This window comes from Oncorhynchus kisutch, linkage group LG10, assembly GCF_002021735.2.
Source record: "Oncorhynchus kisutch isolate 150728-3 linkage group LG10, Okis_V2, whole genome shotgun sequence".
NCBI classification, from domain to species: Eukaryota; Metazoa; Chordata; class Actinopteri; order Salmoniformes; family Salmonidae; genus Oncorhynchus; species Oncorhynchus kisutch.
Window position 1 is genome coordinate 49353894 of NC_034183.2, and position 107944 is coordinate 49461837.

The 107944-nt window shown below is 42.2% G+C and overlaps 4 protein-coding genes and 1 non-coding gene across 6 annotated transcripts; 4 read left to right on the forward strand and 1 right to left on the reverse strand.

The window, feature by feature from the left end:
* The first annotated feature begins 3270 nt into the window (after window positions 1-3270).
* LOC109898299 (sodium channel protein type 4 subunit alpha B-like) lies at window positions 3271-62307 on the forward strand. 2 transcript variants are annotated; one of them, XM_020493228.2, is made up of 27 exons: window positions 3271-3663; window positions 21288-21428; window positions 21647-21784; window positions 22081-22199; window positions 27824-27913; window positions 28129-28257; window positions 29858-29949; window positions 30342-30638; window positions 32270-32333; window positions 32519-32660; window positions 32877-33089; window positions 33359-33583; window positions 34283-34403; window positions 34865-35103; window positions 35294-35467; window positions 37473-37829; window positions 38634-39110; window positions 49343-49469; window positions 50623-50777; window positions 50868-51041; window positions 51217-51339; window positions 51626-51907; window positions 57254-57307; window positions 57411-57548; window positions 57704-57808; window positions 58184-58454; window positions 58591-62307. In XM_020493228.2, exons 2-27 carry the CDS (start codon window positions 21297-21299, stop codon window positions 59862-59864), a joined length of 5712 nt encoding a protein of 1903 aa, XP_020348817.1. In that variant the 5' UTR covers window positions 3271-3663; window positions 21288-21296; the 3' UTR covers window positions 59865-62307. The 2 variants fall into 2 exon arrangements, with proteins under 2 accessions (XP_020348817.1, XP_020348819.1); XM_020493230.2 differs by lacking the exons at window positions 3271-3663; window positions 21288-21428; window positions 21647-21784; ... (1 more) ...; window positions 27824-27913; window positions 29858-29949 and having other exon boundaries at window positions 28171-28257.
* LOC116376000 (U7 small nuclear RNA) lies at window positions 41654-41708 on the forward strand. The gene has a single exon (XR_004211401.1). It is a non-coding gene; the product is annotated as a U7 small nuclear RNA (small nuclear RNA).
* Window positions 62308-73484: 11177 nt separating the features above from the next.
* LOC109898300 (somatotropin-2) lies at window positions 73485-77039 on the forward strand. Its single transcript, XM_020493231.1, has 6 exons — window positions 73485-73569; window positions 74023-74162; window positions 74301-74417; window positions 74853-75008; window positions 76097-76243; window positions 76461-77039. The coding sequence occupies exons 1-6, from the start codon at window positions 73560-73562 to the stop codon at window positions 76521-76523; spliced, it is 633 nt and encodes a 210-aa protein (XP_020348820.1). The 5' UTR covers window positions 73485-73559; the 3' UTR covers window positions 76524-77039.
* A 1151-nt stretch (window positions 77040-78190) lies between these two features.
* On the forward strand, window positions 78191-85113 carry LOC109897263 (RAD52 motif-containing protein 1-like). The gene is made up of 4 exons (XM_031834969.1): window positions 78191-78280; window positions 81286-81480; window positions 82848-82981; window positions 85041-85113. The coding sequence occupies exons 1-4, from the start codon at window positions 78191-78193 to the stop codon at window positions 85111-85113; spliced, it is 492 nt and encodes a 163-aa protein (XP_031690829.1).
* A 13058-nt stretch (window positions 85114-98171) lies between these two features.
* On the reverse strand, window positions 98172-99152 carry LOC109897568 (interferon alpha-3-like). Its single transcript, XM_020492073.1, has 5 exons — window positions 99027-99152; window positions 98843-98929; window positions 98561-98710; window positions 98383-98475; window positions 98172-98279 (listed from the first exon to the last, which is right to left on the reverse strand). Exons 1-5 carry the CDS (start codon window positions 99150-99152, stop codon window positions 98172-98174), a joined length of 564 nt encoding a protein of 187 aa, XP_020347662.1.
* Between the last annotated feature and the right edge of the window lie 8792 nt (window positions 99153-107944).

A 107944-nucleotide genomic window follows, 5' to 3' on the forward strand; every position in this document is an offset into this window, starting at 1 on the left:
AGCTCTCTGCTCTCTTTAAAGGTTGTGTGCGTGTCTGCTTGACCCGCTGGGATGGAAGGTGTGAGAGATCCAGCCATCTGTTTATCCGGCTTGCAGGGTCGGGGTGCACCAGTTGCCGCTCTCTGTGAGTCCCAAAATGGCACCCTATTCCCTATATAGTGCACTACTTTTAGTTCACTATGTAGGGAATAGTGTGCTATTTGAGACTCAGCCTCTGTTTGGCTCCTGGGGTCCTGGCATGTGGGCTCTGTGTCAGATCTGGCCCTCCAGCTGGTTCTGGGATCAGCTCCAGGTAACAGGCCAGTAACGGGGCGGACGTGTCGGGCCATCCCAGGAGACACCAAGCAATGTGATTCACCGTAAATTTCCATAAATCTCCCACCGGGCCCAGCCCCATGCTTCAACCCACCATGGGCCAGCGTTTATCCGGGCGACATGTTTGTTCCATCAGAGTTAATGGATTAAAGTTGGTTAAACCTTTTACTGCAGTGGGCTAAATCAGGGTCATACAGAGTGTTCCTTGGTAGTCTTAAGCAAATCTACTTTGAAACAACAGTATACATCTCACACACATGGTTATGGGTTTAAAACAAGAAGACACCTGTACCATGTCAGATATAGATTTGAAATGTATTAAATGTTGAGTTTGCATCCCAATAGTATACTTTATATACATCCCAGAAGACTGAAATATAACACAACAGTTCGACATAGTTTATTAATTATGAAAAATATGAATAACATTCCACCTATGAGGCCACTAGAGGGCGATCGACTGCAGGAAAGGGATGTATACAATGACTTTTATATGACTTAAATTACTTTCTAAACAAGAAAGAAATATATGCTATGAACAGGAGGTAGGAAATCAGGTTTAAATGTAAAGGCTTAAATCTATTACCTGTAATAGCGAGTCAGAAAATATCTGTATGATTAAGCAATTGGATCTGATGCAACTGAAATTTATAGGGAGAAAAATCTTCTCTCTGCTTTGATAGGAATATTTTCTGAGGGCACTTTACAATGTCACCAGTGAGTTGTGCTATTTTGAGTATGCTCTGTCTGTGCTGTAAGCTGCTCTAACAAGTTTCCCTATTGCAATGATGCAACTTTGAATGAGATTAACACACATGTAGCATAACCAGATTGACTTGTTAGTCATGTTCCTAACTTAAAGCAATAGGCATAATATTTAAAATTGTTTTCTATAAATCTCTGCAATCAGCACCCCTCAGCTAGTAGTGTGACAGCTTCACAATTCCTGTGGACATGTCTGGCTGTATCTAATACATGGGTCTGTATCCAACACGACGCCAGACGGTTACTCTTCGGAACATGATGCCTGCAGCAGCTTTGTGCAACCAGAGAGAGGCAGAGAGTCAGCAGACAGGCACACACACACACACCCACACCCACACGCACACACACACACACACACACACACACACACACACACACACACACACACACACACACACACACACACACACACACACACACACACACACACACAGAGAGAGTCTGTCTTTTCAGGAGCAAGTGTCAATGCAGGAACGCTCCAGGCCTTCTGAGAATATGTGTGCTCATTATGTTACGATATGGCAACATTATCAGATGTGGAGAGATGGTGAGCAGGATTACGTTTCTGCTCAGCTGCTTTATCTGTGGCAGGAGCCGGGGGAAGATTCTGGCACTCTCAAAGATTCTGAGAGAGAGAGAGAGAGAGAGAGAGAGAGAGAGAGAGAGAGAGAATTACATTAAAAGATAGTGAGATGCAGAAAACATTTGACCTTCAAAGACTTTTCAGTTTCAAGATGAGGCACCCTGTTCTGATTCGATGCATGATACATGGGTTATACATGTTATCCATGTGAAGGAATTCATCCAGTCCATTTACAATGCACCCTATTCTCTCATACTAATTGTCTCATTCCTGTTTTTATCCACAAGGAGAATGATAATGGGATGAATACTGGCACAGTACTGACACAGTACACGTTAAGGGCAAATATGGACAGTCATGACCCATTACTAAATGGAATAAAAATGTGTCATTGATGTTTATGTATCTGGACTGCTTTCTTTTATAAGGTCCATTGATGGTTTTGTTCTGTCTTGCTCTTGGGTGACAAACTGGGTATGTTCTCACCCAAATGTTGGTAGATCATATTACTGGAGTTGTACTGACCAAGGGAATAGTTGTTGGTTATTGACAAACCAGAAGGATTTATGTAAGCCAAAGAACATATCCACAAATAGATTCCTTATAAATCAACTCGATCCAAATAAATATTGTGTTTAGATTTCTGGTTTAAGATTATTATGTCATAATTTTTGGATCGCTTGGTGATAATTGCTATGTTACAATGTGACTTTAAATACTATCTGTTTGCACAGAAAAAGACTGAATCTTCAAACTACTCATTTACCATGCTAGCAATATGGAAAAACATGCTTGTGCAATAGACAGAAAAACAAAATATTTAATTAATCAAGACTTTGATGACAATCTGAGTACATTTATAGAGCAACTGTATGTAAATTCATACAGTCAAACATGTGTTTATGCACAATGTGACATGCCGTAATTGATATAATTAGCTACAATTTAAGATGATTATTCAAAATGTGTGCTATACAAAACCTGGGAACTAAAGCTATCCTTCAGATTTAATGACAGCCATCTGAAGCAAGTTCAGAGTGTAAATGTTTATTCATTTAGGCCTGGCTATGGCTCCCACTGTGCACCCAGCCAGGCAGACACACTTCACAACAAGACAGTCGTTCTTTCAGATAGCAACTACGGGGAGATGCCTTTACAAGTGCTCCCTCGTTTGAAGAGTTTTAGTTCTTACACCGTTCTCAAAGTTATATAATGCCTTCTTAAAATGAATAACATTTTATGAAATCTCTATAATATTTGTGTAATGTGGGATGCAGTGATTGACTGCATGTGCTATTTTATATAGGTTAGAGTGCAGGTAGCCTATATGCATGCATGTGTAGGTTATAACATTGCATTAACTCAAGTGCCAGGCACTCAAATTTCCCTTAAATTGTATAACACCATAAAAAAAAAGAGCTTTAGAAAGACTACCACTTGAAAACTGGCATTGACAATCTATCTAGGCCACTCTAGAGGAAAAGCAGAACAGGCCAGTCAGAGTGGTAGGCAGCAGCATATTCCTCGCCTGTAGAGTTTTTTTTTTAAAGTATATTTAAATGACGACCTCAGAAATGGATAGTCTTGAATGTTCTCTTGCATCCCACAACGTTTTGGAAGAGCGGGCTAAAATACTCCTCAAGTCATGACTGCATTACTATTTCACTATTCCTGTAGTAAATGTTGCTGTCATGTCCTCAATTGTATATAAAATTACAAAAATTAACGTTTCGTAGTGCATTAGCCTATCTTTACTAAAGCACGAGAAATGAGCCGCGGTTAAAAAGTGTGAGAAGTTTGGACTAAGTGATGATCCTACCTGAACGAACTCTCGGGTTTCATTCAAGACACACCATGCGTCAGCAACAGCTGTCCTGCAGCGTGGACGGTCTCTGAGAAGGAGGAAAGGTTATCAGCGAAGGCTTGAAAGAAGACTTACCACCGGGTTACTTGGCTTTTGTGGGAATACATTTTTTTGTTGTTGTTGTTGACAGGACAAGGTAAACCAGGTTGGGTAAACAAAAACACCGAGTTGTCCGTAATCTTTTAGCGCCGCGGTGGGGCACTTGAGCGGTTCGTTTGCGTTGGACTTTTTGAAGTCAGTCTGTCAGTTGGGGCTTTGAACTTCACATAATCTTCTTGCTATGTTTACAGTGTGGTGCGATCATGACAACATGGCCGGTGGCTTTACAAGATTGAATTTATTCCTGCCAAGTAAATAATTGAATCACTGACATCTTGAAGTTATTTTTATAGCCTATCTATAGAAACAAGTGTAGTGCCTTGGCTATTGCCGGTTTCCTACATAACCAAGCCTACACCTGTCTCACCCAAGAAAGGCTACAGTCGATTAGTTTACTCGTCTTGTGATCCAGTTCTATGATATCATGATTTAAAGTACTGACACATTGGTAATTTATATTGAAAATGTATATTATTAAGCTTCCTAAAGACGTTAGGAGTCATCCACGGGTCATTACTTTCCCACTGCTTCATAGCCTAACCATGTTGCTGCAGTTGCTGGTTAATTATGGGATATCGTGAACACAAGTTTATAAGCATGGGGTGAAACCATATTGGACTTTACGGAGTATAAGTTTGCTCTGTGATGTAATTTCATAGTCTTCTGATGTATTTCATAGTATTTCAGCTGTCATCAGGAGGTCCTCCCAACACGGTTTTGTACACTGGATATATGGACATTTTTGGTCTGACCCCACTTGCGTGGATATCAACAAAGATTAAGAGTATGATATATCCTTGATCGTGTTTTTTTTCTCTCAACATGCGTCATAGTTGACTGTGTTATCAAAAATACAACACAAGGTTCTCTCTATAAGCCAAATGGCACAACGTTCAGAGGTTTTTGGATTTAGCCAAGAATTTCCAGCAATAGCCTACAATTGCTGGTAATTGCATGAACAAACCATCTTTCTCTGTCAGTTCCGTAAGTCATCCGTTATTTGAGAATCTGTTGCAGTTTCTCTCATTTACCAGGAAGACAAATCTCCCTTTGGATGTAAACATACAGCAACACACACACTCACACTCATGGGGGGGGGACGTCTTAACTTGGATCAAAGTATCGATACCATAACACAAGTACTGTACTGGCTGCTGTGAGATGTGATTTGTAGAAATGGCATGCTCAGCAGGTTAACATGCCATGGACATAGCACAGCGTTTACGCAATAGCCACTGCTGTGACACAGGGGACAACTGTGCATGTCCCTTACAGAAAATGAATTAGGCGTTTACTACTGGTATGTGTGTGAAAAGCATCAAGATTGGCGTCAGTGAATAACCAGAACGTTCCCTTTAGCGTGATGTAGAGCAGGTAATGGTGGAAACGTTGTCTGGCCAGCCGTGCTCAATTTAGAGTGCATCTTAACTTGCATATGGTGAGCGCGTACCGTTTGTTAGGTTTTCACCTTTGTTTTACAGAGTACGTCATAGATGATGGATGAGTGCATGCCACATTGTGATTCGGAACTTCCAGTATAGTATAGATCCCTCAAACTCAACTCTGGACCTCGAAGCCAGTTCCAACTCATTTTTGTCATTGTTCCCCTTCTAATCAGGGACAGATTTAGACTTGGGACGCCAGGTGGGTGCAATTAATTATCAGCAGAAAACTAGCAGGCTCCGGGCCTCATAGGGTATACCCTTGGTATAGATCATCAAAATGGATGTAAAATGTCTACTTCCTTTTCAATCTCCTCTACTTGAATTCAATGACACATCCCAGGCCGGGAGCCTCTATCAAAACAATCAAGGTCTTATCAAATTCACAGGTCAGGAGTCAAAGGACACAGCATAATCCCAATCTGTCTGTCTGTCTGTCTGTCTGTCTGTCTGTCTGTCTGTCTGTCTGTCTGTCTGTCTGTCTGTCTGTCTGTCTGTCTGTCTGTCTGTCTGTCTGTCTGTCTGTCTGTGTGTGTGTGTGTGTGTGTGTGTTCTCAGATTAGAAGGGAGAGGAGTGCACTAAAAGCACAGGACACGGTATCTCATCTCGCTGGAGGATCTCACTGTGTGTGTGTGTGTGGTTGGAGGGGAATTCCCTTTGATAATGATACCATTATATCCTGACAACCCTGTATCCAATCTCTGTCCATCTCAGTGGTGCTATTTGCATCAGGGGAAATGCCTCTCAGCTGGCTTTGTTTGCCGGGCATTCTGTGGTTTGGTTTTGTGTTGCGGCCCACCGTGCTGCCGTGCTGGTGCATCGCATCGGTGTCAGAGGGAGGCACATATTAGACTGTGTTTGTGTGTTAGTGCTGTGCAGTACTTCTGTTACAGGCAGAAGATATGTGTGGGGGTTTGAGTGATTTTGACAGCAATGGCTTAGAGTGATAACAGCAAGTGAAATTGAGAGTGATTCTTTGCCAGTGCAACAGGTTAGAAGAGTTAGATGTGAAAGTTAAGCGTATGGGGCTAGAGTCTGTCTGTCTGTCTGTCTGTCTGTCTGTCTGTCTGTCTGTCTGTCTGTCTGTCTGTCTGTCTGTCTGTCTGTCTGTCTGTCTGTCTGTCTGTCTGTCTGTCTGTCTGTCTCTGTGTGTGTGTGTGTGTGTGTGTGTGTGTGTGTGTGTGTGTGTGTGTGTGTGTGTGTGTGTGTGTGTGTGTGTGTGTGTGTGTGTGCACGAGCGTGTGTGTGTGTGTGCATGCATGAGCGTGTGTGTGTCTGTTCAAAGATGAAAACGCACAAAATGTCTGCGTGTGGTATGAGTGAGTATGACAGTGTCAGAAGTTGGTATGGGTGAGTAAGATCTTCTCAGAAGTCTCTGGTGCTTGGCGGGATGCCCCCACAAACAGGTACATGTGATGGAGAGGAGGAGGTGTTGAGGGGGTTGGGGGGGCCTAGAGGACACCTGCACCTGTCTCCCCCAGCTTGGCTCCTGTCTCACCTGCCCCTCTAGGCCCAGTTATCTTATTTATAGAGATGATGGCTTCATTTCCAGCCACAAGGGGAGGGGGGTGAAGAGATGCTGCATACGTGTGTCTAAGCTTTGACCGCTGCTCCTCCAGCCCTCTATGCCAAACCATGCAAATCGGAGCCTCTGGCGTCCAAGACAGACGGAGGAGGCACGTCTCCGGGGGCCTTGCGCCGCTCCTCGATTGCCCTCATTAGACATGTACAGTAGATCAGGTTGTAACTCTTTTTCTGTATTATTAACTGTCAGCACTGTCCCCTCCGTTGAAGTCACATTGCTGGTGGAGAGGCCTTGGGCCTTGTCCTACGGCCTTGCCTCTTGTGTTGCGCCATCCTCCTGTTCGCCTTCCCTCCAGGGGACGATGTTGGCAAAAACATGTTGTTTTGTCATTTGGCGGCTTTCCTGTTGGAGGTCACTGGCGGAGACAAGAGGATACGTTTTTGGTCAGTTTGTAAGGGAAAACTATTTGGCACTTGTGGAGTCGAGGAGGGCCAAGGGGGACTTTTTTGTTCTCTGTTGAGTGTGGGCTGTGTGTGACATTTAAAGAAGGCCATCTGACTTGTGCTGGTATGGGGTCCTTGGGTTTTGGGGATAACCTGATGTGTTTCTAAGGTTCCTATAGCTGTTGGTCTCTGTTGTGGGATAGAGTAGAAAAGATACTTACGCAATTCGTGCTTTCATGGCAATCCAAACCAATACTGTGCTGGCTTGATTATGTTTTCTTTCACAGTGTCCTTTCCAGCATGGTTCCAGCAACTATGGTAGATGCATAACCAGGCTGGTGCAGTACAGCTTGGTTTGGCTCAGCTCAGTAGTGGGAACAGGGTGTGTCCCCTGGGTGGAGGATGAGGGTCAGAGGGGGTAACGGGAGAGGCAGGCAGGCGCCATGGAGAGTGGCAGATGCCTCATGTACACTTGGACCCAGAGTGTGTGAGAGTTTGTTAGGGAATCAGTTTTCTCTTCTGGTCAGCTCCCCATAGAAAAAGGGGAATCTGAGAATTGGTTTACCAACTGAAGACGAGGTCTAAACCTCACACCTACTGTACCTATTTATGAATGGCTCCTCCTTCAGTATAATGTGCACTACACACACATCATGGCTCTACTTTGCAAACTCAACCATGTGCTATTCTCGTTATTCTTTTTGATGTGTGTATGTTCTGTTTATGACCGTGATACCTGTTTGAGGGTTATGTTATTACACATTTTTACAGGCGTCAGATTTGCTGGAAACGGGCTGGAAAGGCAAATGTGAAAAGATAATGTCTGAACCAGCACAGAACAGTTCAGGTATTATTAAAGAGGCCAGAAGGGACTTAAAATCCCTGGTGGGCAAGGGCTTCGAGAACAGCACGCAGCTGCCTCAGTGTCCTCTGGCCTGGTCGTTCAGCTACATCTAGTCTAGATGAACACATTCTGCTGGGTGAGGAGGCTGAGTGGGGTTGACTAGTGGGTGACAGGGCGTTGAAGAGAGGGACGAGAGGTATGAGATATGGCTCCCCATGAGAGCAGGAGAAAAGAAAGAGAAACTCACAGGCGGGGGAGGGGGGGGGAATCAGGAAACGCCACCCCTGTGCTGTGTACCCTCTGGGGGGAGTACTGCCAGCCAGCCTTGGGGACAGAGAGAAGGAACATAGTTCCCAGTGTTTGTGTCCTTTACAGCCTGGGCCGACACGACACGCTCCCCGGCATGGTGTGTGGCGTCCCTTATCGCAGCGATAAGTGGATTTCTGACATGTCGGTGACGAGTGGCTCCCTGGGAGATGACGGTCCTGCTGTATTTCATATCACGCGGTGGAACAACGGGGACGACATGATCTCATGGAGTTCACATGCGTTATCTGGCGTGGCGAGGGCTTGTGGGTCTGGAGTGGGTGCCATGAGATGACTTGGCGCTTGACAGTTAGGAAGGACAGACAAAAGCTAGGAGAGTGTCTTCTGCATTTGGTCCAATCAAATGTTAACAAAATAACGTTTTCTTGGTATTAAAGGGGTCACGGGGTCAGTCGCTGGCGCTGCTCCTGAGGAAAACATCAAACTTTTTTGGCTGGTGGATGATATTTCTGGACGTGGTTGAAGTTGACCCTCATTTCCGTGCCTCAGAAACATGGATATGTACCCAGTCCTTCCAGAGCGCTTCACCCACTCTCCCCCACCCCTGTCGCTCTTGCGTGTCAGCGCCGGCAGCCTTTAATGTCTACCAAATTATCTTTGCGCAGGAGCCAGAAGCCTAAAGCTGTGTAACTTAGTTTCCGGATAGGAATACCATCACTCTGCATTCCCTGGCTGGCTAGTGTAACACACATCGGGTCTCTGTATCCTCTCTTCCACCCGCTTCTATCCCTCTGGTATGTCTCTTGTCAGAATAGTCCTGTAGACCGCGGCATGTTGACATGCACAACGTATAGAGCACTTCCGTGCTTACTGCTTAGCCCCATGCTTGAGATGAAGTTTATATAATAGCTTAGGCAAACTTCCGTGCTTAGCCCATGCTTGAGATGACGTTTAGACATTTATCTTAAAGGGGTGATATTCAAATTACACATTTACGTACATTTTCTTAGCTTGAAAGTAGTTTATAGGCCACATTGTATGCAGCTAGGGTTGCAAAGGGAGGGTATATTACTGGAAACCGTTGACGTTTACCAGTAAACTACCAACACTATTGCGTTATATAGCAAACGTGCCCACTCTGGACTTGCCACATGTGCTCTAGCCAACAGCTCGCAGATACAGTGCGAGTAGGCTATGTACATTATGAGATTATTATGGATAAAAGCAATATTATTTTTATTTGTCAAATGGCAGCCAAGCGTCCATCGTCATGTCAGCAGAATATGACCCTCGATATTTATTGGAAAGGAGCATTAAGCTCATCACTTTGCACATTCACCACCCTATGAAGCGCATCATAACTTATTTCATCTGTATCCTAATAAACTGCATGGTTTCCCGAGCCGTAGTGGGAGGACCACACAACATATCATCGCGTGACTCTGATGGTTATTATATCAATATTTGCGTATAAAGGTGTTTCCACGCCATTTCTCGCATAATACATTTTACCGACAGAAAAAGATCCCACCTTGTCGAAGGAACAAATGGTCTGTCAGCATTTATAAAATAGTTTCTTAGGCCCCGTCATGACTCTTTTCATGCGTCAGGTAATTCGATCGCATGAAATAGTTGGATGGAAAATTGGTTTCTGTAATCTTGAGTCTATTTGAAGGACTATATGGAGAGTATGCAAGCGTTTGGCTAACGGTGTAAACATCTCCCTTAATTAATTTTATTTATTTAACCTTTATTTAACTAGGCAAGTCAGTTAAGAACAAATTCACCGCAGGAGATTAAAAAAAAATATATATATATATATATTTATATAAATATAGGACAAAACACTCCTCACAACAAGAGAGACACAACACTTCATACAAGTGCATCTCTGGAGTACTGGGCTGACTCAAGCATAAATACCACCCTGTAGAACACAAAGTCTAAGCTCTCTGCAAGGTGCCTGTTCTTCCTGTTATAGCATATGCTGACGGCCCCAGATAACTGATGCTGCCCGGCAGAGACGTTTTTGCACTGTTTGTCTTATTGCCTGTTGCTCGGCTGTTACATACAGTATCAAATGTTATGGTATCAAATAGTGCCCAGTTTGGATGACTTCAGTTTCGTCTACGGCCCCCCACCCCTCCCCCTGGCACTCTGGGCTGCAGGTCACACATTGGGGCCCAGGGCTTTACAACTAAAGGGTAGTTACACATGTTAACAACTCCGCGAAGGAGGCCTCCTGACACAGAAAGGGCTCATAGGGCTCTGGTCAAAAGTAATACTATGTAGTAGGGGTTGGAACCAAAATGATATATATTTTTTGTTTCGATGTTCCGACCAGTAAAAAGAAGTTCTGAACTGGTTCAAACAAAAAAAAAGTTATGGTTTATATCGTTCCTCTCTGTTCCTTTTTAAACTTTTTTGTTTGTTTTACATTTAGCTTGACAATGAATTACTTCGAGCAGCTTGCTATGGAGCTTGCAAGCTATAGATGTTTACATGCTTTGGAAAGAAAGTGCAGGGCGCAGATGCGGCTAAACTTTGGTGGGTGGGAAGAGAGCGAGAGAGGTTGGGAGGTGCAGGTAGCCTACACAATCACACATGCTGGAAAAGATTTTCAGCTGGCAGGCAGACACTGGAATAATGTATCTGAGTGACAGAGTGAGGGTTTTGCATAGGTGCATCGTTGCGGTTTTCGTGGGACTGGGAAAAAATTCACACGATTTACATCAGCACTGCTCGTTCTCAGATGAACAGACGGACAGACAGACAGGCAGGTGGACAGACAGACCTCTTTAAGAAAACGGGATTTGAATTATTTAAAGGTCTGGTTGGGTGCAGAGTGTGTGTTGTAGGCTCCATAGAATGACAGACAGAAAGGAAGACAGACAGACAGACAGAATCAAACAGAGACAGACAGGGTGGCAAGCAGACAGACAGAACCACAGACCGATAGGACTCTTTTAGAAAGCATGTTTGATTTGATTATGTTAAATGTCTTGTTGTTGTGCTGGGTGCTTGCTGTAGACTTCACAGGAGTGAATGATCTGGAAGTGGCCTGTTTCATAGCAGTAGACCAGGACCAGAATGGAGAGTGTAGCCTAATAGTTGTGGGAAACCAGAGGCAGCCATCCATCTCTGCCAGGATAAACGCAAGACAAACTGGGAGCGACATGTTGGAAGGAGGAGGGGAGGATAGAGGGGTTGTCACAGGCCAGGCACATACATTAAGGAGGGAGGGGTTGGCATGTGTGTGTGTTGAAGGAAGCAGTCAAGTGCTAGGAGAGGGGCAGGGGTAAATGGGGGGTGGAGGGGGCTAGAACGTGTAAACAGAGTGGATAGGATTTTAACCCCATGCGAAATAGAATGTGGCAGAGTTCTGAGCTGTCAGAAAGCTCTGAGCCGGAATGCCAACGGCCTGTTTATCGGCACGATGTAAGGCAGGGAGGGAGCGGAGGGCTAGCGGGTGAGGAGCTAGGAATGAGCAGAGTCATCGCCGGTACTGTAACCCGACGCCTTACCATGATTGTCTGTAGCAGCTGGGCAGCCACCATGTAGAGAGGGGTACTGGTAGAAGAACCACGCTCCCCTGAAACCATTTACTTTCCTAGGCCAGCCATGATATGATCCAGGCAGGCCCACTCCATCCTCTAACGTGAGGTCCCTACATTGACCTCAGGGGTAAAAAATCATGCAAATCTGGATAGTCACTCACCCTCATCATGACAACATCCCAACCATTGGTGGTCGGTGCTGTTTAAGATGAGGGAGGAAAGAATTATGTTTTTATGGCCATGGCCTTATTTCTATTACAGCATATTGGATGACTGTCATTCATATTCCATTCACCCAGCTCAATGCTTGAATTTTCCCTTTACCCATCATGAGGTTTCTACAACCTGGCCAACGAATGAAAGTTTACAACATACACTACCGGTCAAACATTTTAGAATACCTACTCATTCAATGATTTTTCTTTATTTTTACTATTTTAACATTGTAGAATAATAGTGAAGACATCAAAACTATGAAATAACACATGGAATCAAGTAGTAGCCAAAAAAGTGTTAAACAAACCAAAATATGTTTTATATTTGAGATTCTTCAAAAACAAGTCTTTGCCTTGATTGACAGCTTTGCACACTCTTGGAATTCTCTCAACCAGCTTCACCTGGAATGCTATTCCAACAGTCTTGAAGGAGTTCCCACATATGCTGAGCACTTGTTGGGTGCCTTTCCTTCACTCTGCGGTCCGACTCATCCCAAACCATCACAATTTGGTTGAGGTCGGGGGATTGAGGAGGCCAGGTCACCTGATGCAGCACTCCATAACTATCCTTCTTGGTCAAATAGCCCATATACAGCCTGTTTGGTCATTGTCCTGTTGAAAAACAAATGATAGTCCCACTAAGCCCAAACCAGATGGGATGGCGTATCACTGCAGAATTCTGTGGTAGCCATGCTGGTTAAGTTAAATTTGAATTTAAAAAAAATCACAGACAGTGTCACCAGCAAAGCACCCCTGCACCATAACACCTCCTCCTCCATGCTTTACGGTGTGAAATAGACATGCTGAGATCATCCATTCACCCATACCTCGTCTCACAAAGACACAGCAGTTGGAACCAAAAATCTCCAATATGGACTCCAGACCAAAGGACACATTTACACAGGTCTAATGTCCATTACTCATGTTTTTTTAGCCCAAGCAAGTCTCTTCTACTTATTGGTGTCCTTTAGTAGTGGTTTCTTTGCTGCCATTTGACCATGAAGGCCTGATTTACACAGCCTCCTCTGAACAGTTGATGTTGAGATGTGTCTGTTACTTGAACTTAGTGAAGCATTTATTTGGGCTGCAATTTCTGTGGCTGGTAACTCTAATGAACTTATCCTCTGCAGCAGAGGTAACTCTGGGTCTTCCTTTCCTGTGGCGGTCCTCATGAGAACCAGTTTTATCATCTCGCTTGATGGTTCTTGCGACTGCACTTGAAGAAACTTTTAAAGTTCTTTAAATGTTCCGTATTGACTGACCTTCATGTCTTAAAGTAATGATGGAATGTCGTTTCTCTTTGCTTATTTGAGCTGTTCTTGCCATAATATGGACTTGGTATTTTACCAAATAGGACTACCTTCTGTATCACCCCCACCTTGTCACAACACAACTGATTGGCTGAAACGCATTAAGAAGGAAAGAAAATCCACAAATGTACTTTTAAGAAGGGACACCTGTTAATTGAAATGCATTCCAGGTGAAGCTGGTTGAGAGAATGCCAAGTGTAAGCAAAGTTGTCATCAAGGCAAAGGCTAGATATTTGATGAACCTCAAATGTAAAATATATTTTGATTTGTTTAGCACTTTTTTGGTTACTACATGATTCCATGTGTGTTATTTCATAGTTTTGAGGTCTTCACTATTATTCTACAATGTAGAAGAAAAACCTTTGAATGAGTAGGTGTTCTAAAACTTTTGACCGGTAGTGTATATATACTATGAAATATAGCTAGCTCTCTATCTCTCTCTCTTTTGCTTCACCTTAATTTTGGAAGAAATGAATTTGTTCAAAACTATTGTCTTTCTCTCTGTTTGAGTCAACTACTCACCACATTTTATGCATTGCAGTACTAGCTAGCTTTATCTTATGCTGTCAGTACTAGACATTCTCTGATCCTTTGATTGGGTGGATAACATGTCAGTTCATCCTGTAAAAGCTCTGATAGGTTGCTGGACGTCCTCCGGGAAGGTTTTAATAATTACTGTGTAAATCGATGGAGGGGGGGGGGGGGGGGGACCATGAGCTCCCTGTTGCAGAGGGACAGAATCTTATTATTGAGGTTTTCTGCAAATACTTGGGGCTTTGGATTTAACCTCACACAATTGTTATCTTCCTAACATGCTTACTGGTAAATAGATTTGGGGAGATAATCAAATGATCAGTCTGTAGTCTAAAGATTATACATGAAACAACTATTAGAATAATGATGTAGAACAAGCTCATCATCCGTCATTATAGCTATGCAAACTGCATAAAATAATTAGCTGACTGATTTAACTCATCGAGGCAATCCCTCATGTCCAATAGTGTTGCAATTCTGATCTCTGATCCTCCTGTGATCCAAAACTGAGCTTGGCGCAGAGCAGGCTTTTACACTGAGCACAGCCCTTGTGTGGATAGAATCACGTACTTGTGAAGTCAATAGGAAGTATTAGGGACAGTCCAAGTAAGGACAAAATCACTGTCCTCGAGTTGTGGACAATATGGGACAGTCTGACAGCTCTCTAATTACTTCTCATACAGTCACCTCGAAGTGCTGCGGTCGTGAACATGTAGTTTCCCTTGAACTAGATAATATTGATATTTTATACACATTTTGTTGCCATGTCCAATAAGTCATGCAGCTGCAATTAACAGAAATAGTAATTGCAGTAATAAACATCAAAGACAACTTAACTAGCCATAATATAGGAATCTTTCTGCAACAATTCACTCTTTACATTCCAGACCGTGTCTGTTCAGTGACTTGAATGTAACCCAGTGATCCACTGGCCTTGATTTCTTTTTCTATGTGTAAAGAAAGGCACAACCATAGAGTGAAAGTATAGCGGAGGGCTCTGCAGTCATGCTGCCCCGAAAAGGTAACACTACTGGAAGCCTGGAAGAGGCACAGGACCTTTCTGAGGAAGAAAACTAAAGACCTGAAAAGATGCCTTTGTGGATATTCACATTTAAGAAGGAGGGTGGTGATTGGGGTTCCACAGTCTCAATGTTAGGTTGCGAGTTAGAAGTTCTCTGTTTGTCCTTAAAGATGTGATGGTAGTCAGTGCTCGATTATCGACATGGTTGGTACACTCAGAAAATAACTTTAATAAAATTAAACAATTCAATTGCTAATAATGTCCTAAATTGAATGGACCACATTGGTGGTTGTATGCAAGAGGGAATGGGTTTGATTGTCTCAGCCAAAGTCGACAGGTTTTGTTGTGCTAAGTAACATTTTATCTACATATATTCTATTGTGATGATTTTATCCTGGATTTTGTCAATATTTTGGGATGAGTACAGCAAAGCAGATATTCAACGCATTATTTTACAATCTTTAACACTTTATTTTACAATCTTTAACACATTATTCTACCATCTTTAACACATTATTTTACCATCTTTAACACATTATTCTACCATCTTTAACACATTATTTTACAATCTTTAACACATTATTTTACAATCTTTAACACATTATTTTACAATCTTTAACACATTATTTTACCATCTTTAACACATTATTTTACAATCTTTAACACATTATTTTACCATCTTTAACACATTATTTTACCATCTTTAACTCATTATTTTACAATTATTGCAACTGGAAGTTTTGAGAAATTATATGATACAAATTTGTATTTCCTTGATTAATCAACTGGAACATAACTTTTTAATTGTTTTATTAGTTGTTCAGTAACCTAGCGTGACATCTGTGTGTGTGCGTGCATCAGTGGAGTTTTTAGCATGTACAGTTGAAGTCGGAAGTTTACATACACTTGGAGTCATTAAAACTAGTTTTTAAACCACTCCACAAATGTATTTTTAACAAACTATAGTTTTGACAAGTCGGTTAGGACATCTTCTTTGTGCATGACACAAGTAATTTTTCTAACAAGTGTTTACAGACAGATTATTTCACTTATAATTCAATGTATCACAATTCCAGTGGGTCAGAAATTCACATACACTAAGTTGACTGTGCCTTTAAACAGCTTGGAAAATTGCAGAAAATTATGTCATGGCTTTAGAAGCTTCTGATATGCTAATTGACATCCTTAGAGTCAATTGGAGCTGTAGCTGTGGATGTATTTCAAGGCCTACCTTCACAGTCAGTGCCTCTTTGATTGACATCATGGGAAAATCTAAAGAAATCAGCCAAGACCTCAGAAAAAGTATTGTATACCGCCACGAGTCTGGTTCAATCTTGGGAGCAATTTCCAAATGGCTGAAGGTACCACGTTCATCTATACAAACAATAGTACGCAAGTATAAACACCATGGGACCACGCAGCTGTCATCCCGCTCAGGAAGGAGACGCGTTCTTTCTTCTAGAGGTGAATGTACTTTGGTGCGAAAAGTGCAAGTCAATCCCAGAACAACAACAAAGGACCTTGTGAAGATGCTGGAGGAAACAGGTACAAACGTATCTATATTCACAGTAAAACGAGTCCTATATTGACATAGCCTGAAAGGCCGCTCGGCAAGGAAGAAGCCACTGATCCAAAAAATAAAGACAGACTTCGGTTTGCAACCGCACGTGGGGACAAGGATCGTACTTTTTTGAGAAATGTCCTCTGGTCTGATGAAACAAAAATAGAACTGTTTGGCCATAATGACCATCTTTGTGTTTGGAGGAAAAAGGGGGAGGCTTGCAAGCCAAAGAACACCATCCCAACTCTGAAGCATGGGGGTGGCAGCATCATGTTGTGGGGTTGCTTTGCTGCAGGAGGGACTGGTGCACAAAATAAGAAGGAAAATGACGTGGATATATTGAAGCAACATCTCAAGACATCAGTCAAGAAGTTAAAGCTTGGTCACAAATGGGTCTTCCAAAGGGACAATGACTCCAAGCATACTTCCAAAGTTGTGGCAAAATGGCTTAAGGACAACAAAGTCAAGGTATTGGAGTGGCCATCACCAAGCCTAGACCTCAAACCCATTGAAACTTTGTGGGCAGAACTGAAAAAGTGTGTGCGAGCCTACAAACCTGACTCAGTTACACCAGCTCTGTCAGGAGGAACTGGCCAAAATTTACCCAACTTATTGTGGGAAGCTTGTGGAAGGCTACCCGTTTCGAAACGTTTGACCCAAGTCAAACCATTTAAAAGCAATGCTACCAAATAGTAATTGAGTGTATTTAAACTTCTGACCCACTGGGAATGTGATGAAAGAATTAAAAGCTGAAATAAATATTTCTCTCTACTATTATTCTGACATTTCACATTCTTAAAATAAAGTGGTGATCCTAACTGACCAAAGACTGAATTTTTACTAGGATTAAATGTCAGGAATTGTGAAAAACTGAGTTTAAATGTATTTGGCTAAGGTGTATGTAAACTTCCAACTTCAACTGTAAATCTTGGTGGAGCAAATAATAAAAAATAAAAGTGGGATGCATGCCAGCAAAGCCACAACACAAGACTAATCAATACATTAATTGCACTATAACAGTGACAAACAATACCCACAAACAGCTAGGGCCTACATAAAGCTGTCGCAACAGCAGTCCCAACATCTCACTACTGTTACACCTGGCTATCAGCGGAGCCTTGTCTGGCAGCGAAACACTTCATTCAGCCACATTTACTGCCTTTTAAAAAAACATTGCAGATATGGCTGACTTGTTTAAACGAATGTGGTTTCTAAGGACAATTGAGATGTACAAACTATGGCATAACGGGACGACAAGCGAATAAGAGGTCATCCGTAATTTCGATTAAGACATTAATGAGCGAGCTAGGACGGACAATATATAACTATTTGTTTAGCACTTTTGAAATGTACAGCGGCAGAATTCAGAACATGGGCTGTTCTTACAGTGTTCTCCCTGTACAAGTCAGAACCGTAGGATAAATAAAGGGGGCATATAAACAGACTATGAAAGCTCTTACAATATTCAATGATTACATTTCTCTAAAACAGGTTATAGGCTACATGTGCACCACAAAGTCAAAACAGTAGGTGAAATTAAAAGGTGAAAATAGACCAAATTATTAGGGTGAGGCACATGGGCTACTAACAGCGTACTACACATACACCTAGTATTACTTTCTTGGCTACAGTATACATATCTCCCTGGTATATTACATAATTTATTCAGCAGCATACAATACATTTTTGGAGTCACCTTCTTGTGTTGTGCTCACTTGATCAGGAAGGTGACGCAGCGGTCCTTCGTGGGCAAATTTTGTCATTAAAGTCTATCATTCTCTGGATTTACGGTGGTTTCAAAACAACTGGGAACTCTGAAAAAAACAAGGGCCAATCATGATGACGTCATTGATCTTCAGGTTGTAGCTCTAGAAAGATGCCAGATTTACAATTTTGAGTTGGATGACCGTTCAAAACATATTTTCCCAGTCGGAGCTTGTTTATTCCTGACTTGTCATTTGTCTTGAACTCACTGAAGTTTTCGCAGTTCCGTGTTAACAGTTGTTAAACAATGTTAAATGTTTATAATTTTAAACTTGGAAAAGAGCCCCTTAATCCCAGATTTGGGACCACACAGCCACTCCACTGCATTGCAGGCTAGTGATTACTTTGCAATACTTGCTGAGTTAGCCACTGTCACTGATTCCTTCCAAACCACTCATTGTTGAATTAGAGATTTCCAAGTTGTTATGCAGTGTTTATGCCCAATGGCCGATGAGCTAATTTCTCTCATTTATTTATCTTCATATGACAAGGAATAAAAAGGATTTGCCAGTAGATTGTCAACTTGATTCATAATGATGAGTGATAGCTAAGATTTTGAAAGTATGATGTTGACATGATCAGTCCAATCAAAGCTATTGTACATATAATGTGATTTGACGTCATTTTATCTGTGGCCAATGACTTTGCGCCTTCTTGGATTGGCACTTTTAAAGTAACTCTACGGCAGAACCCAAGTGGCTTTAATTTTCTAGGTCTACCCTTAGACTTGGCAGTGACGTAGTATCCCCATGAGTGACAGAACACTGAGCCAAAAATGCTCCGTGTTTTCTGCTGGCTTGCCCCACCACCACAGAAAGCACTGAGCTAGGCTGAAACCTGCATTTTGGAGCTGCCTTACTCAAGAAAACAAAAAAGAGACCATCGTGGTATGCGGCTTTATTAACTCTATGATATATATATACAATGGGGCAAAAAGGTATTTGGTCAGCCAACAATTGTGCAGGTTCTCCTACTTAAAAAGATGAGAGAGGCCTGTAATTTTCATCATAGGTACACTTCAACCATGACAGACAAAATGAGGGGGAAAAATCCAGAAAATCACATTGTAGGATTTTTTATTAATTTATTTGCAAATTATGGTGGAAAATAAGTATTTGGTCACCTACAAACAAGCAAGATTTCTGGCTCTCACAGACCTGTAACTTCTTCTTTAAGAGGCTCATCTGTCCTCCACTCGTTACATGTATTAATGGCACCTGTTCGAACTTGTTATCAGTAATAAAGACACCTGTCCACAACCTCAAACAGTCACACTCCAAACTCCACTATGGCCAAGACCAAAGAGCTGTCAAAGAACACCAGAAACAAAATTGTAGACCTGCACTAGGCTGGGAAGACTGAATCTGCAATAGGTAAGCAGCTTGGTTTGAAGAAATCAACTGTGGGAGCAATTATTAGGAAATGGAAGACATACAAGACCACTGATAATCTCCCTCGATCTGGGGCTCCACGCAAGATCTCGCCACGTGGGGTCAAAATGATCACAAGAACGGTGAGCAAAAATCCCAGAACCACATGGGGGGACCTAGTGAATGACCTGCAGAGAGCTGGGACCAAAGTTACAAAGCCTACCATCAGTAACACACTACGCCGCCAGGGACTCAAATCCTGCAGTGCCAGACGTGTCCCCCTGCTTAATAAGCCAGTACATGTCCAGGCCTGTCTGAAGTTTGCTAGAGAGCATTTGGATGATCCAGAAGAAGATTGGGAGAATGTCATATGGTCAGATGAAACCAAAATTGAACTTTTTGGTAAAAACTCAACTCGTCGTGTTTGGAGGACAAAGAAGGCTGAGTTGCATCCAAAGAACACCATACCTACTGTGAAGCATGGGGGTGGAAACATCATGCTTTGGGGCTGTTTTTCTGCAAAGGGACCAGGACGACTGATCCGTGTAAAGGAAAGAATGAATGGCCATGTATCGTGAGATTTTGAGTGGAAACCTCCTTCCATCAGCAAGGGCATTGAAGATGAAACGTGGCTTGGTCTTTCAGCATGACATTGATCCCAAACACACCGCCCGGGCAACGAAGAAGCTTTTCAAGGTCCTGGAGTGGCCTAGCCAGTCTCCAGATCTCAACCCCATAGAAAATCTTTGTAGGGAGTTGAAAGTTGCCCAGCAACAGCCCCAAAACATCACTGCTCTAGAGGAGATCTGCATGGAGGAATGGGCCAAAATACCAGCAACAGTGTGTGAAAACCTTGTGAAGACTTACAGAAAATGTTAGACCTCTGTCATTGCCAACAAAGGGTATATAACAAAGTATTGAGATAAACTTTTGTTATTGACCAAATACTTATTTTCCACCATAATTTGCAAATAAATTCATAAAAAATCCTACACTGGAATTTTCTGGAATTTTCTTTCTCATTTTGTCTGTCATAGTTGAAGTGTACCTATGATGAGGCCTCTCAGGCCTCTCTCATCTTTTTAAGTGGGAGAACTTGCACAATTGGTGGCTGACTAAATACTTTTTTGCCCCACTGTATATATCTTTTACATTGTTTGCAAACTGATATTTGACACGGATGAATGCCAAAATAACATGCAAAACAGGCAAGCCCCCCCCCCCCCAAAAGAATGTCTATATTTTGGGGGGGAAAAACATTTAGCAAAAAATGTGGGACTCAAAGCCCGTCCTGCCCTGAATGACTGGTTACCGCTGGCATGCATGCCTGTGGAGCCACCAGCCACACTGCCTTGGTACGGTCAAAATAATATTATTTAGAAGTTGTCTTGTCATTGTAAAGGAGTTTCCGTTGACGAAAGGGAAGAGGATTCTGTAAAGTGGTTTCAAGGCTACGGATTGTTGTAAAAAGTGCTGATGAAAGCTTGGCTGCTCAAAAACACAGAAAAGGACCCACATGTCTGAGTTCACATTGCAGCTGAAACTGCCGCACAGTGTCCTCACACAGTCTTTTCTCTTTGTACCTGTCCCTCTCCATGAAATACCCAAATGAAACAATATGCCAAAACATGTTTTAAATAATGCATTTTAAAGATGTATTTTTTCAACTTCCATTTTCATGCCTAATATCTTTTCATCTTCCTGATCCATCCCTCCAACTCACAGCACACTAGTTAAATAAAGGTTACATTTCATTTTTAAAAACCTGCTGAGAGACCCCGGTGTGGTTGCATTTCTCGCCCAGCAGAATGCCAAGATGGTCGCCCTGCTCCCTCCCACAGGCACCGAAGTGTTTCGCCGCTTCACCCTTGAGTCGCTGGCGGAGATCGAGAGGCGGATGGCCGAGGAAGCAGAGGAGCAGGAGAGAAAAAAGGCCCTGAACATTGAGGTACATTTAACATTTCAGTCATTTTGCAGACACTTATCGAGATTCCAGAGTTGACTTCACAATCAGTGGATTTAAGTAAGGTAATTCAAATGTCCATATATCACAGTCAAGCCATTGCAAGTTAAACTTGCTTTCAAAATAGCAGCTATCCGCAAAATCAGTGCTCGTAAGAAATGGTAAAGTGTTTGTAATCATGTTTTTTTCAAACCTTTCCGGAGGTGGCAGAGGAGGACCTGCCAAAGCCAGCCGTCGACCTGGAGGCCGGCAAGGCCCTGCCATTCATCTACGGAGACCCGCCACCTGAGCTGTTCAACACGCCTCTGGAGGAACTGGATCCTTTCTACAAATCACACAAAGTGAGCACTGCAGCCCATGACCCTTAGTGGCCTGAGGGCTGAGTGTCCACATAACCAGACATCATCACAAAGTCATTTCCTTTACACTAAGCTCAAATCAGAGGTGGATTTACACATTCCAAGTAATATTATTATATTGTTATTATTCAGAGGGTAAATGCCCTCTGATTTACAACAATTACTACACACTTTATGTTGCTAATATCCTTGAGACAAACATCAATACATTCAATTAAAGTACAGATAATATTGGACTTCAAATATTTCTTCACTGATCTTTACTTCTTGTTTTTCAGACCTTTATCGTCATCACCAAAGGGAATACAATCTTCAGGTTCAATGCTGAGCCTGCCTGCTATATTCTAACACCCTTCAGTATTCTCAGGAGAGGATCCATCAAAATTCTCATACATTCATATCCTTTCAATACAAATATCTCACTGATCTACATTATACATAAATATAACTTAGGATCCTGCTGAATGTTCAGAGTCCAAGAAATGTGCTACGGTGTGTGTGTGTGCGTGTGTGTGTGCGTGTGTGCAAAGGTGTGGAGAGTCAGAGCAGGTGGTTAGTCCAGTTCAGCAGTGTTCAGCAGTCTGATGTCCTTGTAGATAGAAACTGTCTCTGAGCCTGTTGTTATCAGACCTCATGATCCGATACCATGTGCCCGACAGTAAGGGAGTGAACAGCTCGAGGCTGGGGTGTGTGGGGTCCTTGATGATGCTGCTGGCCTCTTCACCATTTTGAGTAGATGTCCTGGATGTGTGGGGACACTGAGCCATCTTCACTACTCACTGGAGGGCCTTGCAGTCATGGATGGAGCTATTCCTGTATCAGGCTGTGATGCAACTAGTGAGGATGCTCTCGATGGTGTAAGCAGTAGTATATGAAGAGGACCTGGGTGGCATTGTGAATTTCTTCAGCCACCTTAGGAAGTAGAGAGACTGTTGCGCCCTCTTAACAAGAGTGGTGGGGTTGTTGGTCCATGTCATGTCTTTGGTGATGTGAACACTGAGGAACTGAAAACTGCTGAGTCTCTCTACTGCAGTCCTGTTGATGTGGATCGGACATGTTCACTCCTCTGCTTCCTGAAGTCAATAATCAACTCTTTTATTTTGCTGACTTTGAGGGAGCGGTTGTTGTCCTGGCACCGCAATGCCAGTTCACTTACCTCCTCCCTATATGCTGACTTGTCGTTGTTGGTTCAAGCTTACAACCTTGATGATGGAGTTGGTGTCGTACAAAGCCACACAGTCATGTGTGAACAGGGAGTACAGCAGAGGGCTGAAGACACACTCCTGGGGGGCCTCTGTGTTAAGAGTCAGTGTGGAGGAGATGTTGTTGCCAATCCTCACAGTCTGTGGTCTGCCCGTCAGGAAGTCCAGCATCCAGTGCAAAGAGTGGTATCCAGACGCAGAGTTTTGAGCTTGGTGTTAAGTTTGGAGGGAACAACAGTGTTGAATGCTGAACTGTAGTCAATGAACAGCATCCTCACATAGGTGTTCCTTTTGTTCAGATGTGTTAAGGCCGTGTGAATAGCAATGGAAATGGCATCTTCTGTCGATCTGTTTGAACGGTAGGCAAATTGGAGTGGGTCCACTGTGCCTAGCATGCTGGCCTTGATGCGGTACATGACCAGCCTCTCGAAGCACTTCATGATGACTGGGGTGAGCGTGATGGGGCTATAATCATTTGGGCATTTTATCTTGTTTTTCTTGGGCACTTTGACGATGGAATTCTCTTTGAAGCAGGTGGGGACTACAGCCTGGGACAGGGACAGATTAAAGATGTCAGAGAAGACACCACCAACTGGTCAGCACACACTCCCAGGAATGCCATCTGGGCCAGAATATTCACTCTTTTGAGAGTTTTCCTCACTTCAGCCTCGGAGAGCAAAAGCACCTGGTCGTCCGGAGCAGCTAGACTCTTCCTGGATGGATCGGTATTGTCTGTCTCAAAGCAAGCATAGAATGTGTTAATCTCATCTGGGAGGAAGGCTTCGGTGGGCACCACACTGATGGATTTGCCTTTGTAGTCCGTGATAGTCTAGTCCTTGTCACATGTTTCACGAGTCTGAGTTGTCAAGCATCAATTCCATTTTGATTCTGTATTTTCTATTTGCTTCCCTAATGGATTTGCGGAGCTCTTATCTTCTTGCCTTGTACGTGTCGCAAGCCACCAAGTCATCTGGGTTTGTTCTGCTGACATTGAATTCTGCAGTACGGACACTCAGCATGGTACAGATATCTCTGTTCATCCAGGGTTTTTGGTTTGGGTATGTCCGGATTGTTACTGCGGGTACAACATCATCAACACATTTCCAAATGAAGCCTGTGACTGACGATGTACACTACCGGTCAAAAGTTTTAGAACACCTACTCATTCAATGGTTTTTCTTTATTTTTACTATTTTCTACATTGTCGAATAATACTGACGACATCAAAACTATTTGAGATTCTTCAAATAGCCACCCTTTGCCTTGATGACAGCTTTGCACACTCTTGGCATTCTCTCAACCAGCTTCACCTGGAATGCTTTTCCAACAGTCTTGAAGGAGTTCCCACATATGCTGAACACTTTTTGGCTGCTTTTCCTTCACTCTGAGGGCGGGGGATTGAGGAGGCTAGGTCATCTGATGCAGCACTCCATCACTCTCCTTCTTGATAAAATAGCCCTTACACAGCCTGGAGGTGTGTTGGCTCATTGTCCTGTTCAAAAATAAATGATAGTCCCACTAAGCCCAAACCAGATGGGATGGCATATCGCTGCAGAATGCTGTGGTAGTCATGCTGGTTAAGTGTGCCTTGAATTCTAAATAAATCACAGAGAGTGTCACGAGCAAAGCACCCCCACACCATTACACCTCCTCCTCCATGCTTTACGGTGGGAAATATATATATGCGGAGATCATTCATAAACCTACACCACATCTCACAAAGACACATAAGTTGGAACAAAGAATCTCAGATTTTGACCCCAGACGAAAGGACAGATTTCCACTGGTCTAATGTCCATTGCTCGTGTTTCTAGGCCCAAGCAAGTCTCTTCTACTTATTGGTGTCTTTTAGTAGTGGTTTCTTTGCAGCAATTGGACCATGAATGCCTGATTCACACAGTCTCCTTTGAACAGTTGACGTTGAGATGTGTCTGTTACTTGAACTCTGTGAAGCATTTATTTAGGCTGCAATTTCTGAGGCTGGTAACTCTAATGAACTTATCATCTTCGCCAGAGGGAACTCTGGGTCTTCCATTCCTGTGGCTGTCTTCATGAGAGCCAGTTCATCATAGTGCTTGATGGTTTTTGCGACTGCACTCGAAGAAACGTTCAAAGTTCTTTACATTTTCTGGATTGAGTGACCTTCATGTCTTAAAGCAATGATGGACTGTAATTTCTCTTTGCTTATTTGAGCTTTTCTTGCCATAATATGAACTTTTACCAAATAGGGCTATCTTCTGTATACCTCCCTACTTTGTCACAACACAACTGATTGCTCGAACACATTAAGAAGGAAAGAAATTCCTCAAATTTACTTTTAAGAAGGCACACCTGTTAATTGAAATGCGTTCCAGGTGACTATCTCATAAAGATGGTTGAGAGAATGTCAAGAGTGTGCAAAGTTGTCATCAAGGCAAAGGGTGGCTATTTGAAGAATCTCAAATATAAAATATATTTTGATTTGTTTAACACTTTTTTGGTTACTACATGATTCCATATGTGTTATTTAATAGTTTTGATGTCTTCATTATTATTCTACAATGTAGAAAATAGTACAAATAAAGAAAAACCCTTGACTGAGTAGGCAGTGTATATTCCTCAATGTCAGTGGATGAGTCCTGAGTGGATGAATCTTTGAATATATTCTAATCAGCATTCTCAAAACAGTCCTGCAGCATTGAATCTGCCTCCGCTGTCCAGCGCCCCACTATTCTCTGTGTTGGTATCTCCCTCTTGAGTTGCTGCTTGTAGGTCAGGGAGTAGGAACAGAGAGACGTGATCTAATTGGCTGAAGTGGGGAAGGGGGATGGCTTTGTACTTATCATAGATATTTTTGATTTACATCCCAGTTTACAATACTAGGGAGAAAGACCGTTTTTTAAATGTTACCCTTAATGTTCCCATAGTGTTTGAGTGTCCAGTTTTCTGAGGGTTGGGAGAATTTTCCATCAATGTCACACAAAACATACTCCACGGCGTTACATTATTTTCTAGACAATGCATCGAGCCCCGAGTTGATTATCCCTTTTATACCCTGGTTATATTTGAACAGATTTGCCACTAGAAATGTGTTCAACATTCACTGAAGTAGCTAGCAAGTCAACTAGATAGCTGCAATTGTTGCGTGGTAACCGAACAGACTTGCTAGTTTAGCTAACCAAACAATCAGTCTTAGCTTATTATTACGAAAATCTAATTCAATACCAATACAGTTTCCAGTTCGACTTTTGCTTTCAAAAGCAGCAGCTCAAACATAGAACATGTAAGAATGAACTATAGCCATTGAATTCTACCGTGCAAATATACAGTGCGTTATAGGGAAATAATAAATGCTCTAGAATGTCCTTCAAGCCAACCAGAAAGGAGTATTGAACAATGCCATGGTATATACAATATTAATGTTCTAGACACGTTTCATGGGAATGCCCCTTTGTCCTCAGAACAGCCTCAATTCATCAGGGCATGGGCTCTACAGGGTGTCCAAAGCATTCAACATCGATGCTGGCCCATGTTGACTCCAATGCTTCCCACAGTTGTCCCAGTGTCAAGTTGGCTGGATGTATGTTGGGTGCTGGACCATTCTTGATACACACAGGAAACTGTTGAGTGTGAAAAACCCAGCAGCGTTGCAGTTCTTGACACGAGCTGGTGTGCTTGGCACCTACTACCATATCCTGTTCAAAGTCACTTAAATATTTTGTCTTGCCCATTCACTGTCTGAATGGCACACATACACAATCCATGTCGCAATTGTCAAGGCTTAAAACTCCTTTAACCTGTCTCCTCCGCTTAATCTACACTGATTGAAGGGGATTTAACTAGTGACATCAATAAGTGATCATAGCTTTCACCTGGACAGACTATGTCATGGAAAGAGTAGGTGTCCATAATGTTTTGTACACTCAGTGTATACAGGAATTATTATTCAACACCTGGAATTTGAACTCACAACCTCATGGTTCACGGCATTCAGATATTCCTGCTACACCATCATGTCTGTGTCAGTTATCAGTTAATTTGACTATTCTCTCATTATTGATTTGATTGACTTTTTTCAAAATGTAAGGATTTTCTGCATAGCTGTCTGATGTTGGTGGGGCATATTGACCTGTTTTAAGGATACTCTGGAATCACTAGGATCAATGAAAGTTTGTCTTGGGTGTACTTTTAACAGAGATGACATTTACTTCAAAGTGCATTCACCTTATTATTTATGCATATTAAATTATTTCAGATCTACGTAGGGAGGAGGGGTTAGGGTTTGTTCTGGACAGGGCCTAACTATACTGGCCCAATAAGCACATGCCTTAGAGATATCCCTTCTTGGGACAGTGGTTAGGGTGTTCGTCATTGGCGCTGGTGGCTCGGGTTTAAGACCTAGGCGAGTCACCCTACTCACACGTCCTTAGCAATATATGTTAATGTCATTATTTGGCAACAGTTGCAACACACCTAATTGATCTAATTAGAATGAGTTTTAGCATCAGAAACTACCGGTCCGGTGAACAGGAGCTCGAGATGCTTTCAATTTCGGGAACACCGTGAATTGTTGATGAGGAAACATACCTCTCCCCCTACTCGTATCAGAAGCTGCCATTCAATGGGAAATGGTAGTGATTTTATAATGTGATTTTAGTAATATTAAAGATTTTTACAATCCAGTATGTCACCCATTAGCGACTACCGATTACTATATTCATATGAATCAAAGATGTAAATCAAATAAAAATTGTTATTAAAAAATGTACTAATTAAATTGGTCCATAGAATTAGATTTGAATACCATTATAATGCCATGTTATTTCCTTAATATGGGTACATTATTTAGCATGTTCATCATGTTAACAATCATGTCCAACTGTGTGTTCATGACGATGAGTGACCCTCCGGCATGGAGTAAAACTGTTGAGTAAGTTTCAAACCTACGTAGAAGATTATTCAGGTTTTGGGATGGGGGCACTTTTTTAAAAAACATGTAAATGTTCATATAAATATCAGTGATTTTTTGTAATTATTTAAAAGGTTGGTCATAACATTATTGAGAGCCATTTTGACCACTACAAAGTTTCACCAAAGGCTATTTTATAAAGCTTCTCTCTCTTCCCCATTTTTTTTGCATTACAGATATGTTTTCACTGGTATCTATACCTTTGAGGCAACAATTAAAGTGTTGTCCAGAGGCTTCTGTGTTGGAGATTTCACATTCCTTCGAGATCCATGGAACTGGCTGGATTTTATGGTGATCAGCATGGCGTGAGTATTCGGAGAGTGATTGCCGTCAGTCGTCAGCGCAGTACCATTAGACACGGGAGCAGGTGTTAGAGTGTGTGTGTATTTGTGTTTCTTTGTGTGCATGAGTGAAGGAGTAAGGTCAAAGGTCAGGAAGGTCAAAGGACATCTCCAATGGCTTAATGAGTTTGACCCTGGCCTTGTCTGCTTCCTTATCTCTCCTCCCCCCAGGACCCAGCACCCCATGTACTCTTTCTCTCTCCCCATTCACTCCCTCTCTAAACCCTCTGTCTACCACATCAAATACGACGATGATGACTTCCACGACCTGGTCAAAACCATCTAGAATACAACTTTATTCGCTCAAAACCACCTAGAAAGGGCTAGTCCCCCCTGCCTCCGATCCTCACACCTGTGCACTCACCTTAGGTCGAGTCCTATTTCAACTCAGTCGATTCAGAATGTGGTGAAATTCATTATTCACCAAAGTTGAAATACTGGGAAACGTTTAATTCATGAATAATTCCTGAATTGACTGGACTGAAATGGAACTCTCTGCCACCATGACACTTCCCTGTCATTATTGTGGACATGTTCCCTGCCCCGTGTCTCGTCCAGGGTCAGAAGTTTGCTAAAAGTGTGAACTCTATGACTCAGATCGACTAGTCTTTTGTAAACAGTAAAAAGCTTGCATGTATTTCCTTTTCTTTGAAGCAGCTAAGTTTTCATGTTGTTTGGCTAAGGAGTTGTAATTGTAAATCGCTCTGGATAAGACCGTCTGCAAAATGACTCAAATATAAATATAAAATATATCTCTCTATCCCTTTCTCTCTCCATAATGCCCTTCTACACCACTTGCCTCGCTTTATCATGGAGCCCCAAATGAATGAAAATATTTGTCCACTTGCAAAGGACGGTCACACACCACAGTCTGGGTCTATTTATAGGTGCTCACCTCCTTCCCGGGCTTTGTTTGTCCCAGTACCAAATGGCTGAATTTCTGTGGCGGTCCAAAATGCTGCACTGTGACTGTACTATATATGGCCTTGGAGCCCCGATGAAAAGTAACACCATATAGTTCATCCAGCTAGTTTCAATCATGTAAATATAAGATTACAAATATTTGAGTTACCGTACATATAAGTGGGTTAAGGATCCTGCTATCAAAATCTGAAACAGACCTTGTTTCTCTGGAGCCCAATGTGATCTAGTTTCTTTCATATGTATTTTTGTAAGTGTCATCCTTCTTCAAACATTGAAACTTTTGCTGTTGAGTCCCAGCCACATCATGACGTATGCCACTTCATAACTAAATCTCCATATGGTGTCTTACTGGTCTAGTCGCACGCCTGCCTTCTGCAGTCAGTTTACAGATAACACTGCCATTTGGCTCTAGAAGTGGACAGTTACCCCGAGCTAAACATATCCTCCGCTAAACCATATCTTTTACCATAGCAACCCTCTGATCCTCTATGTTAGAATAACAACTGAGCCAATGGTATTGAATTAACTGTACATTTAAAGTCCATGAATCTGAACAGATTTTTTTGTTCAACTGACACATCAACTGTCAACACCTCTATTCTAATGTGCTGGTTGTGTTGTCATGTTTTGTGCTCGGCAGGTACCTCACAGAGTTCGTTGACCTGGGCAACGTGTCTGCCCTCAGGACGTTCCGTGTGCTCCGAGCCCTTAAAACAATCACTGTAATTCCCGGTACGTGTCACATAAGAAGGTCCAAAATCCCACTGGGGTGTGTTTGTTTACTGCACCACCTGCTTTTGAACACCTGCTTTGGGTCCTGTGTAGCTCAGTTGGTAAATGTGTGGTGCTAGCAACCCTAGGGTTGTTTTGGGTTGTAATTCCCGCACTGTTTTGTACTGTAAGTCACCTTGAAAAAAGGCATCTGCTAAATTGCATCTGTTATTATTATATTATAAGCACAATGCTCCACAAGCTACACAATAAAAAAATGGGTTATTAATGACACCATACAGAGAACAAGGATATCAAGCACAATCAAATATTCTCAACGATATGTTATTCATTCTTCGACAAATAGTTTTCAGATCACAGATTATTTGAATGCTTTTTTGGGTTATTTTAAGGTCTGAAAACCATTGTGGGCGCTTTGATCCAGTCAGTGAAGAAGCTGGCTGATGTGATGATCCTAACAGTGTTCTGCCTGGCTGTGTTCGCTCTGGTCGGCCTTCAACTGTTCATGGGAAACCTGAAGCAGAAGTGTGTTTACTGGCCCCCTGTGGAATGGCGTTTAAACTCTACCAACATGGACAACATCACTATGGCCTTCAACGACACCAGTGGTTTTAATGACGTTATGGACTACAATGGCACAAACAGCAGCAACAGTACGTGGGACTTCAAGGCATACATCGACGATAAAGGTATTGGCAGGTTTTTGATGGCACATTGATGTGTGGAAGGGGAGTTGATAGTGGCCTAATGAACCATTACATTATATTAATTGGGAATTTATCATGGCACTTACTGTATGATAGTTTTAAATAAGTATGTAAATCTGTATAAGTATATATATTTCTATAAGTAGTATACACATTTGAATAAGAAATACAGTATGGGGATGAGGTAATTGGATGTGCTATTTACAGATGGGCTATGTACAGGTCCAGTGATCTGTGAGCTGCTCTGATGATTTGATTACATGATTTGGAAAGTCACACACCTGTCTATATAAGGTCCCACAGTTGACAGTGCATGTCAGAGCAAAAACCAAGCCATGAGGTCGAAGGAATTGTGTGTAGAGCTCTGAGACAGGATTGTGCCGAGGCACAGATCTGGGGAAGGGTACCAAAACCTTTATGCTGTATTCAAGGTCCCCAAGAACACAGTGGCCTCCATCATTCTTAAATGGAAGAAGTTTGGAATCACCAAGACTCTTGCTAGAGCTGGCCGCCCGGCCAAACTGAGCAATTGGGGGAGAAGAGCTTTGGTCAGGGAGGTGATCAAGAACCCGATGATCACTCTGACAGAGCTCCAGAGTTCCTATGTGGAGATGGGAGAAACTGTAAGAAGGACAACCATCTCTGCAGCACTCCACCAATCAGGCCTTTATGCTAGAGTAGCCAGACGGAAGCTACTCCTCAGTAGAAGACACATGACAGCCCGCTTGGAGTTTGCCAAAGGGCACCTAAAGACTGTCAGACCATGAGAAACAAGATTCTCTGGTCTGATGAAACCAAGATTAAACTCTTTGGCCTGAATGCCAAGCATCTGGGGGGAATGCCAAGCATGTCTGGAGTAAACTTGGCACCATCCCTACGGTGAAGCATGGTGGTGGCAGCATCATACTGTGGGGATGTTTTTCAGTGGCAGGGACTGGGAGATTAGTCAGAATCGAGGCAGAGATGAACTGAGCAAAGTACAGAGAGATCCTTGATGAAAACCTGCTCCAGAGTGCTCAGAACCTCAGACTGGAGCGAAGGTTCACCTTCCAACAGAACAACAACCCTAAGCACACAGCCAAGACAACGCAGGAGTGGCTTCGGGACCAGTCTCTGAATGTCCTTGAGTGGCCCAGCCAGAGCCCGGACTTGAACCCGATCGAACATCTCTGGAGAGACCTGAAAATAGCTGTGCATTAACGCTGCCCATCCAACCTGACAGAGCTTGAGAGGATCTGCAGAGAAGAATGGGAGAAACTCCCCAAATACAGGTGTGCCAAGCTTGTAGCATCATACCCAAGTAGACTCAGGGCTGTGATTGCTGCTAAAGGGCCTTCAACAAAGTAAAGGGTCTGAATACTTATGTAAATGTGACATATTTTTTAAATGTTTATAAATTAGCAAAGAAATGTAAAAATCTGTTTTTGCTTCATCATTATGGGATATTGTGTGTAGATTGATGAGGAAAAAAACGATTTAATACATTTTAGAATAAGGCTGTAAGTTAATTAACAAAATGTGGAAAAAGTCCAAGAGGCTGAATACTTTCCGAATGCACTGTATATCAACTTGGTGCACTTTCTAATGTAGGTCCCTTCTCTGTTTTACCCTAGTGAACCATTACTTCCTTCCTGGAATGTTAGACCCTCTTCTTTGTGGAAATGCTTCTGATGCTGGGTAGGTTTTTTGGGATATCAGAGTTGAGCATATGGGTAGCTTTATAGTCTTGCCTTGTCTCTATATTGATAATGCAATATATGGTGCAAATTATTTCAACATAGTTCAAATATAACATATCTTTGAATGCTGAAGATCATAAGTCCCATTGAATTTGTTGTGCCACTTCATTGGCATTTTGACAGAAATTGCCCTGAAGGATACACGTGTATGAAGGCCGGAGGGAATCCCAACTATGGATACACAAGCTACGACAGTTTTGGATGGGCCTATCTTGCCCTATTTCGGCTCATGACACAGGACTTCTGGGAAAATCTATTCCAGCTGGTGCGTATACGTCATGTTCTTCGATGACAACAACATAGAGCTGTATTTGCTCCTGACATTTCCTGAAAATTACATCTGTAACATCAGCCGGTAGACCAGGATTGAATTTGAGAGATTGCAATCTTATGTGTCATCAGGGATATTGATACAGAAAGAGTACTCACTCGGTTTCCTTTTGAGTTAACTGCCCCCCCCCCCCCCCCCCCTTACCCATAGACTCTTCGCTCAGCAGGGAAAACCTATATGATTTTCTTTGTGGTGGTGATCTTCCTGGGCTCGTTCTACCTGATCAACCTGATACTGGCTGTGGTGGCCATGGCGTATGCCGAGCAGAACGAGGCCACCATGGCCGAGGCCAAGGAGAAGGAGGAGGAGTATGCCATGATCATGGTGCAGCTGAAAGAAAGGAGAGAAGCAGAGGTCAAAGAGGTGTGATCAACTTACTATGTATGTAAAGTGCTTTGAGCATCTGGGAAGAAAAGGCCCTATATATAAATCCAATCAACAAACAATAAATTGCACTCTTTGATTAGATGATGGTTGATAGAGAACGATTTCGTTAGTCAATTCAAATGTCTGACGAACTTGATGAATTCAAAAAATACCTAGTAATCACACTAAGTGTTAATTGGCAGATTATTGCTCATGTTTGTCGTTCTCGTCCCTGGTTTGTTTGATTCTGGTTATTTGACTGACAGAGACATGACAGGCATCATGAACACCATGAACACGCTGAAATTGCTGGCAGTCAGACGTCACTGTCCGGTAGAACATCTAAGAAAGAGAAAGGTGAAAAGGCAGATGAAGAGGTTGCTGATGATGAGGCGTGTACGTCCTCCAGCCTTTATAGCGAGGCTATAAAGGACTCCAATGGAGGCCTCATGATCAGTGCCAACGCCAACAAGGTCCTGACAGACCAGGAGGTGAGCTGCATGGCTCAGATGGGTTGCTGTGCTCTTGATGTTATGACCTTTTTCACACTAATGTGCCGACCTGAACCAAACTGCGCTGGCTCGGATATTGTTTATTCACATTTTCCTTTTCAGGGCGGTTTCAGGAACAATGATGAATGCATAATCAATGAATGCGTAGCCAACTCAGTACAGTTTGGTTTGGTGAGGCTGGGTTTGGCTCTGAAAAAGTGGGTTGCTGGCCTCCCGAGTAGTGCAGCAGTGTCTAAGGCACTGTATCGTGTTCGATCCCGGGCTGTATCACAACCGGCCGTGATCGGGAGTCCCATAGGGCGGCGCACAATTGGCCCAGCGTCATCCGGGTTAGGGAAGGGTTTGGCCGGGGGGGGCTTTCTTGGCTCATTGCGCTCTAACGACTCCTTGGGGCGGGCCGGGTGCCTGCAAGCTGACCTCGGTCGTCAGGTCCTCCGACACATTTGTGTGGCCGGCTTCCGGGTTAAGCGGGCGAGTGTTAAGAAGCGTGGTTTGGCATGTCATGTTTCAGAGGACGCATGACGCGACCTTCGCCTCCCAAGCCCGTTGAGGAGTTGCAGCGATGAGACAAGGTTGAAATTGGGGAGAAAAAAAGGGGGTAAAACACAGATATATTTTTTTAAGTGTGTTGCTATGCGCCTGATGGATAAGTGTGTCTTGTTTCTCTTTGTTCTACAGTCTGCTGTTGTGTTGAAGAAGGCCAGTGGACCCAAGGGGAGTAAGGACCAGCTGGAAGTAGTAGGCCTGCAGAAGAAGACACCCAGTTCATCCAGTGTCTACAGCCAAGATGACATGGACGGTACCTGTCACAAATCGCAATGGATCTGTATACGAGAAATGAAATGTCCTAAGGAATCCTTGTGTGGGACTGGAATGTGATGTATAGGACTGTGATATCCACCAATACCCGTGTTCCAATTGGCCACTGTGTTAGAGCAAGGGCTTCTTTTATATTATTTTATGAGTTATGCAGAGTTTCAGCATCAAAGTTTCCCATCTAATGCACTGATGGCGTATTGTGTCAGCTTCTTCAGCTATAAGACCTACAACCCAAGGCCTTACACGTTTTAACTTTAGGTGCTCAAGATAAGTAATACCTTTCAAGACCTACATAGACTTTAATAATATTTTTGAACTTTAGGTGCTGCAAACAATAAATAAAGGTTGAAAACAAATCATGAACCCATTTTTTAAAATCTTATCGTGAAGGGTTGTGTGCAAAATAACTAACACCCTCCTCCTTTACCCTCATTCCAACAGATTTGGAGGAGGAACTGAGACCTTGTCCGCCTTGCTGGTACAAGTGTTCAGACATCTTCCTGAAATGGAACTGCTGTGTGCCCTGGGTGACTTTCAAGAAGTGGATGTACTTCATAGTGATGGACCCATTCGTGGACTTGGGTATCACCATCTGCATTGTACTCAACACCATGTTCATGGCCATGGAGCACTACCCCATGACACCAGAGTTTGAAGAAGTGCTAAGTGTGGGGAACTTGGTGAGTCACATTCCTTAATGATGCTCTTCCACTTCACCACTTCTGAAGCCATGACAGGGATACCTTAGAAATCTCTCGCTCAAAATTATCATGTTAAAAATGCAGGTTCACAGTGCAGAATCTGCATATCTACACATGGCACAGTTTTCAATATAGGTCACGAGGCTCCCCTCTCTCATCTCTTGTGCAGGTCTTCACAGGAATCTTCACAGCAGAGATGGTGCTGAAGCTCATCGCCATGGATCCGTACTACTACTTCCAGGTCGGGTGGAACATCTTCGACAGCATCATTGTGACAATGAGCCTGGTGGAGCTGGGGCTGGCCAACGTCGAAGGTCTATCCGTGCTACGTTCCTTCCGTCTGGTGAGAGTAACTCCACCCAAAGTTTAGAACATACTCTCTCAGTGTAACTGTGCAGTGAGAATGGATCCCGATAGATCAAAGCATTTTCATAAAATAGTTGCAAGAGTAGGGTTGCAAACTGCTGGGTAATTTACCAAAGTTACGGGAATCTTCTGTAATTTGGGTAATTAGCAGGTCATCTATGGCAATCTGTGGTAACTTGGGTCATTTATACTTGAATAGCATGTATGTTATGTATTCATATGACTCATTTTGTATATCTGTGTCCATACTGTCCATGAATGTCTAGTGGATAGACTATATGGTTGAATAGAAAAGAGCCTAATTAATGAAAGAAGCGTCTAATTAACAATGGCATTATTTTTTGTCAACTCTGCAACTCTTCCAACTATTGACCTTTTTTTTCACAACTGCCATCAGTTTGACGCTACAACATTTACAATGAAGACGTAGTAAAACACTATCTATTGGACATAGTCAAATAAATAGGTGTGAAAATCCTTTGTAAACATATTGACACCCTCATATCAAGCACCAATTGCATTCACTAAGTTGATGGTTTATATTTAGGATAATGTTTTGCAGCTTTGTCATTACATTTTTTTTATTTTAAAAAGCATCTTATTTATTATTTTATATATACTAAAAAATATATATAAACGGGCTGGTGACCTTGGCGGTTGGGAGCTTGGGCTGGTTGCTGATGGATCGCTGGTTCGGGTGCCCGTTTTTGACCTTTTGGGAGATCTATCGGCGTGCACTTGAGCAGGGAGTTGACCCTGGATGCTTCTGTGTGTCGCTCTGGATGTGAGTCTGTTAGATTACTAATGTGATGTAGTTGTTGAGAGGCTTCATTGCAGGTATATTGCATGTTTTAAATATTCTGTAAAAAATAATTATATATATATATAAATGCAACATGCAACAATTTCAATGATTTTACTGAATTACAGTTCATATAAGGAAATCATTCAATTTAAATTGATTAATTAGGCCCTAATCTATGGATTTCACATTGACTGGGCAGGGGCGCAGCCATCGGTGGGCCTGGAAGGCCATAGGCCTACCCACTGGGGAGCCAGGCCAGCCAATCAGAATGAGGTTTTACCCACAAAAGGACTTTATTACATACAGACAGAAATACTTCTCAGTTTAATCAGCTCTCCAGGTAGCTGGTCTCCGACCATCTCACAGAGGAAGAATGAAGGATGTTGAGCTCCTGCGCTGGCATGGTTACACGTGGTCTGTGGTTGTGAGGCTGGTTGGACGTACTGACAAATTCTCTAAAACGACATCGGAGGTGGTTTATGGTAGAGAAATTCTCTGGCAACAGCTCTGGCGGACTTTCCTGCAGTCAGCATGCCAAATGCATGCTCCGTCAAAACTTGAGACATCTGTGACGTTGTGTTGTGTGACCAAACTGCACATTTTAGAGTGGCTTTTTATTGTCCTCAGCACAAGGTGCACCTGTGTAATGATAATGCTGTTTAATCAGCTTCTTGATATGCCACACCTGCCAGGTTGTTGGATTATCTTGCCAAAGGAGTAACACTCTCTAAAAGGAATGTAAACAAGTTTGTGCACAAAATCTGTGCGTATGGAACATTTCTGGGATCTTTTATATGATGTGAAACATGGGACCGACACTACTTGTTGCATTTATATTTTTGTTCAGTAAATAGTTTACATGTGATAAAGGCACACAGAGGGCCATAGATAATTCCAGACATCTGTGATAATCTGAAGTACCCAAAAAGATCACTAGATATCATGTGATTTAAAAAAAAACGTTGGTCGTTTACTGGTAAACTTTAAAAGTGACCCGTAAATATGCCCTCCCTTTGCAACCCTATGCAAGATTAACATCACATTAGGCAGTGATACTAACTCTACTAACTAACCTAATTATTGGCCAGTTTTCTGGACACAGCTCAATGGAAAATCAAGTTTCTGGGAAACCAGCCCGATGTAAACCTAATAATGTCTCTGATTGTTTTGGGGGCAGATGCGTGTTTTCAAGCTGGCCAAATCCTGGCCCACACTCAACATGCTAATCAAGATCATCGGTAATTCAGTGGGCGCACTGGGTAACCTCACCCTGGTTCTGGCCATCATCGTCTTCATCTTCGCTGTGGTGGGCATGCAGCTCTTCGGCAAGAGCTACAAAGAGTGTGTCTGCAAGATCTCCTTGGACTGCGAGCTGCCCCGCTGGCACATGCATGACTTCTTTCACGCTTTTCTCATCATCTTCCGGGTGCTGTGCGGAGAGTGGATCGAGACCATGTGGGAGTGCATGGAGGTGGCCGGACAGGGCATGTGTCTTGTTGTCTTCATGATGGTCATGGTCATCGGTAACCTAGTGGTGAGTGATGCATTGAACCATGGGATGTGGGCATTGAACTATTTTGGTGTTTAGTTAATTCATGGATTTCTCAAAAGGTGTAATATACACGCAATGAGAGATCAGGGAGCGTGTTCAGTGGAGCGCTCCATGCGTACAGTGCACATACCACAGATGCAGCGCTTATGTTGCTGTGAGATGTTGAGTCGATTATGCCAGCTCCATTCTTTTGATGGATACCAGGCGGTACTTCACTGTAAACGAAACTGGTTGTGTTTCCTCTTTGGTTATTCATAGGGCGAAGAGAGGAAATAGCTATGTCAGTTGAGGTAGCGAAAGCCTGACAACAAACGATGTGCCAAAGACAAACAGGGCTTTCTGTCTGAACTCCCGGGAGAATCCCATAGACTAACAGGGGCATCGAATAGGATACACACCATTCACTCAATGGAGGGGCTATTATTAGCTCCATGATATTCGCCAGCAGTTCTGACCTTGGGGTGTTTGGGGATCCACTGGGGCAGGTGGCATAGAGAAAATAGCAGAGGGCTTACAGGAATCATGGAGGGGGCAGCCTTAAGTCTACTGATGATGTAACAGGCGTTTGAGGTCAGTCCAATACCACTGTTAGATACTATTGAGAGGTAAAGTTACACAGTCACTGTCTGACTGACCTCTGGAAAACGTTTTAGAAAACTTTTGACAATATTAACCAGAAAATAATTTGGTAAATTATCATTTCACTACCCTGGTTCAAGAGCATGGGGGACAATAATAACAAATACGGTGTGCTAAAAAATCCAGTTGTTCTAACTATCCATCCAGGTGTTGAACCTCTTCTTGGCCTTGCTGCTGAGCTCCTTCAGCGGTGACAACCTGGCGGCTCCAGAGGAGGACGGGGAGATGAACAACCTGCAGATCGCCACCGGCAGGATCACCAGAGGCATTGACTGGGCCAAGGCCTACGTCATCCAGCAGTTCTGCATTATCATAGGGAAGCAGCCTAAGGAGGATGGAGACGGGGCTGACGGTAATGGGGGTAGTAATGGGGATGTGGACGGCCTCCCAAAGGGCAGCTTGGCTTTGAAAAATATAATCTCCAGTGACAACCCAAAGGCTGATTTGGAGCTCACAATGCTTGACGTTTGGATAGACGATGTTAACCCAAGTGGATTTCTTACAAATGACAATTTGACCCTGGATGTACCTATTGCCAAAATGGAGTCGGATGATGATGAGGATGACATCTCTGAAGAGGAAGAAGGAGAAGGTGCAAATGGAGATGCTAAAGAGGATACTGAGGTAAGACCTTGGCATTATTGATGAGTAAAACATGACAGAGACATCCGTTCCCACTGGACACACACTGGTTGAATCTACATTGTTTCCATGTCCGTTCAATGAAATTCTGTTGATCCAACGTGGAATAGATGTTGAACTGATGTCTGTGCCCAGTGGGGTTATATTTTGAGCGTTTATTACAAGCAATATAGAGAGTTATCAAGACTAAGGCTTCATACTGACAAGAAAAATAACCAATATACAAGCACATGCTCATCATATATTGTTATCAATTGCCAATTGTATTAGTACTAGTATTATTCTATTCAGTATCAGTATTATTGTAATGCGGATAAGATTCCTTTTGGTACGTTTTATGGGTCTTTGGTTTCTTATAGCCAAATCACTTAAGCAAACTACGGTATTTTTGTTCTGCTGTGACAATCTAAATAATTCTGTCTGCTGCTGACATGCAGGGTAGACTACCCACATAAAAAAAATCCTACAGTTTACTATATAATACTACAGTACTTACTATAGAATTATGTAGTAATATGTATTATACTGTTGAATACTGTACTGCACACTGTAGTATCCCTCGATCATGTGTAGTACTTACTATAGAATGTTGTAACACTATATACTGTAGAATACTATAGTAAATACTACAATATTATCCACCCCAAAATACTATAGTAAATAGCGATGCACCGATATGACATTTTTGGCCGATACCGAAATCCAATATTTTCCTTGCCCAAAAAATACCTGATTACGATAACCGATATTTTTAATTTTTGCGGCCTTTTAAGCATTCTAGTACAGTGAAATAGTTAACATACACATGGACGCAGCGGTATAAGGCTCTGCATCTCAGTGCAAGAGGCATCACTACAGTCCCTGGTTCGAATCCAGGCTGTTTCACATTCGGCTGTGATTGGGAGTCCCATAGGGCGGCGCACATTTGGCCCAGCATCGTCCTGCTGTCATTGTAAATAAGAATTTGTTCTTAACTGACTTGCCTAGTTAAATAAAGGTCACACACACACACATACACACACACACCATATGACCAAGAAGTTATTTTTGAGGCATTTGCGTGTTTCCCCATTAGCAGTAAAACATCATCAAAACCAATTTCTTTCACTTACTTGCTGTGCTGCTTCGTTGTTCATTTGTTCAGTCTTTTCATTCTCAACCAGGATTTCTATGGAACGCCGTTTGGGTCTTTCCGTGTCAAAAAAGATACACGTCAAATAACAGTTTTTGACTTGTCAAATGACACAGCATCTGTTTCAGTAGCTTTAGTTAGCTAGCTAACTATATAGCTATGTGTCATCATCTAAAATAACCCTAATTTATAAGACAGTTCTTATTTGATTAATGGTGGTCGGACCCATCTATTAGCCTTCAAAATAAAAGTATGGCATAATTCTACTATTTGTATTTATTTGCATCACTGTCAATGACATTCTTTCATTTTGAAGGCAAAATGCAAATTCCACTACTGTGCCTAATCATTATTGCGGCTAGCTTCACAACACATAACCCTGTCTGGTTGAGCCTCACTAGCCAGATGAAGCTAGCTGGCTGCTTATAATGTTAGCTTCGGTTAAGTAGGTGGCTAGCGATTTATTTTCATGAACTGAAGTTCAATTTCAATATTGTATTAGTGCTAGCTAGCTAGGTACCAAGCTAAAGCTAGCTACCCCAGAAGTTGCGGTCAAACAAATTATGCTTTATTACCAAAGCGGTATTGTAAACACATTGTTCGTGGCCGGTGTTTGCTTGTTTGCAGACTTTTTTGTACAGCTTTGACAGTGCTACTGTATTTTGTTTGACATGCAAAGACCCAAACGGCATTCCATAGTATGTATGTCGTGAAGCTAATAGCAGTGACACTATTATTGTGAAACTCCGATACGGCAACATTGAAAAAATAGCGCACTTGGTACTGTGTACCGGTGCTCGACCAGTCGGCGAAAGCCAACATCACCCACGACAGAGAATGGTTGCCGTTCAAGGGCAATGAATTCCATTATCTTATCTTTAATTGATTTCGCCTTTGAGTTGTCTTGCTTGTTGACTGCTCGATCCGCACAGCATACATTGTGTGGGCTAGGTTAGGAATGCTGTGTTGCACGTGTAGCGCCAAATTCTATGTCATGTATCTACGTCATATAGGAATGCATGGTAGCTTTGACATAGGTTTCTAACATCGCCGTTGAACTAGACAACGGCCGATACCGATGTTGGCATTTTTAGCTAATATCGTCCGATTCCGATATGTTCACCGATATACCGTGTATCCCAAATAGTAAATACTCCAGTCATGTCCTCAAAAACAGTACAGTCCACAAAAACACGACTATTGTAAATACTACAGTATTTAATTTGCATATACCCTACCCATTCCCCTCCCCCATATCCCAATTTGTGACAAGTGAGAAACCTACATGCCAAGTATAGGTCATATATTATGTTCCCTATAAGTTATAGAAAAGAGCAGAAGCTCTGAAATATCCATTCAGACCCCAGTCCTACCGACCTACCTGCAGGTTATGGAAAATTAGCTCTTTTAGTATTTCTCCAGTAGGTTTCCTCAAGGAGAAAGCCTTCACTTCTATGTTAAAGATAAAAGTAAAACACTACAGTAAATATTACAGTATACTACAGTCATCAAAAACACCACGGTAAATACTACAGTATACTACAATCCGCAAAAACACTACATTAAATTACTATACCATATACTACAGTTTTCTTTAACTACATTAATTATACTATAGTTAACTGCATACACTACCATATTCACTGTATAGTTTCAGCAGACTTTGCTCCACAAAAACACTTCGGTGAATACTGCTGTAAAGACTGCAAAACAATTTACTGGGATCAGTGCCATCAGACCCAGATAGAAGCTCATAAAGATCACATACTGCCTCTGCTACAGAGAGAACATCTATCTATCTCTGATCGTCTGGTTGCAAAGAGAGGAGAGACCATGTGACTGTAAGACGGAGCGTGGGAAAGAAGACCAGCGCAGCATGTTTAGCAAACCTGACACACACACAGCTACCTGCATACTCACACATACTCCTAAAGGAAACACTTCACACCACTCATACTCTTACTGTGTCGGGGTACAAATTAAAATCTGTGAAAGCTAGATATTTTTATGCTGTATATACAGTACCAGTCAAAAGTTTGGACACACCTACTCATTCCAGGGTTTTAGAATGAGAATAGTAGTGAAGATATCCAAACTATGAAATAACTATGAAATAACACATATGGTAGTAACCAAAAAAGTGTTGAACAAATCAAAATACACTGCTCCAAAAAATAAAGGGAACACTAAAATAACACATCCTAGATCTGTATGAATGAAATCTTCTTATTCAAAACTAAAAACCTTTCTCTTTACATAGTTGAATGTGCTGACAACAAAATCACACAAAAATTATCAATGGAAATCAAATTTATCAACCCATGGAGGTCTGGATTTGGAGTCACACTCAAAATTAAAGTGGAAAACCACACTACAGGCTGATCCAACTTTGATGTCCTTAAATGTCCTTGTAATGTCATGTAATGTCCTTAAAACAAGTCAAAATGAGGCTCAGTAGTGTATGTGGCCTCCACGTGCCTGTATGACCTCCCGACAACTCCTGGGCATGCTTCTGATGAGGTGGCGGATGGTCTCCTGAGGGATCTCCTCCCAGACCTGGACTAAAGCATCCGCCAACTCCTGAACAGTCTGTGGTGCAACGTGGCGTTGGTGGATGGAGTGAGACATGATGTCCCAGATGTGCTCAATTGGATTCAGGTCTGGGGAACGGGCGGGCCAGTACATAGCATCAATGCCTTCCTCTTGCAGGAACTGCTGACACACTCCAGCCACATGAGGTCTAGCATTGTCTTGCATTAGGAGGAACCCAGGGCCAACCGAACCAGCATATGGTCTCACAAGGGGTCTGAGGATCTCATCTCGGGTACCTAATGGCAGTCAGGCTACGTCTGGCGAGCACATGGAGGGCTGTGCGGCCCCCCAAAGAAATGCCACCCCACACCATGACTGACCCACCGCCAAACCGGTCATGCTGGAGGATGTTGCAGGCAGCAGAACGTTCTCCACTGCGTCTCCAGACTCTGTCACGTCTGTCACATGCTCAGTGTGAACCTGCTTTCATCTGTGAAGAAGCACAGGGCGCCAGTGGCGAATTTGCCAATCTTGGTGTTCTCTGGCAAATGCCAAACGTCATGCTACCACTAGAATGAAAGCACCGCCAGCATTCAAAAGTGACCAAAACATCAGCCAGGAAGCATAGGAACTGAGAAGTAGTCTGTGGTCACCACCTGCAGAACCACTCCTTTATTGGGGGTGTCTTGCTAATTGCCTATAATTTCCACCTGGTGTCTATTCCATTTGCACAACAGCATGTGAAATTTATTGTCAATCAGTGTTGCTTCCTAAGTGGACAGTTTGATTTCACAGAAGTGTGATTGACTTGGAGTTACATTGTGTTGTTTAAGTGTTCCCTTTATTTTTTGAGCAGTGTATATTTGAGATTTGAGATTCTTCATAGTAGCTTTGATGACAGCTTTGCACACTTTTGGCATTCTTTCAACTAGCTTCATGAGGTAGTCACCTGGAATGCATTTCAATTAACAGGTGTGCCTTGTTAAAAGTTCATTTGTGGAATTTCTTTCCTTCTTAATGCGTTTAAACCAATCAGTTGTGTTGTGACAAGATAGCGGTGGTATACAGAAGATAGCCCTATTTGGTAAAATACCAAGTCCATATTATGGCAAGAACAGCTCAAATCAAATCAAATGTTATTGGTCACATACACATGGTTAGCAAATGTTAATGCGAGTGTAGCTTAATGCAGGTGCTTCTGGTTCGGACAGTGCAGTAATATCTAACAAGTAATCGAACAATTCCCCAAGAACTACATAATACACACACATCTAAAAGGGGTGAATGAGAACATGTACATAGAAATATATGGGTGAGCGATAGCCGAGCGGCATAGGCAAGGTGCAATAGATGGTAGAAAATACGGTATTATAACGGTTGTCGTTGGTGGAAGAAGGTGAGGACCAAGGTGCAGCGTGGTACGTGTTCATAATTATTTTAATAGAACACTGAAAAATACAAAAACAACAACGTGAATAAACAAAACTGAAACAGTTCTGTCTGGTACAGATACGAAACAGAAAACAACTATCCACAACTCAAAGGCGAAAACAGGCTGCCTAAGTATGGTTCTCAATCAGAGACAACGATAGACAGCTGCCTCTGATTGGGAACCATACCAGGCCAAACACATAGAAACACAAGATAAACACAAGAACAAAACATAGAATGCCCACCCCAACTCACGCCCTTACCAATCTAAAATAGAGATGTAAAAAAAGGAACTAAGGTCAGGACGTGACAGGTATATACTGTACATATGATATGAGTAATATAAGATATGTAAACATTATTAAAGTGGCATTATTTAAAGTGATGTTGTTTAAAGTGACTAGTGATCCATTTGTTAAAGTGGCCAGTGATTTGTTCTCCATGTAGACAGCAGCCTCTCTAGTTAGTGATGGCTGTTTAGCAGTCTGATGACCTTGAGATAGAAGCTGTTCTTCTTCCCAGCTTTGATGCACCTGTACTGACCTCGCCTTCTGGATGGTAGCGGTGTGAACAGGCAGGGGCTCGGGTGGTTGTTGTCTTTCATTATCTTTTTTTGCCTGCCTCTGACATCGGGTGAGGTAGGTGTCATGGAGGGCAGGACGTTTGCCCCCGGTGATGCGTTGTGCAGACCGCACCACCCTCTGGAGAGCCTTGCGGTTGAGTGCGGAGGAGTTGCCATACCAGGCTGTGATACAGCCCGACAGGATGCTCTCGATTGTGGATCTGTAAAAGTTAGTCAGGGTTTTGGGTGACAAGCCACATTTCTTCAGCCTCCTGAGATTAAAGAGGCACTGTTGCGCCTTCTTCACCACACTGTCTGTATTGGTGGACCATTTCAGTTTGTTGTTGATGTTAACGCCGAGGAACTTAGAACTTTCCACTTTCTCCACTGCTGTCCCTTCAATGTAGATAGGGGTGTGTTCTCTCTGCTGTTTCATGAAGTCCACGATCATTCTCCTTTGTTTTTTTGACGTTGAGTGAGAGGTTGTTTTGAGGACACAACACTCCGAGTGCCGTCACCTCCTCCCTGTAGGCTGTCTTGTCGTTGGTAATCAAGCCCACTACTGTTGTGTCGTCTGCAAACTTGATGATTGAGTTGGAGCGTGCATGGCCACTCAGTCGTGGGTGAACAGGGAGTACAGGAGGGGGCTGAACACTCACCCTTATGGGGCCCCAGTGTTAAAGCTCAGCGAGGGGGAGATGTTGTTTCCTACCTGGGGGCGGTCCATCAGGAAGTCTAGGAACTAATTGCACAGGGCGGGGTTGATGCCCAGGACCTCCAGCTTGATGATGAGCTTGGAGGGTACTGTGGTGATATGCAACTTTTCAGGGAAGTTAGGAACAAATACACAGGCAGTTAGAAAAGCTAAGGCTAGCTTTTTCAAACAGAAATTTGCATCGTGTAGTACTAACTCAAAAAAAGTTCTGGTAAAGTGTAAAGTCCATGGAGAATAAGAACACCTCCTCCCAGCTGCCCACTGCTCTGAGGCTAGGAAACACTGTTAACACCGATAAATCCACTATAATTGAGAATTTCAGTAAGCATTTCTCTACGGCTGGCCATGCTTTCCACCTGGCTACCTCTACTGCCCTGCACCCTCCACAGCAACCCTCCCAAGCCCCCACCATTTCTCCTTCACCCAAATCCAGATACCTGATGTTCTGAAAGAGCTAAATCTGGACCCATACAAATCAGCCGGGCTAGACAATCTGGACCCTCTCTTTCTAAAATGATCTACCAAAATTGTTTCAACCCCTATTACTAGCCTGTTCAAATTCTCTTTTGCATCGTCTGAGATTCCCAAAGATTGGAAAGCTGCCGCGGCATCCCCCTCTTCAAAGGGGGTGATACTCTAGACCGAAACTGCTACAGACCTATATCTATCCTACTCTGTCTTTCTAAGGTCTTCGAAAGCCAAGTTAACAAACAGATTACTGACCATTTCGAATCCCACCGTACCTTCCCCGCTATGCAATCTGCTTTCAGGGCTGGTCATGGGTGCACCTCAGCCACGCTCAAGGTCCTAAACGTCATCATAACCACCATCGATAAGAGACATTACTGTGCAGCCATATTCATCGACCTGGCCAAGGCTTTCGACTCTGTCAATCACCACATTCTTATTGGCAGACTCGACAGCCTTGGTTTCTCAAATGATTGCCTCGCCTGGTTTACCAACTACTTCTCTGATAGAGTTCAGTGTGTCAAATTGGAGGGCCTGTTGTCCGGACCTCTGACAGTCTCTATGGGTGTGCCACAGGGTTCAATTCTCGGGCCGACTCTCTTCTCTGTATACATCAATGATGTTGCTCTTGCTGCTGGTGATTCGCTGATCCACCTCTACGCAGACGACACCATTCTGTATACTTCTGGCCCCTCTTTGGACACTGTTAACTATCCTCCAGACGAGCTTCAATGCCATACAACTCTCCTTCCGTGGCCTTCAACTGCTTTTAAACGCAAGTAAAACTAAATGCATGCTATTCAATCGATCACTGCCCACACCTACTCGCCCGTCCAGCATCACTACTCTGGACTGCTCTGACTTAGAATATGTGGACAACTACCTGGGTGTCTGGTTAGACTGTAAACTCTCCTTCCAGACTCACATTAAGCAGCTCCAATCCAAAATTAAATCTAGAATCGGCTTCTTATATATCGCAACAAAGCATCCTTCACTCATGCTGCCAAACATACCCTCGTAAAACTGATCATCCTACCGATCCTCGACTTTGGTGACGTCATCTATAAAATAGCCTCCAACACTCTACTCAACAAACTGGATGCAGTCTATCACAGTGCCCTCTGTTTTGTCACCAAAGCCCCATACACTACCCACAATTGCGACCTGTACGCTCTCGTTGGTTGGCCCTTGCTTCATACTCTTCACCAATCCCACTGGCTACAGGTTATCTACACGTCTCTGCTAGGTAGAGCCCCGCCTTATCTCAGCTCACTGCTCAACATAGCAGCACCCACTTGTAGCACGCACTCCAGCAGGTATATGTCACTGGTCACCCCCAAAGCCAATTCCTCCTTTGGTCATCTTTCCTTACAGTTCTCTGCTGCCAATACCTGGAACGAACTGCAAAAATCTCTGAAGCTGGAGACTCAAATCTCCCTCACTAGCTTTAAGCACCAGCTGTCAGAGCAGCTCACAGATCACTGCACCTGTACATAGCCCATCTGTAAACAGCCCATCTATCTACCTACCTCATCCACATACTGTATTTATTTATTTATCTTGCTCCTTTGCACCCCAGTATCTCTACTTGCACATTCATCTTCTGCACATCTACCATTCCAGTGTTTAATTGCTATATTGTAATTACTTCGCCACCATGGCTTATTTTTTGCCTTAACTTACCTCATTTGCACTCACTGTATATATACTTTTATAGACATTTTCTTTTGTTCTACTGTATTATTGACTGTATGTTTTGTTTATTCCATGTGTAACTCTGTGTTGTTGTATGTGTCGAATTTCTACGCTTTATCTTGGCCAGGTCGCAGTTGCAAATGAGAACTTGTTCTCAACTAGCCTACCTGGTTAAATAAAGGTGGGAAAAAAATAATAATGCTGAGCTATAGTCAATGAACAGCATTCTTACATAGGTATTCCTCTTGTACAGAGGAACATACCTCTAACCCAAATCACACCTCCAGCCTGTGTAAGGGCTATTTGACCAAGGAGAGTGATGGAGTGCTGCATCAGATGACCTGGCCTCCATAATCACATGATCGCAATCCAATTGAGATGGTTTGGGATGAGTTGGACCGCAGAGTGAAGGAAAAGCAGCCAACAAGTGCTCAGCATATGTGGGAACTCCTTCAAGACTGTTGGAAAAGCATTCCTCATGAAGTTTGTTGACAGAATGCCAAGAGTGTGCAAAGCTGTCATCAAGGCAAAGGGTGGCTAATTAGAAAAATCTCAAATGTATAATGTACTGTATTTGATTCCATATGTGTTATTTCATAGTTTTGATTTCTTCACTATAATTCTACAATGTAGAAAATAGTAAAAATAAAGAAAAACCCTTGAATGAGTAGGTGTGTCCAAACTTTTGACTGGTACTGTATATAATTATACGAGGTAAATATATATATATATATATATATATATATATATATACCTCATATATTTGTTTTAGTGTCTTGTAAATACAGAGCATGCCTTTGTCAGTTCCTCAGCAGGCCAAATCATATAACATTTGTTTCATTCAGGAGCTAAAGCCTGAACGATTGAGTAATGCATACCTTTGGCGTGCCTCTAAAATGGATCAAATGACATGTTTCACATGACAGCTCCGCTTACGGCTAAACCCATGGCATTTCAACTCTGACCTCTGCTTTAGCTACCCCAGCTGAGACCCATTTCTCAGAATATGGTGTAAATAAATTATAAAAGGGTAAATAAATCGTTTGATCACATAAATAAAACCTGAAATAAGACACCACATCTTGTCAAATTATCAGACAGTGCATATTGACGCACGGTATAAATAAAGCCAGTCTTTTTTCCGTTTTGAGTTACATTTTATGTTCTCCAGTGCAGGGGTTGAATAATTCTTTGGAGCTGACATGTTTACAAACTTTAAAGAGACTGTAGGGCGACAGTTTGTCCTACTTCTTTCCCACGGTGTGTTTACTCATTAGTCTAATGTGACAAGCGGCACTGTATGTGAAAGAGAGATACCATATGAATCTGTGACTGGGCAAAGAGTTATAGACACATAGGTAACTTAAGTCATTCCTCCTCTTACTAAACCAAATCATTTTGTGCTGTGTCTCAGCAAAAGCGTCTCGATCTTTATACAATCTGCTCAAAACAGTGAGTAAATAAAGGTCATAAAGGTCACTTACTAAGTTGATGATATAGAATTACATTTCATGTCTCTCAATCCAACCCAGTGGGCATGATTAACCTCGGATTTCAAGATACAATTTATTTAAAGGGATTGTTCACATTTTATGTTTTAAATATTTTTTTTTTGCTATAAGATTAGCTACATATGAGATATTGCATATTATCTAATACAGATGTCTCTCCCACTACAGTTAAAGAAACCTATTGCACCGGACAATGCCTCTTCAATATGCAGCACAGTGGACAATCCCCCTGAAGTGGAAGAAGAGGAGGAAGAAGAGGCAGACACCACCAACCCTGAGAACTGCTGGACCGAGAGTAAGAGGATCTCCCTCTTACAGGCTTGATGCTGCCATGGGAGTCAATATCCACTGAACAAAAATATAAACGCAACATGTAAAGTGTTGTTCCCATGTTCCATGAGCTGAAATAAAAGATCCCAGAAATGTTCCATATGCACAAAAAACACATTTCTCTAAAATGATGTGCACAAATTTGTTTATGTCCCTGTTAGTGAGTATTTCTCATTTTCCAAGATAATCTATCCACCTGACAGGTGTGGCATATAAAGAAGCTGATTAAACAGCATGATCATTACACAGATGCACCTTATGCTGTGGACAATACATGGACAATAAAAGGCCACTCTAAAGTATGCAGTTTTGTCGCACAACACAATGCCACAGATGTCTCAAGTTTTGAGGGAGCTTGCAATTGGCATTACTGGCTCCATGACTGTCTACCAGAGCTTTTACCAGAGAACTGAATGTTAATTTCTCTACCATAAACTGCCTCCAATGTCATTTTAGAGAAATTGTCCAACTGGCCTCACAACCGCAGACCACGTGTATGGCATCATGTGGGCGAGCGGTTTTCTGATGTCAACGTTGTGAACAGAGTGCCCCATGGTGGTGGTGGGGTTATGGTATGGGCAGGCATAAACTACGGCAACGAACACAATTGCATTTTATCGATGGCAATTTAATGCACAGAGACACCGTGACGAGATCCTGAGGCCCATTGCCGTGCCGTTAATCTTATATGAACTGTAACTCAGTAAAATCTTAGAAATTGTTCCATGTTACATTTCTATTTTTGTTCAGTATACTGTAGTTCAGCTACATCAGCCTCCAATGATTGACTTAGTTATTCAGGAGGAGGGAGGGAGAGAGAGCAGGGCTCGCTTACTTAGTGTAGATTTGTTTGAGTCATGTTGCGTTTCCCTGGTTGATATGACAATGGCTATACTGCCTATTTAAATGGAGGTTCCCTGTATGGTTCAGATGGTAGAAAATACTTTAAGTGAATATGAATTCATTAGCACCCCACTCATCTCCTTTAATTAATTGTGTTTTTTCACCTGCACTGATTGTAGTTCTGAAATCCCTGACTTGACCGATGTGGATAGTACTGGTAGATGGGGTTTAGCCTATTCTTACTAATATGTTCTCTTTCCTCAAATCTCTGGTAGAATGCATTGGACGATGCCCGTGCCTTGATTTTGACATCACCGCGGGCAAAGGAAAGACTTGGTGGAACTTCAGGAAGACATGCTTCCTCATTGTGGAGCACAACTACTTTGAGACCTTCATCATCTTCATGATCCTGATGAGCAGCGGCGCTTTGGTGAGATCTTGTGATGCCTTCTTTCAGTGCAACGCAAATAACCGACATACGGTATTTTGAAACAGCTGTCCATAATATTTTGCTCCACAGGCTTTTGAAGACATATACATTGAGCAGCGCAGGACCATAAAAATCATCCTGGAATATGCTGATCAAGTCTTCACCTACGTGTTCATTATTGAGATGCTCCTGAAGTGGGTGGCTTACGGATTCCAGGCCTACTTCACAAACGCATGGTGCTGGCTGGACTTCCTCATTGTGGATGTAAGTCAAAGTATTAACCCCAGCCCATCTGTGTAGTGCATCCTCGTCATAATAAGCTATATTTTATTTTTATCAATATTTATATGTCATATTTAATCAATATAAATGAGCAATATTTCAGTTCATTTGAGAAAGCTAATCTTCACATGTTGTTGTGGCGTCCCAAATCTCCTAGGTGTCTTTGATTAGCTTAACGGCTAACATCCTGGGCTATGCTGAACTTGGACCAATCAAATCTCTTCGAACTTTAAGGGCCTTGCGGCCCCTCCGCGCCCTGTCCAGATTTGAGGGAATGAGGGTGAGTGAGTAGTCTTTCATAAGTCGAGAAAACCGAAACAAGAGAGCTGGTGTATTTGACGAGTCCCAAACATGTAAATCTGTGGCCCTAGAAATGAAATGCATTTGCTGATACATTTTCGAGAATGGATCAACAATCCAAAGAGTATTTCACTCCAATGGGTCTCAGCTGTTCAACATGAATCCCTTTTCACATACTGTACAAGCGCTTCTTTTACTAGGGATTTGACTTGTAGGTTTCCTCAAATGTGTTGGTTTTCTAAAATGAACCCTAAACCTTTCCACAGGTGGTGGTGAATGCTCTGGTAGGGGCTATTCCTTCCATCTTCAACGTGCTTCTAGTGTGCCTCATCTTCTGGCTCATCTTCAGCATCATGGGTGTAAACCTGTTTGCTGGGAAGTACTACTACTGCTTCAACACAACGTCTGAGGAGAGGTTCTCTGCTGACGTTGTGAATAACAAGACCGAATGCTATCAACTAATGGAGGGTAATGATGACGTGCGCTGGATGAATGCCAAGGTCAACTATGACAACGTGGCCATGGGCTACCTCTCCCTCCTGCAAATAGTGAGTTTCAAAACAGGTTGCTACCGTTCTATAGTTGAAGTTGTTTAAAGTGGTAATACAGGTGTTGGCCTGTGTTTACATGTACAGTGAGGGAAAAAAGTATTTGATCCCCTGCTGATTTTGTACATTTGCCCACTGACAAAGAAATGATCAGTCTATAATTTTAATGGTAGGTTTATTTGAACAGTGAGAGACAGAATAACAACAACAAAAATCCAGAAAAACGCATGTCAAAATTTGTATAAATTGATTTGCATTTTAATGAGGGAAATAAGTATTTGACCCCCTCTCAATCAGAAAGATTTCTGGCTCCCAGGTGTCTTTTATACAGGTAACGAGCTGAGATTAGGAGCAAACTCTTAAAGGGAGAGCTCCTAATCTCAGTTTGTTACCTGTATAAAATACACCTGTCCACAGAAGCAATCAGTCAAATCAGATTCCAAACTCTCCACCATGGCCAAGACCAAAGAGCTCTCCAAGGATGTCAGGGACAAGATTGTAGACCTACACAAGGCTGGAATGGGCTACAAGACCATCGCCAAGCAGCTTGGTGAGAAGGTGACAACAGTTGGTGCGATTATTCGCAAATGGAAGAAACACAAAAGAACTGTCAATCTCCCTCGGCCTGGGGCTCCATGCAAGATCTCACCTCGTGGAGTTGCAATGATCATGAGAACGGTGAGGAATCAGCCCAGAAATACACAGGAGGATCTTGTCAATGATCTCAAGGTAGCTGTCACGTCTTCTAGGAGTAGTGGGTTGGAGTCAGGCGCAGAGAGCGTATTTTATTCCGGTACAAACGGTCACGCCAAAACACTAGGCGCATAAAACTGACCGGCCCAAACACAGGACCCCAACATTCCGGAGAAAATAAAATACAAATACACATCCACAAACTAACAGAGGAACAACCCCGCACAAACATAGGCGGGCCTAACAGGTTTAAATAGACATAAATCAAGAAACAAAATAAGAGACAGGTGCAACCAATTAGACCGAACGAACAGAAAAGGAAAAAGGGATCGGTGGCGGCTAGTAGACCGGCGACGACGAGCGCCGAGCGCCTCCCGAACAGGCAGGGCTGCCACCTTCAGTGGGAGTCGTGACAGTACCCCCCCCCCCAACAGTACCCCCCCCCCACCGTCCTCGAGGCGCAGGGCGATCCGGGTGGAGGCGGTGTCCAGAGGGGGCGGAGGGACCTCCAGCACCTCACCTTCCTGCAGGGGACCAGCCACCAACGGCCTGAGGAGAGACACATGAAACGAGGGGTTAATACGGGATAGTAAGGAGGAAGCTGTAACCTATAACACACCTCGTTTATCCTCCTCAGGACTTTACATGACCCCACACACTGCGGCTCCAGCATCCGGCAGGGCAGGCGGAGGGGCAGGTTTCGGGTCGAGAGCCAGACCCGGTCCCCCCGGTGCGAACACGGGGGCCTCACTGCGGTGCTGGTCAGCGCTCCTCTTCTGCCTTCCACTAGCTTGTTTTAATGATTCCTGGACGGCTCTCCAGGTGTCCTTCGAGCGCTGCACGCATTCCTCCACCGCAGGAGCCTCGGTCTGGTTCTGATGCCACATGCACTGGAATGGTGACATGTTAGTAGAGGAGTGGCGGAGATAATTCTCAGCCACCTCCGCCCATGGGATGTACCTCGCCCATACACCAGGCCGGTCCCGGCAATACGACCGCAGAAACCTACCAACATCCTGGTTCACTCTCTCTACCTGCCCATTACTCTCGGGGGGAAACCCGATGTCAGGCGGCCCGAGACCCCTAGCCATTCCATGAACGCCCTCCAAACTCTGGACGTGCACTGGGGACACCAATCAGAAACGATGTCCTCAGGCACCCCGTAGTGCTGGAAGACATGGGTAAACAGGGCCTCCGCAGTGTGTAGGGCCGTAGGGAGACCGGGCAATGGGATGAGACGGCAGAAAACTGATCCACAACAACCAGAATCGTGGTGTTTCCCTGAGATGGGTGAAGGTCGGTGAGAAAATCCACCGACAAATGCGACCACGGCCGTTGTGGAACGGGGAAGGGCTGTAACTTCCCTCTAGGCAGGTGTCGAGGAGCCTTGCTCTGAGCGCACACCGAGCAGGAGGAGACATCAAACCTCACGTCCTTGACCAAAGTGAGCCACCAGTACCTCCCCCTAAGACTCCGCACTGTCCTCTCGATACCAGGATGACCCAAAGAGGGTCTTGTATGGGCCCATCGAATCAACCGATCACGGACACCAAGCGGCACGTACTGAACACCTGCTGGACACTGAGAAGGTGCAGGTTCCAACCGTACCGCTCGATCTCCGCGTTTAACAATTTCCCTCCTCTTCTGACGAGGATCGGACCAATGCGCAGCGTGGTCAGTGCTCATTTTATTTATTAGGAACAGACACAATAAAAAAACGAAACAGTCCTGAAAGGTGCAGCAAAACAAAACAGAAAACAACTACCCACCAAACCCATGTGGGCAAGAGCTACCTAAGTATGGTTCTCAATCAGAGACAACGACAGACAGCTGTCCCTGATTGAGAACCATACCCGGCCAAAAACAAAGAAATACAAAAACATAGAAAAAAGAACATAGAACGCCCACCCTAGTCACACCCTGGCCTAACCAAAAAAAAATTGAATAAAAAGCCTCTCTATGGCCAGGGTGTGACACCGCGTCCACCTCCCATACCACCGGTGCTACCAGACATGAAGCGTCGGCCTTCGTATTGAGGGAGCCTGGTCGATAGGAAATCGTAAAACGCCAAAGAGGGGTCCAGATGAGCCAGCACGGGAACGTTGGTGAACAGCTCCTTCAGGCGACTGAAAGCTCTGCCCGCCTCTGTTGACCAGCGCAAGCGCGCTAACCCCCCCTTCAGCAGTGAGGTAATGGGAGCAGCCACCTAACCAAAACCCTGGATAAACCTCCGGTAGCAATTGGCAAACCCTAAAAACCGCTGCACCTCCTTTACCGTGGTCGGAGTCGGCCAATTACTCCATCACCACCCCAGAGGTGAAAATGTGATAACCCAGGAAGGAAAAGGCTTGTTTGGAGAACATACATTTCTCAACCTTGACGTACAGGTCATGCTCCAGCAGTCGCCCCAGTACCCTACGCACCAGAGACACGTGCGCAGCGCGTGTGGCAGTGTAGATCAGTATATACACTACCACACCCTGCCCGTGCAGGTCTCTGAGAATCTCGTCTAAGAAAGATTGGAAAATGGCTAGAGCATTCTTCAACCCATACGGCATGGACAGATATGGTACTAAACGCAGTCTTCCACTCATCTCCCTCCCGGATACACACCAAATTATACGCACTCCTAAGGTCCAGTTTTGCGAAGAAACGCGCCCCGTGAAATGATTCCACCGCCGTGGCGATGAGAGGTAGCGGGAAACTAAACCCCACTGTGATGGAATTTAGACCTCTATAATCAATGCACGGACGCAGACCTCCCTCCTTTTTCTTCACAAAAAAGAAGCTCGAGGAGACGGGTGACGTGGAGGGCCAAATGTACCCCTGTCCCAGAGATTCAGTGACGTATGTCTCCATAGCCACTGTCTCCTCCTGGGACAACGGGTACACGTGACTCCTGGGAAGTGCAGCATTTACCAGGAGGTTTATCTCGCAATCACCTCGTTGATAAGGTGGTAATTGGGTTGCCCTCTTCTTACAGAAGGTGATAGCCAAATCGGCATATTCAGAGGGAATGTGCACAGTGGAAACCTGGTCTGGACTCTCCACTGTTGTCGCACTGATGGAAACTCCTATGCACCTGCCTGAACACTCCTCTGACCACCCTCGGAGAGCCAATGAAATCACAGGATTGTGATTAGCCAGCCAGGGAATCCCCAACACCACTGGAAACGCAGGTGAATCAATAAGGAAGACACTAATCCGCTCCTTATGAACCCCCTGCGTTACCATGTACAGTGGAACCGTGGCCTCCCCGACCAGCCCTGACCCTAATGGTCAGCTATCTAAGGAGTGCATGGGGAAAGGTTGGTCTAACGACACCAGGGGAATCTCAAGCCTTAACGCGAGCACACAATCCATAAAGTTCCCAGCTGCGCCTGAATCGACTAGCGCCTTATGCTGTAGAGAGGGAGAAAAATAAATTAGTAAGAACATATGACCAACAGGGAGCTCTGACTCACCTGGGGTGAACGAGGGCATTGAAAATGGGTTGTGGATGGGTATTTCAGCATGACAATGACCCAAAACACACGGAAACAAAGGAGTGGCTCAAGAAGAAGCACATTAAGGTCCTAGAGTGGCCTAGCCAGTCTCCAGACCTTAATCCCATAGAAAATCTGTGGAGGGAGCTGAAGGTTCGAGTTGCCAAACATCAGCCTCGAAACCTTAATGACTTGAAGAAGATCTGCAAAGAGGAGTGGGACAAAATCCCTCCTGAGATGTGTGCAAACCTGGTGGCCAACTACAAAAAACGTCTGACCTCTGTGATTGCCAACAAGGGTTTTGCCACCAAGACTAAGTCATGTTTTGCAGAGGGGCCAAATACTTATTTCCTTCATTAAAATGCAAATCAATTTATAACATTTTTGACATGCGTTTTTTCTAGATTTCTTTGTTGTTATTCTGTCTCTCACTGTTCAAATAAACCTACCATTAAAATTATAGACGGATAATTTCTTTGTCAGTGGGCAAACGTACAAAATCAGCAGGGGATCAAATACTTTTTTTCCCTCACTGTACATAACCTACTGTTTCTCAGTGGTGGAAAAGGTACCCAATTCTCATACTTGAGTAAAAGTATAGATGCCTTAATAGAAAGTTACTCAAGTAAAAGCTGCTGTCACCCAGTAAAATACTACTTGAGTAAAAGTCTAAAAGTATTTGGTTCTAAATATACTGAAGTATCAAAAGTCAAATTGTAAATAATTTCAAATTCCTTATATTAAGGAAAGCAGTCTGCACCATTTTCTTGTTTTTTTAAATTACGGATAGCCAGGGGCACACTCTAACACTCAGACATCATTTATAAAAGATGCATTTGTGTTTAGTGAGTCCGCCAGATCAGAGGCGGTAGGGATGACCAGGGATGTTCTCTTGATAAGTGCACAAATTGAACCGTTGTCCTGTCCTGCTAAGTATTCAAAATGTAACGAGTACATTTGGGTGTCATGGAAAATGTATGGAGTAAAAAGTACATACTTTTCTTTAGGAATGTAGTGAAGTAGAAGTAAAAGTTGTCAAAAATATAAATAGTAAAGTAAAATACAGATACCCAAAAAAATGACTTAAGTAGTACTTTCAAGAATTTTTACTAAAGTACTTTACACCACTGCGGTTTCTTACAGCATACATTTTTTTTCCCATGTCCAGGCAACGTTTAAAGGATGGATGGATATAATGTATGGCGCTGTGGATTCACGTTTTGTAAGACACTTCCTTCTTAATCCTGTAATAATAATTATACACTTTGAAAGGAGTATGAAAACCAACTAATTTATTATGATTGTATACTCTCTGTTCCAACAAGGTGGAAGACCAGCCCATATATGAGGATAATGTTTACATGTACATCTACTTTGTCATATTCATCATCTTTGGGTCCTTCTTCACCCTGAATCTCTTCATTGGTGTCATTATCGACAACTTCAACCAACAAAAAAAGAAGATAAGTAGCTGTCCTACAGCCTAATATCACTAAATACCAAACGCAGCATGAAATACATTTCTAAAACACATTACCACAACAATACAATGCACGTATAAATCACTAATATTTTAGGTGAATGACATGCACATGAAAATAACTGTATGTCTCTATACTTTGGAGGGAAAGACATTTTCATGACAGAGGAACAGAAGAAATACTACAATGCCATGAAAAAGCTTGGTTCCAAGAAGCCACAGAAACCCATTCCTAGACCCCAGGTAAGCACCTGCTTGGGCTACTGGCTAATTGCCTTAAGAACAAAATCATGTATATTCCATAGCATCTACTGTACTACTGTACGTGACCTGCCCCTACACATCATTTCATTGACAGTATTCTTAGTTCAAATACAAGTGTATCATCACCAATGTTGAAGAGGACAACATTCAGCTAAATACAGTGAGAAGGTATTGCCCAGACTTGATCACTATCTGCTCTTGTCCGCTTCTGTTCCTCCCCCATGACAATATCTTTCCTTCCAAAGTATAGAGACATACTGTTATTTTCATGTGCATGTCATTGACCTAACATACCTCTAATTCAGTCTGTTTTACCCTCTCCTTCACTTGTTCTCTATTGATTGGTGGTTGAAGAACAAATTTGCAGGCCTTATTTTTGACCTGATCACCCAACAATTCTTCGACATCTTCATCATGGTGCTGATCTGCCTCAACATGGTAACGATGATGGTGGAGACGGACGGCCAGAGCAAGGAGAAGGAGGATATACTCTTCCTCATCAACCTGGTGTTTATCATCGTCTTCACCACAGAGTGTATCCTCAAGTTGATTGGACTGCGACAATATTTCTTTTCTGTCGGATGGAATATTTTTGATTTTGTCGTCGTCATTCTCTCCATTGTTGGTAAATATGAAGAAATTATTGTATTCATTAGTCATGTAGCTACAGAATTCTTAATTTTTTTCTGAAACGAAACATGATTGAAGAACATAGTAATTACAGTGAAAACTAAAATGTTGTTATTTCCTTTCCATTCCAGGTTTACTGCTGGCGGACCTCATAGAGAAGTATTTTGTCTCACCTACCCTTTTCCGTGTCATAAGACTGGCCAGGATTGGTCGAGTTCTGAGACTCATCCGAGGAGCTAAAGGCATCCGGACACTGTTGTTTGCCCTGATGATGTCACTTCCTGCTCTCTTCAACATTGGGCTCCTACTCTTCCTTATCATGTTTATCTTCTCCATTTTCGGAATGTCCAACTTTGCGTATGTCAAGAAGGAGGCCGGAATAGACGATATGTTCAATTTTGAAACTTTTGGCAACAGTATAATTTGTCTGTTCATGATCACAACCTCAGCCGGTTGGGATGGTCTCCTCTCACCCATTCTAAATAGTAGAGCTCCGGACTGTGACCCGGACGTGGAAAATCCCGGCACAGATGTAAGAGGCAACTGCGGCAGCCCTGGTTTGGGAATTTGTTTTTTCTGCAGCTACATCATCATGTGTTTCCTTGTTGTGGTCAACATGTACATTGCCATTATCCTCGAGAACTTCAATGTGGCCACAGAGGAGAGTGGCGACCCTCTGTGTGAGGAAGACTTCGAGATGTTCTACGAGACCTGGGAGAAGTTCGACCCTGACGCGTCACAATTCATCGCCTACGACATTTTGTCGGAGTTCTGTGACACGCTTAAAGACCCGCTCAGGATCCCCAAACCCAACGCAATCAAGCTGATCACCATGGACCTTCCCATTGTCCCTGGGGATAAGATCCACTGTCTGGACATCCTGCTGGCGCTGACCACAGAGGTACTGGGAGAGTCAGCGGAGATGGATGCCATGAAAGAAAGCATGGAGGAGAAGTTCATGGCCAACAACCCCTCTAAAGTGTCATACGAGCCAATCACCACCACCCTGAGGCGAAAGCAGGAGGAGGTAGCAGCTGTTGTTATTCAGAGAGCCTATCGTAAGCATCTGCTGAGACGTTCATTGAAACTCGCCTCCTACAAGTACCGCGAGAAGAAAGCGTTAACCAAGGAGGACGAAGCGCCGCCAGAGACGGAGGGAATGATTGCCATCAGGATGAACAAACTGTATGGAAGCCAACAATCACTCGGAGTGGATGAAACAGTTGTAGATATGGATTCTCATGAAAAACGGGAGAGCAAAGAACTGACAGAGACACAACCTCCTGTGGAGACTACTGAAGAGCCACTGCCTGTGGAGCTTCAGAACGAGATCATCTTGCACTCTGCCCCCTTTGTCATCCCGGCCTCAATCCATATCTCACAGCTGAAAGAGTCCGATGTTTGAATAGCTAGTGCAACCAATGGATAAACACTGCATCATCGTGGTCTTCTGTCTTTGACGATGAGACTGCTTGTTCATCTCCAAAGTCCAACTTTGGTATGTTTGGCTTGGGTCAGAGACAGGGTTCTCGCTAACTAAGACTCTGAGGGACACATTGAGCCCAGCCCACTGAATCAAAGAGATGATGATAGAACGAATATAGCAGTCAATTTAATTGATGTTGATGATGATAACCTGGAATGTATTGACTGAGAAAGCATAGCTATTGTTGGCAAGACAATCACCAAAGCCTGAGCTGAAAGTTTTGGGCCCATTTATGGATGTAAGCCCAGTTGTGGAAGCAGACCCCTTGTAATATATAGTTGAGATCAATTGAGAATGAAATAGCCTAAGAGATAGGTAGCAATGTGTAAGATAACAATAAGTCAATAAACCTCCGTCTCGCAAAAATATACCTTTCAGTCCCCTGAAAGTAATTTAATAAATATGTTCCTTTTCGTATTTTCATGCCTTTTTTTAATTCAAGATGTATTCTTCCAATCAAATCTGCACTTGCAACGTTCAATTGCAACAAAAAAAGGCGAACAATGTTCTCAGCTGTATCTTCAAAGTTGAAATATGACTCCAAAAACAGGATTCTCAAAATGTATTGTAGTTTTTTCATATGAAATTATGACTTTTGGTACCTCTGTCATTTTAACCGAAACTTTTATTTCTGCCCTATCATTTCCCAAATACCTGTACAAGAATGTCAAATAAAAATGTTAAATATATTTTTCAGTGAATACAATTGTATTTTGAAAAGTTATTATTTGTTTGGTTTGACGTATTTGGCCAACACTTTTGTGTGTTAATTGTAAGGTATTAAAGCAAATACTCACACTGGGATGTACAGTATATACAAAGTATTTTATATATTTTTTTACCCAAAATATATTTAATAATAAATATGACCTGTGCCTTTAACATATTAAATGAGAAAACACTTTAATTAATGAAGGTTTAGAAAACAGATGGAGAAATAATTAGCATTTGCAATAATCAACTAATTCTGCTGAATAACACTTAATTTGTCAAATTTTTACAAGGTCATTTTTCTTTTATTGTCGAATTTCTTAATTTTCTGTATATTTCCTTTGATTTGATTTTTAAGGTAATTTACTTTATTTTTTCTCATTGTAGTAACACAAGTAACCTAACACAAGTACTACTAACAGTGTTCGGTTTTTAATCTGCAATTATTTATGGTATTAAGCAGTATGATGATAGAAATGAATAATTACATATCTTCACAATAGGTGCACATGCTGAAAATGTACTGGTCTGTTTATTGGAACATGGGGCTTTGTAACACCAGAGTTGTTGTTTTGATTTTCACAAGGGGCACATACTATATGTGTTAACTGAGTCGCTCCGGATAAAATCGTCAGCTAAAATGACCATACAAGTCTTAACACAGAAATGTCTTAATCATGGGAATGCAGTAGGACAGCACCTTGCAACATCATTTGTACTATAGAATGAAGCCTTGTTAGGAATGCAGTTTATTCATTAGAAAGTGTCATGTTAACTACTTTTTAATGATATTTTAATATCAATCTCACCTAAATGTGTGTACAGTATCTTACACAATCTCTGTTTGGAGAGGCACATTTGACTATTGATACTAATACACTCCGATTAGCGCAATCAAGCACACTGTGATTTCTTTGGAGACTTGTATGAGAAACACATGGATTAATTACACATGCATGGAACCAGCTTGAGTTAGTACTACAATTCCTAACTGCACCATCAAATGTGTGTCCGTTTGCGTTTTGAAAACAGCGTGTGGAGGACAATTTAGATCACATATATACATGTTCTATTTATTTCAGTGATCCAATAATTCTAACCAATTAGCATTTCATTACAAGGGGGTCTTGAGTTTGAATTAAGGACACATACTAAGTTAGCTTACTAAGTTAGCTTACACTGCTTACATTTTGTACAAGCTCTTCCATGTTTGTTAAGCCAAGTGTGCCTATATGTCAGTGCTACCTACAACAGCAGTTCATCCACAGGTGAGAGGGGTTTGCCTCTAAATCAGGTTCTATGCACAGTGTGAACATTCAAGCAGAGGACCTTGGAATTGTGAAATGTAAATGACATATATATCATGCACCATTGTTTACAAAAACTAATACTGTGTGAAAGAAATAGAGAAGGATGTCATATTGTATTTTTTTCTTCCTGAGGCTGAATGCGTGCTGTCAGCGTTGCCTGTAAATATTGTATGTTCAATGCTCAATTGTGGAGTTTTTTGTAGATTGTATTATCGACATAAAGAGCATTTCATTCATGTAATGATAAACTATAAATGCAAATACACAGCGGTACATATTGTGCTTTAAAGCTTTACTTTCTAACAATTCTAATACATTTCAAATAAAAAAAGAAATATGGTTTTGGGTGCTCTGCCAGTTGCATTGTATTTCTAAAATATTTTGGGAGGGATCTTTGTGATGTCTTTGTTCACAGGCACACTGTATATGCCATCTGCTGGAGAGCTATGCATGTCACAACTTGACTGCCTGAAATGAGTAGCTTTCAGTTATCTCACTTTTACGAGTCACGACATCTTTGTTCCCGGTTACGATCAGTAGCAATTTCCAGATGTGACGTTTTTCCTCTGGAGTACAAGAATATATGTAATCCCTTAGGCATTTGTGATTTTGTAGATTTAGTTAATTTCTCTATTTCCTTTGGGCAGTGCTTAACCAGCAGTCAGATATCTATTTAAACCTATAGTGTTAGGACTTAGTTCACAGTCCATAAATACTCTCTCACCTTATTATCGTGCCTCAAAGACATTGATTAGATAGTTCTCACAGCCATACCATAGCTTTATCTGTCATTGTAAAAGACTTACAGTATACGGATGCACTAAATGATGAATGTATAACTCAACCCAAGAGAAACGTAATTTATAATTAAACAGTGGTAGAACATTTAGTTGGTTTCCTGCCAACACTATCAATGCAGCATTACGTTTCAAAAACAAAATAGAACGCTGTGTTCCAAGTGCTGATCTCTGGTTGTGTTCACTTCACATGAAAAACATTAAGCCGTGCCTTCAGGATGTCTCACCCAGCAGGCATATGACTGCAGCAGCAGCAGTACTGTAATCAGAACCCGTTGGGTTTGGAGCAGTTGCCCTCCCCTCTTCCCCAGACACATGTACAAGCGCACAAACACACACACTCTCTCTTTTGGTCTCTCTCTCTCTCTCTCTCTCTAACCAGGCCCTTCCTTTAGGAGACTGGCGGGGGCAATGGGGCCTCTGGCTGGAAGTGTCTGCCGGACTATTCCTCTCCGAGTTCCAAGCATACAGCACAAGTCAGGGGTCATCGGTGCGTAACGACCTTAAGACAGCGAGGGTCTGTGTGTTCCACATGTCTCTCTTTAGTTTGCAAGACCAGGAGTGGGACCACGACTATAATGTTACACCCATTCACTCCTCAAACTGACTGACCAATCCTTGGTACACATGCCGAGCTTGGCCCTATGACCGACCAGGAGGTCAAGGAGATTAGCTACAGATGTTATCTACATGCTTGTGATGACTGGAGGGAAGGGGCTTGGGTGTGGTGACCATAATGAGCAAATCAAATTCTATCACATCACACCTGCCAGCTAATATACCTTACTAGTCTAACTATCTGATAGTGTCATAAATGTGTTTCAAAATACAAAAAAATGGTGCCATTATCATGTTATCCTTTAATTTAAAGGATCAATTGCAAGATATGTCATGTATAAGTGCTTTATAAAGGGTTAGAGAAAGCCATTTCAGTGTAACTTTTGTTTGTGTAGTCTATATGTTTTCACTTCACAGTCACTGAGCTGTGAGACTTTTCCTTACACTCACTTAGGACAAGGTTTAGTTTCAAGTTTTATTAGTGGTTTGTGCAGAATAAACATGGTATACACCATCCAATGAAATGCTTCTGGCCAGGTTCCTTCTTGACAATGTAACAAGAATAAGAAATAACAAAAGACAAGAATGCGAACATAAAGTAAATGGCTCAGTAGAAAATAATCTATATTTTAGCGTAAGTATAATACAGGAATGCACAAATTGCAGTACAATATTTACACATGTATGAGAGAAGGAAGAGATTTGGGGGGGAAATGTTTAAATTGTGCAGTATTAAATCTGAGTCTGTGCAATAGAAGAGGTTGGTAACCACAATTGTGATGCGTGTGCGAGTTATTGCATTGTGTGCTAAGGGTGCAGAGAGTGAGTACAGATGGTCAGTTCAAGTGTTCAACAGTCTGATGGCTTGTGGATAAAACTGTCTCTGATCCTGTCGGTATCAGACCTCATGCTCTGATACCATCTCCCCGAGGATAAGGGAGTGAACAGCTTGTGGTTGGGGTGTGTGGGGTCCTTGATGATGCTGCGGGACTTCCTATGGTACTGTTTTAGTAGATCTCCTGGATAGGTGGGAGCACGGCCCCACCGATGTACTTTACGTTTTTATAGCGTTACGCTGACGTGTGTGTGTGTGTAAGTGTGTATACATGCTTGTGTGTGTGTGATTGGGGGGGGTAGCATAGCCAGAGAGTGCCGTGGATTTCGCCCAATGTAGTGAGACTAGTGAAGCACTGGCAGGGCTTGTCCTGTCAACACGTGGAATCTTCTTCAAACCAGAGTCCCAGCAGCTTCCTGGGAGTCGCAACATGAGAGGAGACAGGTGTTTTGATGTAAGACTGAGGGGGAGGGAACGAGGAAGGGGGGCAGACCAGTGGGAGGAAGGTTAGCGTGTGGAGAGGGAAAGAGAAAGGGATCAAGCGTTCTAATGTGAGTTATAGTCGGGAGGGAGAGAGAGAGAGAGAGAGAGAGGGTGGGGGGGGGGTGTTAGTGAGGAGGGGTGAGAGGATCAGAGGAGAGGGTAAGAGGGTATGTCCCCTCTGGGACCAGCTGGTGCCCAGTCCTAGATCTCCGATGGCAATTAGGGTCAGAAGTCAACCAGCTAGTGCATGGTACACACTGTAGGTACCATTCCGGCGCTCTGATGAGACGTAAAAATGGCAGCCATAAAACATGACACCATTTAAAACCCAACCACATGTCTACTACGAATTAGGGGCAAATATAAAAAATATATAGAAAGTATAAAATACTTACAGTGCAGTAACAATTGACTTTGTGGAGTGAAGCTATGAAATACCTTACACTCACTCTTAGAAGTAAAAGTGCCTGGAAGAAACTTTTGGGTTTAGTGATGGGAGGGGTAAAAATGTTTTCCTTTTTAATCATTTATTGTAGAGGTGGCCTCTTATCAGATTGGAGGCGGGCTTTCAGATAATTATTTATCATCGCCCGCATAAATGTAATTCCTGTTCATCATATTAAGTTTGTACACTGCAAATGTAAATGTTCCTTGAATATTTATGCATGTTACATATTGTGATATAACATGAATAATATTAACATTGTTGATTGCATACAGTAATAAAGTGGTAACTATTACAACTTTGGGATTTGCATTGGCTCTTGAGGAACTTATTGAAGCTAGAAAGTTGTCAGTGTTCAACCTTAACATGTGATGACAATACAACTGAACAGATGAACAGAAATTACATTTACTCTAACGGGTGCTCCCCCCCAAAAATCCACACCCTTACTAAGCCACTACCCCACTCCAGGGTTCCTCCAGAAACCCATTGTTACATTGAACCATTAAAGGTTCCTCCCAAGAACCCCTCAACTAAACAAAGGCGCAAATATGAACCGTTTACTAACAATGGTTCCTTTACGAACTCCAGAGGTTCCTTGAGGATCTCCAGGGTTTCTCGAGTCACAACTTGTTCTAGTGTAGGGGACAGATGTTACAAATGTAGCAAAAATGTAAGCTACTTCAAAATGTTTTAGCTTGAAACCTCTACGGGTCTGTGTCCCTCTACCGGGCCGGTTGAGCTAATGTGCACTAATGTGATTAGCATGACATTGTAAGTATCAGCAAACTTTCCAGGACATAGACATGTCTTATATTGGCAAAAAACTCAAATTCTTGTTAATCTAACTGCACTGTCCAATTTACAGTAGCTATTACAGTGAAAAAAATACCAGGCTATTGTTTTGAGGAGACAACAAAACACTTTTATCATGGCAACTGGTTTGATACATTCACCTCTGAGGTAAATAATGTACTTTACATTCAGTAATCTTGCTCTGACTTGTCATCCTGAGGGTCCCAGAGATAAAATGTAGCATAGTTTTGTTTGAGAAAATCTATTTTTATTTACAAATGTAGGAACTGGGATTTACAGTTTGAACCCCTGCTGTCTCTGGCTCCACACCCACCCTGCCCGGCCATCTAGATGTGTGAAAGTTAGTGTATAAGCTAATGATCCATCATATATGACATTCCTGGGAGTGTGTAAACTTAAATTTTGTATTACCATATAAAAAATAATTGTTCTCTATATTTACTTGAAAATGTATAAATTGCCCAATTCGGAACATTTGGGCAGACCTGATACAAAATGTTGTCCAGTATTGCAACGCTTCACTGGATCAATCTGAAACTTTGCACACACACTGCTACCATCTAGTGGCCAGAAACTAAATTGCACCTAAACTGCAATATATTATGGCCTTTCTTTTGCATTTCAAAGATGATGAAAAAAATGTGAAAACACATGTTTTTTTGTTTGTATTATCTTTTACCAGATTTAATGTGTTATGTTCTCCTACATTAATTTCACATTTCCACAAACTTCAAAGTGTTTCCTTTCAAATGGTATCAAGCATATGCATATCCTTGCTTCAGGTCCTGAGCTACAGGCAGTTAGATTTGGGTATGTCATTTTAGGGAAAAATTGAAAGAAATGGTCCGATCCTTAATTATATAATTATTTAAGAAAACAACTTTAAGTAACAACTAACTCTTTACGTTGATCTAATTCATAATATCTGTATGTCCTAGGCCTATTTGCGGCAGCTTTGGATATGTATGGTCCACCGGGAGCAGATGAAACCTTTCCAGAAGTGACACTGGATGGCAAACTAAGATCTGTTTGATGATAGACAACACCAGACGCCGTTTCCTTTTTCCAACATCAACCCCGAATTATGTTATTTTTTTTTCAGATGTCAGGAGCAGCAGGAGTGAAATTAACAGTCTCAAATGTTAATAGGAAAGATACTTGATAGTTGTCTAAAATAGTTATTGGAGTCACTTCTAAAAGGGACACGACATGGCACCATACATTAACTTTGCACTTTCAGGAGAAGGTGGGCAGATGGGTGGGTGATGGTGCATGTAATAGAGACAACTGGAATCGGGATCATTCAACTCTACCCCTCCCCACGCCCCCCTTTCCTATTCATAGAATGAGTTATAAAAACGCACCCCTGTGGCGTGGTAAGGGAAACATAACCATTCATTAACGTGGAATGACACTGAACTCTTCCCGCTGCTTTGCAATCCCCATTAGTTGTTAAGGAAATGCCTGGGTGATTATCTAGCTAGCTTCCTACTCTACCACGTGACTGACTCACGCCCAACTCCACGAGTTTCATATCATTCGGGGCTCAGTCCTTGCATTGCATATCATTGTATTTGCAGGTTCGAGAAAAATGATAATAATAATAAATAATTTCATGCAATTCTACATCATTTTACATGACATGGAGACATTAAAAGTGTGTTTTTAAATATCACACAAATGATCAAAATGACAGGCCACTCTGACATACTGAGATCAATAAAACAAACAGCCCTGTCTTAAATGCATCCAATAGCATATAGGCGAAGGGAAAATAGAGGCACAGATTGTACAATATGAGGAAATTATAGTCCACCAACTTTCCAGTGGCACTCACTCATACAGTTTTTTGCATTTTGAAATATTGTGAAAGACCTTTTAACTGCTGCCTTCTGTTCATTGACGGTCACATTGACAGCCACAAATCAACAATCAGGTGTTTGATATTTCCTGCAGGCTGCCTAATTGCCGGATTCCCAACTGTAGGCTTTTATGCGCTGATGATGAAACAAAACACAATCAACAGCATTTGAAAAAAGAAGTTATTGATCATATGTGGCTAAATTATGCTCTTTGGTGTAGTGTTTTAAATGATTTAATTTATTTCTGTACAGACAGGAGTAATTATATAATTAGGAACATTTATGTAATGTATCTGCAGCACTTCTAGAACCCCTTACCACAGATATGTTTTCTTCCCTGCGTTGTTCTCTACCTGTTACGAGGTGCGGAGCAGGTGAACCCAAGAGCAGACTCAGACAAGGAGACTGGGATAAGGTAACCACGGTATTTATTGAAAAACAGGGGGAAGATGGGGTGCAGGCCAGGGAAAGCTTGGGCGGGTTACAGGGAGCCAGGTGCTGAGGCTGAGGCTGGAGTGAGGGGAGTTGGGGCTGGGAAAGCAGGTCTGGAGAGGAATCCAAGGAAGCAGTAGAGTGGTGGGTCCAGGACAGGGTAGCAGGACTGACGAGACGTGGGACTGGAGATAGGGACCAGTGTCAGAGCAGACATAACTGTAACGGAGAGGAAAACAGCGTCAGGCAAGGGAAAACAGGCACACCAAGACAACCGATTCTATGCAGGAGCAAATAGCTAAAACCGGAGACTGACTGAGCAGAGGTTACGATCTGGCAGCGTGGAAGTGGCAGGGCTGAGTATTTGAAGAGGTCTTGATTATAGAACAGGTTGCAGCTGATGGGGATCTGCTCTGCCTCCAGCACTCCTGTCTCCATCCACACAATCACACACACACACAATGGGGGAGTGGCAGCAGGTTAGGGAGACACAGGATGAGCAGTAGAGGGCGTGGCAGGTGCAGATGTAACACTACCCAATGCAAAATAACAAAAATGTTATAGCAGCAAAGAGGGGACCAACTCCATATGATTCTGTAGTGAGATGCTCGACGAGCAGGTCTTCACATACTTTAGGCCATGTAGTGTATACAAATACTGAACAACTCAATATGTCAAGAACAGAAACTACAAATCAATATCAGGAGCTGACATTTGATTTACATAAGAGTACTCACAAGGCAAAACCCTGCCTGCTGACCATGCACTTATCCTCTCTCTCTCTCCTTCATGTAGCTCCTGCTACAGTCTCTGGCACAGGGGACTGAATAGCATAGAAGGCATGAAGACATCTTGGCCTGGGACCAAACACTGAGAGACTCTAGGGGCCAGGGAGGATCGCTCTTTGCCAGGGGATGCGAGGGTGGGGGAGTATTGGTGTTTGCTACGGGGGCCATGGGCTTTTCCGCTCCAAGTCATTGTCAGGGTTTGAGGTTCAAGTTTCGGATGTGCATATCACCTTTGATTGCTTCAGGGTCTCAGGCTTGTTTGACACAGAGTGGCGGTGGGTCGTGTACCTTGCTCATTGGTGTTGAGCAGCTGAGGATGAGTGATATAATCACCCACTGGCACCTGGCTGCAGTTTCATTCCATAGAACAGTGTAGAGGTAGCTCACCTCTATCCCCTTGATGTAAATACAAGCGCTATATCTCGGTAAGTGTAACAAGACAACCCATGGGCACAGACGTCAGTTCAACTTCTAGTTCAGGTTGGTTCAGCGTAATTTCATTTCACAGAGAGGTATTATAGTGTGCCATTACACTTCCTACTTATAAGATCAGTGTGATGTGGCACAGAGGCCCAGTTGGAGTGAGTTACAACCACATCACACCTGTGATTTGTGATAACCCCATTAGCACATGCTGCTGTACATAGACATACTGCACTTAGTGTAGCTGTTCTTAGTAATAAGAGGGGAATCCAGTGTGAGGAATATGTGAATCCTGGGCTTGTTTATTTACATTCTGTCCTATAGTCTCACATTGTATGTTCCATTTCTTGCTCTGGTTATCTCTCCCTTAGCCTATAAATATTGTGCACTCTTAAAGGAGCACACACTCATTTAACATGAACCTCATGCACTCAGTCATGCCACACGTGTTCAAAGAATTTGGTAGGTTTAAGCCAAGGGAACCTTGATGGGTAGAACACTTCCCTACATGTTGTGTTATAGACATAAATCAATAATATACAGTTGAAGTCGGAAGTTTACATACACCTTAGCCAAATACATTTAAACTCAGTTTTTCCACAATTCCTAACATTTTAATCATCGTAAAAGTTCACTGTCTCAGGTCAGTTAGGATCACCACTTTATTTTAGGAATGTGAAATGTCAGAATAATAGTAAGAGAGAATTATTTATTTCAGCTTTTATTTCTTTCATCACATTCCCAGTGGGTCAGAAGCTTACATGCACTCAATTAGTATTTGGTAGCATTGCCTTTAAATTGTTTAACTTGTGCCAACTTTTCAGGTAGCCTTCCACAAGCTTCCCACAATAAGTTAGGTGAATTTTTGCCCATTCCTCCTGACAGAGCTGGTGTAACTGAGTTAGGTTTGTAGGCCTCCTTGCCCACACACGCTTTTTCAGTTCTGCCCACAAATGTTCTATAGGATTGAGGTCAGGGCTTTGTGATGGCCACTTCAATACCTTGACTTTGTTGTCCTTAAGCCATTTTGCCACAAATTTGGAGGTATGTTTGGGGTCATTGTCCATTTGGAAGACCCATTTGCGACCAAGCTTTAACTTCCTGACTGATGTCTTGAGACGTTGCTTCAATATATCCACATCATTTTCCTGCCCCATGATGCCATCTATTTGTGAAGTGCCTCAGACCCTCCTGCAGCAAAGCACCCCCACAACATGATGCTGCCACTCCCGTGCATCACAGTTGGGATGGTGTTCTTCGGCTTGCAAGTCTCCCCCTTTTTCCTCCAAACATGATGATGGTCGTTATTGGAGCAGTGGCTTCTTCCTTGCTGAGCGGTCTTCAGGTTATGTCGATATAGGACTCATTTTTACTGTGGATATAGATACGTTTGTACCTGTTTCCTCCAGCATCTTCACAAAGTCCTTTGCTGTTGTTCTGGGATTGATTTGTACTTTTCGTACAAAAGTACGTTCATCTCTAGGAGACAGAACGCGTCTCCTTCCTGAGCGGTATGACGGCTGCCTGGTCCCATGGTGTGTATACTTGCGTACTATGGTATGTACAGATGAACATGGTACCTTCAGGCGTTTGGAAATTCCTCCTAAGGATGAACCAGACTTGTGGAGGTCTACAATTTTGTTTGATTTTCCCATGATGTCAAGCAAAGATGCACTGAGTTTGAAGGTAGGCCTTGAAATACATTCACAAATACACCTCCAATTGACTCAGATTATGTCAATAGCCTATCAGAAGCTTCTAAAGCCATGACATCATTTTCTGGAATTTTTCAAGCTGTTTAAAAGCACAGTCAACTTAGTGTATGTAAACTTCTGACCCACTGGAATTATGAGTGGAATAATCTGTCTGTTAACAATTGTTGGAAAAATGACTTGTGTCATGCACAAAGTAGATGTCCAAACTGACTTGCCAAAACTATAGTTTGTTAACAAGAAATTTGTGGAGTGGTTGAAAAAACGAGCTTTAATGACTCCAACCTAAGTGTATGTAAACTTCCGACTTCAACTGTATGTATTGCTCAAAACAGTATCACACATTACTACCTATGCAGGACATTTTATGGAATATAATGTATCTTTCTTCTATAGCGTGATAATAACGTTCCAGAATCATTTCCACTTCATTTGTAAATGGGCTAATCCAGATCATTTGAAACATGTTAAAACATAAATGGGTATGAGGCCCTACAGCCGACTGAGTAAAATAACATAACGGAGAGAGTTGGTGAGGCTCCCCTTAGAGAAAGAACACGTGATTTCACACGTGGAAAATAAATCATATGTTTTTGGAACACTTCACACATATTACTTTACATGCTGTCGCGTGTTATCACATTAACTTCCCATAAGATCACGTGATCACATGTGTTTTTGGAACACTTCGCAAGGGATTACATTTTTTATTTTACCTTTATTTAAGCAGGCAAGTCAGTTAAAACCAAATTCTTATTTTCAATGACGGCCTAGGAACAGTGGGTTTAACTGCCTGTTCAGGGGCAGAACGACAGATTTGTACCTTGTCAGCTCGGGGGTTTGAACTTGCAACTTCAGGTTACTAGGCTACCCTGCCGCCCCGTGTGGATGTTGCATAAGGGTCAATAAGGGTATGAAGGAAAGAGAAGTTTAGGAACCACTGTGATGCAGTATGACTAAACCTAAACAACAACTGGACATTTTGAGTGATTTCTGACATTTTGCTACAGGCAATACATATCCCACAACGGGGCCAGATGATATGTTGGTTGATGGAATAAAATATTTATTGATACATGCTGTACATACAGTATTTTTGATTTGCTGGACTATCAAAAACAAGTCATCACTACATCCAGTCAAATGGCCAAAACTACCCATTGTATAATGCTCTTTTGAATGCCAGCTATCACATATTCAACAAGGTAATGTGGACAGTAAATACACTCGCAGCTGCCCTTCCAAAGTGATGCAGGTTAACAGATCGATTTCTGTTTTTCGCCAGGAAGGGATTAGGACAGTGCTGGGCCTAGCCTGACATTCAGCACGTCTCCGTGTCCTGAATACTGAATATGGACCTTGTTCACAACGTCTGTTGAATATGTTCACACCGGATCAGTCTTCTCCCCATATGCCACAATGACACGCATCAACCATGATCTCATTACTGTCATGACTATTGACCAGGTAACCTTTATAGGTGTCAAGACACAGTATACCTACACCTACCTGTGTCGCATCAACTCAACACAGTAAGGTTGTGCGGCACAAACAGAGTGAAGGCTTTGGGCTAGTAGCATTGTGTAGTCAAGCGCACATGCTGCTAGGCTGCAAGCATTCACATGTTATCCACTGAGATGTGTACTTTTTTTTTCAAAATTAAAAGGCACATCGATTTTTTACCCCAAAATCAATCAATCAATCAATGAAGTAAGGCCTACACACTTGCTCCAACAGATCGCTTTTATTGGGCTTCGTCGGGTATAACAAAGGCTCTCACACAAAAAGACAAAGCGGGGATTGATCAAGTGGCTGTTTATGTTATGTAAACGAACAAAAGACATACTTTGTAAGATGTGCGTCTCAAGTCCTTGATAGGTCCTTCTCTGTGTGTCTACCTTGAGGTCTGTGATAATACCATAGGACATTCAATTGACATTAAACAATCAAATATTGTTGCTAATAAAGAAGCAATATAATATATTTGTCAAATAATGCCTGTTATCTACAGTACCACAGCGGGAAGGCAGAATAACCGGCGTTGTTGTCAAGTTACAGGGGTCGTGTCTGTCTGTGTGACTGAGTGGAACTTTTGTTCATTCATTATGTCCTAGACAACAGAGGTTTGTGTCGTATGTGTTTTGACCGTCATTTGTCGAGTCATCGAGTACGTTTTTGTTTTTAGGAGTCACCTCTTCCCGAACTCATGGAAAAATTCATGATTGATTTGACGCATCATACTGATTGTTCCATCGTCACATACAAAAACAGGTCCCATCGGCGAGAGGTGGTACATGGAGAAAATCTCATGTTTCCTCCTGTTGATACATTAAAACATGTGTTCTCCATCTATAAAAACAGTGGCCCCAAACATTGGCAACATACTGAACCGACCACCACACTTTCAAGTGAAGTAATCATCCTTGGCAATCAGGAGAAAAAATGGGACAAGGTAAACCAGCTTTTATTTCATTTTTTTAAGTGGGAAGTCAGTGTACCATTTAATACCATTTAACTTTAACATTTAATCACTGAGGCAGGGGCCAAGAAGGCAGAGAAAGAGTGAACAAGTAATGTACTGCCATGAGGGTATAATCTACTTACACAGAACCTCTTCCTTTAACAACCTAACCATGTGATCTATTAGATTTACATTTGAGTTATTTAGACTCTTATCCAGAGTGACTTACAGGAGAAATTAGGGTTAAGTGCCTTGCTCAAGGGCACATCAACAGATTTTTCACCTAAGTCAGCTCAGCTCTCCAACGCTCTTAATCGCTAGGCTATTGAGAAAGATAGCAAATTGAGAATATCTTACTATTGAGAATATCTTACTAACATGTCGCAACATAATTTGACTTACTCGTTTTTATACATTTCTTATTTTCCTTCATCTCTCTTTTAGTGTTTCTGCTGATGCCAGTCTTACTGGTCAGTTGTTTCCTGAGTCAAGGGGCGGCGATGGAAAACCAACGGCTCTTCAACATCGCGGTCAACCGGGTGCAACACCTCCACCTATTGGCTCAGAAAATGTTCAACGACTTTGTAAGACAGCTTTTGAATCTTCTTTTGACACAGCGGATAATGTTTCAGAGGTGGTTCCTCTTCTTTGTAGACAAGTGTCCTCTTCACGCAAACCGAGCGGCAAAACATTCTCTCTCCCGTCTTTGTGATTTTGTGCAGGAAGGCACCCTGTTGTCTGATGAACGCAGACAGCTGAACAAGATATTCCTGCTGGACTTCTGTAACTCTGACTCCATCGTGAGCCCAATCGACAAGCAGGAGACTCAGAAGAGTTCAGTAAGTTACCTGGCTGAGACAATCCTCCATGATGCACAATTCCAACATGAATAATAGGGCATCTCAATTTGAACAAGTCATTAGTTATTGGGCAAGCAGATCCCCGATTGTCTAAACTCCATGGGTAAATATATACTGTAGATAAGCAGAACCAGCATCATGCATGGTGGAAATTAAATCTAGCCATGACAGGAAGTTTTAAATTGTACACTTAAAATCAACAGTAAAATGTTGCTATACCTCAGTGCCTTCAACTAAGGTAGGTAAAAACAATCACATATCACAGTCCTTGTAAGTAAAACCCATCACTCTCTAATCGGCGGTTTCTCTACGTCTACATTCTCCAGCAATGTTTATGTGGCATCTCAAGCTGTACAATTACAACTCAACTTCATTTTCTAATCATCTGTGGTTTCTCTACATCTACACACACAGGTCCTGAAGCTGCTCCATATCTCTTTCCGCCTGATTGAATCCTGGGAGTACCCTAGCCAGACCCTGACCATCTCCAACAGCCTAATGGTCAGAAACTCCAACCAGATCTCCGAGAAGCTCAGCGACCTCAAAGTGGGCATCAACCTGCTCATCAAGGTAATGGTCAATTACCATTTGTGGTGCCGCACTTTGTGCGTTTTTAACTCAAATACTTCTAGTAAGTTGAAGTCAGTCAATGAAAAGTCATTATTACTTCGAATGTCTATGTGGTACTAGCTCAAATCTAAATGAGGCACATCAATGATATTTTTTAAAGTTATAACAAATTAACTTTTAACCCAGCATGCTCTACTACAGGTAGATTTTTTGGAATTGTTTTTAATATCTGTGTTTTTGCACGTACAGTACATTGAGTGATTGATTCATCTTATGCTACACACAGATATATAACGTACATTTTTCTACATTTTCACAAAGATAAATAACATACAAGGAACCGGAATTTTGCAAACCTACTTGCAGGCCTGATGTGGCCTGTAAAACCATGAGTTTCAGGCCACTGTATTTGGGTAAAGCTACACCTCAAAATAAGGCATTATAAGATATGTAATATATTGTTATAAAGAGTTTAACTATAATGATAATGTTTGCCTAGAAATCACTTGAAGGCCAAAGGACTGAAAATGTATGACAACAAACATGATAACTCTACAATTCACTCAAAAGGCAAGGCACACTTGGAAATTATATTGGAGATATGGCTTAGTGGGGGTATTACAAAAAAATGTCAAACCCTCTACAGGGCGACTCTATAGGTTTGAGTAATGACTATAAAAATCACTTTAAGTGACTGTAGTCAGATTCTGTATATTAAGTGCAACGGTTTCCTCAAAAGTTTTGAGTAATGACAGCACATTGGGGGTTTACAATGTGGTTATTATCTTCCACTGACATGAAAGTGAAATACAACTATGCTTTCCTAGTTAGAAAGCATAGTGTAGGACCACGTATGCTTCTTCTCAGCAGATCTTTCAGCGCTTTACATCGTGACGGGTTAACTCACCTCATCGATCATCACTAATAGTGACTATATCAGTAACACCCCATTCAATGACTGAATATTGGCCCATTCAAGGACATTTATGCATGTGTCTTTTGCTATATGTGCTTGTAGAATGGCCAAATAAACAAGTATTGATATGCACACATCCACCCCACCATGCATCTCTCTCTGTCTCCCACAGGGGAGCCAGGATGGCGTACTGAGCCTGGATGACAATGACTCTCAGCATCTGCCCCCCTACGGGAACTACTTCCAGAACCTGGGGGGCGACGGCAACGTCAGGAGGAACTACGAACTGTTGGCCTGCTTCAAGAAGGACATGCATAAGGTGGAAGATCATGTTGCCTTCAATTGCATGTGCCTTCCTATATTTTCTACGGTGCATTGTTTTTTTGTGATCTCTATTGTGAAGTATCTTTGGGTCTTCAACCCATATGTTATTACTATTATTGTTCATTGATCAAGACTGGTCTCGAGAAAGTCCTGGTGACTTAGAACACGCACATTAAAATGTGTCAACTATAACCTATTCTTCTTGTCCCAAGGTTGAGACCTACCTGACCGTCGCTAAGTGCAGGAAGTCACTGGAGGCCAACTGCACTCTGTAAACGTGGGCCGGAGCGGCAGCCAGCAAGAGCCTGTCTCCAGGGTTCGGTTCCCCAGATAAAGATGAGACCTTGCCCTGCACTGAAGAGCATGTTCAACTGGGATTCTCCATTAGGCATGCTTTTTTAGTCTAGAGTAGATTTCATTTGGATCTGGTAGAGCCTGGCTCCAGGGGTTTTCAAGCATTTTGCATTTTGTTCTCTGAAATCAACTTTCTATGATTTTCACTCCATTACTCGGAGCTACCACTGATCCATGGACATTTTAGATTAGTACATTTATAGAAATGGTTTATAAATATGTCTTATTTAGATATATGATTCAAGGTGGTGGTGCCATTTATGTATACATTCATATTTAGGGGTGAAATGGGAACATGTAGAGCTCCAATCTTTAGGTATGTCCACAGATGGATAATATATTTTAAGAGTCATTTCCTTGAAGTATTTTCATTCCTTTATCTTACTGTTTGAAACGAATAGTGATTTGTTTTCAATAAACTTCTCTGCGGTACATGATCTCTTGGCTACTATTTGCTATCTTTCAAATATATATTTTTTTTACAAGTTTCTAGCCCCAACATTCCTATTGTGTCCCTTGGACAACTTAAGGCTGGATTCAATCCGTATCGCAGACGCTCCATTGAAATGTAAAGGCAATGTTCCCTGCGTTCGTGGAGACGGCATTCACCGCAAACGCTGCATATGTCAGGCTCGTTCGGGAAATGACCTTAAAGATGTTACGCTGTTCTTCGGCAATACAGATTGAAAACAGCCCATAGTCACGTACATTCGTATTGTACATAAATATCCCCTGTCTGTTGCCAATGTTGAATAAAGCTCAATTTGAACTTTGTCTGCTGATTGTCCATAGAGTTGGTTGTTATTATATAGCTCGGAATTTGAGGAAAGATATCCAAAGGAACATACATAAAAAGGCTGGTCTCCTGCAGGTGCCTAATATGTCAAAACACCTCATGTCAAAACAAAAGTCCTGCAAGTGCAAGCAAGCGATAACTTGTGCCAGACTTATTTTGACGGAGAGGAAGATGGGTATGCAGCAGACCTGTTCATTGACATGTTCCTTCAGATATTTTGTCTCAAATTCCACGCTATACAAAAACCAAACCCATGGACAATTGTCAGAGTAAGTTCAAATGGAATTTTATGAGGATGAGGATGTCAGAGGGATAGCGTCGGTGCATCGTGAATAACAAGTTCCATGCATTAAACATAATGAACATTTCAGTGTTATATGAAGTGAGTTGAGTCTTAGTAGTACCAGAATCTTATATTTACAAAAGCACCACACCACCTCACATCAACTCCCACCATAACTACATCTATGGACTTACCTTCAGTACTAGTAGCTGTGTTATAATTTACCATTCATCGTTAACGTCAATGCCATGAACAGTGGCGTACAGTGGATTCACGAGGCTCCCCTGCAAGGTACGAGCAAGACCAATTGCAAAGCCAGGGGGCGGGAAATAGAATGCGATGCTAATGTTAACATTTTTACCACAGGAACATTTGACCTTGTTGCCAACAGACAATTAGCCTACCAACCTCTGAATATATTGAGTCAATTATGGTTCTACAGGTATTTAAGGGACTTCAATTGTGAGCTAAAACGATTCGATTATTTTACTTTCCTCAGGTCTTCGATCATGGGCAACTTCAAACCCTTTGGTGGCCCCAACAAACTTAACCAGATGAAGGTGTGTCCCAGCACTCGCAATTTCATTGGTTACGCAGCTGTAAGCACTGCCCCGTGCTCGAGCTCATTGGTCGTGTTGGGTACAGAAAATCTGCTGTAGGGGTAAAGTCAGAGCTTTCTCAAATTCTTCTATTAATAAACTGTTGTTTAACATTTACAGCTATATCAACTGTTCGGTGGTCAAACTATTTTGTTGGTTGTGCCAGGTGAGGACATATTGGACGGAATGGAGATGCTAGATAGATACAACGAGAGGACGAGAAGGATGAGGGTTTCTGGAGTAGAGGAATATGGAAGGTGTGGACAAACTTGAATCTGGCCCGGTGGTGACAGGTCATGCAAGGGCAGAAGCTGATGCAATGTTTGATTCTGTTGGCGCGAGTAAGGTTGGTAAGAATGACTGGACCACGGTAATAAAGAAGAATTGAGCTAAAAGAGCTAAAGCGGAAAATGAACATCAGTTTCTGGTTGGAGTACCATTCATGAATAATAATGTCTATTTTTGAGAGACCGGTTTGCGATTACGAAGATTGTAAAGGACAAATTGAGAAAGGCGGAGTCAGTCAGAGTGACCAGGAGCGGTATGATGGTGATTTCATGTGTATCAAAACAGAAAAAGGGAGACAGCTCTGTGGCTCTATAAACTGTCAACATATGAAGTGGAGAGTTGTGATTTTCAAGAGAAGGGCACCGAAGAAAGGTGTCATCTCACTGGATATCGAGGCTTCACATCACTTTACCCTTATTGTGAAAGGAAAGAAGGAGGAGAAGTCTGTTCGATGAAGAGTCTCTCCTGACCCATGTAAAGCTGTGATACATGAGATGTGCAGTGCCAATGTATGTACAAAAGTAACAGCAATGTCATGCATGTAACATCTTTGGCCACGTGTCAAGTATTTGCAGATGGAATATAAGTGTTGAAGAGTCTGGGGATACACAATGCTGCAAATGTGATGGAAAGCATTTTCCAGAGTTCCCTGAGTGCCCTGTTAGGGTGAAGGAGGTCAAAGTAGCGAGGCTCAAGGCTGTCAATCAGGTCTCCTATGTGGAGACAGTGAACATTGTTGAAGGAGAGAGTAGAGATGATGAAGCTTTGGCAGTGGATGACAAGCAAGCAGCCTGTTGATATCATTCATCAGATAAAAGATCCTGAAATACTAATGGTGAAGAAGGTGGATTTTTGTTCCATTCATTGTGCAAGTGATTAATTGTACAGGACAAACTAATTAAAAAAATAGAAGAAACTGGATATCATTGTGAAAGCGGCAAAAAGGTTATTGGATCTTCAGGACTTCACAGCGGAAACATTGTTTTTTTTCAACCTTTCTTTTGCTGCATAAAAGTTCCCCAGTTTTCACCCCATACAGTAGGTGGCGGCATGCACCTCTACTGTGTGTTTTTGCGGACAGCCATAATAGCATAGAAGAAGAAAAAAATCTACTGCGTAACAAATGACGTTTTCAGCGCGGGGAAATCACAGGCTCTTTTTTTTTTTTTTTTTATCAGAGGCTCTTGTGCTGAAGTCATCGTAAACATGAACGTCATATCAAAGCGTCTGCAATAGATTGATTCATAATATCCTCCCGAAAAGACTTGACTAGGGGGGCATTAACACCAACCTGCAACATTTCGTGCAACACTGTTGGCAGAGAATAGTCGTAGCCTACAGTAATGTTGCTCTAGCCAGAATCCACTACTGCAATGGAGGTAGAGATGGACGTAAGAGTTCAGGGTACCTATTGAAAATATCAAAACACTTTTTGTCTGGAATATTCTATCCACATTTTCAGAAGCTTTTATTGAAGTTTAAGTCTCATTAATGAATTGCTAGTGATTAATACAGTAGTTATCTAGCTTAGTTAATGACTTGAGCATCGCCACACTTTTTTAATTCAGAAAAAAACGAGTGAGACTGTTTTATTTGTCATCATTACATACAGTGACATTAAAGCAATCTTAAGACTTTGTTTTGGACACATCTCCATTTTACAATTAACTTGCAGAACACTAATGCAACTTTGATACAAAATATTTGATAGGAGAGCAAGGTAGAATACCTAGTATGCGGTCCAAACACTTAAAAGACACACCCTATCCCCTCAGCCCTCAAATTAAGTGGACACTTCTGTTGACGTTTCATGACGTCAGACGAGTATACACTTGCAGGGCAAGGGGCGAGGAAGGGGAGCCAAGATGGCGTTGCTGTGAGGGAGTGTTTTCTCGCTCGTCAAAGCAACATTGAGGGTTAGGTGGTTAACAGTCTAATATTGGCTATCAATGTTGAAAGAAACGAACTACTTGTGTTAGCGACAGAACAAGTTTAGAGTTTGTTTTTGTCAAGTTGAATGGGAAGAACACGACAGAAAGACAACAGTAGACGGAATATCCAAGCCTCACAAAAGACGGCAATACAGTGACTGTTGGGCCTTTATTTGCCCACTGATCTGGGCTAATGTATGTTGTGTGTAGTTACTAAAAAAATAAACAATTGTTAACAATTGTATTAGCTATGATCACGGAATCACCCGGACCACGGAGCAGAATTCTTATTTACCATTATGAACATTACCCATGTTTTAGACATGAAGGATATATGTTACTTTTGCAATGATAACAAGACCATTAAAATGATTGTGATTTTATTCTTGTTGCCAAATACATTATACACAAACAAAAATTCCAGAATTCTATACCAAAATTACAAATGTTTGATCGAAATTTAATGATCTTGTTAAGACACTATCCCTAATGAACAACAAGAATAACATCTTCCTGAATCATGAGATTTTTTTTAGAGTAAATACAACTAGAATTTAAAATTTTATAGAAATTATTTTATTGATATTTGTTGTATGTTTTAGTACTTTGTTAATACCTGTGTTTTGTTAGACATGTTTGTTGTAGCAATGTAAGTTGTTGATTTCTGTATTATGAATTAAAAAATACAAATAAAAAACAAAAAGGCGCGAGGGAGGAAGGAATGTTTTTTTAAACGGACCACCCTTGGCCAGAAATTTGTCACTCGTTCTATGGTTGTGTTTTCAGCCACCTGTAGCTTGTGGGTGCGTTATATGCATCTTCTGTAACTTTGGACCACTGTATCTGGTAAAGGTGTGTCCCAATGCTGCCTTGGTCGAGCCAGGGTTTTATGCTCCAGTCAAGTACTTTTCCGCAGCCCAGGCATCTAAAGCACAGAGAGCCACACACGGAAGAGGCTTTTTACAGAGCTCTCCTTTGAAGGTAAAGGAACCGAGAGAAACTTACTCACATGCTGTAGACTATAGAGCCCCACAGTGGAGGTGTCATAATACCCATACAACCTAGCGGTCAAATGGGAAAATGGTTTCTCCACTGTTCATTTTTTCCCATAGTGGATTTTAGAAACCCTGAAAATAAGTCTTGTCTTGTCCAGATCATTTGTAGTTCTTTATGATAGCCACATTAGCAGCTAATTAGCATTTTGGGGGGTTAAATACAGGCAAATATATTGATAAAAGTCACCTTGTCCTTGTAAGGGATTTCCACCTCTTCTTCCGAAGATGAAAGGCGAAAAGGATCAGAGGACCAATATGCAGCTTGGTAAGTGTCCATGGTTCCTTTAATATGTAAACTTAGCTCATGAACAACTGATACAACAAAAACAAGAAACGTGTGAAACCCTAAACAGCCCTATCTGGTGCAAAACACAAAGACAGGAACAATCACCCACAAACACACAGTGACACCCAGGCTACCTAAGTATGATTCTCAATCAGAGACAACTAATGACACCTGCCTCTGATTGAGAACCATACTAGGCCGAAACATAGAAAACCCCAAATCATAGAAAATCAAACATAGACTGCCCACCCAACTCACACCCTAACCATACTAACTAAATACAAAACACAGGAAATAAAGGTCAGAACGTGACAGTCCTAGAGAGATTGACACGGTTATCAAATTGTCTCGCCAGGGTAAGCTTACACGAAACACAGCCATTATTTTAAGTGTTTCTAAAATCCCATATTTCTCCCATATGGGAGAAATTGGTGGGAAAACGATTCCTTGTTTACCACTTTGTGTTATGAGTATTGACTCATACTGCGGTACTCTATTGTACAATTTAGTGCTTGTAGTTCTCATCAAATCAAATATATTTATATAGCCCTTCTTACATCAGCTGATATCTCAAAGTGCTGTACAGAAACCCAGCCTAAAACCCCAAACAGCAAGCAATGCAGGTGTAGAAGCACAGATTATCAAACATAAATTCCAAAGAGATATCAAAATACTCTCCAAATTGATTTGATTAAATTGTATTATTTCATAAGACCATTTTTATGTGACATATGTGTATATTTTCAACCAAGCACTTTCCCCCCCATTTTAAAACAACTTCTAGGCCCCTGAGTAGTCTTTTTCTCATAAACTGCTGTGAACCATCACATTAACACTTGACCAATAACTAATACCAGACCTTGACCTGTAGATGGCAATGTCTTACCACTCCATGATGATTTGTAGACCGGCCTCTTGCTGGTTGACTCTGCTCTGCTGCACTTTCTGCCCTAAACACTGTTCACGGTGAAGTTATAACCATTGTAATGATTGACATTTACAACTGATTGTACATTCTACAGTCTGTTCTCCAGGTAAAGCTGAGCACAAAGCAGTACCCAAACTTCCTTCACAACTCCAAGCCACTGAGCCATAGCAAGTGTCAGGACTTTGCCAATCACTTCATGGGATTTAATGGATGGCGCACCCACATTGTTACAGTAAGGAGCAGCAATGCCCCCAGATTTATCTCTTTTATGTTCCAATACAATGTTATATTATGATACAACAGATACAATATTTGTTTGGTTAGGTGGGTGTAGCCAATGTGAAATCGCTAGCTAGTTAGCTTTGTGTGAGCAAGACATTTAAAGTATTTTTGTAAAAAACGATAGTCCAAGGTCTCGCCACCACTTGAGTATTTTCCCATACGGCTGATTGGGCACATCGTGTCATTCGTGACACATTGAGGCAAACATGTGATCATATTCTAGTGGCAAAATAACACTCAATATGATTTCAATATATAGGTTCAGGAATAGGGATGACACCGAAAGCAGGTATTAAACTGGCCCCGGGGCTAAATTATGAAAGGCCGTAGTATCGATAAGCTTCGACGTTATCGGTTCTGCTTTCGGTACTGGATACATTAAGAAAATACATTTCCCCATTTCTTATTGCTACATAAACGTCATCTTGCACATTGTATCTCACCAACCGTTTCTAATTTGCAATAAAATTAAGACATTCGTCTATGATGCATTTTCGCTATTCCCAACCCAGAAGAGAGCTCACTCTCACACGCTGCTCTTAATCAGTGACGATGGTGGAGAGAGCTACACGTTAAAGTGTGGTTACACTTCACCAGAGACGATGCTGACAATGCTCGTTGCCACACGTGCAACAAGACTTTTGCTCGTGTTTCCGCCCATACAAGCAATCTGTCCATGTACAGACAGAGTGCCTAGCTCGTAGTTCATCTCTCGTTGCCCGGTCTACGTTATGTATGTATGCTAGCAGCCTAGAGCCCACACACGGAGTTAAAACATTTATGCGAACATTGGTTCATGACCAAAAGTAACCATTAGCCAGCTGATTGTTTAGCTATGGGTGCGTTCATAAATTTAATCACCCATGTAAAGATTTTGCAACTTTTTTGTTAAAGTTGCAGTTGCAATGATCCATCCCACTCCTCCCTCTAATACCACTGGTAAAAGGCAAAGACAAGCCCAAAGCACCTTCACGCTGTCAGCTAGTGGGAGGATGACTGAGGAGAGGGTGAATGAGTGCCACCTAGCCATGACCAAGTTCATAGTGAAAGGCCTACACCCCTTTGCAAGGGCTTTAGGTAACAGTCTGTCAGTATATATATATATATATATATATATATATATATTGAGTTGTATTACTTTTTAGGATATAGTAGTATAAAAGGGTTGCATGTTAGTCCCATCTCTCCACAATACAATACACAACAACACTAATTCAATAATGATAATTCAACGCATGAAAACTATATTTTCTTTATTGTAGGGAGATGAGCAAGGCACTCAACCCTTCTCCCTCCATGAGTTACCTCAGTGACACATTAATTCCTACCTAGTATGGTGTTGAAAAGGCCAATGTGATCACTGAGCTGAAGGACGTGCCAAAGCTGGCAATCACATGAGATGGGTGTACCAGCCTCTGTCAGGACCACTATCTCACTGTTACAGTGCACTACACAAGCCAGGGCAGTGTAAAACAGAAGGTGCTCCACACCAGGGCAGTGTAAAACAGAAGGTCCTCCACACCACGGCAGTGTAAAACAGAAGGTCCTCCACACCAGTGCAGTGTAAAACAGAAGGTCCTCCACACCAGGGCAGTGTAAAACAGAAGGTCCTCCACACCACGGCAGTGTAAAACAGAAGGTCCTCCACACCAGGGCAGTGTAAAACAGAAGGCCCTCCACCCCAGGGCAGTGTAAAACAGAAGGCCCTCCACCCCAGGGCAGTGTAAAACAGAAGGTCCTCCACACCAGGGCAGTGTAAAACAGAAGGTCATCCACACCAGGGCAGTGTACAAATCGTAAACTGGGGGAGTAGAGGCAGAGGAGATATAGCCGACCAAGATTGTAGCTGTGACTGTTGATAATGCTGGCAATCTGGATGTTGCCATCAAGAGGCTACACATCCTAAAAATAATAATTGAATAATTGAATCTGGCAGCACAGAAAATCTACAAAATGACTTCCATTAATAAATGGGCAGCCCGAATCAGAGCAGTGATCGTGTGGTTCAAGACATCCTTGATGTCCAAAACAGTCTAGAAGGAAAAGCAGCAGCTCCTTGGTAAGAAGCCAGTTCAATCTATTAAAGTATTATTTAGAAATTCCCACGTTTAACTATTTAATTCAATATTCATGTGTGCGGTAATTAAATATATGTTGTTTTCAGGCCTTCTGCAACATTCACTCATCCTTGATGTCAAGACCAGATGGAACTCTATCTAATGAGCGACTCATGGAGCAGTATCCAGAGAACCAAGCAGCAGCCCTGATGTCAAGACCAAATGGAACTCACTATCTAATGAGAGATTCATGGAGCAGTATCCAGAGAACCAAGCAGCAGCCTTGGACCCACGACTGCGAACAGCAATGACCAAGGACAACCTGGACCGTCTGAAGGACGAGGACTTCCATAAGGCTGAGTAGTTTGTCCAGCTCATGAGAATCCTCTATACGTCTACACTGTGTCATGTGAAAAGAATGCCACCTGTGGACAGATCAAACCCATCCTCTAAAAACTGGAAGAGCACTTCACTGTGAAGCATGAAGATACAACATTTGTGGCAACCATCAAACAGAAGGTATGGGAGAACCTCTCCGAGCGCTATCAGGATGAGGACATTCAAGCCTTCCTGCATGAGGCCACAGCAATGGTCCCCAGATTTAAAGGTAGGCCGGTGAGTGACGCCACCTGGGACAGGCTGAGGAAGGCAACTGTTGAGGCCAATGTGACAGGAGCAACACCAGGGCTGTCAGAGGAGCCGGAGCAGATAAAAACAGAGCACCAGCAACAGGAGGAGGAGTCTGAAGGAGAGGAAATGGAGGAGACAGTCCCTCCATTGTACAAAACAACCAGTGTCTTGGAGGAGATGTTCTCAGAGTTGAGAGGGAGTTGAGGTTGACAATCTAACAGGACACCTCATCCCTCAGCGAGCATGTTGGGCTAGAGGTCAAGCTCTACAAATGCCTGCCTCCCATCCCCATGGTTGAAGATCCTGTGATGTGGTGGTGGGAGAATAGAGCTACTCTGCCCCTCCTCACGAACATTGCAGCAAGCTACCTCTGTGCTCAAGTCTCCACCACCCCTAGTGAGAGGGTATTTTCGACTGCAGGGAACACAATAAGCCAGGAGAGGTCCTGACTTCTGCCAGAGAAGGAAAATATGTTGAACTTTCTCCAGAAGAACTGCTAAGAACTGTTAGTCCTTCTGCAGCCTACCTGCATGCCCCACCCATGTTGCTCTATACCACTGTATTGTCTTCTGCAGCCCACCTGCATGCCCCACCCGTGTTGCTCTATACCACTGTATTGTCTTCTGCAGCCCACCTGCATGCCCCACCCGTGTTGCTCTATACCACTGTGTTGTCTTCTGCAGCCCACCTGCAGGCCCCACCCATGTTGCTCTATACCACTGTATTGTCTTCTGCAGCCCACCAGCATGCCCCACCCGTGTTGCTCTATACCACTGTATTGTCTTCTGCAGCCCACCTGCAGGCCCCACCCGTGTTGCTCTATACCACTGTATTGTCTTCTGCAGCCCACCTGCATGCCCCACCCGTGTTCTATACCACTGTATTGTCTTCTGCAGCCCACCTGCAGGCCCCACCCGTGTTGCTCTATACCACTGTATTGTCTTCTGCAGCCCACCTGCATGCCCCACCCGTGTTCTATACCACTGTATTGTCTTCTGCAGCCCACCTGCATGCCCCACCCGTGTTGTTCTATACCACTGTATTGTCTTCTGCAGCCCACCTGCATGCCCCACCCGTGTTGCTCTATACCACTGTATTGTCTTCTGCAGCCTACCTGCATGCCCCACCTGTGTTGCTCTATACCACTGTATTGTCTTCTGCAGCCCACCCGTGTTGCTCTATACCACTGTATTGTCTTCTGCAGCCCACCTGCATGCCCGATCCGTGTTGCTCTATACCACTGTATTGTCTTCTGCAGCCCACCTGCATGCCCCACCCGTGTTGCTCTATACCACTGTATTGTCTTCTGCAGCCCACCTGCATGCCCCACCCGTGTTGCTCTATACCACTGTATTGTCTTCTGCAGCCCACCTGCATGCCCCACCCGTGTTGCTCTATACCACTGTATTGTCTTTTGCAGCCCACCTGCATGCCCCACCCGTGTTGCTCTATACCACTGTATTGTCTTCTGCAGCCTACCTCCCTGCCCCACCCGTGTTGCTCTATACCACTGTATTGTCTTCTGCAGCCCACCTGCATGCCCCACCCGTGTTGCTCTATACCACTGTATTGTCTTTTGCAGGAAAATATTGTTTATTTCATTTGTTTTACATTTCCATCACAACATTAGTCTATAATAGTGATTTGTTCAAAACAATGCTGTTTCTTTTACTGTAAATTGTTCATTTGATTTATTTTACATTTCAGAAAATAAAGCAATGTTAATTCTGTTCATAAATTGTTTCCTTTTTTTAATAAAAAATAACAAAAGAATCGATAAGAATACTGTTAAAAGTACCGGATCGATAAGCAGTATCGGTAAGAGTAGTTAAAATCTTACCCATACCCATCCCTACCCATGAAGCCTATTTAACTTTTAATGCAGTCATCTCGGTTTTCAAATCAAACTTTATTTGTCACATGCGCCGAATACAACAAGTGTAGACTTCACCGCGAAATGTTTACTTACAAGCCCTTAACCAACAGTGCAGTTCAAGATGAAGAAAATATTTACCAAGTAGACTAAAATAAAAAGTTACAATAAAAAGTAGCACAAAAAGAATAACAATAACGAGGCTATATACTGGGGGCACCGGTACCGAGTCAGTGTGCAGGGGTACAGACTAGTTGAGGTAATCTGTACATGTAGGTGGGGGGAAAATGACTATGCATAGGTAACAAACATGCAGCAGTGTACAAAACGAAGGGAGGGAAGTGGTCAATGTAAATTGTCCGGTGGCGATTTAATTAATTGTTCAGCAGTCTTATGATTTGGGGGTGGAAGCTGTTGAGGAGCCTTTTGGTCCTAGACCTGGTGCTCCGGAATCGCTTGCCGTGCGGTAGCAGAGAAAACAGTCTAACTTGGGTGACTGGAGTCTCTGACAATTTTATGGGCTTTCCTCTGACACCGCCTATGATATAGGTCCTGCATGGTCAGAAGCTTGGCCCCAGTGATGTACTGGACCGTTCACACTAACCTTACTGTCAGATGCCGGAGCATCTCGGGACCCATGCCAAATCTTTTCAGTCTCCTGAGGGGGTAAAGGTTTTGTCGGGCCCTCTTCACGACTGTCTTGGTATGTTTGGACCATGATAGTTCGTTGGTGATGTGGACACCAAGGAATTTGAAACTCCCGACCCGCTCCACTACAGCCCTGTCGATGGTTTTATCTTTCAATTGGAAATACTTTGGCAACTTTGTATTTGTAGTTAACTTCATTCTGAAGTGATTGGTGGTCAATGTCAGACAGATGACTAGCCTCAACATCTTGATTCTATGTTTAGCAGAGATCTTCTGTGAATAAAGTGACGCGGAAGGGCAAAAAACATCTAACGATGCACTTTGGCTACTCTACGAGTGGTCTGGATCACTTGTAGATGTGCAATGGTTTTTAAGATCGTTACTAACGAAGGCTCTGGTGAAACAGATTGGCTACTAAAGATGGTTCTAAAAAGGATTTAACGCTACAAAGGCTCTGGGAAACAAGGCCCTGAACTCTAAGTGAACTTATCATTGGAATCATTTTGAAGATGTCAGCTCAGCATATTTTCATGTCTTCTAGGTGCACAGTAGAGGCATAGGCAGGGATATTCTCTGCCATAAGGGAATACAAATGTAATCATACAAAAAAAAAATCTGTCTTCCAGGCAATGGGAAAGTTGTAGTTGGAAACTACAGGATGGAGCGAGATTATGTCCTACAGGATGATGATCTGGAAGAACTCGTACCACACTGTTCTCTTACAGCAATCATTCCACACATTCGATTGCCATTGTATTCTTTTAGTTGTTTTCTACCCACATGGGTTGCTTAGTCTATGTATTTTGGCCATTGTAGTATTTACAAAAATTGCCAGTGCAGTTTACATTATTGGCAACTTCATTGGACAGTCACTGGTGTAAAATGTATGTAATATTAACTTTACTATTCTACTTTATGACTTTATGTGACTGCTTATGTCATTGTGTATTCTGCATAACGCAGTCTTGTTGAACTCAAGCGTTAATGAAATCTAAATCAAATCTGATCTCAGGAATCAACATCTTTTCTTTTTATTTCTTTGTCAGGTGAATGACATACCCTGGAGTCAATTTGACCCTGACGGCCAGGAGGAAAATGAGGATATTACCGTGGGAACTCAGTGTCAACATGTGACATGTACCTGGAGACAATTCACCTGTATTCACCTGCACTTACTGTGTTCAAGTTGGTGCCAAACAACAACTTGACATTTCCTGTTACTTTTTAAAGAATGTACCTGGAAAAATTGTATGGAATGTTTTGCAAAACGGTATATCTTGACGTACTACTACTGCATATAACATGCTTTTGAAATTCTGTAAATGTTTATGAACTTTAGACAATTCAATGTCTTATTGAAAGCACAAGTGGTTCTTTCCTTTTATTATGTTCAAGTGTTTGTGTCTCTTAGAGAGAGAGAGAACTAGATCAGCCAGTCAGTGTGTTTATGTTTTGTGGTAAAATGTGCTTAATCATCTAAGTGGATGATTTATGACAATGAGGCAGTAAAGGAGTCACAATCCGCCAGAAGGCACTGAGGATTGGCTCGTGTGTGTGTGTGTGACCCCCCTCTCCCTCCCCCCCAGTCTCACCAGCACGATTTACTGTATGCCATGCCACGAGATCATATCACAATGTATCAAAGGGAGTTTTCTTCTTTCATTGAGTTTTTTTCCTTTCATTTGGTATTAGTTTTCTAATCTAAACATCTGCAGCCATGGATACCAAACCCCTCCCTATTCTAATCTGCCTCTGTGTCATCAGAAGTGTATGAGTGCATGGCAGACTGTTTGACTGGAAGTCACTGTGGCGGATCCGTCATTTTACCGTCTGTTACTGTCGGATAAAAGTGTAAACATTTTTTTTAAAAGTTGTCATGGATTTGGTCTTGAATTACAACAAAGTGCAGTCAGTGCCACATCCAGTAGTAGTACGTTTTCCCTCCTGATTATCAGGTTTTAGTGATTGACAGCCAAACACCAGGTATAGAACGTTTCAATTTGTTGGCATGAAGTGTACAGGAATGTGTATTAGTCAGCATTAGACTTGTATCATAGCTTTTCCACACTCTGGTATGATGAGCAATAGCCCTAGTATTGGAATCCAATGAGGAGATGTAACCAGGCAACCATCCACCCATTTTGGCAGCCCAATATGGGAGGGATGTGTCAAAAGTTGGAGTTTCAATCTGTTGTCTGTAAAGTTTACAGTAATCTATATTAGTCAGCATTAGACTTCAGACTTAACCACACTGGTATGATGAGAATAACCAGACAACCATGGATGGTCTGGGAGAAGACTTACAGTCAGGTTCATAGTTATTGATACCCTTGATAGACATGAGCAAAAATACTGTATAAAAATACTGAGCTTATGTTGTGTGCTCAGAAATAAAATGGGAAATTATATAATTTTATACTAATACAATTTCTCAGAGAAACAGATTTTGTTTAACAAGTAGCGTTTGTCTTGGTTGAAGATGGGGGGGGGTCAACATTATTGGCACTGTTTTCAATACTCTAGGATAACAACAGTGAGCCTTTTGGTTACATGTTTTATGAGATTGGATGTTGGGAGGGAGCTTAGACTATTCCTCCACACAGAATATTTCCAGATCTTTCCTTCTTCTGCTCAGAATGGACTGCCCTCTTCAATTCAAATCACAAGTTTTCAATGGGGTTCAAGTACAGAGACTGAGATGGACATTGCAAAATGTTGATTTTGTGGTCAATTAACAAGGGCTCCAGGACCAGTGGAATCCAAATAACATCAAAGATCTACCACCATATTTTAGTGTAGGTATAAGGTCATTTTCAAAAAAAAAAAAAAAGGTTTTCTTTACCCCTTTTTCTCCCCAATTTCATGGTATCCAATTGTTTTAGTAGCTACTATCTTGTCTCATCGCTACAACTCCCGTACGGGCTCTGGAGAGACGAAGGTTGAAAGTCATGCGTCCTCTGATACACAACCCAACCAAGCCGCACTGCTTCTTAACACAGAGCCATCCAACCCAGAAGCACCAATGTGTCAGAGGAAACACTGTGCACCTGGCAACCCTGGTTTGCGCACACTGCCCCCGGCCCGCCACGGGAGTCGCTGGTGTGCGATGAGACAAGGACTTCCCTACTGGCCAAACCCTCCCTAACCCAGACGACGCTAGGCCAATTGTGCATCGCCCCACGGACCTCCCGGTCGCGGCCAGTTACAACAGAGCCTGGGCGCGAACCCAGAGTCTCTGATGGCACAGTTGGCGCTGCAGTACAGCGCCCTTAACCACTCCGCCACCCGGGAGGCCCTGTAAGGTCATTTTCAAGGTCAAATGTTATTGTCATCTGACCATAGCACCGGTTCCAATCAAAGTGTCAATGCCGTTTATAAAACTCCAGATGGTCAGATGACATAAAAATAGAGCTCTTTGGCACCGAAAAATGGAAGCATATGCAGAAAAGTACCTCATACCTACATTATACCTCAAACCTGAGGGGGCAGTCCATCAGAGCAGACAAAGGAGATCAAGGGTCTGGAATGATCTAAGATCCCTCGCAACGTATTCTCAGATCTCTTTCTCTGAGCAATTGAGGGCAGCTTTCAGGTTCCAATCTGTAGGTATATTTCAGAATTCAAGAAAAAAAATCGGAAACCCCCTTTTTTATGATTCTATATGTTTATGTCAATATATGTATATCTTGCCACCAGGGTGAACACATTTGGTTGTAATGTATTTGTGTGGCAAGGGATGGATTATGTTTTAGGTTATTATGTTTTGTATGAGTATAAAACAATATAATTTCCACGTTTTTCTTTTCGCATACAGCACACTGTAGCTCAGTATTTATATCATTTACTGTATTTTATATGCAGTCTTTTTTGCTCAATTTTATCAAGGGTGACAATAGTATTGGCCAACACCTTTTTGATTTGAGGATTAGAAAACAAGTGGTTTATTGTCGGCTGCCTAAAGCCACAGGTCTGTGGTATCTTCCAGGGTTACCTTGTTGGTGTCACAGGTGTGGGCTGAAGCCATGAGTCACTTCACAGCTCACACCTACCTTCATAGCACTAGTTCTGCTAAATAGAGACTAATAACACACGTTCTGTGGACGTGGCAGACTGGTTCGATTTTAAAGATAATTATTGGGCCAAGGATGATGAGTAATACTTGACCTCAGAAGAAGATGAATAAATCCCCTATAAGAGACTGAGGTTTACAAAACCAGATGCTGTTTCCTGACCTTGTGAACGCTTTTCCACCTCAATCATATATTTTAGCATTTGAATGATTGAGTCAAATGAGCTGTGCTAAGGTTAATCCATAACTTTGACTTAAAAAAGGAATTAAAACGTTACTACTGCAATAGCGCAAGACTATTAATTTAAATGTAATCTTTAATGGTCAATCAAAATGTAATGGTAAGTGATGATGAGAAAAAGCCATATGAAAAACGAACATTTTTGTGATCAGCAATATTCTGTCAAATGTTGACATTTGGCCCTAATTCAGTGTCAGACCCATCCAACTTGTCATATTCTAGGGTGTAGTTCTCATACAGATGTACCACAGCATGTATAGCCCCTTCATGAACTTCTACAGTAATAATCCCCTGTGAATCAGATGAGATATTTCTGTTTTAGCCAGCAGTGCTTAAAAATCAGACCTGTGATAATGTACGTCTATGTGGTGAATCATAACACTTCAACACCTTGGCACCTGTTGATTAACCGTGGTGTTTTGAAATAGGTCCGTTTCAATCTCAAGTCAGTGAATCATATACTATAAAATATGATTCACCTCCATGTTTCTATTTCAGGTTTACATAATGAGCAGTGCAGGGTGTGTCATTCTGTTTACCCGTCTGGTTCCACTAGACATAAATCCTTTGATTCTCAATAAGCTCAACGGGCCCTCAGTCAAACCTCACCATTTGATCAGACTACACCTAGCTGTAACCTGACATGAACACTACAGCAATAGGTTACATGCATGTACAGTGCCTTCAGGAAGTATTCACACCCCTTGACTTATTCCACATTTTGTTGTGTTACAGCCTGAATTGATTACATTTAGATGTTTTGTTTGTCACTGGCCTACACACAATACCCCATAATGTCAAAGTAGATTATGTTTTTCACATTTTTTACAAATTAATAAAAAATGAAAAGCTAAAATGTCTTGAGTCAATAAGTCTAAAAATGAAGGGGTTCGAGACGAAACGCACCCATGACATCCCAGTGCATACCCAAATCCTCTCCACCCTTGGATTTTTGGCCACTGGATCATTCCAACGGGAGATTGCGGATCGGTCTGGCATTTCACAACCAACCAGGAGCCGAATATTGCCTGCAGTCCTTTGTGGCATTATTTCATTGACCCCCACAATACATACTGTGTCCGTACACTGCTGTGCAACAGGCCAGAGTGAAAAGGGATTTCCATACCGTAGCTGGATGTGATTGTCATTGGAGCAGTTGACTGCAACCACATCGCAGTAATAGCACCATCAGTGAACGAATTCAACTTCGTCGAAATAAAAGGTTTCCATTCTGTCAATGTGCAGGTCATCTGTGATTCACGTTTGGCTTCGTTGAATGTAGTGGCCAAATGGCCAGGTGGGACACATGATTCATTCATTGTGCAGAACAGTTCAGTCGGCCTTAACCTCCAGGAAGGAGCTGTTGAGGATGGATGGCTTATTGGTAAGTGACTTATGTTTTATTTGCAAGGTTTTATTTGCCATGCTTGACCTCTACTGGGAAACAATATCTGAATGTTGTGTTCATAACTGCAGGAGACCGGGGCTACCCATTAAAAACATGGCTGAGGGCTCCCCTCACAAACCCCTCAAGGTACAACCAAGCCCACGCACGCACGCACAAGAACCCTAGTGGAGCACACCATAGGCCTGCTGAAAAGGGCGTTGGCTATGCTTGTCTGGGACACGAAGCACACTGAAATCAATAGCAAGGTTTGCCTCTGAAATGACATTCCTTCAAATGCCATTACATGAATTTAATACAATGTGAAATTTCCTTTTTAGGTTTGCTACATTGTGAAGGCACCACAACGTTGCAATCAAAAATGACATTCCACTGAATGATCCACCCAGACCCGATGAGCCTATGCCTGACAGGGAGTGTTTCCCACCACCCGTAGCCCTGGCACTGAGGACCAGTCAATATCATACAACGGTTTTAAGTATCTGTTCTTCCAAATATTGTAATGAAGTCGACAAGGAAAACACGTTTACATGGCACCAGATTTTATCGTCTCACATGTTTGACACAATCAACAAGTTCTTTCAATGATTGATTTATCTCTCTCAGGCCGTTGCATTCATCCTCCAGATGCTTTTTCGGTCCAGGAATTGACGTGTTGATCTCTTCTTGCTGTTTCATGACTGCGTCAGTCAAAACATGCGGCGCAGCTGAAGCGCTCGACCAACGAGGACACCCTTCTGGTAGGCCTGTCACACCCTGATCTGTTTCACCTGTCTTTGTGCTTGTCGCCACCCCCCCCCCCCCCAGGTGTCGCCCATCTTCCCCATTATCCCCTGTGTATTTATACCTGTGTTTTCTGTCTATCTGTGCCAGATCGTCTTCTTTGTTCAAGCCTACCAGCGGTTTGTCTCAGCTCCTGCTTTTCCTCCCAGTCAATCTTTTCTCGCCCTCCTGGTTTTCACCCTTGCATGTCCTATCTCTGAGCCCGCCTGCCTGACCACGCTGCCTGAGCCTGCCTGCCGTCCTGTACCTTTGCCATACCTCTGGATTACTGACCTCTGCCTGACCCTGAGCTGTCCTGTGCCTTTCCCCCACTTCTCTGGACTATTGACCCCTGCCTGCCTTGACCTGTCTATTTGCCTGCCCCTCTGGGATTATTAAACTATTGGTTATCCGACGTGGTCTGCATCTGGGTTTTACCTTCATCTCTGATAAGGCCTGGGGGTGGCTGAGGGGCCAGGCAAATCACCCAAATCTGTGACGACTTCATGTTTTCATTTTTATTAATTTTGTTTATTTTATATTTTGTCATATATTTGTTATTTATTGTCAAGATTTTTTACATTTTTTTTGATGTGGTCCATGTCTGAATATGGTTGCGAAAATAAAGATTGCCTCACCATCAGTTGGTGTGTCTGGTATTCAGGGTCTGGGAGAGGGTCCTTAGTGTCACCATCAAAAATGATGCCAGACACTGAGGTCTCTCCAATTATGCTGTAAATGCGCTGGTCCATAGCAAACAGTGAAGAGTCACTCTGCCCTATGATTTCAAATCAAGCAATTTCTTTTTCATTTCATTAACTGTTCTGCACTCAGATGAGGCAGAATTTACCACAGCTCTAACCTGCTCCCAATTTATATTTTTTGGGCAGCTTTAAGGGGAAGGTTTGTGACCATAAATTGTCATTTAGGGTGGTTCTTTATGTAATTGAGACTTCATGTGCACTAGCACAGTATTTTAGAATGTGTCTGATTTATCAAGGCAAAATACTTACACGTGTGTGTAAATCAAGCGTATGAGCAATTGATAAATACCAACTTTTTTTGTATTTGCGAAGATTTCTATTAATTTAGAAGCTTTTCTACGCAACGTTGATAAATGAGAACCCCTGGTCTTTCTGACAGACCACCCCCAGGTGGTGAAGGTAGGAAACAGCATCCCGACTTCGCTGATCCTCAACACTGGTGCCCCACAAGTGCACGTGCTCAGCCCCCTCCTCTACTCCCTGTTCACCCGTGACTGCGTGGCCTTGCACGCCTCCAACTCAACCAAGTTTGCAGACGACACAACAGTAGTGGGCTTGATTACCAACAACGACAAGACAGCCTACAGGGAGGAGGTGAGGGCACTCGGAGTGTGGTGTCAGGAAAACATCCTCTCACTCAACGTCAGCAAAACAAAGGAGATGATCATGGACTTCAGAAAACAGCAGGAGGGAGCACCCCCCTATCCACATCGACCGGACAGTAGTGGAGAAGGTGGAACGTTTTAAGTTCCTCGGTGTACACATCACGGACAAACTGAAATGGTCCACCCACACAGACAGTGTGGTGAAGAAGGCGCAACAGTGCCTCTTCAACTTCAGGAGGCTGAAGAAATTTGGCTTGTCACTTAAAAGCCTCACAAACTTCTACAGATGCACAATCAAGAGCATCCTGTTGGCTGTATCACTGCATGGTACGGCAACTGCACCGCCCTCAAGCGCAAGGCTCTCCGGTGGGTGGTTCGGTCCGCACAACGCATCACCAGGGGCTACCATCCAGGAGATGAGGTCAGTACAGGTGCATCAAAGCTGGGACCGAGAGACTGAAAAACAGCTTCTATCTCAAGGCCATCAGACTGTTAAACAGCCATCACTAGCACAGAGAGGCTTATAAATCGTTAGCCACTTTATTAATAAATGGACCACTAGTCACTTTAAAAAAAAAATAACTTTAATAATGTTTACATATCTTACATTACTCATATCATATGTATATACTGTATTTTACACCATCTATTGCATCTTACCTATGCCGCTCAGCCATTGCTCATCCAAATCAAATCAAATTTGATTAGTCACATGCACCGAATACAACAGGTGTAGACCTTACAGTGAAATGCTTACTTACGAGCCCTTAACAGACAGTGCAGTTAAAATAAATACGGATAAGAATAAGAGATAAAAGAAACAAGTAATTAGAGAGGAGCAGTAAAACATAATAATATATACAGGGGGGCACCGGTTAGTTGAGGTAGTATGTACATGTAGCTAGAGTTAATTAAAGTGACTATGCATAGATGACAACAGAGAGTGGCAGTGGTGTGGAGAGGGAAGGGGGGGGAGTGCGCAATGTGAATAGTCTGGGTAGCCATTTGACTAGATGTTCAGGAGTCTTATGGCTTGGGGGTAGAAGCTGTTTAGAAGCCTCTTGGATCTAGACTTGGCGCTCCGGTACTGCTTGCCGTGTGGTAGCAGAGAGAACAGTCTATGACTAGGGTGGCTTGAGTCTTTGACAATTTTCAGGGCCTTCCTCTGACCCCGCCTGGTATAGAGGTCCTGGATGGCAGGAAGCTTGGCCCCAGTGATGTACTGGGCCATTCGCACTACCCTCTGTAGTGCATTACGGTCGGAGGCCGAGCAGTTTCCATACCAGGCAGTGATGCAACCAGTGCTCTCGATGGTGCAGCTGTACAACCTTTTGAGGATCTGCGGACCCATGCAAAATATATTCAGTGTCCTGAGGGGGAATAGGTTTTGTCTTGCCCGCTTCACAACTGTCATGGTGTGCTTGGTCCATGTTAGTTCGTTGGTGTAGTGGACAACAACGAACTTGAAGCTCTCAACCTGCTCCACTGCAGCTCCGTTGATGAGAATGGGGGCGTGCTCAGTCCTCTTTTTCCTGTAGCCCACAATCATCTCCTTTGTCTTGATCATGTTGAGGGAGAGGTTGTTGTCCTGGCACCACACGGCCAGGTCTCTGACCTCCTCCCTATAGGTTGTCTCGCTGTTGTTGGTGATCAGGCCTACCCCTGTTGTGTCATCGGCAAATGTAATGATGGTGTTGGAGTCGTGCCTGGCCGTGCAGCCATAAGTGAACAGGGAGTACAGGTGTTTCTCACATAGGTGTTCCTTTTGTCCATGTGGGAAAGGGCAGTGTGGAGTGCAATAGAGACTGCCTTATCTGTGGATCTGTTGGGGCGGTATGAAAATTGGAGTGGGTTCTGGGATAATGGTATTGATGTGAGCCATGACCAGCCTTTCAGCAACAATAGGCACGATTGTCAAATAAATAAATATGTAAATAAATATATAACCTTGAAAGACACATAAATACATGTCTTATATTGCAGTTTGACATGGCACATTACATAATTGTAGAATGGTAGACTATCAGAATCAAGTACAGTATATAAATCAGTTCTGCAAGTTCAAATTCATGTTCTGTTGGACCACAGAAGGCTGTCAGAGTGGTGTATCAGAATGAATTCTAGGGTGTACAGGAGTTCTTTTCGAACCACTTCCCAGGCGCAGTAAGTGAAATTCTGTGAAAATAAAAATGTACTGTTAAGGAAATGTTTTTTTTTTTTACATAGAGATAGTATCTAAACATTGTTTTCCATTATAGTGTATTTGCTTGTACCCTACTTTTTCTTTTAGGCCAGCCGCGATGTTCCTAAAGTAGTTATTCAGCATCTTTGCCCTGATTAGATAATCACGTGTGTCCACACTCCCCATCATCTAACACAAGAAGAAAATAATTCAAACATCACTCTACCACCCTTAAACAGTTAAGCTATCTGTATTGGCCTAGGTAGGTACTCACACACTCGCTCTCTTCAATCTGACGGTAGATAATGTTCTGAAAATACTCAAACTTCTGTTGGTCCCACATTGTCGGCAGTTCGTCAGTTACAAACAATGTGTCGATGTTCTTCAATGTTTCATATATAGACTTAGCACCACTGCTGCTCAACTGAAACAGACAACAATAATTTAAAATAACATAAATGGCATCGTAAAGTTGTCTGTCTACTTTCTAATCCTAACAGTTGCAAATACTATTTCATGCTGTAAAAGAAAATTGGATATGCGCCCATGCGCTTACCTGTGGCTCGCCGGAGGATGCGAAAGCAGTGGCTGGGAATGCCATGATGACATTCTCCTGCAGGCACTCCAGTGGAAAATGACCTCCCTGAAAGAAAGAGAAAACACAGAAGTCAGGTTGAGCTATTCAGTTAAACATAGTTGGATAATACATCTCAAGTCAAAAAGTAATTTATAAAATCTACCATGTCTCTCAGTAGAATGTAGGTTGTTCCCAGAAGATGTCGTTGTAGCTTGCAAGGCATGGGCATCGAGAAAACTTGCGCGAGGCAGAGGAAGGCGCTCATCCAAGTGATAGTCTGATGTGCCATTCTTAGGGTAGTTACATGATCTGCAGCAGATGGTCATTGTTAGTTGAATATAATCCTGAAAATGATTCATTCGTTGAAACCTGTAGCAATGATCATATGATATATACTGACTCACCTGTTGCCAGTATAGTACACATTTCAGAAGTCGTTTGTCTTCTGATAGAGTCAGAATGTTGTTTTTTGTGTTCTGAACTCATATCTGCGGCTTCGTTTAAATTGTAAGAATTTAAAAGATGTACAAATAGTGAAAGGGGTTCTCACTTTGTTTAAGTAAAAAAATGAATGAATTTGGGAACGTTTGGCCTAGTCAAAACCGCAATAGACCTACTGGATTTCCCTTTCGCATCCTCCACTTTATTTATTTTATTTTATTTCAACTTTATTTAACCAGGTAGGCCAGTTGAGAACAAGTTCTCATTTACAACCACGACCTGGCCAAGATAAAGCAAAGCAGTGCGACAAAAACAACAACACATAGTTACACATGGGATGAACAAACTTACAGTCAATAACACAATAGAACAATCTATGTACAGTGTGTGCAAATGTAGTAAGATTAAGGGAGGTAAAGGCAATAAATAGGCCATAGAGGCGAAATAATTACAATTTAGCGCTAAGAATTCTCTCTCATCATGTGCCTAATGTGTCCTCAATAGGCTAGGTCTAAACAATGTCACTCATCAGCCTTGCGAAGGCTCAAACATTGCTAAAGCAGAGAGAGGGGGAGAGAGAGAGAGGGGGAGAGAGAGAGAGAGAGAGAGAGAGAGAGAGAGAGAGAGAGAGAGAGAGAGAGAGAGAGAGAATATCCACACTTAAATGAATGCAGTAGCCCTCTATATGTCTTTAATCATCTGAATATCGGCAACCTAGAACCAAATCTCTGCGTTAACATGAACATGTTTTTACATATTTTTTGGTCGTTACTTATCTAAATAGACCAGTTGGCCAGTGTGTTGCGATAACCTTATCGTAGATTTATCCGAAAATTACGTAAAACATTTCAAACGTTCCAATAGGCCTACTAAAACATGCAATCCTCCTGGACGTGCTACACCGTAAAAAAAAAAAAACATCCTGTTAATATACGGTAAAAGTCTGGCAGTATGGGTGCCGGAAATAGACTGTAAAACCACAGACTAAAAAGGAACATATATAATCTGTATAAAAACGGTGATTTACTTTCCATCAAATAAAGTTTATTGCTGCAGTTTTACGACATGAACTCCTATTTTTACATTGAGTCCTCTTTTATTTTGCTGGCATTGGTTGTGAAAATAAATAATTGGCCGGCTAAAAAGCATAAAGAACTCCTGATGGCAAAATATAGCTAGAACACAGATTATGATCATCATTTTTGACAACAAAAAAACTACTCTCAATCGAACTGTTATCAGTTGTGAAAATAGAGAATTAGACAGCTTAAACCCAGAAATGACTCCTGAATTGATGACAAAATATAGCTAGAACACAGATATTTGTCACAATATTACAAAAAAACTACTCTCAATATAACTGGTATAAATTGTGAAAACAGAGAATTGGTCATCTAAATAAATTAAATAATTCCTTAATTGATGCCAAAGTTACACAAAAATACAGATAATTGTCATAATATTACAAACACCTACTCTTGATCTAACTGGCATCAGTTGTGAAACTAGAGAATTGTTCATCGAAAAAACAGATATTACTCCTTAATTGATGCCAAAGTTACACAAAAATACAGACAATTGTCATAATATTACAAAAACGACTCTCAATTCAACTGGTATCATTTGTGAAAATAGAGAATTGGTCAGATAAAAAACAGACACAACTACTTAATTGATGACAAAATAAAGCTAGAAAACAGAAAACTATCATAATATTACAAAAATGTACTCTCAATGTAACTATTATTGGTTGTGAAAATAAAGATTTCTCCAGCAAAAAAATCTAAATAACAGACATTACACAGGGATTTCCTTATATATATTTTTTACAAGATTTATTACGTATATTAAGTTATTCAATACACGTTCAAACCTTAACCTGTGCGTGCAGTTGCATGGCAGAGAGGTAAAGGGGTAGAAAAGGAGGGATGGGAGAGGTGTGTTAAGAAGAGGGGTATCAGGTAAACTCAGTGTACAATCTAGAGGCGAAAGAAACGCACACCTATTTAGGCGAGGTGCTGGCTAGCGGAGTAGAACGCTTGAAAAATTAAAGGAGAGCCGCACACTCTAGGCGCTCAGATGCAATAATTGAATAACCTGATAACCAACGTTTCGACAGACAAGCTGTCTTCATCAGGTTGTAATGACAAACACTGCGGGGTGACTAGCTTATATAGTGTCAAAGGACACACACAGGTGCCTGTAATCATGACCGGGTGTGGCCTGATATCGTTGGTTAATTCTCATATATTAAAAAAGCATACAAAAAACATAAATGGATAGCATACGCTCATAGATACCATTTGTCTACATACGCCTACAAACATTTACAATAGGCGAAATCACAATAATCACAAGAATGGCTTCAGATCAAAGTCTACGTTGAGACCGAAGGGAGTAAGGGTCTTTAAATTAAAGATTTAGGTAGCCTCTCGTTTTAACAATCATTTGTCGAGGTCACCCCCTCACATATTCGATGCCAATACAACGTAGAGACGAAATCGAGTGGTTTTTTTCCAAAAAGTGGGTCGCAACTGGGTAAGTCGAGTTTTTGCACCTAATGATGCTCCGAGATACGTACTTTTAATTCGCACTTTGTTTTACCCAGATCATTTTTACCACAAGGACAAGTTATAAGATAAATAACTGTCTAAGTGGAGCACGTGATAACTCCTTTGATTGGGATATGTTTCCCTTTTTGGTGGTGTTTAAAAGGATCTACATTTATAAGTGCCATTGCATTGAGCACAGCCATTGCACTAGTTTCCATCCAGTAGGGGAGCAAATAGACATTGTGCAGGGATATCTTGGGGTGGTAAATCAGAGTTTAGATATTGATCGCTGAGATTTCTGCCCCGCGATAATACGACCAAGGGAGGGTCCTAAAACACATTACCGATACTATCATCGGATCTTTGAATGTGCCAATGTTTATGAACGATTGTTCAGAGCACTTTGAATAATGGGTAGTTAGAACGCAAGAATGAGACTTTTTGCGAGACTGACCTTGAATAAGGTCATGTCTCGTTTTGTTTTGAATTTTCTCAATGGCAATATTAATCTGGCCATTTTTGTACCCCCTCTCCTTGAATCTGCTTTGCGTCTCAGCCATATTTCTGTTGAAATCTGATTGTTTTTTTTTAAGAGAAGTGGGTGACAACTATCAGCCCTCAACTAACTGTTACGATCAGTAGGTTTCCTGTAAAGATCAGTGTATAGAACATTATCTTCACACAAGATCAGAAGATCAAGGAAACGGATTGGATGTGTATCAGATTGCATAGTAAATCTCAGATGCTCAGGACAGGAGTTAAGAAAAGCATGGAACGCCTGGAGCTGTTTTGCATCACCCCTCCATAGAGCAAAAATATCATCAATATACTGTTTCCAAATAATAATGTTAGGTTAGAAAACATTTTTGAGAGGATTGAACATGGACTGTTTCTCCATGTAACCCACATACAAGTGAGTACTATTTCAGCCAATGTTATAATGGATGCACTGGAAGGTAGTTCATTAGGGTCACGTTGCAGAAGAAAATGTTCCATAGCTTCAATAACGCCCTCGTGTGGAATATTTGTGTATAACGACTCAACATCAAAAGCAACTAACAAAGTATTCTCAAGCAAAGCTTGTTTTTCATCCTTAGGTAAATTATGGAAAGATATGTTTGTTCTTAAGGAGATGAACAAGATCATTTTTCAACGAGTCTACAGTATGTCTCAATAGAGTGATTGCGATTGGCTGGAGTAATAAAATAACTTACTTCTAAATGGAGTCGGAGTATGTGCAGGTGAGCAACCTACATTTTCAGTAGAAATATCACGATTAGGGGAGCTAAAGTATTCCCTTAAACGGATGTTTCTTTAAAAAAACTACCTTAACATCAAAATCGTTGCACTGAGTTGTAGGCACAAAATATAACCCTTTATTAAGCAAGGAGACATGGGCATGGCTCAATATCTTGCTTGATAAATTAAAGGGACCGTGTGTCTCTGCCTCTGGTAGTCGTTTCTTCTTACCCCGTCTGGTGCGGCATCTCGTCTGTGCGCGTGCCCGCGGACACCTGGTTAGTACATTATTATTAGGTTAAAAAGTTATTATAAAATTATTATTCGATATTAGGTTATTAAAGTATTGCATCTGAACTCCTAGAGCGTGCGGCTCTCATTGAATTTTTCAAAGCTTGAAAGTTACCGTGTCAAACAGGAAATTCAATTAAGACATTTTGGTTATAAAATTTAGGTCAAGTTATTATTCTGTCGTCCTAACCCATAACTACAGTTGAAGTCAGAAGTTTACATACAGCTTAGCCAAACTCAGTTTTTCACAATACCTGACATTTAATCTGAGTAAAAATTCCCTGTCCTAGGTCAGTTAAGAACACCACTTTATTTTAAGAATGTAAAATGTAAGAATAATAGTAGAGAATTATTTCTTTCAGCTTTTATTTCTTTCATCACATTCCCAGTGGGTCAGAAGTTTACATAAACTCAATTAGTATTTGGAAGCATTGCCTGGGTCAAATGTTTCGGGTAGCCTTCCACAAGCTTCCCACAATAAGTTGGGTGAATTTTGGCCCATTCCTCTCGACAGAGCTGGTGTAACTGAGTCAGGTTTGTCTTGAGATGTTGTTTCAATATATCCACATAATTTTCATCTATTTTGTGAAGTGCACCAGTCCCTCCTGCAGCAATGCACCCCCACAACATGATGCTGCCACCCCCGTGCTTCACGGTTGGGATGGTGTTCTTCGGCTTGCAAGTCTCCCACTTTTTACGGAGGTTTTGGAGCAGTGGCTTCTTCTTTGCTGAGCGTCCTTTCAGGTTATGTCGAAATAGGGCTCGTTATAATGTGGATATAGATACTTTTGTACTTGTTTCCTCCAGCATCTTCACAAGGTCCTTTGCTGTTGTTCTGGTATTGATTTGCACCTTTTGCAACAAAATATGTTCATCTCTAGGAGACAGAACATGTCTCCTTCCTGAGCGGTATGACGGTTGCATCGTCCCATGGTTTTTATACTTGCGTACTATTGTTTGTACAGATTAAAGTTTTATCCGAGTTCTTGGCTGATTTCTTTAGATTTTCCCATGATGTCAAGCAAAGAGGCACTGAGTTTGAAGGTAGGCCTTGAAATACATCCACAGGTACACCTCCTATTGACTCAAACTTTGTCAATTAGCCTATCAGAAGCTTCTAAAGCCATGACATCCTTTTCTGGAATTGTCCATGCTTTTTAAAGGCACAGCCAGCGTAGTGTATGTAAACTTCTGACCCACTGGAATTGTAATAGTTAATTATAAGTGAAAAAATGTGTCTGTAAACAATTGTTGAAAAAATTACTTGTGTCAAGAACAAAGTATATGTCTTAACCGACTTGCCAAAACTATATGTTTGTTAACAAGAAATTTGTGGAGTGGTTAAAAAATGAATTGTAATGACTCCAACCTAAGTGTATGTAAACTTCCGACTTCAACTGTATATGGTGTGTGTGTGTGTGGGGGGGGTTGGCCAAGGTATGTCACTCCTAATGCAAAAATATTTATTGAACTCAAACTTTACATATACTATGTCAAATATTCACTTAAAAGCAAATTGCAACATGCTAATGTAAAAACATTCAGTTCTAAGATTTTGGTGTTTCTTATCATCTGCCTGTTTCTTGACTGCGTGCTGCAGTCGGTGGATTTAAGTGCTTGTATGTGTACGTGCGCAAGGCTACTCCCTCCATTCATATTCTGCATTGTTTGAGATCAGAGAAATAACTTTTGGATTGATTGCATGCTGCTTTCTTGAACTCTTCTCCACTTTGGACCCCTTATCTTGGTTGATCTTGAATAGGCACCTGCGTTGGATGAAATCACATAAATAATGTCCTTTTATACTTGTGTGGCCGCCATTCTTAATCACCTAGCAGCGGTCCTCTACCCCTTCAGATACAATCATTTTGATTTGTTGACTAACAAAAATGAACCTGTAAAAATCCATTTATTGAATTGAAAGGGGCTACATGTAGGATGTTTGAAATGTGATATTAGAACATGTCTATGATACAGTTAAAGTAACAGAGGAACGATAATGTTTCACAATGTATTTTCACCAGAAAGTATATTGGGTGCATAGAAAGTGTATCCTGAAATGTTACATTTCCATTTGCCAAAAAGGGACTGGTGTGGTTCTGTTTTGAAATTGAAAGTTGTAGTTAACAGTAAGGCATCATAGATGACAACACCAGACTAAAGATAGTTATAATGTGTGCAAAGAAAATAATGTCTATTGCAATAGGTGCGCAATGTAATGTTACTTGCCACTTTCCCAAGTGCTACAACAAAATCCTGGAAGAACTATAAAGTCAGTCACTTCAAATTAAATTGTAGTGGGTAATAAGGGATGAATTCATACCTCTGCAGGAACTCCAATGTTGCTGCCAGGCCCGAGGCGTAATTTATGTTAAAGCATTAATACAAACATCATTACCAGGGCATCGTTGCAGGTAGGGAATGCCATTTAGGACGATCTGGTCCACAGAAACGGTGAAGTTTTCAGCAGTCAGAGGATAACTCCTTATGGTAATAGGGGAGTGGTAATAAGGTGTGAAATGTTTTACCACTGTTTATCTTCCATGCAAACTCTTCCTCTCTTTTACCCATCTCTCTCATTACCTCCTGCAACCTCACCCACTTCCTCCTCCTCTTTTATTCCTGCTCTACCCTTCTCCCTCAAACTCCCGAGCTATCTCCCTCTCACAGATCTGACACATTGTTACCCAAGCGGAAAAAAGCTGTTTACTTGTATTATTTTGGAACCACTTAAGTTGTACATTAGAACACTATATAGTACTAAAATCATATTTAAATGATATTTAAATAATAATAAGTGGTGATGGGAAAAATTTTAAAAAACAACCTCTGATGCAGTTCAGTTTTCAAAGAGCTACCAATTAAATCCAGTAAACCAGAAGCTTGTTGTCAAAGTAACACAACACCACGCGCCTAATGACGTTCAAAGCTTCTGACCTCACACAACAACCTGACAGGAGTCGGACTCCTCTCTTCCTATTCATCAGTATAGCTTCTGTTAAGTCTCATTTTTTGTTCATTAGAGTGCTTATTGGTTTTACTGTTTATTTTAGTTCCCTTAATGGTCAGAGAGATAAGTTGACTTGTTTGTTTGGAAATTAAAACGCCTTGTTTATTTCATTTAAAACACTTGAAATTGCCCTTAGTTCTTTTTGTCTCGTTCCTGTCCCACTTGTTCTGCTTTATTGTTATGCAGGACCGGTCACAATACTTTAAATACAGGATTACAAATAGCATTTCGGTACACTTAAAATAAGCTATTAATTTAAATTAGGAATATATATTAAGCATATTAAAATGCTATTTCCAATCCTGAATTCTATGTATACGAAAGTATAAAAAATTATTTGTTTTATTTTTAACACACTTACATACAATGATTACTTTTAATACTATTCAGTGTACTAAAATAAAACGTATGTGGTTCCAAAATAATACACTTTAGGAAAACCACTGATTTCGCTTGGGTATGTAAAGTGAAAATGCAGAAAACGTCTTACCACAAACAACGATGCATGGTGTGCTTGGCAGCTTTGCACATTCACTTTCCAATGGAAGGCAAGTTTCATCAACGTTGAGGAACATATTGTTCTCTTCTTCATTGAAGAAGTCAAGTAACAGCAAAACAGACCCAGGTAGGTTGGCTTCTGGCTTCTCTTTGACAGTTTCTATATCTGACAGTGTCTTGGCAATCTTGCTCCTCCACTCACGAGGGAGAGATTTGAAGTAGCACACAATTCTCACACATTTGGTCCCCATGGCTTTTTCATGCTCTTCATTGAGATCACCATCAGTAAGTTCTCTAAAGTGAGTCTTGATGCCGGGGGTCTTGTGTAGATATGGACATTCTCTGGCAATGTCACAGCTCTCCATACCACAAATTATGTCTTTCCTCTGGGAGTAGGTTGCTGCCATTTTCTTTTCAATACTCTTGTTGTCTTTGCTTCTGTTTTTGTACATCTTCTTCAGTTCTTCTTGTGTATGTTTCCGTGTTTCTCTAGTTTCATTGGCTGGTAGCCGTCCTGGTCGCCAGTTGTGTCATGTCTTGTCATATTATGTCTTGTTCCTGTTCTTTCTCTTCACTCTGTCTCCCTCTGCTGGTCGTATTAGGCTACCTTCTCTTTCTCTCCTCCAGCTGTTCCTCATCTCCTCTAACTACCTCGTTCACCCTTTTCCCACCTGTTCCCTTTTTCCCTCTGATTAGGTCTCTATTTCTCTCTCTGTTCCTGCTTCTTTCCTTGTCAGATTCTCGTTTGAGTTTCTCATGCCAGAACCAAACTATCGTCTTGTTTGCTTCACCCTTGTCCCATCCTGTTGGAATCTGCCTGTTCTTCTGATGCTACGTGTGATCAGGTACCTCTGTCCGCTACGACCCGCGCCTACCCAGAGAGACCAGCAGTCTGTCGCCGCAACCCAGCTATTCTCCTCTGCTGCTAAGAAGGGGACTCTTTAGTAAATATCAGAAGGACTTTCTGTTTCATTTGTCGCCCTCTCTGAGGGTTGTCTATTTTGCCATTCTCTACATCTGAAGAGGATCTATGTCTTCCCTGTGTTTTTA

Excerpts from the sequence above, each read along its gene's own strand:
- LOC109897263 (XM_031834969.1), top strand. The coding sequence starts at position 78,191 with ATGGGCAACTTCAAACCCTTTGGTGGCCCCAACAAACTTAACCAGATG. Across the intron at positions 78,281-81,285 it reads ATTTCATTGGTTACGCAGCT|CCACCTGTAGCTTGTGGGTG; the intron begins GTAAGCACTGCC and ends TTGTGTTTTCAG. Across the intron at positions 82,982-85,040 it reads TTCATGGGATTTAATGGATG|CAGTGATCGTGTGGTTCAAG; the intron begins GCGCACCCACAT and ends CCCGAATCAGAG.
- LOC109897568 (XM_020492073.1), bottom strand. The coding sequence starts at position 99,152 with ATGGCACATCAGACTATCACTTGGATGAGCGCCTTCCTCTGCCTCGCG. Across the intron at positions 98,930-99,026 it reads ACATTCTACTGAGAGACATG|GGAGGTCATTTTCCACTGGA; the intron begins GTAGATTTTATA and ends TCTTTCTTTCAG. Across the intron at positions 98,280-98,382 it reads CGGCTGGCCTAAAAGAAAAA|AATTTCACTTACTGCGCCTG; the intron begins GTAGGGTACAAG and ends TTATTTTCACAG.
- LOC109898299 (XM_020493228.2), top strand. The coding sequence starts at position 21,297 with ATGGTCGCCCTGCTCCCTCCCACAGGCACCGAAGTGTTTCGCCGCTTC. Across the intron at positions 21,429-21,646 it reads AAAAGGCCCTGAACATTGAG|GTGGCAGAGGAGGACCTGCC; the intron begins GTACATTTAACA and ends ACCTTTCCGGAG. Across the intron at positions 57,308-57,410 it reads GCGCTGTGGATTCACGTTTT|GTGGAAGACCAGCCCATATA; the intron begins GTAAGACACTTC and ends TGTTCCAACAAG.
- LOC109898300 (XM_020493231.1), top strand. Across the intron at positions 74,163-74,300 it reads AGAAAATGTTCAACGACTTT|GAAGGCACCCTGTTGTCTGA; the intron begins GTAAGACAGCTT and ends GATTTTGTGCAG. Across the intron at positions 75,009-76,096 it reads GCATCAACCTGCTCATCAAG|GGGAGCCAGGATGGCGTACT; the intron begins GTAATGGTCAAT and ends TGTCTCCCACAG.